General features: G+C 37.6%; 4 protein-coding genes and 1 pseudogene across 4 annotated transcripts; 4 read left to right on the top strand and 1 right to left on the bottom strand.

Annotated features, from left to right (window-relative positions):
- Positions 1-13,593: 13,593 nt before the first annotated feature.
- On the top strand, positions 13,594-65,582 carry STYK1 (serine/threonine/tyrosine kinase 1). Its single transcript, XM_003265494.2, has 11 exons — positions 13,594-13,921; positions 47,346-47,471; positions 49,857-49,976; positions 50,422-50,556; positions 53,169-53,432; positions 54,729-54,910; positions 56,937-57,020; positions 59,810-60,018; positions 61,857-61,897; positions 62,563-62,659; positions 64,173-65,582. Exons 3-11 carry the CDS (start codon positions 49,925-49,927, stop codon positions 64,375-64,377), a joined length of 1,269 nt encoding a protein of 422 aa, XP_003265542.2. The 5' UTR covers positions 13,594-13,921; positions 47,346-47,471; positions 49,857-49,924; the 3' UTR covers positions 64,378-65,582.
- Positions 65,583-70,904: 5,322 nt separating this feature from the next.
- On the top strand, positions 70,905-80,491 carry MAGOHB (mago homolog B, exon junction complex subunit). Its single transcript, XM_003265493.4, has 5 exons — positions 70,905-71,071; positions 73,783-73,841; positions 74,515-74,625; positions 76,513-76,595; positions 78,325-80,491. The coding sequence occupies exons 1-5, from the start codon at positions 70,978-70,980 to the stop codon at positions 78,422-78,424; spliced, it is 447 nt and encodes a 148-aa protein (XP_003265541.1). The 5' UTR covers positions 70,905-70,977; the 3' UTR covers positions 78,425-80,491.
- A 4,183-nt stretch (positions 80,492-84,674) lies between these two features.
- Positions 84,675-97,462, top strand: LOC100579598 (killer cell lectin-like receptor 2). The gene is made up of 7 exons (XM_003265492.4): positions 84,675-85,144; positions 86,457-86,623; positions 87,691-87,780; positions 88,730-88,984; positions 90,673-90,815; positions 93,228-93,334; positions 95,981-97,462. Exons 2-7 carry the CDS (start codon positions 86,509-86,511, stop codon positions 96,141-96,143), a joined length of 873 nt encoding a protein of 290 aa, XP_003265540.3. The 5' UTR covers positions 84,675-85,144; positions 86,457-86,508; the 3' UTR covers positions 96,144-97,462.
- A 13,938-nt stretch (positions 97,463-111,400) lies between these two features.
- LOC115832861 lies at positions 111,401-119,534 on the top strand (annotated as a pseudogene).
- Positions 119,535-136,558: 17,024 nt separating this feature from the next.
- EIF2S3B (eukaryotic translation initiation factor 2 subunit gamma B) lies at positions 136,559-138,261 on the bottom strand. The gene is given in 4 exon segments (XM_012502504.2): positions 136,559-136,961; positions 136,964-137,671; positions 137,674-138,102; positions 138,105-138,261. Coding segments are annotated over 4 exon segments (1,407 nt in total). The 3' UTR covers positions 136,559-136,848.
- Positions 138,262-144,179: the final 5,918 nt, after the last annotated feature.

Consider the following 144,179-nt stretch of genomic DNA (forward strand, 5'->3'; position numbering starts at 1 on the left):
AACCCCATGATTCAATTACCTCCCACTGGGTCCCTCCCATGACATGTGGGGATTATGGGAACTACAATTCAAGATGAGATTTGGAGAGAGACACAGCCAAATTTTATTAGTTCTGCATGGTTGGGGAGGCCTCAGGAAACTTACAATCATGGTGGAAGGCAAAGGGGAAGCAAGTCACATCTTACATGGCAGTAGGGGGCAGGGAAAAGTGCACCACTTTTAAACCATCAGATCTCGTGAGAACTACCTTACTATAATGAGAATAGCATGGGGGAAACTGCCCCTCTGATCCAATCACCTCCCATCAGGTCCCTCCCTTGACGTGTGGGGATTACATTTTGAGATGAGATTTGGGTGGGGACACAGAGCCAAACCATATCAGTGGGTCAACTTGCCAGACCTATGTTATAATTTAGTTCTCAGTGATCTTGACTGACTTCCTCCAAGATATCACAGTGGTTCATTACATTGATGACTTATGCTGATTGGACCTCATGAGCATGAAGTGGCAACTATTCTAGACTTATTGGTAAGAAATTTATATGTCAGAGGGTGGGAAATAAATCTGATGGAAATTCAGGGATCTTCTCCCTTGGTGAAACTTCTAGGATGCAGTGATTTGGGTCATGTTGAGATATCTCTTCTAAGGTGAAGGATATGTTGTTGCATCTGGCCCCTGAAGGAGGCACAATGCTTAGTAGGTCTCTTTGGATTTTGAAGGAACATATTACTTATTTGGGTGTGTTACTCTGGCCCATTTACAAGTGAACTGAAAAGTTGCTGGTTTTGAGTGTGGCCCAGAACAAGACAAGGCTCTGCAACAGGTCCAGGCTGCTGTGCAAGCTGCTCTGGTACTTGGGCCATATGGAGCTTGAAGTATCAGTGGCAGATAAGGACGCTGTTTGGAGCCTTTGGCAGGTTCCTTTAGGTGAATCATAGGACAAGTCTTTAGGATTTCGGAGCAAGGCCCTGCCCCATCATCCACAAATAACTACTATTCTTATGATAAACAATTCTTGGTATGCTGCTGGGCCCAGTAGAGACTGACTGCTTAATTATGGGTCACTAATTTAACTGAGCCACCCACCACGAACTGGGTGTTATCTGGCTCCCCAAACCATAAAATTGGGTATGCCAGCAATACTCCATCATCAAATGGAAGTGGTATATACATGATCAGGCCTGAGCAGGCCTAAAGGGACAGGTAGGTTACATGAAAAGTGGCCCAAATGCCCACTCTGGCTATACTGCCTTCTCTCTCCCGGCCTACACGTACAGCCTCATTGGGAGCTCCCTGTGATCAATGGTCAGAGGAAGAGAAGACTTAGGTCTGGTTTACAGATGGTTCTGCACTATATGCAGGCACTACCTGAAATTAGAGAGCTGCAGCCCTAAAGCCCCACTATGGAACATCCCTGAAGGACGGCGGTAAAGGGAAATCCCCCAGTGGGCTGAACTTTGAGAAGTGCACCTGATTGTTTACTTTGCTTGTAACAGAAAATGGCTAAACATGTGGTTGTATACTGATTTATGGGCTATGGCCAGTGGTTTCACTGGATGCTCAGGGATTTGGAAGGAACATGATTGGAAAATTGGTGGCAAAAAATATTTGCAGAAGAGCTATATGTATAGACCTCTCCTGTGTCCCATGTGAATACTGACCTTAGCAGGGGAAAATCCTGACTCCTAAGGCAAAATGGGACAACTGCTTTGCAATGGAAATAAGGAAGAAAACATGTCTGGAATACAGGAGATCCTTTAGGACATCTCTTAGATTACATGCTCTGTGTTTAAGGTCAATGAAACTATAATAACCCAGTCTAGGGAGGAGTACTAAGGGAGCAGGTCCTTCAGAAATGAAGGTTTTCGTCACATTACCTGATAAAGAATCATGACCAGCTGAGGTGTTGCTAAAAGCAAAGGGAACACGGAATAGGTAGTGAAAGACGGTATTACAAATACCAGCTACAACCACGTGACCGCTTACAGAAATAAGGACTGTAATTGTCATGAGTACTTCCTCCTTATTTTGCCATGAATACCTTTGTGTTTGTGTTCATCTTTGTTTTCTTTCCCCTCTTATTCCCTTGTCATGTAGCATAAGATATATTCATTGTACAGCCATAGTGTTTAAGTACAGTTGTTCCTTGGTATCCATGGAGGATTGCTTCCAGGACCTCCTGCTGATACCAAAATTCACAGATGCTTAAGTCCATTATATAAAGTGGTATAGTATTTGCATATGACCTATGTACATCATCCCATACAGTTTAAATCATCTCTAGGTTACTTACAGCACCTAATACTATGTAAATGCTATATAAACAATTGGTATCCCATATACTTTAGGGAGTCATGACAAGGAAAAAGTGTGTACATGTTCAGTAAAGATGCAATCATCCATTTTTTAATGAATACTTTCAATCTGCAATTGGTTGAATCTGTGGATTTGAAACTCACACATATAGAGGATTGATGTTTATTTTATATCATGGTATTTAAGTCATGGGATATCAAGGAGAAAAGTACACACCGCTCAAGGACTTTACCTCCTTTTTTAGGAAAAGAGTAATTGCCAATTTTTGTTTTATGCAAGGTAATTATATCATGTTAGGCGGAATTATGACATTGTTGTTGTCTTTATTTGGAGATTAAAGTATGGTTTAGAAGATGTGTATGGGTGCCAAGTTGGCAAGGTGTAGACTTGAGATGGTTAATTTTATATGTCAACTTGACATGATCTTAGCAATACCATAAAACGACAGGAGTAATAATTATAATCCCTTGTTTTTACTGCTATCATCTGTCAAAATACTCAAGAGTTATCACATTCAAAATACTATTCATTTCATTTTATCTTGACAGGGTGCCCAGATAAAACATTATTTCTGAATGTGTTTGTGAGAGTGTTTTGGAAGAGGTTAGCATTTGATCGTGTGAACTCAGTAAGGTAGATTGCCCTCCCCAGTGTGTGTGGGCACCATCTAATTCACTGAGGGACTGAATAGAGCAAAAGGCAGAGGAAGGAGGAATTTGCCCCATTTTCCCTGCCTCACCGTTTGAACTGGGGCATCTCATCTCATCTTCTCTGGCCTGGGACTGGAATTTATACCATCGGGTCCTCTGAGTCTCAGACCTCCGAACTTGGACTGAATTATACCCCTGGCTTTCCCAGGTCACCATCTCACAGATGACAGATTGTGGGATTTGTCAGCCTCCATAATCATGTGAGCCAATTCCTCATAATACCCCCACCTCTTTCTCTCTCCACAGATAGATCGATTGATAGATAGATCTTTTAATTATTTGTTCCAATTTTTAAAAAATTTAAAAATGGATACACGCCCCTGATAGATATTTTAATATATAATCTCCATATATGTATGACTACACTCATAGCATATGTTATAAAGCACACAAAAAATAAAGATCAAATATTTTCAGAAGATGTTTGTTAATGTAACAAACTTTTTCATACTCAGATATTTTAATAATAATGTGATTTAAAATGTTTCATTATTTATAAAAAGATATTATCTTAATACTTCGTGATATGTGTTTTGAAAATCTGTTTCTTTGATCCGTTGGATATGATATTTGATTCCAATGGCTGTAATAGCTAAAAAAAAAAAAAAATTCTGGTCCAAATAGAAAAAAAAGCACTTATACATATATAAAATATATACATACACACACAGATACACATACATATATACGTGTATGTGTGTATATACATATTACATGTATATATGTGTATATATACACACGTGTAATATATACACATATATATAAGCTAGTTACATATATGTGTGTAATATCCATATATACATACATATGTGTATATATGTGTGTGTATATATGTGTATGTGTGTATATATACTATTATGTACACTTACACGTATTTTTGTATAAATGTATACAAAAATCATTTATTATTTATATACACATATACATACACATACACACATACACACATCCCATTGCCCGATTATTTAAATGTTTTTGTTAAAATGTCCATAGAACACTTCCATCTACCCTGGTATAAAACGGTTTCTGTAAACTAGAAATTTTTACATAAAAATGGCTTTCAGAATAAATGGGAAGTAGTCATTTAAGTATAATCTTTAAAGAGGTTAGAAAGTTCTTTTAAATTTTATAAGTATGTAAATATGAGAGAATTCATAAATGACTAATTTATTTCAGCAACGAAAACATTTAAAACTAATGGTAATGGCCGGGCGCAGTGGCTGACATCGTGATCCATCCACCTCAGCAAAAGCAAAATCAGCTGGGTGTGGTGGCACGCACTTGTAGTCCCAGCTACTTAGGAGGCTGAGGCAGGAGAATCGCGTGAACCCAGGAGGCAGAGGTTGCAGTGAGCCAAGTTCGCACCACTGCACTCCAGCCTGGCAACAGAGCAAGACTCCGTCTCAAAATAAATAAATAAATAAATAAATAAATAAATAAATAAATAAATAAATGGTAATATTTTCAAAAACTCATCTTAAAACCCCATAACAGGTGTTCTTTCCAAAAAGTTTCTTTTTACCCACTGTGAAAACATCATGTTTACCTTGAAGGTGTTTATTTTTACAAAATTGTTTGCTAGGTAACATACTCCTATGAGTACTTATCAAAGAATAAACAGCAAAGTGGGAAACTTGACTTTGTGTAAAGGGAAAAATGAATAGTATTTTGAATGTGATAACTCTTGAGTATTTTGACAGATGATAGCAGTAAAAACAAGGGATTATAATTATTACTCCTGTCGTTTTATGGTATTGGTAAGATATACTATTTATTGGTTTTTATTTTATAAACTAAACCACACTGATATCATCATACACTGCATTATGTTAAACAGGTACGAACAAATGCATCTTGCACATTAGCAACCCCTTCATTCCATGTATTGCTGTCCTACTCACCAGGATACTAGATTAATATCTCATCTTCCATACATGATACACAACCCTCTGACATACAGACCCAGTGAGGGTGCCACTGTCATTTCATGATATAAAATATTAGTAAATTTTAGCAAAAGCTTATTTTCATGTATTTCAAGACAAAAATACAAGCAAATATTTATTTTTTCCTCCTGGTTTACATATTACCCACTAAAGTAACCACAATATCAAGCATTGTAAATATACTATCTTTTACCTTTACTGAAAGACATACTATTTCCCTTTTACTGATGTGGAAAACAGTGGCTCTTGCATCCTATTATGTTTGCATTCCTCAAGATAATTAATGCTAGCTGCTGTAATCAACAGTCTTCAATTCCAGGGGCTTAATATATTTGTTTCTTGTGTGTTTGGTTTGGTGGCTTTCTCTGGGCATTTCTCCTTCTGGTAGCTACTTAAGAATAAAGTCTCCTTTACACTGTGGCTCTATCACCTTTAACATGTGGTTTCAGCCTGTTCTGCGGTCATCCAGCCAGTAGGTAGGGAAATGAGGGAGCCCCTGGGCTTCAGACTGGAAGTGACACATCACTAATGCTTATGGTCTCTGGACAAGAGCTAGTTACATGGTCCTACCCAGATGAAAGGGTGCTGGGAAAGTGCACCTAGAGGGAAGAAATAGGTGAGGTGGGCAGAACCTACCACAATCTCTGCCACAGTTCCAAAGCATGAACTGTTTGGAGGTAGATTTAGGTTTCAACCATGGTCTTTCTGATTACAATATCATGCTTTTCTCTTCATGCTACATTGTCAGTGCAAGGCAAAAGAAGAACCCACGAAAAGACTAACTGCCTCTTCATGCTGCACTTCATAGGGGCACAGCTTGATGAAAATGAGATCTGTCTTTAGCTTTGCCCGTTCATAAAATTTACTAATTTTTAGTTCCCCAAGGATTGTTTAATACTATGTTTGCAAAAATCATTTATAAGAAATGACATTTTAATAGCTTTAAAAAACTTCTTGGGTTTATTGAATTTTTCTCCTTCCTATTCTAGAACAACTTAAGATGCTTTACTCTCTCTACACAGTATACGATATACTATATATACTTTATACATAGTATACTGAAATTTATTACAGTATATATAGTAGATATATATACCATATTTATATAGTATATATAATTAAATTTACTATAGCATATATAATATAGTATACTATATATAGTATATGCTATAGACCATCTTTACTACACTATATAGTATATACTATATATTTACTGTATGCTATATTTATATTTAATATATACTATATTTACTATATACTACATATAGTAAAGCATCTTAAGTTTTTATTATATATATAATATATATACATATATATGACACCAAAAGATAAAATAAGTAAATTGGTAAGATAATGAAGTAAAGTGCAAATAGGTTGAAGTTAAAACTGAGGTAGAGCACAATATGTTAGCCATGAATCCTATACATAATAGAGTGGGCCATAAATTTGGTTCTGATATTTTGTAACAAATTTACTTCTAAGAAATACAAGCAGCTATAAGGTGAAATGCTTCTATAAAAAGAGTCAAATAATTTGCTTCCAAAACGTGCAACTACACCTCTTACTTAACCCAGAAGGAAATATATCCCATGGATCATTGACTCATTCACTCACCCATTTCATAAATATTTATTAAGAGGCTATCATGTACCAGATATTGTTTTAGGTTTTGGAGATACTTCTGTGAACCAGACAAGACCCTGTCTTTACAAAGTTAAGGAAGAAAGATGATAAATAAAGAAGTAACTGTATAGTATGTTTGGCGATGATAAGCTCTGAAGGGAAAATAATGGCAAGGATGACTATATGTGCCAAGATGGAGTGGGGTTGGGTGGTCAGGAAAGGCCTTACTGATAAGATTACATTTGATCAGAGACCTGAAGGAAGTGATGGTGGTGGGTAGCTGAGGAGAAATCCAGAGTGTTCTAGGAACAATAAATCACAAGTGCATTGCTCCGGGAATATGTTTAGAGTTTTTGAAAGATATTGGGAAGCCAAGGAGACACAGTCTCCTTGGGGAGACGTGGGGAAGGAAGTACTGGGGATCTTGCGTTATGTAGTAATAGCAACCTTATGCTACACAGTGTTCACATCATGTGATAAAAGCATATTTCCGCTTGGTAATGTTGAATATGTAACAAATCTCGCTCTGGGTTTTATTTTCTTTTTCTGGACTCTATTCAGACCACAGCATTATTATGATGTAAATGAATCATTGATGAGATTTGGGCTTCCTGATCTCAATGCATTTCTTAATTACCTCTTAGAGGCTTTAGCACATAGTTATATTTTTTAAGTTGATTTTACTAGCAATTTTTATGTATTTGGGTACAAATATGTATTTAATAAAGCATTTAATTTGGCAAATATTGACTTTGCAGCTTACTTTCTGTGTGACTACAGACAAGACACAATCACTGAATCTCAATAAAAATTACATGTTTTTTTACAATAGCTGTCCTCTCTGCCTTACTAAGGTTTTATAGTATAATAATTTTATTATTAACAAAATGATAAATCTGAAAGTATTTGGAGACTTCAATGTAAGACCATCACTTTTTCTGATCTTCCCATGTTTGACAAACACTCCCTGGCACTTTGCAAGGGTCTATAAATACTGACAAATTGGGGTCTCTGTCCTTAGGGAGAATATAGCCTATTAGAAGAAACAGACAAGGAAACTACAAATGAGAAACACTCTGGTACCGAGAAGAAAGAAGGACAGTCTGCATAGGAGAGGATTCAGAGTAAAGTTGAGGGACCATTTACTTCTCAGAGGTGAGCTGCATCCTAAAGAACTAGGAGGAATTATTAGGTAAGTTAGGAGGAGAAGGGCATTACAAGCATAGGGAACAGAGTGTGCAAATACTTGTCAGGTGAGAGGATTTAGTACTTGTTTCTTTGGTTTGTGTAGGAAAAATGAATATGTAGCATGATTGGTGGATATTAGGAAGTATAGATAAGGTGAGGGTTAAGGGAGATTCACCATCAAGAAATTTTATTTTGTAGTGATGTAAGAAATCATCACTAAGAAATTTTATTTTGTAAAGATCTTTTTTTTTTTTTTTTTTTTGAGATGGAGTCTCACTCTGTCGCCCAGGCTGGAGTGCAGTGGCGCGATCTCAGCTCACTGCAAGCTCCACCCCCCGGGTTCAGTCCATTCTCCTGCCTCAGCCTCCTGAGTAGCTGGGACCACAGGCGCCCGCCACCATGCCCAGCTAGTTTTTTGTATTTTTAGTAGAGACAGGGTTTCACTGTGTTAGCCAGGATGGTCTTGATCTCCTGACCTCGTGATCTGCCCGCCTCGGTCTCCCAAAGTGCTGGGATTATAGGCGTGAGCCACTGCGCCCGGCCTATTTTGTAAAGATCTTAAATGGGGATAGGTATTGCATGGTAAGACATACTCATCGGAAAAAATATGCTGGCAATAAAATGAAAAATTAGAAGGTGATATTGAGGAGTGAAGGCCAGTTGGAAGAATCTTACAGAAATTCAGGCAGGAGAAGAAGAGGGGTGAATTCAGATAACAGAAGAGAGAAAAGAGACAAGATAAAGAGAGATTTAGAAGGTACAACTGTTATTGATATTTGATTATGTGAAATGGAGGCAAAAAGATTGAACAGCATCTATGTGGCATTTCCCAGCTTCCTGATTTGAGCAGCTCGGTGGACACAGTATTCTTAACTTGAAGCTTATAGTCCATTAGGGAGGGCAGTAGCTATTTGGAAAATCATATTTAAAGACTGCTTATTGAATAATTAGTACCAACCTTTAGATAATTATTTAGTGGTATTGTAAAAACTCTGTTCTTTTTACCTTTATCAATGAAGTAGGTGGAAATAATATAAAAAAGGTGTTTTTAAAAAAATCAAGTATGTAGTTGAAAATATCTCAGTAATATAGCTAGAAAGGGATAATGTCAGAATTTTGATTCAGAATTATTTTTAATGTTTTACCTGAAGGGGACTGAGATGAACAAGATAAAGTGTTTAAAAGATAGCTGTGCAATCCACCATAGGTTGCATAAGTATAGATTAATAGAAACCTAATTTATTATTAGCAATATTAGGTAATAATAATATGGCAATTAACACTTATGTACTGCTTTTGATTTTCAAGAAGTATTTTTCAAGTTTTTTTTTTTATTTGAACTTTCAACAGCTCTGTGAGTTAGGCCTTTTTTGTTTCATTTTACTTGTAAACAAATTGGGGGTTAGAGAGGTTAAGTGTGAGAACAAACTTTCTGATAACCAGGTGTTATGAATGGAATAAGCTGCTTGTTGGCCGGTCCTCAGCACTGAAGAACTGTAGACAAAGCTGGATGTCTACCTGCTAGAGATGTTTCAGTGTGCAATAGCTCCAGCAGGAGGGAGTTAGGGGGAGATGAGATTTTGCATTCAATTATTAGAGGATCATAGAATATGAACCCTGACAAGAACCTGAGGCTAATGTAGTCTAACCTTTTCATTTTACAAGTGAGAAAACTGAGGCCCGGAAAGGTCAACTTGCCCAAGCTGATGCAAGCTCTGGAATCTAGCTGTAGGTCAGTGATGGCTGAACAGTCATTCTAAACTGAATGATTCTATGAGAATCCTGGGGAAAGAAGGAAAATGAGAAGAAAAAAATGAGTGGCCCCAAATGGTTGACATAATATCCTTAATTATCACATTTTTTTGATCTATAGGGAGAACGAATGTTCTTGAGGAGAATAAAAGTAGTTGGCAAGTGGTATACGTTTTTTATGGTCAACAACTTTTTAAAATTTATTTATTTTGTATTTTATTTTATTGATTGATTGATCTTTTAGTATTTACAGGAAACAGAGACTACAAAGAGGTGTAAGACATGGACCTTATACTGCAAGCTCTTCCAAGCAATATGTGGTAGGCAGAATAATGGCCCCCAAAGATGTCCACACCCTAATCCTCAGAACCTGTGATTATGTGGCAGGAGAACAGGGTCTGAAGGCAGGGAACCCAAGACCGATTGGCTCTGACTTCCTAGAACTGAATCAAAAGGAAAACCCCACCTCTCCACACCCAAGTAACAAAAGTATCAGAGGCTACTTCCTTTGCAACTCCCCCCTCCACCCTTTTCTGCCATTGCAGATGAAAAATGAAAGGACCTCCAATTGGTCCCCTTGTGCAACCAATCAGACTGGTTGCAGGCCAAGTCTTCATGTGTAACTTTGTAACTTCACTTCAGCCTCTGATTGGTCATTTTGCACCACCAGTCAGACTGGTTGCTGGCCACTACTTCATTTACATAGGGTTTAAACCAAGTAACCAACAGGAAACCTCTAGAGAGTATTTGAACCCCAGAAAATTCTGTAACCAGGCTCTTGAGCCACTGGCTTGAGCCTGCTCAGTCTGTGGAGTGTACTTTTATTTTAATAAATCTGTGATTTTCTTTCATTGCTTTGTTTGTGCCTTTTGTCCAATTCTTTGTTCAAAACGCCAAGAACCTGGACACCCTGCACCGGTAACAATTATGCTACGTTTAATGGCAAAAGTGACATTGTAGATGTGAATGAGGTTATGGAGCTTCAGAGAAGAAGATTATCCTGTGGGCCCAATCTACTTATCATGTGAGTCCTTAAAGGTGGAGAAGCTTTCCAGTCTGTGGTCAGAGAGAGAGCAGGACACACAGCAATGACAGAATGGTCACAGAAACACACACCTGATGTGAGGGGACTCAACCAGCCACTGTTGGCTCTGAAGACGGGGGGAACAAAAAGGCTATCAACCAAAGAATATGGGAGACCTTTATAAGCTGGGAAAGGCAAGAAAACATATTCTCCCCAGGAACCTCTAGAAAAGAATACAGCCCTGCTAATACCTTGATTTTAACCCACATAGAATTTTGTTGACTTCTGACTTACAGAACTGTAAAATAAAAAATTTATATTGTTTAGGCCACTAAGTTTGGGTAATGTGTTATGTTACCAATGGAAAACTAATATATAAGGTAAAAAGAAACAACATATACATGGAAGCTTACCAATGATCAATATTCTCTAGGGTATACCAACCAGGGTTAAACATGAGGTCACATGAATAGTAATTTCCCATACTCTGTCGCCACCTTTAGTTGGTTGCAAAACCTCTGTTTTTTCTTAAAAGATCCTTTCCCCAACTGTCCCTGAAGATCCTCAAGATAGTAGAGGACCTCATAAATTTTCACAATCCCAAACCCTAGCTGCTACATAGAACCACTCTTTTCCTTGTCTTAGATTTCCTCTGGTGATGTCTACTGTTCTCTAAATGCCTGGGAACTCCATTTAGATGCCAGGCATTGCTGCAGCAGTGACTCTGTCGCTGACTCTGTTTATAGCTTTCATCAAAGTGACTCTGATCCTCTGTGCCAGTGCAAGCCTTTCAGGTAAGCCTCAGGCCCATGTGGAGCTACCTCCTACTGATAACCACTGCTTGCCCTTTTGTGAAAGTTGAACTGCATTTCCAGATAACGTTGGAAGAATTCACCTGCTCTGCTTTTGTGTTATATTCCCTTGAAAACAGTTCCAAAGCAAAGCTACCTTGTGTACACAAGGTCTCATACAGTTTTGTCGTTGCTGTTGTATTTTTCTGTGAAATAACTCTACCTGTTGTACTTAGAGTCCCCTCTCACTAGGACTCTGTTATTTCATAAGGGCTTGGCCAAAGGACATTGAGATGCAGACACATTGCTGAACCCTAAGCTATTCTTGTTAGTGGAAAATACCTTTGTGCTTTGATTTTCCTTTTTCTTATAACAAATGACTTTCCGGGAATTCCTCCATGCCTTCCGTAAATAGATTCCATCCCACTAAACCAATAGATTCCTTCCTCACAACTGTAGAATCGTACAAGAGGGAATATACTAAGTAACACATGGATGGATGGCTTTAACAGTTTAGAGGAGCACAGGATGGGCATTCAACCAATTCCTATGGAATTAATAACGAGGCAGAAATAACGATCTGGTAGAAACACTGGGGCCAAAGCATCGTTGACAATGAATTGGAGGCTTATAAATTTGAGACGGAGGTAATAATTGAAATTACAAGGAAATGAAAACTTGAAGAGAAAAGAGAAATAGTGGATATTCTAACCATCTTATTAATGAGTATAATGTGTGGGACTAGCTATACATATATACCTCCTTGAGTATGTCTGCTGTTTAACTCAGACTATGTGGCACTTAGTTGTTTCTGTGTCTGGGCATTATCATTTCCAGTGTTTTCTCTAATCTCAACAAAATTGGAGAGAAAAATTTTGCCTCCCCTTTCTGGATTGTATTTTGGTTTCTTTTTTAATTCTAGAGGTTAAAACTTCTATTTCTATAATAGTAACTAGATTTTAAACAAAATTCTGTGCATCAGAATGAGTAGCTAGCAATACACTGCAGAAGTTTTTAAAATGAGTAAACCACTTTATCTGTCACGGAGGAGCATGCTTGGGGAGGTAGAGTAGAAAATTACATAATATGAAGTTCCAATCAGTTCATTTGGATTTGATGTATCACTTATGACATAAAGGATGGAAAGAACAACTAACTGATGGATGTCTTCCTTTCTCCTTTTGAGGTAAAATTCACATAACATAAAATCAACCATTAGCCATTTAAAAATGAACAGTTCAATGGCATTAAGTACAATTCATCCTGTTTTTAAAACGCCCTGAAGGAAATGAAAATGCCAATAGAGAAAGCTCTAGAGAATTGACACACCTCAATCTCTAAATATTCCACATTACATTGACCCAAGTTCTTTTTGCTCTAATGACTGTCAGTTTGTGTTTGGTATGCGTTCAATGCTGAATAAATTGGTCACATATTCAAGTTACCTATGACTCATATTTCTTTAACTGAATTTGTATTAGGTGTTAATATCTAACAGAATTCCTTCAGCTATCTACTGTCTTAAGTATTTTCTATTATTTTAGTTTCCACGTGGGCAGGTAACATAACTACCTTGTTCACTGTTTCCCCAGAGGAGAACCCAGGACATAATGGGATATATATATATGCGAATGTGTGTGTGTGTGCGCGCGCGGGCGCGCGCTCTAAATGAATGATCTATTACGTAATCTCGGGATTTTAATTCTCATTAATTCCTTATAGGTTCCCCCACGTCTCCGCAGTGGTCAGTACTTTTCTTTTTCTTTTTTTTTTTTTGAGACGGAGTCTTGCTCTGTCGCCCAGGCTGCAATGCAGTGGCACAATCTTGGTTCTATGCGATCTCCGCCTCCTGGGTTCAAGCGATTCTCTTGCTTCAGCCTCCTGAGTAGCTGGGATTATAGGCGCCGGCCATCACGCCCGGCTAATTTTTGTATTTTTATTAGAGACGGGGTTTCGCCACGTTGGCCAGGCTGGTCTCGAACTGCTGATCTCAGGTGATCCACCCGCCTTGGCCTCTCCAAGGGATTCTGGGATTACAGGCCTGAGCCACCACTCCCGTCCCGTCAGTATTATCTTGTTAACACCCTGGCAAAGCCTTCAGGTGGAGAATGTTCCTGGCGCGGAATAATCCCCCTGAATGTGAATCCTGACCGTTTTTAGGCGCCAATGGAGGCCGCTGCTATGGCGCCGGCCGTGAGGTGGCGCTGTTGCCCTGTATCGTGACTCCGTTTTCACCTGGACTGGAGTCACCGTGATACCTGACATTTAGCGATCACTAGAGTAGGAAATGAGTATAGATCAGCAACAAGTCCAGCCTTCACAGTTGCAGCAGAGGTTTCCTGTGGCTCGAGTGTGGCGAGTCCCGGAAACCTCGGAGCCCGCAGACTTCCCTTCGCGGGAGCCCGCCCGAACTCCATCCTTTGCCGGCAGCCACGCCCAGCAGTGGGAAGGAGGGACTGAAAAAGCATTTCCTTGAGGCTGGCACACCTTGCCCTACCCAACCCGGTCATTCTTTCGCCTCCGACTGGGCCGGTCCCATCTGAAACCGGAGTGACCAGAGGAGGGACACGGTAGTGAACGGGGTATGGGGGGCGGGCGCGGCGGGGAGGGTAAAGAAGGGGGGAGGGGAATGGCAGCGAGGCAGCTGGGGGTAGACTGTGCAGTTGGGGAGGGAGAAAAAGGGAAGAGGCTGGGAGCGGAACGGTTGTGATCTGCTGTTTGTGTTTATGTGAACAAACAGAAATCACCAAGTGAATTAACCTGTGTTTCTTCGGAACAAGCATCTTGTGGGGTTTGGCTTCTGTGTTTCTGTATGATAAGGGACTAAACCTGCCTCAGCAGATTTGGTGCAGAGGGAAACATGAGAAAACCCAGGAATGGGGGACCTCTGTTTATTCCTGGAGAGGGGGCCATCAGGAGAGGGAGGAGGGAAAGAATGAGGTTACAGGAATTACTTGTCAGAGGACTGCATAGCCTTTCAGACCACGGACTCATTGCTTTTAGCTTCGGCTTCCTCATCTGCAAAGCATAAATACGGTAATTACTTTCCAGGGTTGTTGCGATATTTAAATGAGATATCAATAACCATGCTTTAAAAGTGTACAGCGTGATGTGCTATCCCTTGTTGACTGAATCTCTGTTTTCTTTCTTTCTTTGTTTTGGCGAGGGGGGCGGAATGGGGGAGGGAGTCTTGCTCTGTCACCCAGGCTGGAGTGCAATGGCGCGATCTCAGCTCACTGCAACCTCCGCCTCCCAGGTTCAAGCGATTCTCCTGCCTCAGCCTCCCAAGTAGCTGGGATTACAGGCTCCCACCACCACCGCCGGCTACTTTTTTTTTTGTATTTTTAGTAGAGATGGGGTTTCACCATGTTGGCCTCTGTTTTCGTTTTAATGTCTTTTTTCCTCTTTCATTTTTCTCTATCAACCCTTCATCCCGCCTCTGTCTCATTTCTTTCTTTCATTTATGCGATTGTTGCTTCCTTCTGTAATAGGTCCTCTCCACATTGGAGTTTCTTATACCTATGAGACCACACTTCCTTCCCACTGGGTGGGAAGTAGTGTAGCAATAAAGGAGTCTAGTTATTGTAACGTGCAGCACAGCTCAACTGAAATACACCTGGAAACGGAACTCTGTGCTGTCTACCTGGTTTTTCCCCCTCAATGCACCGGAATCTCCACTGACAGCTAGCTAGGGGACAGCTAGGTCTTTCAATGAGACATCATGAAGTATTTGCTTCAATGAAAATCATATACTTTTTCTTTCAGTGCCTCTATTACTGTGTGAGTTTGCTAGGGCTGCTGTAACAAGGTACCACAAACTGCATGGATTTTGGCACCAGGCACCAGGGACTGATTTTGTGGAAGACAATTTTTTTCCCAGATGTGGATGAGGTTGGTGGGAGATGGTTTCAGAATGAAACTGTTCCACCTCATGTCATCAGGCATTAGTCTCATAAGGAGTTCGCAACCTGTATCTCTCACATGAGCAGTTCACAATAGGGTTCACGCTCCTGTGAGAATTTAATGCCTGTGGGCACGGTGGTTCACACCTGTAATCACACCACTTTAGGAGGAGTTGGTGGGTGGATCACCCTGAGTTCAGGAGTTTGAGACCAGCCTGGGCAACTTGGCGAAACCCGTCTCTACCAAAAATACAAGAGGAAGAAAAAGAAAGAAAATCTAATGTCGTAGCTTATCTGACAGGAGGAGGAGGTCAGGTGGCAATGACAGCGATGATGAGTGGCTGTAAATACAGATGAAGCTTTGCTGGCTCACCTGCCTCTCATTTCCTGCTGTGCACCCCGTACCAGTCGGCGCCTCGGGTGTTGGTGACCTCTGGCTTAAACAACGAAATGATTGTCTCACAGTGCAGTAGGCTAGCTATCCAAAACTAAGGTGCTATGAAGCCTGCATCTATTCCAGGCCTCTTTCTTTGGCTTGTAGATGGCTGTCTTGAAGTTTATGTGGTGTTCTCCCTGTATATATGTCTCTGAATTTCCCCTTTTTATAAGGACACTAGTCTTATTGGATTAGGGTCCATCCTAATTACCTCATTGTAATTGATTATCTCTGCACTATCATCTCCCAATAAAGTTACATTATGAGTTACTGGGGGTTAGAATGTCAGCATATGAATTTTGAGAGGGTGTACAGTTCAACCTTTTAACAACTAATGTCTTTAATTATGCACAAGTTAGTTGAGCATTGCATCTATTTCAGTTTTCTCTGGCAGAAACTATTTCCCACCTTTCCCAAACCCTCACACCCAGTCCCAACCAACATGTGCTCTGAAGATCTGCCAGGAATTATGTGATTCTGCAGCTCCGTTTTCTTTTAACCTGAGTGTGTATATTTCCTGTTGCCACTGTAATAAATTACCACAAAGGTGGTGGCTTTAAACAACATAAAGTTTTATCTTACAGTGCTGGAGGTCAGAAGTAAAAATGGATGAGCAAGTCTCCAGATGGATGGTTGCTTTTGGAGGCTGTAAGGGAGAATCAATTTCCTTGCTTCCTCCAGTCTCTAGAGGCTGCTACAATCCTTGGCTCATGGACCCTTCCTCCATCTATCAAAGCCAGGAATGGCCGGTCAAGTGTTTCTCATGTCTTCTCATGCTGATGCTCACTTTTGCCTTTCTCACACTTAAGGATTCTTGTAATTGCACTGGACTCACTGAGTATTCCAGGGTAATCTTTCTATTTTAAGGTCGGTTGATTCATTCCATCTGTAACCTTAATTCCCCTTCGCTATTTCAACACTATTAAAAATCAACATATTCATAGGTCCTGGAGATTAGGACATGGACATCTTTGGGAGGCCATTATTCTGCCTACCATACCTGAGCTTTCCCAACTGGGTATTCTTTATTTTTGTTATATATATATTTAAAATTTATGTTTAATTTAAAAAATTAAAAAATATATATATATTTATCATATACATGTTGTTTTGAAATATGTATATATTGTGGAATGGTTAAATTAAGCTAATTAACATAGTATTATTTCACATATTTTTGTGGTGAGAACACTTAACATCTACTGTCTTAGCAATTTTCAAGAATACAATATATAGTTATTAACTGTAGCCACCACGTTGTGCAATAGATCTCTTGACCTTTTTCCTCCTTGTTAGGAGGAATAAGGTCATATCCTTTCATATCCTTCAACATCTTTCCAACCCCTCTAATTCCCCCAACCTCTGGTAACCACCTTTCTATTGTCAACTTTTATGAGTTCAACTTTTTTAGATTCTATATGTAAGTGAGATCCTGTGATATTTTTCTTTTTGTGCCTAGCTTATTTCACTTAACATAATATCTCCTGGGTTCATCCATGTTGTCAATTTCCATTTTTCAAAAGGCTGAATAATATTTCATTGTGTTTATACTGTATGTATTTATACTCTTTTCATTTATCCATTGATGGACATTTACATTGATTCCGTCTCTTGGGTATTGTGAACAATGCTGCAATAAACATGGCGTGCAGACAGCAGTCTGTCTGAAATCAGACACACTGATTTCATTTTCTTGCTATCTATACACAGAAGGCAAAATATTGAGCCTTCAGAATAAAAGTAACATAATATATTCAATAAAGAACACCATATACAAAAGTCAAATCACTATTGGATGTATACCCAATAGTGGGATTCCTGGATCATATAGCAGTTTACTTTTAATTTTTTGAGGAACTTTCATACTGTTTTCCCTAATGGTTGTACTAATTTACATTCCCACCAACAGTGTGCAAGCGTTCCCCTTTCTCTATATCCTCTCCAACATTTATTTTTCATCTTTTCGATAATAGCTATTCTAACAGGTATGAGGTAATAGCTCATTTTGGTTTTAACTTGCATTTTCCCTGATGATCAGTGATGTTGAACATTTTTTCACATACGTGTTGGTCATTTGTGTGTCTCCTTTTGAGAAATGTCTATTCAGGTCCTTTGTTCATTTTTAGTACAGTTATTTGTTTTCCCCCTATTGTTTTAGTTCCCCATGTATTTTAGATATTAATCACTTACCAGATATTAATCACTTCTCAGATATTTTTCCCATTCCATGGGTTATGTCTTCACTCTGTTGATTTTTTCCTTGGTTGTGCAGAAATTTTGTAGTTTGATGTAACCTCATTTGTCTATTTTTGCTTTTGTTGCCTGTGCTTTTGGGTTTATGTCCAAACAAACATTGCCTAGCCTAATATGATGGAGCTTTTCTCTATGTTCTCTTCTAGTACTTTTACAGTGTCAGATCTTATATTTAAGTCTTTAATCCATTTTGAGTTGATTTTTGTATATGGTGTTCTTTATTGAGTATATTGTCTTATTTTTATTCTGAAGTCTCAATGTTTTGCCTGCTATATATAGACAGCAAAGAACTTTAAATCTTTTTTCTGAAGAAAAACAACCTGCTTAATGATGGAACAAAAAATGTGTCCCTATTGAACAGAAACCTGGGTACCATGTACTTGCTATATACACTGTTAAAAATTACTCCCCATTCCCCCTTGTACTTTTAGTATTATAGTTTAATCCTTTATGCCCCATTAGTTTCTATAGATTATTTTTCTATAAAAATTTCTTGCAGATCCAGTGCTATTTTCATAGATGAATTAGGTACTTATTTATTCAACAATCATATGAATTCTGATATATGCCAGACAATGCTTTTGGTGCTAGGGATACAGCAATGAACAAAATAGCTGGTCCCTAAATTTTTATTCTCATGAAGGTTTCATGCTTTTTCTTCTTCCTTTGCCACTTCATTTTTGTCCTCCCCACCAGCCCAGGCTCAGCCAGTCTCTAGTTCTCCAACATGCTTTCTGAATTTAGATGTGGCTACTGTTCTGTGCCTACTTCTGGGCTGGGCTAATGAGGGACCTAAAGAAGCTGACTGTGCTCTCCAGGAAATTACAGTCTTGTTGGGAAGAAAGAGATAATCATAGGCAAACTGGTTAAGTACTGAATAAGTAGGTTGGGTATTAGCATATCATGTCTTGGCATAGTTTCTAACTGGAGAAAGTGAAAGTAGGAGGAAATGAATATGCACAAAGGTAAAGAAGCTCATTATGGCCGGGTGCAGTGGCTCACACCTGTAATCCCAGCACTTTGGGAGGCCGAGGCGGGCGTATCACCTGAGGTCAGGAGTTCGAGAGCAGCTTTGCCAACATGGTGAAACCCCATCTCTACTAAATATACAAAAAAAAAAAAAAAAAACAGGCGTGGTGGCGGGTGCCTATAATCCCAGCTACTCGGGAGGCTGAGGCAGGAGATTAGCTTGAACCTGGGAGGCAGAGGTTGCAGTGAGCTGAGATTGTGCCACTGCACTCCAGCCTAGGCAACAAGAGTAAAACTGTTAAAAAAAAAAAAAAGAAGAAGAAGAAGAAGTAGAAGAAAAAGCAGCAGCAGTAGCAGCAGCAGCAAATTACACAGACATCAGTGTAGAGTGGACAGTGTCCTCTCTCAGTCGGGGGGACCTGAAATCTGTTTTAAGCTCTGGTTCTCTCTTTGTGAGCAAACAACAAGGCACCTACCTCAGGGGTCCTTAATTGTTTTATTATTATTTTTATTCCTTTTGAAAACTGAAGGGTAGAGGTTGACTGGGAAATTGCTGGAGTTTCTTCCAGGTTAAAAAAAAAAAAGTATTTTATTGTTGAACTTCTTAGAATTTCTTTGAGATTGCTAACCAGAATAATAATAAGATAGTTTAGAGTTTAGAGGAGACAGTCACCTCTGGATACAGAAAGAATAATGGGGATGGAGTAAGGGGTTTCTATCCATCCGTTGGCTTAAAGCCTCATTTCCTGCAGTTGTTCTCACCTCCTCAGCCCAGGTGTCCTTCTTCACTAGCTTTTCCTCCTTATACCTTCCGCTGAATTGGGCAGTTAGAGTTCAGCCCTATCATAGTGTGAATACTACCTCCTAAGGGTGAGTCTTCAGGAAACACAAACATTTCCTGATGCTCACTCTTTCCTTAGCCCCAAGCAGTTTAAGTCGTATCCAAGCTTCTGAGCATTATGTGCTTCCCTGAAAGCCATCTCAATCGGTTTTCTCATATTTCTCATTCATAATAACCCTTCTTGGCATAGTGACAACAAGGAATATCAACAGTTAATTTGTTTTGTTTTGTTTTGTTTTTTGAGATGGAGTCTTACTCTGTTGCCCAGGCTGGAGTGCAGTGGGATGATCACAGCTTGCTGCAGCCTTGACCTCTCAGGCTCACGTGATCCTCCCATCTCAACCTCCCCAGTAGCTGAGACTACAGGCGTGCACCACCACGTCCAGCTAAATTTGTTTTTTTTTTTTTTTTTTTAAAGAGACAGGGTATTGCTAAAGACCCTGGCTAACCAGGCTAGCCTGGAACTCCTGGCCTCAAGTGATCCTCATGCCTTCATCTTCCAAAGTGCTGGGATTACAGAAATCAGCCATGGAGGTCAGCTGACAGCTAATTCTTAACAATTGCCATGGTCAGAACAAATCGAAGGTAGTGTTTTAACTTTTATGACCCGAAATTTATATTTTTATGCTTTAAATTACTGGCTAAAATAAAAAATGAAAAGGAAACCTGTTTTAGTTCTTTCCTCTGTAGCTGTTAACCTTTTATAACCTCAATAACTGGCCCCATCTTTATACATTTAAGGGTATTTTTAAAAATTGTTAGATAACAATATATAGGAATATGGTATTTTTAGAATATTGATCTAAATTAAAATTATTATATGTATATTATTCTAGGCTAAGTTAGAATTCTAGTAAGACACAGTAGTAGATGCCAAAGGTTTAAGGGGAAAAACGTGTTTCAAACTATACATTGTGGTTATAGAAAAATCTCAGTAATACACATGTGTATTAGTCCTTTCTCACACTGCTATAAAGAACTGCCCAAGACTGGGTAATTTATAAAGAAAAGAGGTTTAACTGACTTATAGTTCCTCATGGCTGAGGAGGCCTCAGGAAACTTATAACCATGGCAGAAGGTTATAGGTCTTCTGTGCCTACTAACCACTAGGCACGTCTTACATGGTGGAGGTGAGAGAAAGCGTGTGAAGGAAACAAAGGGGGAAGAACCCCTTATAAAACCATCAGATCTTGTGAGAACTTATTCAGTATCACGAGAACAGCATGGAGGAAACCACCCCCATGATCCAATCACCTCCCACCCAGTCCCTCCCTCGACATGGGGGATTACGGGGATTACAATTGGAGATGACATCTGTGTGGGGACACAGAGCCAAATCATATCAACATGTAATATCCACATATGAAGTCAGGTGCCTTTCTGGAAAAAGCCTTGAAATGATTGGTTTTAGTTGTACACTCAGACATTGAATGATTTAACCAAATGTACTGTGTTGTGGGAGATGAATGCAGGGTTTGTGTTGGACAACTTTAGGAGACAGGATTATGTTTTATTCATATTATGCTACCGAATAAGTGGCGAAAAATATTTGCCAAAGGTGCTAATTTTGTGTTTAGAGAAGTTGATCTCAAGTACTTATTTTTTCTGACAATAGTCAGCTATCAGGACCAATTGTATGTTAAGTCACCCCTAGTTTGTGTCAGTGAAAAAAGGCTTAAAATCAACTTCTCCAAAGTCTCTGTTAAGTCAGATCAGGCTGGCTTCACCTAGACAGGAAAAGCTCCTGGCTGACCCTCACCTACATGCTCTTTGACACCTCTTCAGCCTGGGCCCAACTTTAGTACCACTTCTGGCCAGTTAGAAGCTATAACAGCAAGAAAGGACTTGTTTAGTAGTAGAATTAACAGGTTTGACTTAAGGAAGGAGGAGAGAGGCAAACGGAATGCTGAAAATTGATCCTGACTTCCCTGTGGTCAGATTTATTCTATAACACTTATTCGCAGATTCCACAAATCCAGCCCATCTGATGTGAAACCACATGGCTTCCCTGATTCCTACTTCTGTGGTCTTTCCTCACAGGGCTCAAGGCCTGACTCCTTTAATTTACCTTGGGGCTGATATCTTAGTATAAGTCAGAGTGAGTTCTGGCTGAGGAAGAAAAAAAAGAAGCAGAGTATTAATTAGAATATTCTTAAAGCTCCATCAGTGAAAACACAACTGGGATATAAATATTGTAGTCTTCATGTATCTGGTAGAGATTAGCAGAGGCTAGTCTGGACAGATGTGCATCCCAAAGTCCCAGAAGAAACTGTGAAAGTGTATGCACATTGTGAATTGCAAGGGCCAGGATCTTCTTCCTCGTTCTCATCCCTACAAAACTCAATCGAAAAAAATAGATGGAATATCCAGTCAGCCTTATGAAGGGTGGGAAACTAGTGGGAAGAGCATCAGATGGAGATTCAACACACAATGCTTAGGTACTAATTAACTGTTGGGAGGTATCTGAACTCTGTGCCTTAGTTCCTCCACCAGTAAATTTGGAAGTTAGGTTTTTGTTGTTGCTTTCAAAGCACCCTTCTTATTGTACACATAAGGCATTCTATGGCATTTGTGAAGCATGTGCTGCATTTCATAGTGTATTTGTTAAAGAGATCAAGAAATAGACAACAGGGTTGCTGTTCTTATTTTTTTTTGTTTCTGTAACAGGGAGGTGTGATTATAGTGGTATAGAAAGTATGGGATGGTTATCTCACTTACGGTGTGTGAACGGCATGGCTTTCTGACACTGAGAGTTGAACCTGCTGTGTTTGCATTCTTTCTTGAAGCCCAAGCAGCTCCCATAACACCAAGTGACCTTGATTTCACTCTCTGTCTCTTTTCCTCACCCATGTTTCATACTTAGGGACAGTCTAATAATGGATTCATGATTGGAAGTTCCCACATCTGATTAGATCTCTGATTCATTTTCTGACTTATGCAAGTCACCTTTTCACTTAAACTTGGTTTCCACATGCAATATGAAGTTGGTAAAATAGCCATGAATTATTGTGAAATGGTTTTCTATTACAAAGATGGGGATAATTTTGAAAAATATTCCAGTTTTGCAGCATTAGAAAAAAAGGAATGTAGGTAAACCAAATGTGATTTATAACTACAATTATAATCTCCCCTCCCACACCAAAATCATTTTTCTAAGTCTGCTTTTATGGGGGCTAACATTAAAACAAATTATTCTTAATTTGCTGAGTTAACATTTACTAGGAAATAGAGACAGGCTCACTTGAACTAAGGTCATAAAAGTGTGACCTTAGGATATCTACAAACGGACGGACAATAAAGATTTGACAGTATAACTAGTGACAGGTTGTGGGTTTATAAATATTCAGATAGTGTGTGAGATAGATTGCTCACAAAAAGAAGTTCATTGATCCTTGGCATAGAACTCTCTGTTCTGTGCTAGATGTACTAGCATCTTTACACCTGAGTTTAGGGTTTAGAGGTGATATTGGGGGCTGCATCTTTGTGGGCTTTTACTTAAATCTCAGTCAGACATATTTTGGGGGCCTAGGGAGCAGTGATCTCTGTAGGAGCATGGATAAATGGAAGTATTTATGTTAACAGGAAGTTAGGGATGCGGATTCTTTGGACACACTCTCTTGTCCCTGCAATTCATGACAACCTGAGAAATTTAGATCATCCCCTGTGGGCTGTCAGGGGAAAATGAGCTGGGTTCTGACACCAAGACAACTACAGAATGTAGTGCCCTATATTTTGTCTACTTATCCAGGTATGAGAAGGATCAATAGTGGCCTTGTATTACACCATGCTGCTTCACATAGAATGCATTTCTGGCTAGTCTCTGGGACTGGGAGGCATTTGTTGCCTGACCTGTTCTAGGACAGATTCTTTCGGAGACAGAACATTCTGTGGTCTCACCAAATCACACAAAAATTCTGGTTTAACCTTTAAAGGCCATGTAACTATAAAGTTTATTATCAGCAAATGTTACTTGTACACCAAAAACTACAAAATATCCCAAGTATCCTTGAAAGAAGCTAAAGAAGACCTAAATGAATGGAAAGACATATTGTTTTCTTAAATGGGATGACTTAATACTGTTAAGATAGTGGTACTCCCCAAATTGATCTACATACTCAACATAATTGCTATCAAAATTCCAGCCGTTTTTTGTTTTGTTTTGTTTTGTTTTGTTTCCGAAATGGTCAAAGTGATTCTAAAATTTATCAGAACACAAGGGACTCAGAATAGCCAAAACAGTCTTGAAAAAGAACAAAGTTGGAGGAATCACACTTAATTATTATTATTATTTTTTTTTTTTTTTTGAGACAGAGTCTCACTCTGTCACCCAGGCTGGAGTGCAGTGGCGCCATCTCGGCTCACTGCAAGCTCCGTCTCCTGGGTTCACACCGTTCTCCTGCCTCAGCCTCCCGAGTAGCTGGGACTGCAGGCGCCCGTCACCGCGCCTGGCTACTTTTTTGTATTTTTAGTAGAGACGCGTTTCACTGTGGTCTCGATCTCCTGACCTCGTGATCCGCCTGCCTCGGCCTCCCAAAGTGCTAGGATTACAGGCGTGAGTCACCGTGCCCGGCCACACTTGATGATTTTAAAACTTACTACAAATCTACAGTAATCAAGATTGTGTGGGCTGCGTGCTGTGGCACACGCCTGTAATCCTAGCTACTTGGGAGGCTGAGGCAGGGGGATCCCTTGAGTCCAGAGCCTGCGGCTGCAATGAGCTCTGATCACACCATTGCACTCCAGCCAGGGTGACAAAGTGAGACATTATCTCTAATAATAATAAGGCTGAAAAAGACTATCTTTAATAATAATAAAGAGCAGAAAAAGAGTGTCTTTAACAAATTGTGCTGGGACAATTGGATATTCACATGCAAAAGAATGAAGTTGGACCTTTACCTCTAATTCAAAATGAACCAAAGGCCTGAATATAAGAACTAAAACTATGAAATTCTTAGGAAAAACGTTTAAGTGCAAATCTTTGTGATATTGGTTAGGCAATGGTTTCTTAGACAGACATCAAAAGCACTAGCAATCAAACACACAACTGTCAAAATTAGAAACTTTTATGCTTCAAAGGACATTATCAAAAGTGAAAAGACAACATACAGAATGGAAGAAAATATTGCATATGATATATCTAATAAGGGTTTAGTTTCTGGACTATATACTGGGTACTTACACAATAAAAAGACAAATTACCCAATAAAAAAAAATGGTAAAGGATTTGAATGTACATTTCTTCAAAGAAGATGTACAAATGGCCAATGAGCACATGAAAAGATGTTCAGCATTATTTATCATCAGGGAAATGCAAATCAAAACCACAATGAGATGTCATTTCACATCAACTATTTGGGCTACAGTGAAAAAGACAAAAAGCAAGAAGTGTTTGTCAAGGATGTGGAGACACTGGATTCCTTATAAATTACTGGTGGGAGTATAAAGTGATGCAGTCACTTTAAAACACAGTTGTCAGTTCCTCAGAATTTAAACATAGAGTTACCATATCAGCAATTTCACTCCTACATATATACCAAAGAAAAAGTAAACATGTCCACACAGAAACTTGTATGTGAATGTCCACAGCAGCATTTTTTATAAATGTGAAAAAATGAAAATGATCCAAATGCCCACCCACTAATAAATGGCTAAACAAAATCTCTGTGTATATCCATACAATGCAATATTATTTAGCCTCAAAAAGGAATGAAGTACTCATTCATGCTACAACATGGATCATCCTTGAAAACATTTGCAAGTAAAAGAAGCCAGCCAGATACAAAAGTCCACATACTGTATGAGTCAATTTATATGAAATGTCCTGAATAGGCGAATCCATAAAGACAGAAAATAATTCATGATTGCCAGGGGCTGGGGAAGGGAGCAGAGTAGGGAATGACTGCTATTGGGTAGGAGTTTCTTTCGGGGGTAATGGAAATATTGTAAAATAAGATAGTGGTGATGGTTGCATATTTTTGTGACTATAATAAAACCACTAAATTGCACACTTTGAAAAGGTAAGTTTCATGGTATATGAATTCTATCTTAATTTTAAAAACACAAGTAATATTAAAGGTAATTCTAATTTTGCAAAAAAAATACTGGTTTTTGAGAATTTACTGGACAAACAGTATAGGACAGATTTTTAAGCCAAATGATCTGGGTTGGAACCCATCTTCACTGCTTACTAGCTGTGTGATCTGGAGCAACTTACTTAAGCTCTCTGTGCCCCAGTTTCTTCATCTGGTAGAATTAAATGACTAAATATTTGTGAAGTGCTTGGAAGAGTGCCTAACACATGACTACCACTATATAAATGTTTGCTGTTATAACCGTGTGCAATAAACTGTAATAGTGGGAATCAAAACCAGTATCAAGGAAGTTTGTATTAAACACAAATACCAGTTAAGGAAGAGCAGAACAGGGTGGATTCCAAAGCAGATTGCTTCACTTGGTTTATTGGCTGGACTCCGCTCCATGCCGATGTGTGAAAAGACTCTGGGTTTTGTGCAAGAGGAGGAAGAGATGATATGGATCGAGAATATAACATCTACATTTTGCCATCTTACTTGGGTCCTGGGAAAAGGTCCAAAAATATGTTAGAGGGGACATATGGAGGAGTAGCAAGGAATGGTTAACAGCACTTAATATATATTTGTTGTTTAATGTAAATAAAAATTAGGCAAAAACTTTTTAGGATTTTCCTCTGGAATTTTGGTCATAAACTCATGATGTTTCTCCTCCTGTTCTGATTTGAAGATTACTTTTTTCTTGAGACGTTTTTAGTGTTTCATTTCAAAAAGTAAAGGTCAGACTGTTACCGGAAAGGGGTCCCAATTCAGACCCCAACAGAGGGTTCTTTGACTTCACTCAAGAAAGAATTCAGTGGTAGTCCATAGAGTAAAGTGAAAGTAAGTTTACTAAGAAAGTAAAGGAATAAATGAATACTCTCCATAGGCAGAGCAGAGGTGTGGGCTACTTGACTGAGTATACTTATAGTTATTTATTGATTATATGCTAAACAAGCAGTGGACTGTTCATGAGTTTTCTGGGAAAGGGGTGGGCAAATCCCAGAACTGAGGGTTTCTCCCGTTTTTAGACCATATAGGGTAACTTCCTGATGTTGCCATGGCATTTGTAAACTGTCATGACACTGGTGGGAGTGTCTCTTAGCATGCTAATGCATTATAATTAGTGTACAATGAGCAATGAGGACGACCAGAGGTCACTTTTGTGGCCATCTTGGTTTAGGTGGGTTTTGACTGGCTTCTTTACCACATTCTGTTTTATCAGAAAGGTCATTGTGACCTGTATCTTGGGCTGACCTCCCATCTCACTCTATAACTAAGAATGCCTAACCTCCTGGGAATGCAGCCCAGTAGGTCTCAGCCTCATTTTACCCAGTTGCTATTCAAGATGGAGCTGCTTTGGTTCAAATTCCTCTAACATATTTTCCTCCTCCCCTTTACAAGGGGACCCTTAATCCTAAGGGTTGTAGAGGGATGACGATCCATCTTCTGTAACTTCTTCTGGCTGAATAGTGGCAATGATATTGATGCCTAACTATTAGTGTCTTTTGTATTCAGGGTAGAGAGAAGCTTGGTCAGAAAGTATCAGTATGGAGAGGGCCATTCATAACTCTTGATTTCCCACAAAAGATAATATCTGGAAGATTAATAAGTGTTCAATTTAAGAAAACATTCAGTAAGCTTATACTGCATTCCTACACAAAGGGTACAAAGCAATATATTCCGCAAGAGTAGAGCAAAATAAGCAAAACTATCCTAAGTAAACTAACAAGGCTTTTTGTGAAGTGGGCAACTGTTAGAACCAAGATGATATGGGGTCACTAACTAATTCCAGTACTTGCCCAGAATTAGAATACTGATCCAGATTTTTATATTACCCATCCATCTTGTTTCTTCTGAGCTGCATTCAGAGCTCACTGGTTGATTCACAGGAATAAGCAGGGTCAGTCTAAATTGCAGAAAAAAAACTAAAAACTGATGGGACTAGAATCTAACAACAGGTGCACCATAGTTCTTGAAACATAATTTTTCTATCTCCTCATTTTTACTAAAGACAAATCATAATAGAACTGATTTGTTTGCAAAAATAAGCTTTAGTATTATACTTGGCCTGATTATTTATATGAAGTTCAGCAAGAATAATTATTTTTCACATAGGTTCTTTTTAAATTAGCTCTGATGAAACTTTATTCCATAAGTAATTTCAGATAAGACTTTTTAAAAACTCCTTGAGCTCAGCCATGGTTTGGTACCATAAAATACCTAGGAGTTGGATAAATTCCCCTCCTCTTGAGGTCCCAAGATAACTTGGGGCTCCTGGGCCCATCAGAAAATGACATTCTTCACTTACAGGAACCCTGTACAGGGACTCCATAGACAAGGTATGAGGCCAGTTTTCCCAAGGAGCTTTTATTAGCTCTAAAAGTCAAGTTTGATTCCTTAAAGGAAAGCACTCTATTCCAGTCAAAGACTTGGTAATAAAAACAGTTTATCCAATTGTGTCCTGTTGCAAAAGAAAGCATTCTTTTTGCACTTATGCAAGTAACTATATTGCCGTATGTTAAGCATACTCACAAATAGTTTCCAAATTCTGGAGAAATCAGATAGAGAGAAATATGCTTTAAAATTTTGTTTACAGGAGTATTGCCACAAGCTACAGATAACTCAAAAATGTTCTTGACTCTGAAAAACAAAGCAAAGAATTAGCAATGTTTTAAGCAAAAAGTCATAAAAGGATTATTTCAGTCTTTCATTAGTTCAGTCCACGCAGTTAACTCCTGTTCTGTTTGATATTCATGAACATTTCAGCTCTCCATGAGAATCATGAAAGTTTTCTCCTCTATCCTAATGTCACAATCTCCAAAGTCATCAGAAACCTGCATTCAAGAGCACCTGTCAAAGTCCTATAGCTGATTATAAGGTACCTTTAAAAGAGGATCAAAACAAGACAACAGTTGTCTGTGAATGACAAAAAGTCTTAGGGCAGCCACAGTCAGACATGATTGACAAGGAAATGTGGTTACCTCTGTGGCACACAATAATATTATGTAACAATTATAATTACTAATAACACACTAAGTCATATTAGAATTCTAGGAGTTTCCCATAATTTTGGAACACATAACCAAGAACATATTTATTCAAATACAGCCCAAAGAAAGCCAAACACAATTTTGTATTTTATAATGCTTCCTGTATGATTTCTACAGATTTCTATACCACATTAAGCCAAATACATCTCTCTTGGACTTTAGGGGACCTAATATGAAAAGATTAATTAGGTCAGAAAAGACATAATTTATCATTTGATTTTGGAAAGTTTGTCAAATATTGAAGGTTTAAGCACTTGATTATTACAAACATAGAATCTCAGGTCACCATAAGTCATTCATTTAGCCAAAACAATAACTCAAAAATTTTAAAAAGACAAAAAACTTTACTCATTAATAGAGGGAAGACAGCTTTCCACACAATGTCTCTTTCCTTCCTTTCTTTTTCTTATAGTTTATTCAAAAGGCAAACAAAATTTCATTTTTAAAAATATTACACAAAAATCTTATTCAAGAGAGAAAGCCAGATTTTACAGTGTACTGTTAACATCAAGTCCAATTCTTAATAAAACATTATAGACAAATCTATTCAATCTTAAGCAGTTAGACCAAAAGGTAAGATTCCCATAAACCTTTTTAAACTCTTTACAAATTTTTGTTAAGGAGCAGATCAGTGCTCTAAGAACACCCTGTTGTGCTTTTATTCCAATGTTCAATTTACAGAAAAACTGAGTAAGACCCCTTTAACTTTAGCCAATATGTTCACACAGAATTTCCTTCACAAGATTAATTTTTCACAAATCTTCCACAATTTGCTCAAACCTTCAGCTTTATCCTAACTTTTAAGTTAGGATAACTTAACTTAGAACCCCTTAGCCTTCTAAACTAGGCTAAAAAATTCACATTCCCATGCCTTCTTATAATCTTTTACCAAAAACACATTTCACTTTCCTTACACACCTTGCATGTTAAAACTGTTTTTCCAGTAGTCTCAATTATATGTTACAATGTTAACTCTTAGCAACTTTTATTTTTGGTGAAAAACCTGGTAAGTAAGTGATTTTAATTAGGTACTAGATGTGAAGCCTAGGACACCAGACAGAAGTACAAGATAAGGTCTGATTCTTCCCAGCATAGCCAGGGGGCATGGCTAATTCTACATATCCCCAGGCCTTATCTAGAATCTAATGGCTCTAAAGCAGGTATACCAATTTTCAAAAGTCAAATAAGCAGTTTATGACCTTAAAGCATTTAGCAAATCTATTATCTGATCTGCCTAATTTAGACCAAATCTCTAAATTTGGAAGACATTTTTATTTTACCAATAATCTTTAAAACTGTCTTTATTTCCCAAAGCTTACTAAAGTCACATGAACTAAAAAGCATTATAGTTTTTATTTTTCTGACAAAATATTTGATTTAATTGCTTATTATTTTTAAACCAATTAATCAGAGCTCTTTCATATATAAACGTTACACATACAACACATATGAATACACAGCAGACAGAAGATCCAGTAGTTGTAGGATTTTTCATTTGCCAATTTTTAAGTTTCTTAATTGAATTACTGTCTTCAGGGAGGAGCCCTTTGAGGAATAGGGCCAGGAAAGCATGCAATTTCTAGAGCTTAATAGGCAGGCACAGCTGGAAGGCAAAACAGATTTCAAAAAATTAAGGGCCCCATTTTTATACCAGATCTTGGATCCCAAAAAAGAGGAAATCAGCCCACCTCCTATGGGACTCTTATCTCTCAGTGTGGCAATGGGGACACTTCCATATCTTCCAGGTGGCCAAGGATATGCCTCTCTGATCCATACATGCAAACAGCTGAGTATCCCCCCATAACTTCCATTAGCCATCCCTAAAAATATGTTTCTTACCTAGTTATTACAAACCAAAGCTCTCTCATAATGAGAAGTAATTTCTGATACCCACAAAAGTCAAAACCATCAGATAACACAATACAAAATGAAACACAGCATTAGATTTTGAGAGGGATTTATTTATCCCCTTTCAATTCCAGTGGTTTCATAAGGAAAACAGAGGCTTTTTTCCAAAACGGGATCTGTGGCAACTCCTCTATTTTTCCCAAGGAGTCCCAGGCTGTTAGAAATTGTCTTAGATCTCCTCATGTGTATCAAGAGTGGCAAGAAGACAAAATGGAGAAAAACAATTGTATTCATACAGTTTTTTTTCTTTTTTCTTTTTTCTTCTCTTTCTTTTTTTTTTTTTTTTTAAGATGGAGTCTTACTCTGTTGCCCAGGCTGGAGTGCAGTGACGCGATCTCGGCTCACTGCAAGCTCCGCCTCCCGGGTTCACGCCATTCTCCTGCCTCAGCCTCCTGAGTAGCTGGGACTACAGGTACCCACCACCATGCCCGGCTAATTTTTTTGTATTTTTAGTGAAGACAGAGTTTCACTGTGTTAGCCAGGATGGTCTCTATCTCTTGACCTTGTGATCCGCCTGCCTCATCTCCCAAAGTGCTGGGATTACAGGCGTGAGCCACCATGCCTGGCCTTGTATTCATCCATTTTCACCGCTGCTGATAAAGACATACCTGACTGGGAGGCCGAGGCGGGTGGATCACAAGGTCAGGAGATCGAGACCATCCTGGCTAACATGATGAAACCCTGTCTCTACTAAAAATACAAAAAAATTAGCTGGACGTGCTGGTGGGCGCCTGTAGTCCCAGCTACTCTGGAGGCTGAGGCAGGAGAATGGCATGAACCCAGGAGGCGGAGCTTGCAGTGAGCCAAGATCATGCCACTGCACTCCAGCCTGGGCAACAGAGTGAGACTCCGTCTCAAAAGAAAAAAAAAAGAAAGAAAAGATATGTTAATTGACTTGCCAAAGGTCACACAGGAAGTCATTGACCCAGTGTCATAACTGAGATCTCCTGACTCCTTTTCCTATTTCAGGAGAAGTGTCTTCCTTTTCACCAAGCATTTCTCCTAAAACTTTCTATTGAGAAATAATTTAGGTGAGGAAAACAAGACGAATTTCAGAGCAGAAGGAAGTTGAAGCCAAAGTGAAGATTACTGTCAGGACCTCATCATACTGGAGACCATATCGGTGCAAATATAGCATTATTTTAAAGTTCATTTATCTTAGGTTTTTTCCAGAGTGCATCTCATATTGCCTCTCCTTAGACTCGTTAACCATTTTTCTCTCTAAGAACTATAATAGTGACACAAGACAAGATAAAAAGTGTGGTCAACAAATGATACGGTCTTGAGTAAAGTTGGCTTAAAAGTCTGTGAAAAAAATACCAAAGCCTTAAGGATTTAACAGATCCTCAAGTTATTCACCATAGAAAAGCTTTACTTCAGGAAGCAAGGGTACTTCAGAAGAGATGGCCTTGCGCATGTCTACATGACAGGAGAGGGAAGGATGTGGGGAATATGATATTTCTACCTTGGATTTCTGAAATACTTATATTCCAAAACTTTAAAGTACTTTCACATGTTTTATCTCATTTGTGCTGTCAAAACATCTCTGATTACATTGCGCAAGACTATGACCCGTTATTTTACAGATTAGGAATTAAAACCCAGGGAAGTGATCCAACTTGCTAAAGATTACATACAAATGAGGGAGAAATGAATGAAGGGAGGAGGGGGAGAGAAAGAATGTGAGAGAGAGAGAGAGAGAGAACTAGAATAGTGGCTGCCAATGTAGAATCTTATCTAATAAATTAGAGTCTGGTGAATTTTCTCTGGATTAATTAAGAAAAGGAGATAACAAGGGTTTAAGGCAGGGTTCCCAAACTTGGCCGCATATTGCAATTACCTTAGGAGCTTTACATAAATCTCAATACCTGGTTCCTGTTCCCAGAGTCTGATTCTGATTTAATTGGTTTGAGAAACATCTCAGGCAATGGGATTTTTAAAAAGCTCCTCAAGTAGCACCACTGGCTTAAGTCTTGGTTGTTAGAGCCTAGGAAAAGAATAGCATAAAATCTGCTACATCCACTTTAATACTCATATGACCTTTTAAATTTGAAGACTATGAAGCAATTTACAAAAAAAGAATAGAACAATTGACAATTTAAGATTTAAAAAAGTAGATACATTGCAGAAGAATGGTAAGAAAACTGTATGGAAGCATAAGTAAGATTTTCTGTAAATTCAGGTGTCAGGAAATAATTATCTTACTCCTGTGGAATATACAGAAATGTGAGTGGTATTATGTCATCATATTGATGTTACATAGAATGAAGTTCTTACCCACAAGGAGAGGTCATTCAAAAATGTCTTAATTTAAGGAATAATAATAATGATATGGTAATTATTATAGGAATATTCTTATTATTATAGCTATCATAGGAATAATTAGTAACAGCTACTGCTTACTATGAACTAGGTATTGTTCTGAGTGCATTATCATGTAAAATTGTTTAATTATTACAGTGGCTCTTTGTGTTAGATAATATTGCAAACCCAATTTACAGATGAGAAAACTGAGGATTAGGAGCGATTAAGTAATTTGCTCAAGAGTACAAAGCTAATTATAACAGTAGGAGAGATGGGTATACTGGATTTCAGAAATGGGCTGGGCTATGCTTCTGAGACTTGTAAGAAAACTGGAAACTGAGCAAAAACATAGGAGTCTGAATAATAAATATGCCTTTATCATGGCAGATATAAAAGACCATAAGGAAAGAAGGGAGTGAGCCCAGCATTACACTCACGCATACAAGTTCAGAGCAGGAAAAGTGCAGGAGCAAGGCAGGAGGCTGTTGGGCTCCAGCGTGGTCCTCTTAAAATAACAAGCTAGCTGCAGTAGAACTGCAGACTTCAACTTAGGAAAACACACACCCCTGCATACACACCTCACACACCCCAAACCACGCTTGCACACACACTGCTCCTGCACTTTTTTTTTTCTTTTTTTGAGATGGACTCTCGCTCTGTCACCCAGGCTCGAGTGCAATGGCACGATCTCAGCTCACTGCAACCTCCGCCTCCTGGGTTCAAGTGATTCTCTTGCCTCAGCCTCCTGAGTAGCTGAGACTATAGGTGTGTGCCACCATGCCTGGCTAATTTTTGTATTTTTTTTAGTAGAGACGGGGTTTCGCCATGTTGGCCAGGCTGGTCTCAAACTCCTGACCTCAGGTGATCCACCTGCCTCCACCTCCCAAAGTGCTGGGATTACAGGCGTGAACCACTGTGCCTGGCCCTGCTCCTATACTTTCTGTTCACTGAATTGGTTTCCCAAATTTACTTAACATTTAGCAAGTCTTTGGGCACTCTCATTTTATTGTGCCTGTGGTAAGAAGGAAGAAATTTTAGCTACATTTACGCTAATGCATTGAAGGAAAGCCACACTCTCTTCAGAGCATTGTGGTGGAGCAGTAGTAATCAAAAAGGGAACCTTGATCGGGAGCACAAAGTTGGAACCACTGGTCTGAAAAGTAATTATGTTATACAAATAAATTCTTGCTAGAAGAGGCACTTTTAGCTACTATCACTGAAGAACAATTTTACATTCTTATTAATTCTCACTAGAATCCTCTGATGTAAGCAGGCAGAATTATCTCAGCTGTATAGGTTAGTAAACGAAGGCTTCAACAGATGAAGATAAATCCACCCCTAACTCTGACACTGGTTCTTTTATTCCTTCTCCTTTACTACAGTTGGATGAGATGATACATTAACTTTGTTCCTGGGAGTTCCAACTTGGCTTTCTCCCAGGTCGGCAAGATAATGCCTTTAGCAAGCAACAATGAAGCTTGTTAAACTCCAGATCTACACCTTGACTTTAGGCCAGGAGAGCCCTCTTTGAAGCCATTAATCTTGATTTGACGATTGTACTTCGTCTTTAATTCTAAACACTAGTTCTTTAGGAAGATTGTTTTCCCTCTTGGTCTTTTTTTGTTATCCTCAGCCAATTTTCTCTTTTGTATTTCTGCTATCAAACTTTTCTGCCCTGTAGACTTTCTTCCTTTGGATGTTCTTATTATAAAATAACTAAGGCTTAATTCATTCCATTTGGAAAACAGAAAATAGAGGAAAAAATTATTCATAGTAACCATCATCACTGTTTCTGTAACATTCTAATATATTTCTCTTTGGGATTCCCCTACACAGGTGTTTTTCCCAGTCAATTTCATTGTACTCTTGCGGTATATGCATCATTAAAATGTGCCTTTTTACTTAACCCACTAACATTACAAATTGCCGTTTATTAAAAATTTTTGTGAACATAAATTTAATAAATGTGTAGTATTCCATGGTCCAACTATATAAAAATAATTTGAAACATCCCTCCTTTTGATGAAAATTTAAGTTATTTTTTCTAGTTTAAAGTTTTTTTCCAGAAAATTTCAAATATATACAAAAGCAGCAAAAATAGTAGAATGACTTCCCATGTATATCCCCTGAATCTGGCAATCTTGAACACATGGTTGATTTTTTTATATTTACATCTCCACCTATTTCTCCTCTTTCAAGTCCATGAATTATATTTTGAAGCAAATCCCTATTTATATTTTCAAAAAAATTAAATAAGTGTCACAGATTTTTTTTGTGTGTTCAGAAACATCTTCCATTTTTAAAAAACATACATATAATTGACACTTGGGAGAGAAATTACAGAGTCAAAATTATGAATGCCATTCAGGCTTTCAATTTTCATAGTGCCAAGTTATTTTTCATAAATGTAGACATTTAGATTCTTTGTCAATCTTATAAGAGTGGTTTTTTAAAATAAAACTCTTTAGAGCATAAACATTAGTTTTCAAATCTTCTTTTTTGCTGGGTATGGTGGCTCACACTTATAACCTCAGCACTTTGGGAGGCTGAGGTGGGAGGATCACTCAAAGCCAGGAATTTCAGATTAGCCTGGGCAACATGGCAAGTCCCCATCTCTACAAAAAAAATTAAAAATTAGCCACATGTGGTGGCAACTGCCTGTGATCCCAGCTACTCAAGAAGCTCAGGTGGGAGGATCACTTGAGCCCGGGAGATCAAGGCTGCAGTGAGCCAAGATCACACCACTGCACTCTAGCCTGGACAACAGAGCGAGGCCCCAGCTTAAAAATAAATAAATAAATAAATAAATAAATAAATAGATACAATTTTTTCTTAAATGGATTGGCAAAAAATGTATCTTGTTTCATTTTGAAGTATTTTTTAAATTACTAATTAAGATAAAAATCTTTCATCTTAGTTCACCATGCTTCCATATTTGTTAAACATTTTGTTTCGGTGAACCGGTTTTCTTTTGTTTTTCACGTTCCTTGACTATTTATTTATTGGCATATTAGTGGTTTTCTTATTACTATAAAAGTACTATGTTTTTATTTGTTTATTGATTGAAGTTTCCATTGTGATTTTTTTTTCTGTTGGAAGAAAGTTTTTTGTTTAAGCTTAGGAAGTTACCACAAACCCAATATAATTTATAATGTTAATTTTTTATGTCTCTTAAAACATCTAGCTTTTTTCCCAAAATTTATTTCATGTACAGGTGAATCAAAAATGTAATTTTTGTTATCAAACAAGTATTCCATTGCCTAAATTCCATTTGATGAATAATCTATCTTAGTAGTTCTCAACCCCAGCTGTACGTTAGTATCTCCTGGGAAGCATTTCCTTGATCGAAGCTGATATCTGAAGTCATAATCTATGGGGTTTATAATCATCATAATCTCTAAGAGGAGTGGTGTATTAGTCCGTTTTTATGCTGCTGATAAAGACATACCTGAGACTGGGCAATTTACAAAAGAAAGAGGTTTAATGGACTTACAGTTCTGAGTGGCTGGGGAGGCCTTACAGTCATGGCAGAAGACAAGGCAGAGCAAGTCACATCTTATGTGAATGATGGCAGGCAAAGAGAGAGAACTGTCTTGTGCAGGGAAACTCCCCTTTATAAAACCATCAGATCTCGTGAGACTTATTCACTCTCACAAGCACAGGAAAGACCTGCCCCCATGTTTCAATTACCTCCCACTTGGTCCCTCCCACAACACATGGGAATTCAAGATAAGATTTGGGTGGGGACACAGCCAAACCATATCATTTTACCCCTGGCCCTTCCCGAATCTCATGTCTTCACATTTCAAAACCAATATTGCCTTCCCAACCATCCTCCAAAATCTTAACTCATTTCAGCATTAACTCAAAAGTCCACAGTTCAACATTTCATCTGAGACAAAGCAAGTCACTTCCACCTATAAGCCTGTAAAATCAAAAGCAAGTTAGTTATTTCTTATATACAATGGGGATATAGACGTTGGGTAAATACAGCTGTTCCACAGGGAGACATTGGCCAAAACAAAGGGGCTACAGGTCTCATGCAAGTCCGAAATCCAGCAGAGCAGTCAAGTCTTAAAGCTCCAAAATGAACTTCTTTGACTCCATGTCTCACATCCAGGTCATGGTGATTCAAGATGGGGGTTCCCATGGTCTTGGGCAGCTCTGCTGCTGAGACTTGACAGGGTATAGCCCCATTCCTGGCTGCTTTCATGGTCTGGTCTTGAGTGTCTGCAGCTTGCCCAGGCACATGATGCAAGCTGTTGGTGGATCTACCATTCTGGGGTTTGGAGGATGGTGGCCCTCTTCTCATAGCTCCACTAGGTGGTGCCCCAATAGGGACATTGTGTGGGGGCTCCAACTCCACATTTCCCTTCTGCACTGCCCTAGCAGAGGTTCTCCATGAGGGCCCTGCCCCTGCAGCAAACTTTTGCATGGGCATCCAGGCATTTCCATACATCCTCTGAAATCTAGGCAGAGGTTCCCAAGCCTTAATTCTTGACTTCTGTGTACCCACAGGCTCAACACCACACAGAAGCTGCCAAGGCTTGGGGCTCTCACCCTCTGAAGCAACAGCCCAAGCTGTACCTTGGCCCTTTTAGTCACAGCTGGAGCAGCTGGGACACAGGGCACCAAGTCCCTAGATTGCACATAGCAGAGGGACCCTGCACCCAGCCCGTGAAACCATTTTTTCCTCCTAAACCTCTGGGTCTGTGATGGAAGGGGCTGCCTCAAAGTTCTCTGACATGCCCTGGAGACATTTTCCTCATTGTCTTGGTGATTAACATTCGGCTCCTTGTTACTTATGCAAATTTCTGCAGCTGGCTTGAATTTCTCCTCAGAAAACGGGATTTTCTATTCTATCACCTTGTCAGGCTGCAAATTTTCCAAACTTTTATGCTCTGTTTCTCTTTTAAAACTGAATGCCTTTAACAGCACCCAAGTCACCTCTTGAATGCTTTGCTGCTGAGAAATTTCTTTGCCAGATACCCTAAATCATCTCTCTCAAGTTCAAAGTTCTACAGATCTCTAGGGCAGGGGCAAATGCCACCAGTCTGTTTGCTAAAACATAACAAGAGTCACCTTTGCTCCAGTTCCCAACAAGTTTCTCATCTCCATCTGAGACCACTTCAGTCTGGATTTCATTGTTCATATCATTATCAGCTTTTTGGTCAAAGTCATTCAACAAGTCTCTAGGGAGTTTCAAACTTTCCTACAGTTTCCTGTCTTCTTCTGAGCCCTCCAAACTGTTCCAACTTCTGCCTGTTACCCAGTTCCAAAATCACTTCCACGTTTTGGGCTGTCTTTTCAGCAGCACCCCACTCCTGGTACCAATTTACTGTATTAATCTGTTTTCATGCTGCTGATAAAGACATACATGAAACTGGGCAATTTACAAAAGAAAGAGGTTTAATGGACTTACAGTTCCAAGTGACTGGGGAGGCCTCCCAATCATGGTGGAAGGCAAGGAGGAACAAGTCACATCTTACGTGGATGGTGGCAGGCAGAGAGAACTTGTGCAGGGAAACTCCCCCTTATAAAGCCATCAGATCTCATGAGACTTATTCATTATCATGAGAACAACATGGGAAAGACCTGGCCCTATGATTCAGTTACCTCCCACTGGGTCCCTCCCACAACACATGGGAATTCAAGATGATATTTGGGTGGCGACACAGCCAAACCATATCAAGTGGGAAATGACACACCACAATTTATATTTTTTAAAAACGCCTCCTAGGAGATTCTAATGTGCTCTCTGGTTTGAGAACCACTGATCTGCTTATTTTGATTCATGCTGACTTCTTTATATTAAAGTCCTAAATGTGTGTCTTTTTTTCTGGATTATTTATGTGTTTTATTAATCTATCTCTCTGTTTTTCAGTGTGTGTGTGCGGGGGGGGCGGTGTTTAGGCTTTGTAAAACATTTATGCCTGATACAGGCCTCTCCATACCAAACTTTGCTTTGTTTTTTCAGAACGAGAGATTACTGCATGTTGGGGTATTGCCAGTTCCCTTTCTCATCTTGCTGGGGCCCTAAGTTTTCAAAATCAACTACAAAATCTCTCTCTGAACTCCCCTTTTCAGTCCTCTCATTCATATAGGTCTCAAAGATCATAAAAGAGCCCCCTAAACACATTTTCTCCACATCCTCACCACCCATTCATTCCCAGAACCACCCTGCTCTCTGGCCACTACACTATAGCTATTCTTTCGATGATGAGTGACCTCTATGTTTCCTGTATCTGCTACATATTGTTTTCCTGACCTCTCATCAGATTTTAGCCCAGCTGTTGTCCATGCCCCTCTCCTTTGCTTCCACAACAGCACAAACTCTTGGTTCCCCTTTTACTTCTCTAGTTTTTCCTTCTTAGGCCCTCTTTGAGTTTCCTCCTGGACCCCAATTCCTCTTCTTTCATGCAGCCGTTACCCATTGGAACTCCATGCATTCTTTCCTAGGCCCTCTTTTCCTCTCTTCTTTTTTTCCTTTTTGTTTATTTTTTCCTCTTTCTCTCTTATTCACTTTCAAGCTTTCAATATTATCTAATGACTCCCAAATATTTATCTCTGGTCCAGACTTCCCTTATGAATCATAAGAAGTGTACAACCAAATGCTTATTTCTAATATTCTACTTAAAAGTCACACTGGCATCTCAAATCAAAATGTCCAGAACTCATCATCTCCTCTTGATTTCTCCTTCTCCTTCTTACCTTCTACAACCACTGTGTCCTGTTGGTTCAATCTCCTCAAGGTTTCCAATACATTTTTTTTTCTTTTTTTTACTGTCACTACTGTAATCCAAAAAATGATTATGAAATTATTAGTTTCACAATTGATATTCTCATATGTATTTATTATCACCTGCAATTTATTACTCAATGGCTGCAAAAATAATACTAGTTTTTACTTTTCAATTTGAAATGATTAGAAGTTCACAAGTAGTTCCAAAAATAGTGTAGAATCCAATGTAACAATTACCAATTTTCCCAATGGGAACATGTAAATAACTGTAGCAAATTATCCAAATGATAAAACTGACAATGGCACAGTATAATTAACTAGAATGTAGAGCTTCCTGGGATTTCAGTTTTTGCATTCACACATTATCTTTTTCCTCTCTGTGCATAGTTCTTTGATATTTTATCACATGTATAGACTCATATAATTATCACCACAGTCAAGATACAGAATTGTCTGTCACCATAAAGGAACTCCCTCATGATACCCCTTCAAAGTCACACCTTCTCCCTGTTCCTACTAGTAAACACTGATCTATTTTCTGTCTGTCTAATTTTGCCATTTTGGAAATATTATACAGATGGAACTATACAGCATGTAACCTTTTGAGACAGGCTTTTTCCACTCAGCATAAAGTCCTTAAGTTCCATTTAAGTGTTGCATGTAGCAATAATTTGTTCCTTCTTATTGCTAAGTAGTATTCCAAATAATGTTTTTTTCTAAAATACAAAATGGACCATGTCACTCTACTTAAAGCACTTCAGTGATACTTAGAATAAAACAAACAATGTTTAGCATGGCCTAAATGCTCATTATGATCTGCCTCTCGCCTGCCTGCACAGTGCCATCTCTTCATGTTTTCTCCTCTCTTGTTACTATCCAGGCCCACTGACCTTCCAGTTCTGAGAATGTATCAAGCTCTGTTCTCATCTAAGGCCTGGATATTCCTCCTCTCTTGCCTTGTGCCTGTGCCCACCTTTATCTAGTCAGCTGCTACTCATCATTTGCTTAAATACTGTTTACTTAGAGAAACTTTTTTTGACTTCCTTCCTATTGCACTTTTTTCACAGCACCCTAAACTTCTTCTTCATAGCAAAACATATTTAATAATTTTTATGATTAATTATTTAGCATCTGAGTGAATGACTTGGAAAAAGGCTTGCCCTCCCCCGCCCAAGGAATGATGTGTTAACTAGATTGTAGAAGTGGAAGAAGTAGAGCTGTCTCGAATGGACAGTTCAGTCACAGAGTAAAATTCAGGCAAGAATTAGCAACTCAGGTCTTCTGTGTGGTCGGCAGAACATAAAGGCAGTGGGTTCAGGGGTGTGAATGAAGTAGGAATGAAGTAGAGTGGAGCAGGATGATGGTCAGTAAAGAGGCATTCAACCTTTGTGGTTGCATTTATCTGGGAGGCTTTTATATTAGTAGCAAGAGCTCAGTAATCAGAGTATAAAGCAAAATTTCAGTCTCACTTAGGATTGATTTAGGCAAAGAGAGGACAACAAGGCTCCATTGACTTGTGTGGCATTCAGATGAGGGGTCCAGATTTGAGAGGGTTTTGTTAATAGGCATGAGTAAGTGGGCAGATTTGGGGAAGTGGATAAAGGCTACATCTTCCCCAAATTGGGGAGTATGTAAGATAAATAGGATGAAGAGGACTGAGACTGCTGATCTCCGTAATGCCCCCATCAGAATTGGTTCAGGAACTGGGTGGAAATTAGCCAGCATATAAGTGATATCAGTGGAACCAGTACAAGGAGCTGAAAAATTTAGAGACAGAAGAAATCAGGCAGGTGCTGATACATTTTCCCTGATAAGTACCATACCACTATGTAGCATTCTTTCCATTTCTATACCTTACTTTATAGCATTATGCTATTTGATTTATCGGTTTAAATCTCTCTTTCTCAACATGATTGTTAAATTCAGATATCTACTGGCAGCTGTACTATTTCTGCTGTCAAATGACACCTAGTTGAAGTATAAGAAGTTTTAAATCCTGCATTAACTTTTTGATTAACTCCCTCTCTGTACATAGAGTATACTTACATCCACAAATATTACAAATATTTAGATAAAAGATTTTTTGTTTCATTTTGTTATTTTTGGTTATACATGTTTACCTGATTGATACAGCTATGTGACTATTTCCCAACTGGAAAGGCAGATGAAGAAGGAAGGGAGGAAGAGGGAGACTAACACATATTGATGGTCTGCAACGGCTCTGGTAATGTTCTAGGTATTTTACAGAAATTACGCTGTATAGCTCTCAGCAACCCTGGTAGGTAGATATCAGCAGCAGCACTTTACATAAGGGAAAACACCTTCACAAAGTTAAAATACCTTATACAAAGTCATAATGAATGATAGGAATGAGATTCAAACGGAAGCCAAACTCTAAAGCCCCTTGTCTTACCATGATAGCACAGGAAATTGTATGCAGGGTAAGGGTAGGAATAGATACCTATCAGATTCCAGGGCTGCCATGATATGGGAGGAAAATGCGGATGAAAGGAAGCCTCCAAAATTTGGGAGCTCTTGCAGGGACAAGGAGAGGTAGCATAACTGGCTAAGGGTACTTATTGATTGGCATGCCCGTTTTCCAGTTGATAAACTTCCTACTGCTCTCTGCAGTTCTTTATTACCCTGAGGAGACATGCACGTTTCCTGCTCCCTAAACTAGGAAGGCAAGGAATAGCAAGGTCAGGTGACATGCTTCCGGATGCTGAATGAATCACCCACCAAACCAGAACTAGAACATCCAACCTCTCACTTTGTTATTACAGCACTAAGTCAGGGCTGACTCCACTTCCCTTAATTCCTGGACTGCTCAGCTCTGAACCATGCTGACCCACTCCCTAGGGAGGGGAAACTGCCCTTGGATCCTGGCTGTGCAGAATGAGGCAGGAGGTTATGCGTTCCCAGAGGTGTCTTTTTCCTCTTGCCAGGAGTTTGTTATTGTTTACCTGGAATTACATTCTACATATAGAACTTTTATAGTGACACACTGTATGGCACAGCACTGAGGTAAACAGGAGCTGAGTTAGCTTTCTGATGGTGAAACCTCATGTCCACATCTCTCTGTCTGCCTGGGCCTGGGACTCATTTATCAGAGAATGAGAAAGTGTGTGTATGTATATATGTGCCCCTACAGCCTGTTGTAGCCTGTCCTCCTTCAGTCCTCCTCAGCTTGGGCCCTCCTCTGCCAGAGGGCAGTGTGTTAGACACACTGGAAGAGTGGCCAGAAAACAAAACAGATCTCCTCACTTATTGGGGGAGACTTCCAAGAGAGTTTTAGAGAACCCAAAATCTTCCTTAGAAGGAAAAACCCAGCAGGCTGAATACCAAAGAAGAGCACTGATCCTTGGAAATGCAGGTCACTGACAACAGTAGGAACAAGGTATTTGAAAGCAGCCCCAGCCCGTCTTCCGGCGCATTAATCAGGTAGGAAAAGGAGACACGGATGGATCAGAGATAATCCTGTCCTGGGGGTGGCGTTCTGAGTTCTCGGCTTTTCCCTCTCACTGATAGCCCTTACTCTAAGCTGGGGAATCTGAGGAGCTGGGAAAATTGTTATTGATCAGGAATCCCAGGAAGAGAAAGTAATCAGCAGGAGAATATTTAATTTAAGATATGCTATTTCTGGGCTTTTGTTTGAAACTGGTAGATGAAGGATTATGGAATTGGGCACATACAAAATAGCAAGATAATTATAATAAAAATAAGCTGTTTTGAATTTGTATAATACCTCCAAGGAAATAAAATGTGTTTATCCATGAAACCATATTTAAAATTTGACGCTGTTTGTAAGTATCTGTGAGCACTGCATTTCTTACCTAGATGTTATGGGGCCTGTCTTGCAATCACTTTGCTCCTCTACAAAGTAAACTTTTGTGAGGTACCAGGATATAGATTAAGCTTCCTCATCTCAACTGTATATCACATATGTTTCAGGAATCTCTGGAGACAGGTAAAAATAGAAGCAAGAAAAACTGATAGCCCTCAGATTTCATAATCTGGTGAGTACCAGTGAGTCAAAAGATCTGTTGAAACAGGCTCAGGACTCGTAGGCACCATGGTGGAAAGGGGTTCCCCTTTGAGAACCCATTTGAAACACTTTCTGTAGGGTTTCAAACTTCATTTCGATCCCTGGGTCTCTAGGAAGTAGGAGAGGGCGAAGATCAGAATAAGCACAATTTCTCAATATCTGAGAAGAGTGAGAGGACGAGATAACCTCTCTTAGGTGACCTCCTCCCTGCCCCACCCACACTAGGAGATATCACAGGGCATAAGGCAAATTATCTACACAAATACGCTTCTCTGGATTTAAAAATAATCACCTCTCCATTGTGCCCTTCCATGCACTCTGTGTCCTCTCGCTGGTTTGTTTCCCTAGAAAGGTAGAGCCTGGGGCACTGAGAGAGACAGCACGAAGACCCTAATTCCTAAGCCAGTGCCCTGTCCCCTGCAATTTCTGGCCTTTTCCTGACCCTCATGCTCACAGTGAAAGATGGCTAGTCCTAAGAACCGGGCGTTTTTACTCAAAATGCGGAAGATAGAAATAGGATTGGGGATCAGACCCAGGAAAATGAACAAAGAAAACAACCCAAGATGGTATAATCTGGTGAATACTAGGAAAAAAATTCTGATTCTACTTCTATTTTCAGAATATACTTTAAAGACAGACATGCAGATGTCATCTATGTCCCTATGAGGTTCCTGTATGGACACCCTTACAGGCAGATTCAATTCATCCATTCTTTCCAAATTAGAGTGTATTTGTTAGTAAAATTTGGTTTCAGCCTTGTGGTTTCCATGATTCTTTTGGATTCTAATGTAATTCCTTCTTGACTTTGTTGGTCTTGCTCATTTGAAAGGCAAGTATATATGCACAACGAAGTAGTATAAAGGACATTGGGTTTGTAAGTAAAAGACCTGGATGTGCAACCTTGCTCTGCCATTTTTTTTTAAAAGTGGCTAATTTGGTGGGGTACGGTGGCTCATGCCTGTAATCCCAGCACTTTGGGAGGCCAAGTCAGGTGGATAACCTGAGGTCAGGAGTTTGAGACCAGCCTGGCCAACATGGTGAAACCCCATCTCTACTAAAAATATGAAAATTAGCTGGGTGTGGTGGCATGCACCTGTAATCCCAGCTATTTGGGAGGCTGAGGCAGGAGAATTGCTGGAACCTGGGAGGTGGAGGTTGCAGTGAGCCGAGATCACGCCGTTGCACTCCAGCCTAGGCCGACAACAGTGAGACTCCATCTCAAAAAAAAAAAAAAGTGGCCAATTTATAACTTAATCACTGATTCATAACTTAATCCCTCAGTTTCTGCCTTGCCTTCTTTGTATGAAAGTGCCTAGCACAATACCTGGCACACCGTAGTTGCTAAACACAGGTTTATTAGATCTGAAAACAGGAAGCTTGTTTTATAGGATGTTGCTAACAAGTAATTCTCAGATTCTCTAGATCTGAGCATTGTCCTCTATCTCACTTCCAAATTAATATATTCAGCCCATTAAACATGTTTTTTGTTTGTTTTGGTTTTGTTTTTGTTTTTGTTTTTTTTCCAGATAGCTCAAGGGTAAGGATGAAAGACTAACTATACAAGAAGGCAGACTGTTTCAGGCTAGGGGCTGCTACCTCCATATATTTTACCCTCCTCACTTTTAGTCTTTGAGTCCTCTGCCCCATAGCCCAAAGCCATTAATAACTTCCTTGACCCATATGGCAGCCACCTGGGAGAGTGGATCACTTGTCTATCTAAAAAGAACATGGCTGGAAGATCCACATGTGTTGATAAGCAAGCAGTAAGGTTGAAGGTGAGGCTGGCACAACAGATTTAACTGTACCTTACTGGAACAGGGCCAGATGTTATACTGAATTCAATCATGGAATTTTTCATCACACATAAGCAAGCAGAGTGTAGGAAATCTGATTTTAGAAGTCTTATATCTAGGTATATTTTGGTAAGAAGAGTTTACTCTGGAAAGTCATGGGTAAATTGCAGATTGTGTCCAGGAGACTGTATTGTGCTAACTGAAAAGAAATGCCACTTAATAAGAGTTGTGTTATGGCTGCAAATAGAATATAGTGTGAACTAAAATAGATGTCTAAATGCAGTGTGACACTATGCTTGTACTGTATGTGTAAAAGTTTAGAGAATTAATATTACTATTTAGTTCAATTTCGTTATAGTTATATTCATGAGCTTTTATGGTCTTCAGACTATAGTCTTGTAAAGATTTAGCATGGACTTTACTCCTCATTTCACTTTCATTCTCCTCCCCTTTGTATCTCCTTCACTGCACTGTTTCTCCTCAGGATTCTCAATGAAAGAGGGGAGTTAAACCTTTAACATGCTAAGAGAAAGTGTGAAGCAACTGATAAGAGAAAAATTAAGGAATGATAACTACAAGTGAGGCAATATTATTGTTCTAATTAGAACCCTGCCTGAAGAGATTTGGCTCTGTAGATATAGGATTATGTAAACTAGAGGCAAAGTATATACAAACATATTTTACAACTATCAAACATATTTATCAGAATAAAGTATATTACAATTTCACTAGACCCTTGATTCCAATGCCATGGATTTCATTATTCATAACATTAAATAGAGAACTGTGGATAATGCTTTACATTGTTAAGAATTTTACAGTTCAGCTAAAAGAAGAAGCAGTAGTCTACATATTTTTTTTTTACATAGTGGGAAAAGTATTTAGATATAATGAAAGGGAGTGGAGTATTGGTCAGATTGAACAGGAATCTTGGCCAGAAGTATCCTTCTAGTAGTCAGGTGAGCCAGAGTTGAGCCCATGGGAAAAGTCATCCTAGAGGGTTTTGGCATTAAGGCATGCCTTTTCTCAGCTTGACAGAGTGGGCAGGCCAAGCCATGTGGTTTCTGAGTATGAATTTCAAGCTAAAAAGTGATCTAGAGAGGAATATTGCTGTTACAAGTAAATATAAGCATCCTCTGATGTATGAGTTTTGGTGGCCTCTGTGTGGTGAGGTTTCCCACATTAGCTTTCAAGGATATGTGGGTATGCCCAGTGTGTATGCCTTAAAAATCCTAGAATCAGCTGGGTGCGGTGGCTCAGGCCTGTAATCCCAGGACTTTGGGAGGCCGAGGCAGGTGGATCACAAGGTCAGGAGATCGAGACCATCCTGGCTAACACAGTGAAACCCCCTCTCTACTAAAAATACAGAAAATTAGCCGGGTGTGAGTGTTGGTGGGCGCCTGTAGTCCCAGCTACTTGGGAGGCTGAGGCAGGAGAATGGTGTGAACCTGGGAGGCGGAGCTTGCAGTAAGCAGAGATCATGCCACTGCACTCCAGCTGGGCGACAGAGCGAGACCCTGTCTCAAAAAAAAAAAAAAAAAAAATCCTAGACTCATCTGGTACACTCCATATGCCTCTACCTAAACTGTAACCATTAGAAAGGGCTTATTGTACACACATATGGAAAGCAATTTCATTGAGTGGGCCTCATCATTCTATACATTTATCTCCTTGCTCTAGCATCCAATTTCATTGGGCTGTGAGATATCGATAAGCCTTGCCTCTTTAAACTACTTATGTACAAATAAAAGTGATGGTGAGAACCTGGCTCAGGAAATGCAGTAGCAGGCCATATTGCATCCAAAGGTGAGTGCTGTGTAATAGGTGTGATAGTTAGTGTAAGGGTATAAGCATGAGTTTGAGTTATCAGGGATCGGTGTGTTTGGCCTGATGCCTATAGTTGAGTATGGATGGCCCTCTATGAGCAGTTCACTGTACCCATGTGGGGGTACACGTACACATGGCTTCAAACGACTCCCTTCAGTATGTATTAGTGGGTGTGTAGTTTGTTTTCTGGGCAGAGCTCACGAGTCTGTGCTAGCTGCTGACTGACCCTTTTTTCCACCTGTGCTGTGGTAAGAGCGTGTGCTGAGAACCTCCTCCTCAGAAAGCCAAACTGGTTAAACTGGCTGCTCCCTGAATGAAAACAATTACTTCTGATAATCCACTAAAAAGGAAGCAAAGGAAAGGAAAATAAGAATGACAATAGCAGTGATAACTTTTCTAATAGCCTTCCTGAATTCACCCTGCTGATCCAACATTTTATTTTTCAGAACTTCTCCTTTGTGCCACTCTTTTAAGGTCTGTTTTTTGAAAGTTTCATCGCTACTGCTAGTCCTTCCATATGGCCTCGTGAATTGTGGAAGCTTTCTCAGCCACATTTCTCCTTGCCTTTTTGGTTTACACACTGGATACAGTGGACTTTGCTATCTAACTATTCATCGACTTCTTAGATCCCAGTCTAAGAATAAGAATAAGGATAAGAATTTCCCTCTTCTGTGCCAATTTTCCACCTGCTGGCTACTTTGCTGTTTACCTGGGCTTCAGTCAACCAACCACACAGTTTTGTTTCTCTTGAGTTGTAAGGGAATTGTTTAACTGTTGAACCCATATACGAGTTCATGGTGCTCCAGGAAGAGTGGAAAACAGGTAAGGCAGAATCTGGGAGACTTCTTTACATAGGTCTTTCAGGCACTGAGAGATTCTGCCTCAGTAAGTAACGCTGTGGTTATTAGTATCAGTAATAAAAACAATGCATAATGTAATGACAGAGGACAGCATAATATGGCTAATGTAATACCTTACAACATAGTAGCATATTATATAAGCTATACTTCTGATTTTTGTTTTCTGTTTTTATCAAGTCACTACAAAACTGGATCACATATTTAGACTTATTTAGCAGAAAATCACCATATTTTCATTCAAGTTAATCAGAATTAAAGAAGTAGGCTTTGTTGACTATAGAACCATGGGAGTGTCTTGTCAAGCAAAGGCAAAATATAAATTTAGGAGAGGTATGGGACAGTGGTAAACATGAGTTCTCCTTGGAAAGAAAGAACCAAGTTTCTGGCAGTGTTATTTGAAATATGTACTGATTATATTATATAGACTTAACAGTGATACACGTAAAGAATCCCTTGCCAGACAAGCAAGAAACTAATAACTAGAGTCTACTCGGAGGAGACTGGAGGAGAGTTAAGAACTGGATAAATGGAGAAGAATGGGGTGAGAGAAAGATTTTTATGCTATACAATTTTACATTTCTATTTTTTTAATCATATGAATGTATTTTCTTTTTATTTAAAAGAGAAAGAGAAGGTGGCTTGGTACTGATATTTCCTTTATAGCCTGGTAGCAATGAGTGTCCATGTCTATATCTGATATGAGCAGAGGAAGCACCTTGAAGCTCTGAGGGATGAGGAATTAAATAGTTTTTACTGATAAATGCTGTCTGTTCATTGCTTGTGAGGGTGTGGATATTTCAGAGAAATAAAGCAAATATGTAACTCATATCCTTTGACATCTGTCAATTTTTTATTCGTTATCTGAATTAACTGTGTGTAAAAATGAAATTAAATGTTTTCTTTAGAGCTAGACTTGGTAGCTCATGCCTGCAATTCCAGAGACTCCGGAGGCTGAGGCAGGAGGATTAATTGAGCCCAAGAGTTTGAGAATTAAATGAGCCATGATCACACCACTGCACTCAAGCCTGGACTACAGAGCAAGAGCCCAACTTCGAAAAATGTTTTGCTTAAAAATTGTGATGCACAGCTAAAAAAATATATTGGACATGCCTAATACTGTAGGGGAGGTAGATCATGCCCACATAACCCATGGATCACAGTTCAGATGGATGTTGTGAATCTGTACTTGATCATGGGAGCAGAAGTCTCGGGTGGGAGGGGAGACTTTAAAATAATTTCAGTAACAGTTGAAAGAAAGGACAAGAGCAGATCAGAGCTGTCTTTGCTGTATAATAGAGAAAAGAGAAATGCTGAGAGGAAGAGAAGGTTGGGAGGGTTCTTCCAACCTGAATATGAGCTAGGTAGATAGAGATAAACGGATGACTCAAAGAGGCAGCCATTTACTTAACTAGTGATCTGTAGAGGCAGTTTAAAGTTCTCTGTGTACTTCAGTTTTTTTTCATTCATTTTATTTTATTTTTTTCAAAAACCACTCAATCCTTAGGAATTACTCACAGCTGTGCTGTGTGCATTCTCTGTGGGCCTAGCAAGGAAGGGGACAGCCCTGTGGCAATGGGCATGACACGGATGCTCCTGGAATGCAGTCTCAGTGACAAGTTGTGTGGTAAGTACAGATTCCACAGATGTCTATCCCCTGATTTTAGAATTATGAAGGCTAAGGTCCGGATAGATTCTAGAAGGAGGATGATTTGATTTCCAGTAGAAATGAAGACAGTGGTGATAAAAGGATGGGGGCTAGAGGCCACTGTCTTTTTGAGGAGAGGGTAAGTGCTAATCAGTGATCCAGATGCTGCATCTTCAATCTTGGTGAGAAACTTCCAGAAGCAACATCATGCACATTTGATGGGCTAAGAAACAGAGTCACTGGGGTTTCTGATTGGAGAGTTGCTCCCAGCAGTGTTTCTGTGGAATGGAAGTAGAGGAGATGGTAGAAGAGATGACCTTTTCATGTCTGATGAGCTGAGAGCTGGCGGGTAGGGGAAATTGCATGAACACCAGGTTAGGCTTCTTCTTCATTCTCTTCTCTTCCTGTGTGATCGCCTACCCAGTCATCCAGGAGAAGCAGTATGAAGTGATTATCGTCCCAACTTTGTTGGTTACTATCTTCCTCATCCTTCTTGGGGTCATCCTGTGGCTTTTTATCAGAGAACAAAGAACTCAACAGCAGCGTCCTGGACCTCGAGGTAAAGCTCAAACTTTGGGGCTGGGCAGGGGCTTAAAGAAGATGGAGATTAGGAAAAAGTATGGTCTAAGTTTCAATGAGCCCATGTCTAGAAGTCTAGGTACCTGCAATGACAGAGGCATGGGTTCCCTCCCATGGAGTTGAGAGGGGGATGATCTCCTTTCTAGGAAGTCCCGAGTTGGAATTCAACACGTGCTTACTGACTGAAAAAAGAGTGTGCAAGAAAAACCTCATATAACCTGTTTCTATTCCCACTGGACTATCAAAACTTTGACTGTATGAGTGCCTAAGGACCTAGGAGAAAGACCTAAGGGGGCAAAGTCCAAGGCTTTATTAACATCCTAGGAGGATGACCTATCACCCTATGATACATTCCATTCCTAATCTTTGCCTCCAGGATATATGATGGAAAGGAGGGGCCTTCATATTATAATAGTCTTTGAAGTGCTAAGTGGATGATAACAGTCTGTTCTGGAGTTCCAGTGAGCATATAATAAAAGGGAATCAGTTCATAGATGAAACTCAGCGTAAAAAAAAGGAAAAAGAAAACTCTCATAATGATATGAAACTCTATAGTGGCTAATCCTTAGTTTTTCTTTAAATTCTATCCCAATTGTCTTATACTTCACTTTTATAGAAAACTTCTCAAACAAGTTGTTTAAACACACTCCTACTACTTCTACTCATCACATTCTCTTTTGAACCCACTAAAATAAGGTTTTTATCTCTACCACTTCACCAAAACAAGTCTTTCCAATGTCATCAATGACAGCTGTGTTGACAAGTCCAATGATCAATTCTTAGTCTTCGTCTTACTTGATCTGTCAAAAGCATTTGAAACAATTTTGAACTTTCTCTTTCTTGAAATACTTAAAACAACTAAAGCCACTTCCTAAATGCTATAATTTTTAGTCTTATGGATTCAAATATGTTTTCTATTCCAATGATAGTCCCTTGAACTCAATTCTCATATTAAACCACCTACTGCACAGTTTCAATAGAATACAAATCTCATATGTAATATGACCAAAACAAAGGTCCTGAAATTCTCTCACAAACGTCCTCCCCAAATAGTTTTGCCTGTCTTAGTAAATGGCAAGTCCTCTCTTCTGTTTTCAGTCTCAAACCTTGAAGATATCCTTAACTCCCTTATTTCTCTCACAGTCCATATCTAATCCATAAGTAAACACTTTAACCCTATTTTCAAAATAAACCCAAGTTACTCTCACATCTCACAGATCACTGCAACACACTCTTAACATTCCCTGCTTCTGCCCCTACTCCTTTATAGAAAGGCCAGAATGAGTCTTTTAATACAATCAGTCCTGTTAGTTATCTGCTTGAAATCTCTCTTCCACACACACACATGCAGTAGGCTCCCACCTTGCTCAGAATGAAAAATGACAAAATTCTTTCCATGGCCTTACATGATCTGGGCCTCCCTGGCCTTATCTCCTACTACCCTCCAATGATACCACTTGGTTCCAGCTACACTGGCTTCCTTGCTATTTCTCAACTATTCCAGGTATGCTCCCTGATTAATGCTTTTGCAATTTTTGCTTCCTTTGCCTACAATACTCTCCCTAACACACCAGCATGGTTTGCTCCCTAGTTGTTTCCAGGCCTTTCTCAAAGGTTATCTCATCAGAAAGGCCTTTCTTGACCTTCATATATAACACAGGTGACTGATTCACTGATGATTCTTCTCCCTACCGCCTTTTTTTTTTTTTTTAAAGAGATGGAGTCTCGCTATGTTGCTCAGGCTGAATGCTGATTCCTGGGCTCAGGAGATCCTCCTGCCTTGGCCTCCCCAGTAGCTGGGATTACAGGCTCATGGCACCACACTCAGCTTTTTCTCCATCTTTTGTTTTCCTTCACAACATTAATTGCTTGATATATTATTACCTGCTTCCTCTCCCCTACCAGTAGAAAGTAATCTTCATGTGAATCTGGACTTTCCCTGTTCCCAACACTTAGAACAGTACCTGGCATGTAATAGGTGATGTTTGTTGAATAAATGAATAAATGTAGATGTAATAAGAAGGATAAACCTCTCTTTTTTGCTGGCCAAGGGAGGGAGAGGGTACCAGAAGACTTTTTTGACCAAGACTCAAGGAAATATGAAATAACTTGACTTTTGGGGTAACTCGAAGGAGGAAGAATAACCATAGCTTAAAGCTGATTAATTATCCATACCTTTCCTCCAACTTCGAAAGCCATTTGTCTGATTTAAATGACAGTTCTCACTGGCAGTTACCTCCACCTTTAGGCATCTGTGGTTTGGATACCGATTCAGGAACTTCCCTAATTGTCTCCATGCCACACTCATGGGAAGTACTTAATTGTAACCCAAAGGAAGGAAGGCAGAAAGGAAGTGTCATGACCGCTTTCCTGGGGTCCTTCTTGAGTTGTCCTAAGAAGTAATGGGGATTATTATAAAGGTTCTACAAACTTGGCATTGATACTGATTTGTAGAGAAGCATCAGAAGACAACTCAACATTGGCCAAAGAGAAAACTGCTGAAGGAACCTCCTTGCCAATTTGTTTCAGGGTCTGCTTCCCGGGAATCCCCAGGGCAGGGAAAAACTGGTTGACGTCATCTCTCTGTTCTAGACATTGCCCCTGTCCCTCCACCTAGGGACCTAAGCTGGGAAGCAGGACATGGAGGAAACGTGGCTTTGCCACTTAAGGAGACATCTGTGGAAAACTTTCTGAGAGTTACCACACCTGCCCTGGCTAAGCTGCAGGTGCCACGGGAGCAACTCTCTGAAGTTCTGGAGCAGATTTGCAATGGTAGCTGTGGGCCCATCTTTCGAGCCAATATGAACACTGGGGACCCTTCTAAGCCCAAGAGTGTTATTCTCAAGGCTTTAAAAGGTAAAACAAGAAGTGTTTGACTCCCCTTCCCCTAACAGTAAATATTAACAGGATTTGCAAACATTGAGATGTTAACTAACAGATAGTTGTGATCACAACTGTGTACAGAAGAAGGAAATAGAGTGGAAACTTGAGACAGAAATGTTTTTCTTGGTGTCTTATTTTTAATTACACAAATTGTTTATTTGTGAATCCTTACCCAATCTCCAAATAATAACTAAAATGACTACCACAAATAAGTATAACGTTATGATGAGTAAGATGTTAGCTGTGGGTTTTCACACAGCCTTTATTGTGTTGAGGTACATTCCTTCCGTACTTAGTTTGTGTAGTGTTTTTATCATGAAAGGATATTGGATTTTATCAAATGCCTTTTCTGCATTGATTGAAATGATCATATGATGTTTATCCCTTATTCTGTTAATGGGGTATGTTACTGAATTGATTTGCATATGTTAAAACATCTTTGCATCCTAGGTTCCCTAGCTCTTCTTTGCCTATTGAGGCTGTTAAAACAGATTTTTTCACAATGGATGTTACTTGGACTAGGATTCTGAGGTTGTTTCCTCATTTTACTTTATTCTTTGATACCCTTTCCTGATACTATATTTCTTTTTTTTTTTTGAGACAGAGTGTTGCTGTCGTCACCAGGCTGGAGTGCAATGGTGCCATCTGGGCTCCCTGCAACCTCCGCCTCCAAGGTTTAAGTGATTCTCCTGCCTCAGCCTCCCAAGTAGCTGGGATTACAGCCGTGTGCCACCATGGCCAGCTAATTTTTGTATTATTAGTAGAAACGGGGTTTCACCATATTGGCCAGGCCAGTCTCGAACTCCTGACCTCAGGTGATCTACCAGCCTCAACCTCCCAAAGTGCTAGGATTACAGGTGTGAGCCATCACGCCCAGCTTACATTATATTTCTTTCTCTCTCTCTCTCTCTCTCTCCTCTTCATGATATGGGCCAGTAATCGTGGATACATAGAACAAGGATAAGACAAGCAAGGATATTAATCCAAAGGACTAGACAGTGATAACTTCTTAATGCAAACAGACTATCTCTCTATTTAGGCAGATGAAAGCCTATCCAGTTCTAATAATTATGATTCTGTGTTACCTTTGATAAAAGATCAGTGACATTAAGCATCATCTTCTTCTAATCGGTCCCCTTTGTGCTTATTTTTGCCTGCATTCACTCCCATGTGGGGAGAATTACCATCTTAAGTTGCCTTCTGCTCCCTGCCTCCCACTCATCAAGGATGCACTGACTGCTCACTGCCTGGCTCTTTCATCCTCTACAGAACCAGCTGGGCTCCATGAGGTACAAGATTTCTTAGGGCGAATCCAATTCCATCAATACCTGGGGAAACACAAGAACCTGGTGCAGCTGGAAGGCTGCTGCACTGAAGAGCTGCCACTCTATATGGTGTTGGAGGATGTGGCCCACGGGGACCTGCTCAGCTTTCTCTGGACCTGTCGGCGGGTGAGCAGTAGGGCAGAGGTATTAGGAGGTTAAGGCTCGACCTTGTTGCTTAGCTTTTCACATGTCAGTTAGTGTGACAAATGACAAAATGCAGAAACATTAGAATAGCATGACAGAATAATGGAGTATGACCATGTAATAGAACTTTTTGTAATTACAGAAATGTTCTGGCCGGGCGCGGTGGCTCACGCTTGTAATCCCAGCACTTTGGGAGGGGGGCGAATCACGAGGTCAGGAGATCGAGACCACGATGAAACCCCGTCTCTACTAAAAATACAAAAAATTAGCCGGGGGTGGTGGCGGGCGCCTGTAGTCCCAGCTACTCGGAGAGGCTGAGGCAGGAGAATGGCGTGAACCTGGGAGGCGGAGCTTGCAGTGAGCCGAGATTGCGCCACTGCACTCCAGCCTGGGTGACAGAGCAAGACTCCGTCTCAAAAAAAAAAAAAAAAAAAAAGAAATGTTCTATAACTGCTCCATCCAATATAAGCCACTAATCACAGATGGCTTCTAGACACTTGAAGTGTCGCTGATGTGATGGAGAAACTAAATTTTAAATTTTATTTAATTTTAAGTAATATAAGTTTAAATAGCCACATGTGGCTAATGAGCACAGAGTGGACAGTACAAGTTTAGAGCATGGACTTTAGGCTTCACCTCCTACTAGTTATGTGACTTTGAGCAAGTCACGTTTCTGATCCTGAGTTTTCGGAATCTGTAAAACAGGAGTAATAATTATTATAAAAAATACAAGAAATTATGTATGTGAAAACATACCAGTGGTTGGTACAGAGTAAGCACTCAAAATGGTAGCTGTTATAAGAATAATTGTATAACAACATCAGTATTTTTGGTAATGATTATAATTTTGTTGTGGTTATTAAGTGTGTTTTCCATTCTGTAACACCACCATAATATGGTGGGCAAAGTCAGGGAGAAATTTAGCTTGTAAAGCTTTTGTAGCTCAAACTCATGTTTTTTAAAATTAAAATGTTCAGAAATTTTTAGCCTCAAATGGATGTTCTTTTCCTTAAAATTTCCCTTGTTCTATATTCCTCTTTCAGAAGTGCTACCTGTTTCCCTAGTTTCTCACTTGCTAGTGAGCAAGTTTAATATTCTTTGAACCCCCTTCCTATGCTGATTATTGTACAACTGAATGTGTATGAGAAAGGGACCCTGTTATTGTCTTCCATCCTGTATTGTCAATAGGACAATTGCAAGTATTTAGTATTTTTAAACTTTTTAAAGAGGTCACTCATCTAAAACTTGTTTTGTCCTCCAACTGCACTAGCTTCTTTCCATTTTTAAAAAATACCACGCGTCTCTATTTCAGATTATCTTTATATGTTTTTCTTGTTCCGCCAAACTTCTCTCTTCTCTTCTTTTCACAGTTAATGTCCACTCATCCTTCAGATCTCATCAATTTCCCTGTCCCTGCAACTCAATCAACTCTCTTCTGCCCACCATCATATGCTCTCTTAGCACTTTGTACATTTCCTTTATGGCATTTACAGATATGTAACCATTTATTTATGTATAATTATTTGATTCTGATTCACATGTGCCTGTCACACAATAAGCTCCAGAAGGCAGCAGCCATGCTATTTTACTCATGCTTGTATTCCAAGTTCCTAACATGGAATAAGGGACATTTCAGGCATTCAATAAAGATGCATTCAGTTCATGTGCTAAATTAATCATGAACACATGTGTGCTCACATGTGCATACACACACAAGCACACACACAGAGCCCTAGAAAAATTGCTGCTTTATTCAGTGGGTAGTCTTATTTATACTTGTCTTACCTGCTATTCATCTATGTCTGTCATTGTTTTTCCAGTCCAATGGATCATTTTATTTCTCTGCCTATCTGAAAATCTCCCACATCAGCCTCACTTTGAACACTAGTCCTTATATTTTTCTTAGCTTTGATAACTGCATTTCAGAGTATCTCTGCCCAACTTTATTTCTTTTCCAAATCTGTGAGTGCTATTTTAATATAATGGCATTTTTTCCCTGTCTCTTTAGGATGTGATGACTATGGATGGTCTTCTCTATGATCTCACAGAAAAACAAGTATATCACATCGGAAAGCAGGTCCTTTTGGCGCTGGTAAGACGAGGCAAAATGACAACTGATGGTGTGACATTTCCTTGTTAGCCTTGTTTTTGATGCCATATTTCTCATATTAATATTCTCAAGTGGTGTATATGTTTTAAAGAGAATTAGATAGAAGTTGGGGGCAGAAACTCAAGCATGGATAAATTGTTTTTAGTCCTTTCTTTAGGGATTTATCTAGATAACTTACTACACTATTGATAATTTCAGGAAGAAAGTAGTCAACTTAGGGTTTATACAAGGAACAAGAAGGATTTTAAAGATTTTTCAGTCTTAAAAGTCAACAGCCAGGGCCAAGAGGTATACGCCCATTTACCTGATACTTTTACATCCCCGTATGCACTAATAATAGAATTAAAAGAGACAGATAGGGAAGCATGTAGGGAGAAGATACAGAAAGAGAAACTGAATGGGTGAAAGGTGACAGAACCAGAAGGAAATATGCAATTTTATACCCGAAAAACAAGAAAACTAGTTCAGAACATGTTTGGTTGGAGACTTGCTTTGATACTGAATGTGACGGGGAGTACATATATAATTATAAAATGATTAAGGAACAAGTGGAAAAGGATGAATGAGAAGAGCAACAGTTGGATAATTCCTTTATTTTAAAACAACTTAAATATTTGTTTATTTTTTTTTTTTGAGACGGAGTCTTGCTCAGTTGCCCAGGCTGGAGTGCAGTGGCACTATCTCAGCTCACTGGAAGCTCCACCTCCTGGGTTCACACCATTCTCCTGCCTCAGCCTCCCGAGTAGCTGGGACCACAGGCATGTGCCAACACGCCCGGCTAATTTTTTCGTATTTTTAGTAGAGAGGGAGTTTCACTGTGTTAGCCAGGATGGTCTCAATCTCCTGACCTCGTGATCCGCCCACCTTGGCCTCCCAAAGTGCTGGGATTACAGGCTTGAGCCACCATGCCCGGCCTAAAACAACTTAAATAACGAGATAAGAGAAAGAACTCAGGGTTTAAGATAAAAAATTTACCTTTACCAGAATTACCCAGGAAGTTTATATGTCTATTTCTATGAAATTATTTAAATAGTTGTGTTTAAAATTAACATTTGCTATGGAAAACTGGGGCTCTGTGAAGCCACTGTTTTAAGTATTTGATATATCTTGCTACTTTGAGGTGTGAAATATAGGGATCTAAGTGGAGTCAGGAAAAGGTTAGAAAAAAAGGATTAAGGTGGATAAAGAGTAATAGTTATGGTTGAAGCTCCCATGGGACAAGGGAGAGTACACATCATATATGTGAATATTGTCTACGGTGTTTGGATGGCCTCGTTGATATGTTCCCTTGATAAAGGGTGTCAGGATACAGCCTACCCTGTATTCAGAACCACAATTGCAGAGGTGCCGTACAGGGATGAATTGGTCAAATTGGTGCATTCATCAGGACCCTATGCTACCTGTTACAAGGCAATATCATACTATTTTTTTCTTACTTTTAACAAGCTCAAAGTCAGTTACATTCTTTAATTCTTATCATGGCAGTATAATTTCTTATTTTAAAGCTTCACTGGGCACAGAAAACTGCTAGTTTTCTTTGTCATCAGTGACTGGAAATTATCACCTTTGCCTTATAATTTTCTATACCATCCTTGTTTAGTAATCACAGCCCTCAATCTCTAGGTCTTCAGTCATGTATAGTTTTGCAACTTTCTTCTTATGCCTTGAATAGTTTGATGCCATTGGAAATGACTCCAAAAATCAATTATCATAGGGTGCCATGACTCTCCGATGCTCTGTTGGCTGTACTAGAATTTGATACTTCTTAACAATGTAGGTTAACAGGTCTTTCTTCCTATATTTTGGTTTAGTAAATCTGGGGTGAAAATCTTATGTTTAAAAAGCTCTCAGTCAACTATTCCAATATGCAGACTGACTTGAAAATTTTTAGTAGAGTTTATATAGTACATCCTATGAATTATAATACCTGGTTCTGGTCACTACCACTTAATAACTCTGTGGCCTTTTGTAATCATTTAGATTTATCTAAAAGAAAATTTCTGAATTCAACTCATGCAGTTATTTTAGGGGAAGAAGTGAGATATGTATATAAATTTTTCATTATGATACTCAGTTTTAGTATGTATTACATTGTTTTGAGGACCACTGCTAGAAACTTGGAATTAGGCCTGGTGCGGTGGCTCATGCCTGTAATCCCAGCACTTTGGGAGGCCGAAGAGGGCGGATCACGAGGTCAGGGGATCGAGACCATCCTGGCTAACATGGTGAAACGTGTCTCTACTAAAAATACAAAAAATTAGCCAGGCGTGGTGGTGGGTGCCTGTAGTCCCAGCTACTCGGGAGGCTGAGGCAGGAGAATGGTGTGAACCCAGGAGGCGGAGCTTGCAGTGAGCTGAGATCCCACCACTGCACTCCAGCCTGGGCGACAGAGCGAGACTCTGTCTCAAACAAAAAAAACAAAAAAAAAGAAAGAAACTTGGAATCTACTCCCTTTTCCAGTGTCTAGCTGGGTCCTTTCTCACGGGAAAGGAAAATCAAGCAGGGGTCAGTGTTTGACACAGAGGTGATTATGTTTTCAAAATCCAGTATTAATGTCATTTGAATTATTTGCTCAATTTGGTAATCCTAAACACAATGCAGAAATGTGCAATTCATTGGCATGCTTCGGAAGTGACATATCATCATTAGTGAGACTTGTTCAGAGTAGAAAATGTCCTTGTGTTTTTGAAGATTCCTAGGACTGCCTCTCCTTGTCTGTGACCCAAGCTGTCATCTCAGACAGCTGATCATATTTGATTTTATCTTGACAGGAATTCCTGCAGGATAAGCATTTGTTCCATGGGGATGTGGCAGCCAGGAATATCCTGATCCAAAGTGATCTCACTGCTAAGCTCTGTGGATTGGGCCTGGCTTATGAAGTTTACACCCAAGGGGCCATCTCCTCTACTCAAACAATACCTCTCAAGTGGCTTGCCCCAGAACGGCTTCTCCTGAGACCTGCTAGCATCAGATCAGATGTGTACGGTTTATTCCTGGACTCTGAGTTTGCTTTCATCATGACTTGGGTGTTGTCCCTGAATATGATTTGATCTGTTGCCAATTCTATCTACAAATACAATCTCTACTTAGAAATCAGACATACTCTCAAGCAGAAATGTTATGTGACAGAGTTCATGTTTGTCATCTGTCTGCAATCCTTTTTGGTACTTTTGCAACTTTTTCTTTTCTTTTCTAAGACAGGATCTCACTGTGTTGCCCAGGCTGAAGTGAAGTGGCACGATCACAGCTCACTGCAGCCTCCACCTCCCAGCCTCAAGCGATCCTCCCACCTCAACCTCCCTAGAAGCTAGGACCACAGGCATGCAGCACCCTGCTTGGCTAATTTTTTTTTTTCTTTTTTTTTTTAGAGACAAGGTTCACCATATTGCCTAGGCTGGTCTAGAACTTCTGGGCTCAAGTGATCCTCTCACCTTGGCCTCCCAAAGTGCTGGGGTTACAGGCATGAGCAACCATGCCCAGCCTCAAGTATTTCTTCTGTATTAGATTGGCAGCCTTAATTAGAAAAAAAAAGTGAAAAGATTATTCACATTGGTAGCTGAGGACTTAATCTAGTAAAGTCTCTTTTATCTGAAGAAGGTAGGTCCACATAACCAAAAGGCCAGTTAACCCATACATTGTTAAAATAAAAAGAAATATACATACCTTCAATAACTTATTTTAACATAAAACTTATAAATGTACATTATCTGTTTTTTTCAAAGAGGGGCAAGGCTTCTTTTTATAAGGATGAGTTTCCCAAATGAAGTTATATGTTGTTCTTTTAGTGTAAATAGTATCTTTTAGTGTAAATAAAAATGATTTATTTTTGAGTTCCAGTTCAGAATGATTTTAGGTAGCATGAGAAACCTGAAAATAATTGTGAAATGGTTTGACTGTAGACTTTTGATGTTACTTTTCCCAATTTTCTACAGTTGTCTCCCTCACACAATTTGACAACATTTTCTTTTTCAGCAGTTTATTTTTATAAATAATTTTCAAAACATTCAACTTAGTTTGAAGGAAGATAACACTTTTTTGCATTTAATCAGTATATAAAATATCTAATTGATTATATAACTACATATAATTGCAATTACATGTAAAATTGGCATTAACAGGATCATAAAGAATCACAATTGACTTTTGGTAGCCATATAACTCAATTGCTTGGAGAAGTGCATAGATGTAATGTAGAATATCCTGCTAGCCATGAATGCCATGAGCAGCAGAGGAACTTAACTGTAAAATATTAATCATTCAATAATGATATTACAGAATAGTGAACTATACACCTCTCAAGTCCTATTGCTTAGGCAAATACCTATTTCAACTATGTATAAAGCTTGCTCTGTTACTATTTTTCCTAGGTTTGGGCAATTAAATCTACTGAGAAAATAGAGACTAAATGATAAAACTTGGTTGGATTTGCGCTAAGAATAACGGGTAGAATTTCAGCAGAGAGGGATGGAAAGGAAGAAGGAGACACAGGGAATATTTTTAGGTAAATGTGCTTTTGTGATTGAGGTAAATGTGTTTGTGTGATTACATGCACACACATTTGCAAATAATAAACATCTATTAATTTAAAATACAGGAGAGTAAATAGAGATATAGCTTCAATCCTAAAAGAGATTCAAACCTATGGAAATTGAGCAGAAATGCTTTCTAATGGCCGTTATTTTGTTTTTCAGACACTCATCCTTGATTCTCCTTCATTGCCTTTTTTATGGGGCTCTTACTAAAGGCTTCTGACACTTAAATGAGCTCTTTAGAGAAACAGAAATAGAAATAAAGTAGATGGCTTTGTTTCTTTTACAGCTGGTCTTTTGGGATCCTGCTCTATGAGATGGTGACTCTAGGTAAGGATGAGCCCCAAAATAGTGTGTGCCTGTATGCAAATATGCAAGCATGTTTATTTAAGGGATGGATGATATATGCTTTCTGAAAGGGTTTCAGTACAGTGCGGAAGCTTGAAATGGACTGACATGTTATCTAAGCCTGATTCCCGTGATAGTCATATAAAGTGATTATTTTCTCCTTGCCCCAGTCCCTTCTTCCCTGTCCTTTTTTACTTTTCTTTTGCTCTCTTCCTCTTTATTTTCCCCAAAATATTACCAAATCCAAGGGATGTTTTCAAATCCCAAGGATAATTCCCAGAGTGGTCTTGCATAAACATAAAAATGTTTACTCCAGACTTATTAATTCATTTGATTGAGAAACTGCACACTTTCCCATGTATGGAGAGTAGAGGACAGGTCTTATGTCTTACCTCGTCTTATTTGATCACTTTCTTATAGACTCAAGATTCTCCTAACTTATCAGGTTTTTTTTCCCAAAACACCTTTCCCCCCAATTCACTAAATTATATCCATATTTGATCACCAGGGAGCAACTGAATTGTATGTAGTATTTTTCCTATGGCTATATCTTTTGCAAGCAACCAACCTAAGTGGATGAAGAATAGTGTTAGTTACAGTTCATATTTTAGAGGACCCTAAAGTTCTCATTATTTTCCTAATGACAGGGGCACCACCATATCCTGAAGTCCCTCCTTCCAGCATCCTAGAGCATCTCCAAAGAAGGAAAATCATGAAGAGACCCAGTAGCTGCACACATACCATGTAAGTGGTTTTTAAAGGCCTGCTCTTCTCTCATTCCAAATGTTGTTTAGCCCTCTATCAATCATGTCCTTTTCAAAATGCTCAGATGGTCCTCACCTGTGTGTATGTACCAAAGTACAGCTTTTAACCAAACCCATGCAGTAAAATATACCTATCCCATATATTACATATGCATATATATTATATATTCATATACATACACACACACTCACACACATACACACACATACCCCACCACACACTGAGAACTATATTAGGAATCTAATTTTGCTATAGTTTAGTTCCATGGGGAGCTTCTAAAATAGGTAACAAGTAAACTAAACCCAATGCAAGTATAGTTGTGTTTAGTCTAAATGTCAGTCTTCTGCCAGCCACAGTTCAGACAGCTGTCGTAAAACCCATTGCACTAGAGTTACTCAATCAGAGTATACCAGTTCTTATTTAGTATTTAACTTTTAAATGATTGTCTCCCTGTTTTTCCAACTCTCAGTGTGATAGAAGCCAACCAGAGGAAGGGGAGATAAGAAGAAATTAGAAAGGCAGAAGGAGGATCCAGTGTTGTCAGCAGATAGGGACAGTTAGTGAACCAACCTAGAGGCAGGAAATGGAAAAATAAAAAATTACACAGACTGTTATTACCAATGAAGTTGAAAAAGGAACTGCTATAGAATGTAAGAAAAGGTTAAATTGTGTATAAGTAGGCAGCAGAGAATATATTAATGTTTTTATTAGAATTGTTGGTATTTTGTAAGTTTTTCATCATTGAATGGGTAAATTTACAGCACTTGGTTTTCCTTATGATAAATAATTACTGCATCGGGCAGATTAAATTTAAGTATCTTAATTATATATGAGTATACACACACACATGCACAGAATATAGTGATGGAACTAGGTACAATAGAAAGAAATTGATGACAAACATTTCCATGTGTTAAAGGCTGGTCTTAATACTGGGAGAGACACCTAACTGACAAAATACCTGACCTGGTACCACAACCTCTGGTACTTGTAACACAGCCTTGTCATCTGCAATTCTAGCAGCAGCTTCTAGGCACAAGTATTAAAGAACATAACATTTTGATGAGGAGATATCTGAAACATGAAAATCAACCTAAAGTATGCAGCAGTATATATGATTAAAAGCTCTGTCTCATATCAGAGTAAAACTGACATGTGTTCAGTTCTACTCAGCCCTGTTACTTTACTGCACATTGCTTACAATGTTACAGCAAACAATGTCTAGTGATAAACTGTCCTGTCATACCCTAGTTTGGAAAATATTAAGTCATTCCTATTATACAAGAGCACTTGTTAAGAAAGTGCTATTAAGAGACTCGATATAAAAAGGTTGAGAAGGAATATCACTCTCTGGGAAGAATATGAGTAACAGGGCAAACAGAAGACAATTAAAGAATTGCAGAGTTGTTTGTTAAAGTTTGTGAGGAGAGGAGACATGCTCCCCATATATTTGCCTTGTCAAGGAAGTCAGTTTCTCTTATTTCCCTCTCAGGTACAGTATTATGAAGTCCTGCTGGCGCTGGCGTGAGGCTGGCCGCCCCTCACCTAGAGAGCTGCGCTTGCGCCTAGAAGCTGCCATTAAAACTGCAGATGACAAGGCTGTGTTACAAGTACCAGAGTTGGTGGTACCTGAACTGTATGCAGCTGTGGCCGGCATCAGAGTGGAGAGCCTCTTCTACAACTATAGCATGCTTTGAAGAGTCCCGGGCAAGAAACATTCATGCATGATTATATGTTCTTGGAATCAATTCCTCTAAGAACAGAGAATGGTCTTTCCAAGGGACACAAAGGAAGAAATGGGACATGGATTCTTGATCTTCCTTTACACATTTCTCGGGAAATCTGAAATGATGCTGGATGAGACTCTACACATCCTGAGCTAAGACATACCGTCAGTCTCACTTCTGCTGTCCCAGTCCTAGAAATCCTGGGTAGAAGTGGTGGACGTGTGCAAAGGAGGTTTTAGAACTCTGCAGTATTTGTTGGGGCATGGCACAAATAAGCTCACCCCTCCTGTCCTAGGCTAGTTTCCTCTGGAACCACATTTTTATCTGGATGAAAATTTGGAATGAAATGAAGGAATAGAAATCCAATAAAAGAGTTGAAGGGAAAGAAAATTCAAGGTTCTTCTTGCTCAGGATTACAGATGTGGACCAACACCTCCTTCAAGAAAAGGTGGTAGGACACAAAGTTCTTCAGTCCTGAGCCCTACATGTGGGGTTGGAGGAGAACTATAACGGAAAAACCTCTGAGTTTCACCTTAGGTATAGATAAAAGAAAGATGGTCCCTTTTTATCTGATTCTGAGACAGGTAAATTCTGTCTGTTACTACGTTTAATTAGAAGGTGGAGGAGTCATTTCATGATTAAGAACATTCAACATGTATTGTTCATTAAGCTAGCTTCCTAGTTCCGATTAGACTAAGGAGACTAAGCCTAGAGAGTCAATGTTAGAACAGTGATAAGAATGCTGTGTGTGTGTGTGTGTGTGTGCACAATAAATAGGAAATGTAGAAACCAAGCAAGAAGGCTTAGTAGCTCAGTCTTTAACAAGGGCTAGAAAAGAATGTAATCTGATATGGAAGGATAGCAGCTTCTAATTTTCAATCATCTGTTGATATACTGTGAAACTTATTTTATTAAATTAATATTTATTAAATGGAAATATGCTTTTCTGGTTTATAACTGCTAAAAATATCATAGGGAGGATAAAAGTAAATAAATGAAAGTTAATGTCAATAGAAAAATTCAAGAGATAATGTACAATGTCAGAAAAGGGATTCTTTATGTGTAAATGGGGATAATACCTATTTCAAAAGGTTATTCTGAGGATTGATACGTTTTGAGTACGTATTTGTACACTCTCTGGCACGTATGTGCTCAATAAATGTGTTTCTCCTTTTCTTTTGCCCTTCCTAACCCAGGACCTTTCATATATTTTTCATTTAAAATCTACTGTGGCCAAGAAGAGAACCTCAGTCTGTAACACTGAGGCAGGACATGCCTAAAGATGATGATATGGCACAAGTAGTGATATTATATATGTGCAATGACGAAGTCATCATTTTTGTATGCTTTTGGATGATGATAGTGAACTCATACTATTTCAAAATATTGAAAACATCATCATGAGGGCAATTCTGTTGAACATGGTGGTCTGCAATTTTAAAAAACACTTTGGGTACCCTGGAAGGGACATCTAAGGCTGCCATAAGAAAGATGACTGGCAGCTAAAAATGTTGTAGAAGTTGGAATCCTGGTGGAATCATAATGAGTCAGCTAAAGGAATAATGATTCTTGCCGCTGTGAGACTACCACAATGACTAGTCAGGATTTAAATGGGTAGCAAGTTGCAGTAGGGAGAAGGGCGGAAAAGCGGCTTCACACAAAATTACAAAGTCCTATGGAATCCCATTGTTGCCTCTCAGCTGTTCATTTAAGTCAACATTACAAATATTTACTTATTTATCTGATCACTTAAAAATATTGAGTGTTAAGGCTTGCTGTGCCAGACACTTGGCTAGGTGTAGGATAAAAGGAATAGGGAGCTTTTGATTACATTCTAGAAGGTGAAACACATTATACATTTATTTGTGTGGGTATCTGGTAAGTGCAAAGTGTTAAGTGCTATGAAGAAAAAGCATAGGGTAGTAGAAGGGAGTTTAAAAGGAACACTTCCCTGAACAGAAATGGGCTATAAACTGAGACCTTAGGGATGGGTAAGTAACCCAGGCCGAATAAGAAGAATCTCCCAAGGAGGACATGTGTGTGTGAAAATTCTGAGGCAAGGAACTGCAAGAAAGCATATTGGTTGCAGCACGGTGAGCTAAGGGAAAGTGGAACACAGTGAAATGGAAGGTTGCTTTGTTGTACTGTCATATTTGTTTTAGTAGGAGGGAAAGACGCAGACAATTGATATTTAAATTTTTAACCCCCAATTTTATTTGTTTCTCTGGCCCGGAAAACTGGATACAGTAATTTTTACTCTAAGAAAACTGGGTCTTTCTCTCACTTGGCCAGGCTTCTTCCAGAAGGAGGATGATATTTCTGGCATCATTGACCTTTCAGCCAAACTAGGTGTTTCCAAGCTAATGAATGAAAAAAAGAATCAAAATAGTTATCATTTAATCGGGTTGACTCTAGATAGATTTTGTTGTATTGTTTTGATTGCCTTCTCTTCCAGTCTTGCTTTTCCAATCTATGCTTTATTGTTAAAAAAAATTCCAACACTTAGGAACAAAGCAAACACCCACCTAGATACAGTGTCTAAGGGAAACGTGGCAATGTCATTTAAAATAGAATAGTCTAAACCAGTAGTTCTTAAATTATGCTCATAGAGCACACTATGTTTTTTATGCCAGATTTAGGTATTCTGTTATTAAAATCAAATAATAGTAGTGGGGTTTTTTTTTAGCATTTTAAAACAAAAAAGTAAGTTAATTAAGATTTCTTAATCTTAACTTTGTTGCAATAATTTTTTTTAAATTTTGCTTTAACACTCTCATTGAAATAAATAAACAAGTAGCAAATACAGTGGAAGACTGGAAGATATCCTATTACCCTTAATTTGGCATACTGTGTTTACCCGTTTTGGGCAAAAGAATTAGAGATTATGCTATGTGTTTGAAGCTATAATATTGTCATATGCTGGAAAAAATTTTAGATTGAACAATCGAATTAAATATATCATGTCATGATAATCTTGAAGTAGCTCCAAGTGCTCGCCATATATGAACATATGTGATAACGAATGGTGTGGAAAGTTTGGTGTTTCTGCGTGATCGTGATTCTCTTATTTAAAAAGTTAATACCACTAAGTGGTAAAAAGACACGTAAGGCTAAAGTCCACAGGGAAGTCTATTATGGAAAAGAGAAGAGCAAGGTGGGTGGATGAATTAAAAATTAAAATACTACCTCATTCTGAGTATTTTTTAAAATTTAAACCACATTATGCACTTACTCTTGACTTACTACTCTGATCCATTTATTAATAACTGAATGAGATAGCCCTGACATCTTTTGTTCTGTAAATACAAAATCAAATGAATCAGACGTTATTCATGAATTAAAAACATGAGACTATAATATCTAGTGCTTATCACAATAAACATGGAACATGTTTCTGAAAATTGGAAGTCAGAATGGAAATAAAACCTTTATTTCTTACCTACTTCACTTTGTGCTTTGAAATTTACCGCTGTGTTAGCAAAGGTGGAAACAGTATTTTGGCTTCACTTAAGCAGCTCAAACATTTATTTTCATAAGTAAACTGTGTTGATATCAGTAAGTATGTCCTAATTTGGAGCCTACAACAAGCGATTTGAAAATGTTCACAATTTTTTTTTTTTTTTTTGCTATTTCTAGCCCAGCTAAAAGTGTATGAAAAGATTCTAACTGTGCTGACCAACACAGTAGCTTCTAGTCACATGTGTTTATTTAAATGTTAATCTTAATTAATCACAATTAAGAATTCAGTTTGAAGTCACACTAGTCACATTTCAAGTGCTCAGCTGCCATACAGAAGAACATTTCCACATCACTGTTGTGTACCATCCAAGAATACAACACAACGCAAATGCTTTATCACTTTGTAATTCTTGCTTCAATACAAAAGGTTCAAATTTTGGCTTAAAATATAAAGAGTTAAGTAAATATAGTTTCATATTTTATCTTACAAACAGGTAGGATTATAGTCTTGAACCCCTATGTCATTTTTGGAAATCAAGACAGTAACTGGCCCACTTAACAAAGATGTTAATACTTTGTGCATTCTGCAACCTCTATTTACATAGTTACACATTCTGGTATCCATAGTTCTATTTAGGTAAACATGAAGATGAACATTGGCACATGTGCCAAAAACCTGAAGGAGAGACATCAGGGAATCTAAGATATTGAATGAGGCTTTCCATACAATTCAACAAAATGGATTACAGCTGATATTTCCAGAGATACTACGGAATAGAGTGCCCAAATTTCTGTGAATCATTCTCGTGGTAAGTGTGATGACCAACCCATCTCAGTTTGCCTGGGTGTTTCCAGGTATGGAAAGTCCCATTTCCCAGTAAACTCCACAGTCCGGGTCAAACTGGAATGGCTAGTCACCCTAGGGATAAAACATGGTGCTTCCTGTTTCTTACGTACTTTCCAAAATGGTGGCCTATTGTAGGGACTGATTCATTTTTCTATATTAATAGTTATATAACTACTAATATGGACTCAAGGAAACGTCGCCCAATTTGCCTTTTTAGTCATTCTACTTGAACCTTATGCTCTAGCTATACCGAATTTCTTAGTGTTCCCCAAACATGCATTTTCACACCACTGTCTTTGCTCGGGTGGTTTTCTGCCTGGAATGCTTTTTCATCCCACTGAACATGCATAGAACTTACTTCTCAAGGTCCAATTGAAATACTTCCGTTGACAGGCTTTTTCCAATACTCTTTTTTCAAATTTCCCTACTCTGCAATAGAATGCTCTTGCTTCCTCTGCTGTACTACCAGCATGTTCTGCACACTATTTTTTTTTTTTTTTGGCGAAGTTTCACTCTTGTCACCCAGGCTGGAGTGCAACGGCGCGATCTCCGCCTCCCGGGTTCAAGCGATTCTCCTGCCTCAGCCTCCTGAGTAGCTAGGATTACAGGCGTGTGCCACCAAACCTGGCTAATTTTTGTATTTTTAATAAAGACAGGGTTTTGCCATGTTGGCCAGGCTGGTCTTGAACTCCTGACCTCGGGTGATTTGCCCCCTTTGGCCTCCCGCAAAGTGCTGGGATTACAGGCAGGGGCCACCGCGCCTGGCCACATATATTCTTTTTTTTTTTTTTTTTTTTTTGAGACAGAGTTTCGCTCTTGTTGCCCAGGCTGGAGTGCAGTGGCACGATCTCAGCTCACCGCACCCTCTGCCTCCCGGGTTCAAGCGATTCTCCCGCCTCAGCCGCCAGCGTATCTGGTACTACAGGCACGCGCCACCACGCCCAGCTAATTTTTTTGTATTTTTAGTAGAGACGGGGTTTCACCATGTTGGCCAGGATGGCACATATATTCTTAATTATAGCAATTGCTCCTCTGTGCTGATATTTGCCTTACATGTTTGCTTTCTTTTCTAGACTACCAGTGCAAACGGCTTTTTATTTCTAGGTTCAAACTGTCACATACGAAATGTTTGTTAAAACTAATGTTTTATAAAATTTAAAACTTATTTTACATATTATCTCATTTGATCTCTCAAGAATTCTGTGAGCTTGGCAATGTAGATTGCTGTATATGCATTAGGCTGATGAACAAACAGGCTTAGAGATAGTCACCTGCCCAAGGTTAGGTAGCTGTTAAGTGTTGGGAATGAATCCCAGGTCTTCTTACCACCACTTTCTACTAAAAATCACTGAAGGTTGTCAACCGACAGACAGGACTACTCTGTGTGTTAATAACAAAAGAGTGATCAATAATATTTAAAAAGCAGACTTTGTGTAAAAGTCTTTCCCTTACCTTAAAAACTACGCCACACTGGAGCATTCTTACATTCCCCCAATTTAATTCTATCTGGAGAGAAAGAATAACGGGCTAAACCATTATTGTATCTTAAGTCAAATTGCCAAAACTTCACAGGCTACTAAAAGTTAACCCTTATTGAATGAATTAAGAACCTTAGAAGTTCTGCTGTTAAAAAAGAGCACGGTGACTGTCAGGATTTTTCAGGTGTGGGGGGTGTGTGTGTTTTAAGACTTCAGTTCTTTCCTATGATGGATTCCTTTGACTTTGTCTCTATTATTATAGGCTTATAGGTCCCGGGTAACTACCAATCGTTATCCAAAAGGGAAAGCACCCTGTTAGAAATTAAGTAAGAAAAATGGTTTATATTCCCGGTCTGCCATTTCGATTCTAAGCTTTATCTTTATTTAGCTCACAGTTAAAGGGGGCACAGAGCCACACCCACCTCACAAACGCCGCGAGGATTGGGAGACCAGAAAAGTAAAAGCGACTTGCAAACCTTTAGCTCTAAGTCCATAAAAAAGACTGTCATAGGCTCACATTTCTAATCTTTGCTAATATAATGTAATCTTTATTTTGAAAATAATGTGCCTCCATTCCTAGTAAAGCGAAAGTCACGGCGCTGCGACCCTCCCTTCAGCGCCTCCGGGACTCTCACGCGATACTCAGCTTTCACGCTTTAGTCTAGCGCTGCACGGCAGGCGGAAGAGAAGCGCCTGTGGTGACGCACTTATTCCGCGCGAGGACGTCACTGCAAGGCGCCGGGGGACACGTTGGCTGCGTTTTCGGCGGGCTTCTCGGGGACAAAAATGGCTATGGCTAGCGATTTCTACCTGCGCTACTACGTAGGGCACAAGGGCAAGTTTGGGCACGAGTTTCTGGAGTTCGAATTTCGGCCGGACGGTGAGAAGAGGCCCACGGCACGCGGTGCTGGGAAAGGGGAGCGAGACCGAGAGGCCGGGTGGTGTGGAGGGTACTGGGGCGGAGGCCACTGCTTTCCCTCGAAGGAAATAGGAGCTTAAGAATAGAGGAGGCATAAGGTGGTTTTATAAATGAAAGAGAATTAATTGCAATAAAGTAAAGCTAATCCTGTCACAAACTGAAAAGTTGAACCTACGTAATCGGAACTCTGTAACAGTGCACCAGAAGGGACTCTGTAGATTGTCGCCCTGATTAAAAATGCTAGCACTTCTTTGAAAACACCCCCACCAGCGAGTGGTCCAATGGATGAATAAAACCTTGTGGTGACCAGTACCTTTTCTTCATTCAGCCTGTGTGTTTTCTTTGAAGGGGAGGAGCCCGACGTGTTAACAAATGAGAATAATAATATGTTTTAGGTGTTTACGTGTAATTGTTCACGATAGGACGCATGAAGAGTACCAAAAAAGAGGGGAGAGGTAAAGTTCCACAGGAAGGAGTCAGGAAAATCTTCCTAGAGAACGACACTCTTGAGATGAGTCTGGAAATGGGAGACTTGGCCTTTGAGAGAAAAAAACAGACTTCCAGAGCAGTATGAGCAGAGGATGAGGTGAAACTGCTACCCAAGTAGTGTGCAACAATTCGTTTTCTGACCGCGCTATCCTTAGAGAATGTTACATTGATCTTGCCTACCTGCAACAAGAAAGTTCATTTGGATATATATTTTTTGGGTTTTTTTGAATGCACGTTTTGTGCTGGACAACAAGCAAATACAAAATTTGAAGGTACACTAATGAGTAAGACAAATTTAACTGAAGGAGATTTGTCTTGGTGGGAGACACATTTAACTGTAAAGCAGTATGCATATTAAGTCCTATAAGCAGGCTTTGGACAATGTTCTGTGAGAGCAAGAATAAAAAATTAGAGAAGGAACGTATATTAGGAAAGGAGAAGAGTATCAAGCATTTCAGGCAGAACTCACGTTAACTACAGTACTGCAATTATTATTATTATTATTATTTTGAAACAAGGTCTCACTCTGTCACCCAGATATGAGTGCAGTGGCACGATCTCAGCTCACTGCAACCTCTGCCTCCCTAGTGCAAGTGATCCCTCACCTCAGCCTCCTGAGGTGCTGGGAATACAGGCCCGTGCCACCTCGTCCTGCTAATTTTTTAATTTAATTTAATTTAATTTTATGTTATTTTTTGTAGAGATGGGTTTCCCCGTGTTGCCCAGGCTGGCCTCAAACCCCTGAGGTCAAGGGATCCACCCGTGTCAGCCGCCCACAGTCCTGGGATTACAAGCCTGAGCCACCGGGCCAGCCCTGCAATTGTTTAGAAACTTTAATCACTGTATTTAACCTTACTCTCCCCATAAATTCACTAAATTTACCTGAATCCATCTATTCTTTATGTAGTAGCATTTTCAGTTCCTCTGCCTGTGAACACCATCAAGCTTGTCCCTATCACTTTTAGCAGGTCACATGAATTAAGTACCTGAGTATTATCAGGGAAGTTTTATGCTAGAACAGTGGTTCTAATCAGTGTATCTGCCACTACACTGTTCCACATACTTCCATTGGTAATATTGAGCCTCCCGAGGACTGGCATTTCTTTTCCTTCTTTTTTCTTTTTTGAGACGGAGTCTTGCTCTGTCGTCCAGGCTGCAGTGCAGTGGTGCTATCTCGGCTCACTGCAGCCTCTGCCTCCTGGATTGAAGCGATTCTCCTGCCTCAGCCTCCCGGCTAGCTGGGATTGCAGGCATGTGCCACCACGCCCGGCTAATTTTTCGTATTTTTAGTAGAGACGGGATTTCTCCATGTTGGCCAGCTGGTCTCAAACTGCTGACCTCAGGTGATCCACCCATCTCAGTCTCCCAAATTGCTGGGATTACAGGCGTGAGCCACTGCGCCTGGCGCCAAGCCATCAAAGACTGGCATTTCTATCATTTTAGAGTACCTGCTGCACATTATAGCTGTGTCTGGGCAAATGACTAGCCATAAGGGGAAGCATACATCAGAATACAAAAATTGTGATGGATTAAAATTAAATATAAACTAACAAACTCATCAACTTTGATCCAGAAGCATCCTTTGTATTCTTCTTAGTCACAATTCTAAAATGTCTACATTATATTTGTATGCATACATTTGAAGGAAAAAAAATTTTAAAAGAACATTTTGGTGTAGTGGGGAAAGCCTGAGTATTGAAATAAAGTAGATCTAGATCTGAATCTTGTGTGACCCTGGTTAAGTTACTTAACTTTGTTTTCTCTCCTATAAATAGGTGAGAGAATAAAACCCGATTTTTAGGGTTGTTTTACAGATTAGATTAAATGCTCTGGGTGAGGCACTTGGCACCAATACGGACATATAGCAAACTTGAAAGGAATGTTAGTGCCTTTTGCAGATTCTCTTTCTAGTTCATGATGTAACTTAAAAAAATAGGCCTTAAAAATGACCCAATATATATTGTAGGCATGGGCTATTTAAATATTTGTCTAGCTTCAACTTCAGCAAACGTAACCAGCAAACATTTTATTGTCTACATGTCTAGCAATGATTTTACACAAGGAGGGAGGAAATATTAATAAAAGTAGTATAAAATGGTCTTTACCTTCAAAATTGTATATGATGTTGTTAATTTTTTTAGCAGCTTTTGCTATTATAAATTGATTTTTTCCACTTCCCACAGGAAAGCTTAGATATGCCAACAACAGCAATTACAAAAATGATGTCATGATCAGAAAAGAGGTAAGTGCTATTTGAATGTCTTTTTTTTTTTTTTTTGGCATTTAGCCTATTTTCTTCAAGTCTGTGTTGAATTTAAAACACTACATCTAAGGCTATATTGTAAAGAAGAAGGCAATTTATAGATTGAAAGAGTTTCCGTTTAAATTAGATACAATGGTTGCATCCATAGGAATGAGAAAGTTCAGAGAGCTAACCTTGATGTGAACTACACTTGCATTTATTGATTTATTGATTTAGAGACAGAGTCTCGCTCTGTTACCCAAGCTGGAGTGCAGTGGCTTGATCTCAGCTCACTGCAACCTCTGCCTCCCAGGCTCAAGCAATGCTCCTGCTTCAGTATACTTGTATTTATTACAGTTCACCTTATAGATCTTGTGATGACACAAGTTAACCACTTGTGGGTATTTGGATCTCAGTGTTGCAAAGGCAGAATACAGTGTTTCAAAGATGGGTAATGACGAGAAGAGGGAAAAAATGTATGTGAAAGGAAAGGGCAAGAGATGAAGAAAAGTAATATAACAAGGATAAGTGATTCTGTCTCCTCTACTTTTGGAATCAATTAAATTTTTCTATATTCCTCTATTTGAATATTCAGGGTTTGTAACTCATTTCTTTCTGAGTTGAGGGGTAACATAGGTAGGCATTATCACATTTTATTATGATTAATTTTTAGGCTTATGTGCACAAGAGTGTAATGGAAGAACTGAAGAGAATTATTGATGACAGTGAAATTACAAAAGAAGATGATGCTTTGTGGCCTCCCCCTGATAGGGTTGGCCGACAGGTTTGTATTTAGTGATTCTTTAAGTGCATAAATATTAAAAATTGATAATACTATTATGTTTCCCCTTATTTATTTGGAATGAGTCTAAGTTGATTCTTTGGCTTTCTATTTAATAGGCACCTGGTAAATTCTCTTTAATTTTATTTCTTAGTTCCGTTTTTCTGTGCTACCTCCTAGTAGTGAAGGAGTCAGTGCATAGCTCTAAATTTAGACATCTTTCTCTGTAGTCACCCCAGCCAGCGTTAGGATGTTTTCACAGTGCAGTGTTATGAATAATTTCTGTTGTGTGTTAATCACTTTTATTAAGAATATGACTATGTAAAATTTACTTTTGCCAAATCATAACTTTTAAAATTCTTATTTGCATCTCTATACCCCAGAGAGAGACTTGATTGGTGGTTTCTTTGTTAAAACTGATGATTGCATTTGCCTCTCATATTCCTTTAGAATAATTGATGTTTCTCAAAAGGCTTCTGAAGAACTCTGAAGGCCTAATTTCACTCTGTAAAAAGAAAGTTTGGTTTCTGAATTGGGTCTTTTCAACTCTTGGAGAAATGAGATACAACCCCTGGAAGAAGAAACATTTAATTTCACTTTTGTATATCCCTGAGGATTGTACTTTATATCACCTTCTTTGAATAGAAGAAAATATGGAGAAATCTAACACATGCTGACACTCTGTAGGAGTAGCTTAACTCTTCTGTTTAAAGAAACATTTAGAAAAGCAAAGGTAATAGTTAACAGTATTTATTTTAAGCATCGTATCACTTTTAAAAAGTAAATTTAGGCCTCAGTTTGTTTTATGCAGATATACATATGTACTAAAAAGCAAACCACAGCAGCTAACCTTTTATATCATTTAGACTCAGGGAGAGCCTAGTATTTTATCTACTCGCTTAAGGATGTGTTCATGGGTTTTGGTTAGTGGGGAGGAGTAGGCATGCTTCAGAAATTGCCTTTTGTATCAAGTCAAAGGTTTTATGGCTGTTAGAGCATCTTAGCTAATTCTCCATTTCGTGTGTGTCATAAACTGCATAATTAGGCCTCTGGTTAAATAAATAGCTAGGATTGTCTTCAATAGTGTCTGTTAACTTGAAAAATTCGTTACAGATATATAGCTTTTTAATTATTGGTTTTAGGCCTGCAGATAAACAATATAGGGAAAATCTATACAGTAATTACAGCACACTAGGAACATCTACATTATGTTGTATTTTTTTTTTTTACTAGTTCTTAATTTTAGTTATTTTGTGGAGTATTAGTTTTGAAGTCTTACAGTCTTGAGATCAGATATAAGTACCATCATTGTTAATGGTTATAAATATCAACAAGTGTTTTCCTCTGCTTTATGAGTTTTGGATTACACATTTGTAAAATAAGTTAATAAGGTTATTTTCAAGATTACAAAGAGTATAAAGTCCCTAGCACTAGGGCCTGACATATAGTAGGTGCTAAATTGGTGGTGGTTATTAATATTATTCATTTTATTTGTAGAATCTCCCAGAAAGAAAAAATGTGTATTTATCATATTAAAAATGGCCTTATACTCCTATCATTTTTACAACATGTGCTTCAAAGTGATGTCTTTAGTTTTTACTGACATTGTAAGAAATATTTCTTTGTCATTTTGTTTCATAGTGTCTTCTTTATGTCTCTGGAAAGCAATTGTTTATTGGTCCTAAACTTGGGGGTAGTGCTTGTGAGCAGTTTTTATTTTAAGGATATAGTTTATATCTAATAAACCACATTTCTTCCCCCCACCCCCCCACTCCCTCTGTTGGCTGCTAGAAAACTTGCAATTAAAATTGGGATCTGTTTGTAGCAAGAATACAGATACCTCTGGGATAGATTTTTATATTAACTACATTTTTCTGCTATATTTTTTAGGAGCTTGAAATTGTAATTGGAGATGAGCACATATCTTTTACCACATCAAAAATAGGTTCTCTTATTGATGTAAATCAGTCAAAGTAAGTATGTTAAAGCATTTTGGCTAAGTTGTCATTATTACAGAGGCTCATTTTAGAACTATAGTCAGTTTGTTAGCCAAGATAATTTCAGTGGCATCCTATCAGTTTATTATGCAGATGTAATTCTGATTTTTATGTCATTAAAGGCTTATTATCTTGTCTCTCAGTAGAAGTTAGCAGAGTATTTCATTGATTGTCCAAAAAATTTTAATCCAACAGATGTATATAATAATGCCCAAGTTGTATTAGCTATTTTGTATAAAAATGTGGATATAGTATTAGAAAATCCAGACAAAAGAAATCCTTATTGGATTATATCAGCCTCATTAGGCCTATATCATCTCACTTTCCTCCTTGGGCTCAATACTTGGGAAAAAGATGGAAAAAATCCAGTATGGCCTAAGTATCCTTTAGCTAACGATGTCTTCCCAAGATCTGTCTCTCCTCTGCCCCAGGGTTTTGTAGCACATCCCATTTTCTTGGTCTGATCCTAGCCACTTATTTTTATTTGTGCCCATTCCCCTCAAAGTGTCCCCATAGTGCTCTTACTTTTTTCTGTCACCCTAAATTGTAATAACCTATTTGTCTGCTTTACTGGTTTGAATGTAAGCTCCATGAGAACCTTGCTGTATCCAAAAAGTTAGCATAGTGCCCTGCACATAATAGACGCTTTCAATAAATATTTGTTAGAGGAAAAGAGAAAGGAATGAATGCATAATAACTGTTGGACACAAAAATCTGTGTTCACAAAGACCATCCAAATGCTTTTAAACTATCAAATTTCTTTTCCTACATTTGGTAAGGATGTGGCATTGATACCCTATTGGGATTATAAATTGGTAGTGGTTTTTGGAAAGCAATTTGGTAATATGCATCAAAAACTGTTGACATTTTTCATTCACCTTTGGCCTAGTTTCATTTCTGAGCATCTCTTCTATGGAACTATTCCTAAATATTGGAAAAGCTTTATTATGCATGAAGATGCTTATTGAAGTATTGTTTATAATAGGAAATTAACCCCAGTGTCTAACAAGGAGATAATTATTAAATTAATTAAAAATTACTAGGGAATTTTTTTTTTTTTTTTTTTTTTTTTTTTTGAGACAGAGTTTTGCTCTGTCGCCCAGGCTGGAGTGCAGTGGTGCGATCTCGGCTCACTGCAAGCTCTGCCTCCTGGGTTCACGCCATCATCCTGCCTCAGCCTCCCAAGTAGCTGGGACTACAGGTGCCCGCCACCACGCCTGGCTAATTTTTGTATTTTTAGTAGAGATGGGGTTTCACTGTGTTAGCCAGGATGGTCTCGATCTCCTGACCTCAGGATCCGCCCGCCTTGGCCTCCCAAAGTGCTGGGATTACAGGCTTGAGCCACTGTGCCTGGCCCCTTTAGTTATTAAAAAATAGAGAAACATCAAAATGTTTATAGTTATTCTGTGAAATGGTGGCATTACAGTATTATTTTTTCTGCCTTATTAGACATTTTTATGATGCAGTATTACATTCATAAGGAGATGAGCTCTTTAAATACTAAAATGAATACTGATGAAGAAACTTTTTTCTTATAGAAAAGATATTCATTGTATGTTCATTTTAGTTGTCAGCAAAATCTTTCATTTCTCCTAAATTTTGTTAACTTAATTGTTACAAGATTTTGATTTTGTTTTGTTTTAGGAATTTAAAGAATTGTTTTATCCTAGGAAGAAAAAGTAACTTTTACCTTTTTAAATTTTAGGGATCCTGAAGGCCTTCGAGTATTTTACTATTTGGTACAAGACTTGAAATGTTTAGTTTTCAGTCTTATTGGATTACACTTCAAGATTAAACCAATTTAAATTGTATGCATTCAAGCTGTTTGTATATTTAATTAAGGGATGGGAGGGGTTGTCATTTACAATATTGGGGTTTTTATGAATGTGAAGCAAACAAAAAAAATTTGTATGTAAACTGAAAATAAGAAAATACGTTAGCAAGCTTAATGGTTATCCTTACTTGAGTCCTCATGGGTTGGACAGTACCCACACACATTAAATTCTGTAAATAAAAGCCACCTTTTGTTAAAAATTTGCTCTAATAAAACATACCAAATCCTGGTTGCAGAGTAGTTTTTTGTTTTTCCCAGGAGGCTATGTCTCTAATTCACTTTAGAGATAATAAGAAATTGTTCTGGTAGATATATCCTGTGACAGAAGATGCTTTAGGTGGAAATATGTAGCCAGTTCCCACCCATGAAAGGCAAGTGTAGATCTTCCCTTATTTCCTTCATACATGATTGGATTTAATTTTGGGGGCTTACACAAGTTCTAGTTTTTTTTTACAGTTATCAAACCCCTCAGGGATTATTCACATTTAAATATTTTCGGTTATAAGCGGTGAGGTCCTAAAGTGTTACAAGAGTAAAGTCTACCCCATGTTAGGCATATCTTTGATTATGTCCTTGTTCCTTATTTCACAATGTATTTGGTGTGTAGGGGAGGGGGGAGAACTAAATGCGTTTTCAGCTTTATAAATTATTAAACATTTAGACAAATGTATGTATGAATGTACATAAATATGTTTAACTCCTATTGACCATGGGTGTCACTTAAGTTTCCCAGTTCCTTTCAACCTCTTTCTGACAGATTTCCTCTTTCATTACTTTTAGTAACCATGTCCCTTGTTTCCTTTTATTCTCCCATCTGAACCCCCACTCTTAAAAAGTTGTGCTGTTCCAGTAGTTACAATCCACTTGCCCTAGGAACAAGTTAGCACTGAATTTTGGGTGGAATAATTAGTTTCTGAAGGCTTGCCAGGACTTCTGAGCAGCTGGGCTCTAGAGTTGGGCTGTCCAATAACTTTTTTGCAATAACGGAAATGTTCTATGTTCAGTCCAATAGGGTAGCCACTGGCCAAATGAGGCCTAGTGATTACTTGAGGTGTGCCTCGTATAACTGAATTTATGGTGCTATTTAAACAATTTTTTCCTAATGTGAAAAGGATAAAACATACAAAACTCTTGAGAACTATAAAGTGAACACCTATATGCCAACCTAGATTCTATACTTAACATCTTTTTTACTGTAATATCTCTATTATAATAAATCTTGGTTTTTCACTTAAATGGTGTAATTGGTGCCAGTAAACTATGTTTTTTTGTAGTGCTATTTAATTTTGATTAAATTTAGATAGCCAGATGTGTCTAGTGGCTACCCTTTGGACAGTATAGCTCTAGAGCATGGCTTGGTAACCTGTTTGCCACGGAGCACTAGATGGTCCTTTTCACTGTTCAAAATACATGCCCATTGTCTTCAGGTTTGCCATGGAAAGTCAGATGATTTCCACTTCATTATGCAAGTACACTATCATCTTCAGGTCTTTTGTATGTAAAATGTTTCTGTTCCAGTTGTAGACCTTGATGATTGTGCAGTACGAAATCGTATTATAATTTTCTTGCATTTAGATGTCAACCTCAGGCAGAAACAGGAACAATTGCCTTTTGAACTTCCAGTGGGCCCACAGTTTTTGGTTGTTCCTCAAAATAACCATTCTGTGGCTCCTGTTGAATAAGATGATCCGTTAAAAACTGAACAAGGTTGAGGAGAAATAGTGCTTACGTTGAAAAATCTTTAAGTCTGTCCCCATTCTCCAACTTCCGTATGTTTTGGTTATTTAGCTCTGTCCCCACTATCTACTAGAATTTCTTGTATTTAAACCAAGATGGGAGACTAGGTCTTTAGGAAAATATTATCGTCTACCATTTTCTTGTACTTTGATCTGTCTTTTATTTGATTGTAAGCTGCTGATGGACAGTCATCATTAGAAACTGAATTTTGTATAGTACTAGTTTTTTATGAAACTAGACTTTTATTGCACTCAGGTTATGTTCCTTTTACCTCCTTCCTTAATAAAGAGACCACTTGAAATAATCAAACATTTTCCAAGTACTGTTTCTGCACCTCATCCCACCTCTTCCCCATTCATGAGATAGTGCAGAACCCTAGCACAGTCTTTTCCATACAGTAGGTGTTTTTTAAGTTTGTTGAATTGGTTGCTGTCTTGCTCTGTCCTTAGATTATTTGCCTTTAGATTATTTATCTTTGGTATTTCATTGGTATCAGGCTGAGTCTATTTGTATGGATATTTTTAATGTAAATATAAATGTAACTCAGATGATTTATATATTCTATTGTTAGACTATTTTGTTTTGATTTGAAATGTGTGAACCTGTGAGCATGGACTGTGCTGTAAGTTTAACCACTGACCCCTTTAATTAATAACTGGATTCCTAGCATGAATGGATAATGAGGTAGAATAGAAAATTTTAAAAATTTAATAAAGATAAACAACAAAGATAAATGAAGGATTTGAGGGTGAGTTCAGAATCTGCCTTGGCTGACTTCCATATGATGAACAGTAAAGGTGGATAACTACCACTCAAAATCTCTGGCATCTACCTTGTCCTAATTTGAACTGTGTGATGTGGTGGAGAGAATACTAATTTAAGAATCAGAAGTCTTAATTACAGATCAGCTTAACTATTTTCCCTTAAATCGCCATCGGCAATCCTTTTTTTGCCATTATGTCATCATAGTTAACTTAGTTCCTGAGGTGGCCCTCTTGTTTGGTTTCTCAGAAAAAAGAGGAAGGATAGTTACTGTTTGATCAATTACTAGAGGTTCAGTTGGGACAATGTATTTTAAACTTAGAGCATTTTAATATATTTTACTGTAAAGACAAGAAGGACAAAAAGGGTGATTAGGGAAACAGAAAATCTCAAGCTAGAGATTTTTTTTTTTTTAATTTGAGATGGAGTCTCGCTCTGTCGCCCAGGCTGGAGTGCAGTGGCGCGACCTCGGCTCACTGCAAGCTCTGCCTCCGGGGTTCACGCTATTTCCTTGCCTCAGCCTCCCGAGTAGCTGGGACCACAGGCGCCCGGCTAATTTTTTGTATTTTTTTAGTAGAGACAGGGTTTCACTGTGTTAGCCAGGATGGTCTCTATCTCCTGACCTCGTGATCCGCCTGCTTTGGCCTCTTTTTATCTTTTTCTTTACTGTAAGAGCCAGGAAATTCAGTGTCATGCAGTGGGATAAAAGTTAGGCATTAGAACAAATAAAAAAGGAGATGGGAACTTGTCTGGGTGAAGTTAGTCCTCCCAGTGAAGTGATTCAGACCACCTTCCCTGCATGCTAGGGGTTTTGCCAGACATCCTTCATTTTGGTCTGGGGCAGGAAGAACAGTGTGCTGCTGTGAAATGTTAAACCATTGAGGTTTGACAGTGTGACCCGAAGGTTTGAAGGTGTGACTAGAAGCTGTGTGCTAAGTTTCTAGCTAACAGTATGGTCAGAAAGGAGTGAGTAAAATGTGTGGTTTCCCAAATAAAAAAGGCTTTTGCAGGAAAGGAGCCAGAAAATAAGCAAATTAATACTTCATATATTCATATTTGTGTGTTATGTGCATGTTTTGCACAAAAGTGAATTTGGAAGACAAAGTACCAGAACATTCAAAACTCTTCATATTTCTCTTCTTTCTGTTTTATTAACTGGTTGTGATAAAGTTTAATACTTCCAACTTTGTGCCTCTTTAATCAAAAGGCCAGGGAGGGAGTTTAAATCTCATTTGAAGTTACTGTTATCTTCTGGTGCTGGTTGTGTTATCCTTCAAAGGAGAAATTTGCCTTTTCCAGCAATTCAGAGCTTGGTAATAAAGAGAAAACAGAAGGAGCAGATAGAAAATTTGGCTTTCCCATCGTCAGTTTCATTCTGCCTCTTTTCAAAACTATGAACAAGTCTAGATTTTATAGTCAGTTCCTTTTAACTTGATCCACTTTGTTCATCAAGTGCACTTGGAGGCATCATGCCTCTTACGTGTGCTGCAGTTTCAATAATGAATAAGACAGACTTGTGGACTTTATATTATGATAGAGGAGACAATATGTAAAAGGTATAAAAAATTGTGCTCTGCACTTGTCTAGTCTCCATCCTGAGAACTATTCACCTTCTCCCCAGCTATGTGGATGTAAATCAAAACAGAAAAATGCCTCAATGTAACCAGTATCTATCTGAATGGGGCAGTAAGATATGCAGCCACGGAATGGTTTCTCTAGAGTGATGGTGGCACTGGCACTCCAAGCCTCATGGCAGGATAGAGAACCCGGCTCAGTATGATGTCAGGATTTCTGCACTGCAGTCCTTTCCCCATTAGAACCTTAGGGGAAGAAAAACAAGAAAACAGTTACTTATTTTGAAGTGTAAGAAATCCTGTCTGTAGTGCTAACATTTAATTAGTCCTAGCCTATGAAGCGTGTGATACTTTTATTGAACCTGTGAGAAAAGTGAGGCTTGAGGATTTGGTTGACTTGTTCAAATTTTTATAGATAAGAACGATTTGAATCTTGGACTTCAAGTAACAATTTTTAACATTTTATGAGAGCCCACCATATATATGCCAGGTTGTAGTTAGGCACTTTGAGATGGATCTTATCTCATTTAACCCTCATAGCAACCTTGGATGGCAAAAAATATCACTATTTTACTATGGTGAATACAAGACTTAGAGAAATGAAGTAACTTGCCTGAAGTCACACATGGGAGCTAGGGGGCTAGCATTTCAAGCCAGATTTGCCTGGTTCCAGGATTCATGCTTTGTGGCAAGAGCCTTGTTGGAAGCCTGGGTCCTTCTGAATTCATGGTTCATTGTGCTCTGTCTTCAGTCAGGCCTGATTTTAAACAGGAATGAAGAATTAGCAATAATGTTTCCTTATGCAAGTCAATGAACTTCTTCACTTTAGTTTCCTCATTTGTAAAATGGGGACAATAATAAATACTTGTCAATGTTGGGAGGTTTTAATATGTTTATATGCACAAGAGGTACTCCAATACGTGACAGTATCTCTGTCACCTTTTCAACATCTGCTATTACTACACCCCAGCTCCTGCCCCTGTCACCCACTTCCTATCTTCTCTTACAGAACTAACTAACTTTATTATTTTGACATTGAGATAAAGGGATACAGACCATCTTTACTCTGATTTGGGATTGACAAAGCCAATCCAGGATGGAGGGAAAGAAGAAAATGCCCAGCAGCAAGTATTCCTGAAGTGTCCAGGCTCCACGCATGAAACTTTGCCTACATTATTGAGTAAAATTAGCCTCTGGGAGACGTTTCATCTGACAGCCTGCGCATGATGATGTGGCCGACCTCACAGACTACATGTCCCTGTATCAGCAATTTCCCCTGCTGTTCTTTGCCTCTATCCCACACTCCTTATTAACCACTATCACCTAATTTGAAGAACAATTTAAATTGGTTTCCTAGAACTGTAATCAGAAGATTGAAAAAGACTGAATCCAATAAAAGTGAAAGTCAATGAGAGATCTGAGTACATTCTGGCAGGGTCTGCCTCATGGTAGAGTGATAAAAATGAATTTTTTTAAGTCTTCAATATAGGTGAAAATGTGAGGCCTTGCTGGAAGGTTTTAGGGACAGATTTATGAAGTGAGATTTCGTGGGCAAAACTCAAGTAGAGAGATAATTTGCCAGCATCTTTTTCTTAAAAAATCAAATGTGAACATTTTCACACAACTGATGGAACATCAATGGGAACATCTTTTCTGGAGGGCATTTGGTGATATAGATTAGAGTTCTTTAAATACATATACCCTTTGACATATAATTTTATGCTTAAAAAGTTTCCCTAACAAAATATTCAAAAGTACAGTCCAAATACATTTTACAGTAGCAAAAAATTGAAAACAATTTAAGTATCCAACAGTAGGGGATTGCCTAAATAAATGGTGGTTTATCCCCGTGAGTAATATTTTTAAAATAACATTTCAGATGAATTTCTTTAAAATAATGGAATGCATATTATTTATTAGAAAATAATAAATCAAAAACACTGTGTAAGGAATGATACCAACCTTGATAGTAAACACAACATTCAGAGAAAAAAAACTGGAAGAATATATGCCACAATTTTATAGTGGAATTACAGATGTTTTAAAGTAATTTAAAAAATACATTTACCTGAAATAGAAAAAGGAACTTTTAAAAAATAGTGACATATAGGAGAACATTTCTAACAGACACTATTATTTAAACTAAGAGCTAAATAGTTTAATCATTACACTTTTATATGTCTATATTTTTATACATAGACATTTTAGTCATCTCTTTTATCAGCAGTTTCTCTAAAGTATGTTAGTTTTTTGTTAATGATATTAGTTTTATTTTCTCCAAAGATGTGTACAAAATTTTATCTTTTCAGCCCTCAAATACTGATTTTGAACATTATTTTGCAAAGCGTACTAAGTGGTTGGTTAGTTGAGATAGTGGAATATACAGCTCTTGACCATCTTTCCTTTCCCGTCAGTACCAGCTTTCATCATACAATTTCCTCTTATCACTTTGGTCAAGAGGTGGGGCAGAAAATTTAGAGTTAGAGTATCATTCGAAGACAATTTATTTCTGCCTTTCATGTTATAGCCCCTAAGGGATCCAGGACTGGAAAGGCCAGCTTCTCCCTCATTTTGAAATCAGTTTTATCCACCTGCACCACTGCATAGCACAGATACAGGTAATATCGGCTTTTATTTTCTCAGATCTTTCTACCAGATTATCCTTAGTCTTACTAATTCTAGAAATATGGCATTTAATTACAAATGACTTAGCATTATAACAGGAATGATAGGAAAGCATTCACTACGGATTGTATTAGAGCTGCATTACTCTGAAGGATATTGTAGTTCAGTATTAACAAAAAGTTACGTTCTCTTTCTCAATATGCTATGACTTTTGCTTTGTTATCAAAATAAAGAATAGAGATTTGAGGGGTTAATTACTTTTTACTTAAGTCTAATGATTTACATATTTTATCCATCTTGGATGACTCTATAATAGAAAATACTTCTTTTTCTTAGGAAATTAGGGAAAATGTGACTAGGTTAGAAAATTTTATAAATTAAAAAAATTTAGAAAAGAATATTGTTACATGTGCAATTTGTTTTTTCATATTTCTCGTTTCTTGGATATCATCTTTTTATATTGACTAACATAAGAAGTAAATTTTAGGTATTTACTATTTAATTATTCTTTTCTATAATGACATTCATTAATAAATTGAATCTTTTATGGACATTAATGACTGCCTGTTGACAACTTTTATTTTCACATAGGCTTCTCTGGCAATATATTGGAAGATTATTTCTAAAGTTTTAATGTACATGGAATCATTTGAGATTATAAATACATTTATCTGGGCTCCAACCGAAGTGATTTTTATTTAGTACATCTTGCAAAAGGCACTGAATCTGGAATGTTAACCAATTTGCAGTATTAGCCCTCAAGTAATTCTTTTGTAGAGGGTATATGTGATACATTTTGGAAAGCACTCTGGTAGAGTCAAGTATAGTTGAAAAGAATGCAAGAACTTTGTTGTATTTATATGTGTATTAGAATACATGTAAGTTTTTAAAAGCCAAGATATTTTTATTTTTTTAAAATTTAGATTTTTTGTTTGTTGAACTGATAGTTTTAAAGTGTTTCAGTGATTTACGGTGGTATCAATTTTACCTAACATTTGTATATGTATGTTGAATATTTTGAGCAAAATTGGCTGGATGAATAGAACAATAATCTACTGGTAGATTTTTGTTCTCATCATTTCTGTATTTTCTAATTATCATGGCTGTGATCACTAGAAGTATAAATGACTTTAACAAAAATATTGAAAGATTTTTCGTGTCTTCTATAAGTGAGGCTCACTCTACATGCTTTAGGCACTTAGTTAAACACACACCAACAGACACACAGACAGACACACATACATCTCTCAGCATCAAATCCTGGTGTGTTCCTATTGGCTGACATTTTAATTTTTCTTTCAACAGAAACCATCCTATTGCAGGATTTGAATGCAAAACTTATTTTCTTACTCTAAAGATGAATGATCGGGGAGAGATTTATGCAACCCTGAGATTTTCGCAGTCTCCTTCAGAGTCACAGAATAGATTAAGGCCTGATGATACTCAAAGGCCTGGGAAAACTGATGACAAAGGTACGCGTTTTAAGCATCTACATTCACCTGTTTCTTATGGATTGTCAAACTTTTGACATTTGAAAAAAGATTCCTATCTGTACTTCTGGTTCTTGGCTGGTAATAAGAAATTATAATGGAGTAGAGTAGTAGAAGTATTTTTGTTTTAAGCTGTGAGAATGGAGAAATGAGTGAATTCTTTTTAATTTGAGAAACTAGTAGAATGTTTTTATTTAAATGTGGTCAAGAAGAATTTGTGAGGCCGTGATAACAAAGGACAGACTAGATCTGAAGAAAACTTGACATTTCCTAGAGAAACAAAAGTATGAGAGAATGTGTAAGAAATGAAAAATCAATGTTAAAAACAACATTTTTATGCAGATAGAAGATATTTTATGTGCCTTAAGTGTTTACCAAATCTTAATGGCAATGATGCAGTAACAATGTTTGAATCAAAAGGGGCATTTTAATTTTTCTATGCTCTCTCTCTCTCTCTCTCACTTCAAATGTGGTCATTGTTAAACTCTGCATTGAGAAAAACTTTTGCTGCTTTAATATAGAGATAATCAGAGATACAACTTTCAGACACTGAGGATCTCAAAAGCTAAAGGATAAATATAGCATTGTTTAGAGAAAAATAGAATTGATGAAAAAGAAAGAAAAGTTGGTTTCTAGAAACTCCCTCAAAGATGGACCCATCCACATTTGTGGCTTCAGAATATCTGCTATTGACTACTAATTTCTTAGCATTATTGACTGCTTTTTCCTTTCTCTTCATGATTAGTTGCGATCACAGGCAGGAGCACACACGTTAGCTTAGATTTTGCTACATGTTTTGTGTCTACTGCTATAGGTGTTTTTATGTGGGATGGACTTTTTAAATCCTATAGAACTATTCCTGTGTGTGGGATTTCTACAATGTATGCATGTAATTTCCAGATTACAAATTTAAATATACTTGTGTGATATATTTTTGTCAAAGTTTTAGAGAAGATTGTCTCTTTGTTTCAAATGATTTCTCAGGTCAAGGTTAGTAGTGAGCTGAGCTCTTCCTCTGGTGATTATTTTCCTTATTTTTGTATTTAAAGAATTTTCAGTGCCCTGGCGTCTCATTGCAGTGACTCTTGGGATCCTCTGTTTACTTCTTCTGATGATAGTCACAGTGTTGGTGACAAAAAGTGAGTAATAAAATACAGCTTTCTTGTCCGAGTAGCAGCAGTAACCACTGATTGTACAGATAATAACCATGCTCCATCCATTGTTCCCCGTCTGTAATCACAGAATGTCCCAGGTGGTTCTGGCCTTTGTTGGTAATTTTTTTCTGGGCATATCACAGTGTCATTTTTAATTTACTTAACCTTGACTCTGAATCTGTGATGAGCTGTCTCACTGTGTGTAATACATAGTAATATTCCTTCTCATAGAGGATTTAGTAATACACGTATTCTGCCATTTGGGTTTGATTATTGTGAATCTGAGATAAACATTCTTTGAGAGACAACTGTTCAAAAGAAATTATGGCTTTCTCTTGACATTTCTCAAAGTATGTAATGACGAAATGGTTTAGTAAAAGAAAGAATCTACACATGCTGTTATATAATATTAAATTCAAGCTTTATCTTTTGTTTGAATTCCTTCATATCTCTCAAAAAATCACTGATATTTTATATTCAGATAAAATTACATATCTGGATCTTACTCTCTTTTCTGCTGTGGATAGTCTATCTGTCCCAATAATAATTGTGCTGTCACTTCATGTTTCTTAGTTCAGATTTTCATATGCAGAAGATATGTGGTTAAATGTTGGCAAACTGACTTTTTAGTGCTTATTTGTAAACGATGAGTTATTAAAAATGAACTAAACTGAGAAGTAGAGTGTCACCTTCATAATTTTATTCAGATATTTTATTTATCCTACACTTGAATTGCTAATGGTGAGAAATTTATGTTTCTGTTTTTATGGTCAGTTCGTTGAGGTGTTACTTTCTAAATGTCAAATTACTAATCAAAGAATGACTAATTAAAGTAATAATGGTTGTCAGAGTGAAATTTTTTCTTTTGTCTTAAATTTCAATATTTAATTATTATGAGTACTTATTTGTATTATATCTGTGCTATTAATTTTAGTCTTTCAGTGTATTCAAGAAAAACATCAACAGCAGGAAATTCTAAGAAACTGTAGTGAAAAGTACATCATACAAAATGACAACTACTTAAAAGAGCAGATTTTGAGAAATAAGACTTTAAAATATGACATTCTCAAAAATGACAGCTTTCAGCAGAAAAAGGAACTGGATTCACTCCTTATACAAAAGAACAGATGTCGTAGAGAAAATGAGATCATTTTTAATGAGATCATTTTAAAAGTTTTGCAAAATACAGGTACGAAGGAAATCTTGAATGAAAGATTGCATTATTTTGCATTATTTCTTCCCCTCCATAATCCTTGAAGCCTAATAAACAGGCTTATGATATGTATTAGTGACCTCTGAGGTCTACTGGGCAACTTTTAATCTGTGCCTCTTAGATATAGTGTGGGTATCTTGGATGCTTGCTTGTTTCAAATATGGGATTGGGACCCCAGGACCCATGTGTAGATTAGTAAAAGCCTACAATTCCCAAAATTCATTGGCACATCTTACATTATTAATGCTCCCAAAAGGTGAACTAGTATGTAAACTGCCCTGAAAATTCTGATCATTTTGGTCCTGTGAGCAAATTAAAGACTTCCACTTTTTGCTGACATAGAATATGGAGGTTTTCAGTAAAAATATATTTGTGCTAAAATGGGCACAAGGGCTTTTATTTGGATGCTGTTATAAAGATAATTGTGTGTGTCATGCACGTATGTGTATTCCATTCTGCCTTGATTTCACATATTTGGTCTATTTGTGACCAGTATGTACTCCTTGCAGCACATCTGCAAGGTTTGCCATAGTGTTAATGTTTGTGTGACTCTGTGTGATGATACCATTGAAAGCACCTAAGATATAAAAATATTAAATCTCATACAGTAAACTCTATTATCTTGCATAATGATGGAATTAATTGACCTGGTTAATCAACAACTACTAAATATTTGTTTAGGATTTAGAGTTTACAAAGAGTTTTTGTATATTTAATCTCATTTAGGTATGGTAATTAGTAGAAATTTACCATCTCTATTTTTAAAGGCTGAGTACTATTTTAAAAGTTTAATACAGTATAAAATATAGGAGGAAAAGAAAAAGTTTATAAAAATTTCTTTTATTTAGAAAACATTCTAGAATCTTTTTTAAAAACTTAATTCAATTTTATTATTTTTAGACAATTTTATTGAGGTATTATTGATATATAAAAATGCATATTTTTAATGTTTTCAATTTGACGAATTTGGACAGAAATGAAACCATCACCACGATCAGAGTAATAGATATATCCATCATCTCCAAAATCTTCCTCATGTCCTTTCATTTGTTTATGTATTTGCGGTAACAACACAACATGAGATCTACCATCTTAATAAGTTTTTAAGTGTACGATACAGTATCATTAACTATTGGCACTACGCTGTACAGCAGATCTCTAGAACCTAGTTATCTTGCATGACTGAAACTTTATACCATTGAACTTCCCTCCAACCCTGGGCAACCACCATTCTATGCCTCTGTGAGTTTAACTATTTTAGATCCCTCATATAATTGGAATAATAAAGTATTTGTTCTTCTGTGACTGGCTTGTTTCACTGAGCATTATGTCCTCAAGGTTCATCCATGTTGTCATATATAGCAGGATTTACTTCTTTTAGAAGCTGAATAATATTCCGTTTTGTGTATATAACACATTTTCTTTAGCCATTCGTCCATCAGTGGACATTTAGGTTGTTTCCATAGCTTGGCTATTGTGAATAATGCTGCATTGACACGGGAGTGAAGGTATCTCTTGTATTCCAGAATCTTGATGAACCTTGTATTATAATTATTGATTGCTATTGGGGTTTTATTTAGTTATGGTGGGCTTATAAACATATTGCTCTGGTTAACAGAATACCAGATGACAAGAAGTTTGATGATTCACCTTATATATTGTAGGCAAATTCTCTGAAGACCACTGGTCCTGTTGTGGAGTAAACTGTTATTATTTTACCATGCAGAAGAAAGACTGGAAGGGATGTAAACAGATTTGTCAACATTGTAGATCATCCCTTTTGAAGATAGATGACACAGATGAACTGGTATTTTACATTCACTTTTATTCTCTTGGACTCTGTCTCTCAATGTTGGACCTAAGATATTGAAGACAGGCTGGAGTCCAGAATGAGAGGCTTCAACTATTCTTTGTGTGTGTCTGTCGTGTGAGCAAAAATGGTATAGTTAAAAGGCTCCCAGGAAACAATGCCTGCTAATGGTCATATAATTCTACTACTTACTAAATATTCAATACATTATCTATTATGATGACCATTATTATTAAAGGTGCTATTTGGGTCTTTGCAAATCATCTCCCTGTGAGTGGTTATACAGCAGACTCCTTAGAAAGGGAGATGGATAACCTCTCTGAGCCTGTCTTCAAAATGGAGATAATAATGAGGAACATAAAAGTGATAACAGCTTTACAAATTAGCCTCAATAGTGATTTTCATTGCATTCATAGGTAACATTCACTTAACATTCTTTCTTTTTTTTGAGATCTTTTTCTTTTTTTTTTAACATTCTTATATATTATCTCAAGATGTGTATCTTTAAAACAGAATTGTAAAAAGAGAAAATGTAGTGGTATAGTGTAACAATACGGAATAATAGTGATAACAATATTGAATATAACAATATTGAATGTAACAACATTGAATTTTAAAACAATTATGTTTAAAATTTTTAAAAAGTGTTACTAATAAAAGTTATCCAAATACTCAAAATATGTTTTTATAGAGATATGTTTGCAAAGATTAGCCTGAAACTTTTATTTATTGTTTAGGAAAACAACACAAAATATATATGCAAATCTAATGAATGTTTAAAAAATCATAGTGTAAAAGAATTCATGATATCAAGTTATGAAATAATTTCGTATGATACAGTAAAACAGTTACATTTAAACCTATATTTTAAACTATCTTTAGTCATTTAATCAGACATTATGTAATATGTCACTTTGATATATTACATTTTAGACATAGTAAATACTTCCAAATACTTCACCCATTCCAACTATGGAATTATAGCAAGGCTTCCTCTTATGGGGCTTAAGATTTTGCTGTGCCCCTATCATATACACACCTTTTTATTTTAATAGATTTGTTTTGAGGATTCCTTTTTTCACTTAAGATTAAGTGATGATCAATTTTCTACATCCTAAATATTCTTCTGGAGTGTGATTTTGGATAGTTTCTTAAAGCATTATAAAATATTTAACAACTTTCCTATTGGTAGATATTTGGATTTTAAACTTTTCCATGTTTTAAATAGTGATACTGACAGTCATTTTTCAATGTAAGTGAATAATATATTAATATGAGGGGAAAATTACTTTGGGAAATGGAAAGGCAGTGATCTAGGGAAGAGAGGTTTTCCTTTTTTTTTTCTTTTTTTTTCTTTTTTATTATTATACTTCAGGTTTTAGGGTACATGTGCACAATGTGCAGGTTTGTTACATATGTATCCATGTGCCATGTTGTTTTGCTGCACCCATTAACTCGTCATTTGGCATTAGGTATATCTCCTAATGCTGTCCCTCCCCCTTCCCCCAACCCCACAACAATCCCTGGAGTGTGATGTTCCCCTTCCTGTGTCCATGAGTTCTCATTGTTCAATTCCCACCTATGAGTGAGAACATGCGGTGTTTGGTTTTTTGTCCTTGCAATAGTTTACTGAGAATGATGTTTTCCAGTTTCATCCATGTCCCTACAAAGGACATGAACTCGTCATTTTTTATGGCTGCATAGTATTCCATGGTGTATATGTGCCACATTTTCTTAATCCAGTCTATCGTTGTTGGACATTTGGGTTGGTTCCAACTCTTTGCTATTGTGAATAGTGCCGCAATAAACATACGTGTGCATGTGTCTTTATAGCAGCATGATTTATAGTCCTTTGGGATGGCTGAGTCAAATGGTATTTCTAGTTCTAGATCCCTGAGGAATCGCCACACTGACTTCCACAATGGTTGAACTAGTTTACAGTCCCACCAACAGTGTAAAAGTGTTCCTATTTCTCCACATCCTCTCCAGCACCTGTTGTTTCCTGATTTTTTGAACACAAAGGGCTAATATCCAGAATCTACAATGAACTTAAACAAATTTACAAGAAAAAAACAAACAACCCCATCAAAAAGCGGGCGAAGGACATGAACAGACACTTCTCAAAAGAAGACATTTATGCAGCCAAAAAACACACGAAAAAATGCTCATCATCACTGGCCATCAAGAAATGCAAATCAAAACCACAGTGAGATACCATCTCACACCAGTTAGAATGGCCATCATTAAAAAGTCGGGAAGAGAGGTTTTTCTAGGGAAAAGGGATGAAGGATGATGTGGAGAGTAGCAGAGTACTGGTCGTAGAAACAGCCGGCCTCTTGACCTGTCCTTGTTCTCACTCATCGAACAGATGGGAATTTAGTCACTTAATATGTTTTGTTTCTATTATAGGCCTTCATTCAATCTCAGATTTATGAAAATAATTACTGGATTGGATTATCATATGATGAAAGGGAAAGTAAGTGGAAATGGATTGATAATGGCACATCTCCTGGAATGTAAGTGTCTGGAATGCATTCAAACTGTAACATTGGTGTGGGGGGGTGTGAAATGATTGTGTCTAAAGAGAATCTTTTCTCATTTCACACAGTTTAACTCATTTTTAAGCAGGAGTCTTTAGTAACAATTAGAACAATGGGTAACAGTGTTTTAGGAAGTATAGGTAGAAAAGGAAGAGAAGAGCCATAAAGAGTTAATAATAATAATTTTAAAAGTATCATGCTAAACACATGCTCAGAAATATGTATTATGAGGTACATAAAATGAAACAAAATCATAAAGGAAGGTGGGTGGTATGAAGTGATTGGACCATCCTAAGTCAGCCATAATGATCCCTCCCACAACCACAAATGAGTATCCTGAGTATCCAAAAAATTTATTTTGAGTTACTTTATATAATTAGTTTATACATACATAGCATATAAAACATATGTATTATATATATATACACACACACACACTCCTTCACTATAGACCTTCTATTTTGAAGTACATTATTAGTAAACTCTTGGGTTTACATTTAGTTCTAATCTGGTTAAACTATTCATTGACTTTTTAAAAATCTTAATTATTATAATTTTAAGTGTGGGTTCTGCAAGTATTGTAGTTCTGGGCTGCAAACCTGCAAAAGATGTCATGCAGAGGGAATTACCTTGATTTAATCATACCCTTCAAGCACACTCCCAGGCAAACTATTCCAGAGGTCACAGAACAGAAAGGCTCACAGGCCAAATAAAGATGATCAAATCACAGTTGGTTAAATCAATGTAAAACCCATAGCACAGTTCAAAGGGAAAGAGATAGGATAATTGTTGCACTTGGGATAAGGTGCAGGGTGAAAGGATCACCTGAATCTTGGGTTATGCAGTCTTCATACGACCTGACTCTCTCTGCTGCATAATCCTCCCCGATGATGATATGGGGCCATCTTGTGGTGTGAGTAAGGGGTCCCAACAGACAATAAGTGTTTTTGGGCAGCACACACGTTTTTCTACAGGGAAGATTCTCTCTTAAAGGAATGTGTAAGCCTGGCCACAGCTGTAAGTTTCCAGTTAACATGATGAGCGGCTGTGGATTTAATTTGTGTTTCTTGGGCAGAGGCCAGAATGGGTATCACCAATGGGTGGTGAATTTAAGACCTCATAAATGTTGAGTGTGTATGAGCCTCATGTATATTTTGTGTATGTTTTGTGTCTATTTGGTCCCTTCTTTTTTTGTCTATGTTCAATGCACACATACTTTACTTACTGTATCTATATGTAACATCTCATATGTTACTAATTTTACCTGTTCACACCTAACACATCTTGTGAGTTCTACCTATGCCTCACAAGCTACTTGGTTTCATTTATCTTCCTTACCTGTTTCTTTATTTTCCTGTAGCAGATTTGAACTTTCTCAAGTAATACAGCAAATGCAAACATATGAGGGATGCTTTTTGATTTTTGAGTTCTTAAGTGGGATTATCATTTTTCTTTTCTGCTTAGATCCAAGGTTCAAGACAATTCTGGGTGGTTTATACTGAATGTACCTCCCTTTGGGTTCTCAGTCCTATGTAGCTTATCTTCTACTTAGACTCTCCATCTTGAGTGGAATTCATTTCAGCCTACTACATCCATTAAGGGAAAAACGATCTTCAGTGCTTCACTTGCCCTTCTGCAATCCCACCTTTACTTAATATTCAGCCTGAGTATGAATCTGCTTCTTATCAGTTTATGAAGTTATTCAAGAAGGCTTAACATATTTTTTATTCAGTATTTTAAATTGTTTTTAATAGGAAGGTCGTTCTGGCACTTAACCATTTTGCTAAAATAGAAGTCATGCTTTAGATATTTTTCAAAGAATTGTCATTAGCTAATAACTCTTAGCTATAGGGTGGGGGAGGAAAGGAGACAAAACACGATCAAACAATCTCACCTCTGACTGTATTCCAATTCTTCCCTTTTCTTCTTACAATATATATACATGAGCCCTGGTTATCTATGTTACAGATATTCAATTCCTCTCTCTCTCTCTCTCTTTTTTAAATTGTTTTAGAGGCAGGATTTCACTTTGTCACCAGGCTGGAGTGCAGTGGCATGATCTCAGCTCACTGTAGCCCGACCTCCTGGGCTCAAGTGATCCTCCTGCCTCAGTCTCCTGAGTAGCTGGGACTACAGTCGTGTGCCACCACACCCTGATAATCTGGTAATTTTTGTATTTTTTGGTAGAGATGGGATCTCACTATGTTGCCCAGGCTGGTCTTGAACTCCTGGGCTCCAGTGATCAGCCCATTTCAGCCTTCCAAAGTGCTGGGGCTACAGGTATGTACCTGGCCACCTTCTTTTTTTTTAGCCTCTCACTTTTATTGAAAAAATTAGCACAAGAAAGCAATATATCATAATTTCATTGCAATATTGCAAGGTACTTTTGCCTTCTGACCAAAAATTGTCAGTGTGGAATAAAATGGGAGATTGTGGGTGTGATTAAGAGGTCATGATTCTATTTAATGGACTAAGAGCAAAAGAAAATATTTTAGTGATGAAGTTATGATAAACATTTCCATATTCTAGACATTTAGGCAGCAGAATTTTTAAAAATCATGATTTATGTAATTGTAAGCTTTGGAATTAAACAGTTGACTACATATGTTTTCTGTTCTGCAGTAATTCTACAATAATGCATTTTTCTTCTGGGAGAGGAGAATGTGCGTTTTTGACCTCAACAAGAATGGCAACTATTGATTGCATTCAAACGTACAATTGTATCTGTGAGAAGAGAACTGACTCTATTTTCTCTGATTCAGTGTGCACCAAGAAGAAAAGGTGAAAAAGGAATGTTTTCTTTTTTTGTTTCCTATAATAATTTGTGATTATAAATCATTGCTTTTAACTGCAGGACTTAGTTAATTCTTCAAAAAATAAAGATTAACAGGAAAAAAAAGAAAATTATTTTGAACTATGACTTTAAAGATCAGATGCCATCTTTCTTCCTGGAGAAGAGGAGATTTTCTCTTTTGAGAGTGGTTGCTCCTTCCTTTAATATCCCTGAAGAATTATTCATTCTTTCTAATTCTCGGAACTACCTATACAACCAGTTAGAGAACTCTGATATTATATCCTGGGTCTTTTTCTTATCAATAGGATAAATCATTCCAGCATCTTCTGGTTTTGATAGCAGTTGTGAACTAGAATGTAGTCATTTTCTTCCCATCTAGAAGTTACCTCATTTTTTAAAACATTTGTTTTGCTTCAAAATATAACTTCAAACTTACTGAAAGTTGCAAGCATAGTATAAGGAACTTCTATATAACCTTTACTCATACTTATTAGTTGTTTATATTTTGCTCTGCTCTATGTTTCTCTCTCTCTATCTTCCACTTAATAATAAATTGAGGACTTCATGTCCCTTTGTCTAAATATTTTTCAAGATCAAGGGCTTTGTTTTATATAATCACAGTGCAATTATCAAACTCAGGAAATTTAGCATTAGTACAGTACTATGATCTAATCTGTAATCCATGTTCAAATTTTGTCAATTGTCCCAATAATGCCATTTATACGTATTTCTTAAAAATCCATGTTCAGGATAATGCAATGCATTTGATTGTAATGTCTCTTTAGTCTCCTTTAATCTGAAACAGTTCTTTAGGCTTTTTCTTGACCTTGACATTTTAAAAATTAACTTTATTGAGTTATACTTTTCATGCAATAAAATGCACTCACTTTAAGTCATGAGGAATATGGGTTTTAACATATATATGTATACACACACACACACACACATATATATATATCTTACACAGTATGAAATCGAGATATAGAATACTTTCATCATCTCTAAAAGTTCCTTTCTGCCCTTCGCCACCCACTTTGCCCCAGGCAACCAGTGATATGCTGTCTATCTGCAAATTAGTTTACCCTAGTCTAGAATTTAATGCATCATGTACTCTTCTGTATCTGGCTTATTTTTACTCAGCATGTTTTTGAATTTTATCTATACTTTTGTGTATCGGTATTTCGTTCTTTTTCTTACTAGGTAGTATTCTATTGTACACATATACCACAGTTTGTTTCTTCATTCACCTGTGGACATTTGATGTGTTTCCAGTTTTTGGCTATTGTGAATAAAGGTGCCATGAACATTTGTGCGCAAGTACCTGTGTGGACATGTTTTAATTTCTTTTTAGTAAATACCTGGGAGTCCGATTGCTGGGCCCTCTGGTAAGTGTATGTTTACTTTTATTTATTTATTTTTTATAAATGGGGTTTCCCTATGTTGCCCAGGCTGGTCTCAAACTCCTGGCCTCAAGCAATATTCTAACCTTGGCCTCCCAAAGTGTTGTCATTACAGGCATAAGACACCTTACCTGGCCTACTTTTATAAAAAAACTTCTAAACTATTTTCCAATGTGGTTGCATCATTTTACTTTCTCAGTTGCAACATATGAAGATTACATTTGCTCCTCATCATTTTCAACACTTGATATTGTGTCTTCTTAATTGTAGCCATTATAGTAGCTATCTAGTGGTATCTCATTGTCATTTTTAATTTGCATTTCCTTGAAGACTAATGATACTGAGCATCTTTTTATGGGTTTATTGGCCATATGTATATTTGTAAAACATTCATATGCCCACTTAAAAAAATTGGGTTCATCTGTCTTCTGATAATAGAGTTGTAAGAGTTCCTTATATAATTTGGATGCAAATCCTTTGTTAGATGTAAATAATGTGAATATTTTCTCCCAGGCTATGTCTTGTCTTTTTATTTTCTTAATGGTGTCTTTCAAGAAGCAGAAGTGTTAAAATTTTAGCTCAGGAGATGGCTGCATCAAAACCTCACAAATCATCACTGAAGAACTTACTCATGTAACCAAACACCACCTGTTCCCCAATAACCTATGGAAAAATAAATAAATACAAATTTAATGAAGCCTAACATCATTTTTTCCTTATTCATGCTTTTTAATTTCTAGCTAAGAAATCTTTGCCTATATTAAGAGCACAGAGATTTTCTCATATAGTCGCTCTAGAAGCTTGATAGTTTTATGTTTAGCTTCTATCCATTTCAAGTTAATTTTCCTATATAAGTGAGAAAAAGTTGAGGTTCACTATTATTCCATATGGATATCCAGGTGTTTTTGCACTAGCTGTTAAAAAGACTTTCCTTTTCTTCATGAGCTACTTTGGTGCCTTTGTAGAAAATTAATTTACCTACCTGTTTGGGTCAATTTCTGGATTCTCTATTCGGTCTCAGCATTCTATATGCCTATTCTTATAATAGTACCATAATGTCTCAATTACAGTAGCTTTATAGTAGCCCTTGAAATCAAATGTTCCAATTCTCCAAATCCATTCTCTTTCAAAAGTATACTGGCTATTCCAGGTTCTTGCATTTTCTCAAAATTTCTTCAAAAATGCCTAATGGGATTTTAGCCGGGATCGCGTTGACTCTATAGATTAATCTGAGAGAATTGACGTCTTAATAATATTGAGTGTTAGAATTAATGAACATGATTTATCTCTCATTTAGTTCTCATTTCTTTAATTTCTCTGAGCAATGTGGTACTTTTTGGAATATATTATACAGGTTTTTTTTGTCTTTTTGGGATGGAATCTTACTCTGTCACCCAGGCTGGAGTAGAGTGGCACCATCTCGTCTCACTGCAACCTCCACCTCTCAGGTTCAAGCGATTCTCCTGCCTCAGCCTCCCGAGTAGTTGGGATTACAGGCACGCACCACCATGCCCAGCTAAATTTTTTTTTTGAATTTTTAGTAGAGATGGGGTTTCACCATGTTGGCCAGGCTGGTCTCAAACTTCTGACCTCCTGTGATCCACCTGGCTTGGCCTCCCAAAGTGCAGGGATTACAGGTGTCAGCCACTGCACCTGGCTAGAATACATTACACATATTTTGTAAAATTTATTTTTCGGTCATATTTTAAATGGAATTTAAAATATTTTTCAAAGTATTTGTTGTTAGTTTATAGAAATAAAATTGAGTTTGTAAATTAACCTCGTATCTTATCACTTTGCTAAGTGTACTTCTTATTTCTAACAATTTTTTTTTGTAGATTCCTTAAGAGTTTTCTTTCTATGTTCACGATCATGTCCTATAAGAATATGGAAGGTTTTACTTTTCCTTTCCTTCTTTTCTTTCTCTTGTTTCATTGTACTGGCTAGGACCTCCACGACCAAGTTAAAGAGAATTGATTCTAATAGGCTTTCGTTCCTTGTTCCCAGTCTTATAGAGAAAAGTATTTAGTTTTTCACTGTGATGTATGAGGTCAGCTGTTGGTTTTTCATAGATTCTCTAGATCATTTTGAGGCAGTTTTCTTCTGTTCTTAGTATATTAAGAGTTTTATCATGAATGAGAGTTGATTTTTTTATACATTTTTTCTGTATCTATTGAGATAATTACGTAGCCTTTCACATTTTGTCACAATATGGTGAATTGCATTGATTGATTTCTGCATGTTAAACAAAACTTGCACTTCTCGGATAAATCTCATGTGGTTGCAGGATATTATATTCCTTATATGTTGCTAGACTTAACTGGGTAATTTTTTAAGGACTTTTGTGTTTATATTCATAAGAGATATTGGTCTAATTTTTTTTTTTTTTGAGACCGAGTTTCGCTCTTGTTGCCCAGGCTGGAGTGCAGTGGTGCAATCTTGGCTCACCGCAACCTCCACCTCCCGGGTTCAAGTGATTCTCCTGCCCAGCCTCCCGAGTAGCTGGGATTACAAGCACCACCATGCCCGGCTAATTTTTTTGTATTTTTTGTAGAGACAGGGTTTCTCCATGTTGGTCAGGCTGGTCATGAACTCCCAACCTCAGGTGATCTGCCCGCCTCAGCCTCCCAAAATGCTGGGATTACAGGCGTGAGCCACCATGCCCGGCCCGAGATGTTGGTCTATTTTTAAAAAAATTTTAATGTTTACAGTATAGGGAAGACACTGGTCTTATATATTCATTTGGGATATTTTTGAATATGCTTCTATTTTTGAAATTTTTTTTTCAGAATTTGTATTTTTCTTTCCTTATATGTTTAATCTAATTTATCAGTGAGATAATCTAGGCCTGAGGTTTTCTCTGGGAGAATGTATTTAATTAGGAATACTATTTCTTTAATAGGGCTATTTAGACATTCTGTCTCTTCTGTCAATTTTGTTAATCTTTGTCTTTTAAGAAACTTGTTTCATTTGTCTAAATTGTCAAATTTATTGGCATATTGTTTTTCATAGTCATATTAGTTTCCTAGGGCTACTGTAAAAAAGTACCAGAAATTTGGTGGCTTAAAACAATAGAGATTTATTCTCTCACTGTTCCGGAGGGCAGGAGTCCAAAATTAAGGTGTTAACAGGAACATGCTCTCTCTGAGACTCTGGATGGAATTTTCCTTGCCTCTTCCTAGCATCCAGTGGTGGCTGTCAGTACCTGGTGTTACTGCACTTTCAGCTTCTTCCTCAATTTCTGACTCTGTCATCACATGAATTTCTCCCTGTGTATCTCTGCCTTCACATGTGGTTTTCTCTTTTTATAAGGACACTAGTCATATTGGATTAGGGCCCACCCTAATGATCTCATGTTAACCTGATTACATCTGCAGAACAACCCTGTTACCAAATAAGGTCACGTTCACAAGTATGGGGGTTATGATTTAAACATATACTTTTGGAGGACATAGTTCAACCCATAACAATAATACTCCTTTATTATCTATGTATTTACTGTCTGCAAGACCTGTAGTTATATTCTTTCTTTTCTGATATTGTTGTATTTATTTGTCTTCCTTGATCAGTCTAGCTAGAGATTTGTATCCATTTTATTAACCTTTTCAATGAACAATCTTTTTATTTCTTGTTTTTTGTTCTTTTTCTTATATATTTTATCTTTTATTATTTCCTTTCTTCTACTATTTTGAGTTTAACTGCTTTATTATGTTGACTTCATAAGTGAAAGCCTCTTTTCATATATAACTATTTGAAGCTATAAATTTCCCTTCAAGTGCTATTTTCCTGCATACCAAAAATTTTGTTAGGTAAATGTTTTTGGCTCATGTCTTAAAAGCATGTTGTTTAGGCGGGGTGCAGTGGCTCACACCTGTAATCCCAGCACTTTGGGAGGCTGAGGTTGGTGGATCACTTGAGGCCAGGAGTTGGAGACCAGCCTGGCCAACATGGTGAAACCCCATCTCTACTAAAATAAAAAAAGCCGGACAACAGAGTGAGACTGTCTCAAAAAAAAAAAAAAAAAAAAAAAAAAAAAAAGTTGCTTAATTTCCAAATATTTCAGGATTTTCCAGATACAATTTTGTTACTGATTTCTAATTTAATTTCTGTGTGGCCAGAAAATATACTATATCATTATAGTACTTTAAAATATGTCAATACTTGTTATATGTCGTAGTATATGGTCCCATCATGATAAATGTTCCATATATACTTGAAAACAATGTGCGTTTTGCTCTATTGGAATGGAGTGTTCTATAAATGTCAGTTGGGTGAAGGTGATTGGTAGCTTTGTTCAGATCTTCTCTTGTCCTAATGATTTTTTGGTCTAATTATCAATTATTGAAAGAATGGCTTTTAAATGTTTAAATATTATTTTTACTTGTCTACTTATCTGTTTAGTAATTTTTTTTTGCTTCACATATTTTAAAGTTTTGTTCTGTCTCATCCACTAGTCTGTATGTTCTACTAAACCTTAAAATTGATCTTTGTTTTTTATATGTTGTATCCACAGTGCATTAAAGGGTCTTTTCCTCAGTAGTTACTAAATAAATATTTGATGAATGAATGAATTATACCCATGGCATGGTCCTGGGAACTAAAATATCAATTTCTTGGTATCTAGTTGTTTTAGTCTGTTTGGGATGCTATAACAAAATACCATAAACTGGGTAGCTTATGAACAACAGAAATTTACTTCTTACAGTTCTGGAGGCTGGGAAGTCCAAGATCAAAGTGCCAACAAATTCAGTACCTGGTGAGGGCCTGCTTTGTGCTTCACATATGGCCATCTTTGCTGTGTTCTCTAGTGGAGGAAGAGGCAAGGGGGCTCTCTAGAATCTCTTTTATAAGGACACTAATCCCATTCATGAGGGCATGACCCCCATGACCTAATCACCTCCCAAAGTCTCTATCTCCAAATAGCATCACACTGGGGATGAGGTTTCAATAAATGAATTTTTGAGGGACATAAATATTCAGTATATAGCAGTAGAGAAGAGTTTTTCAGTGTCCATAGAAATGAAATTCTATCATTAAAGAATTTTAATAAATTTGTAACTCAAGATTAGATTTTCTTATTTGAATAGAGTAGGATGTGGTGATGATCTCATCTCAGCATGAAACAGGAAAGGGTGAAGCATCAAAAATGGATTAAAAAATACACAGTGGTAATGTTTCATTTTCATCTTTGATTTTATTCATTTCAATCATCTCTTTTTTCTTAGTCTAGCAAGAATTTTGTTCATTTTATCTTTTCAGAAAACTAACACTTTGTTTTGTTGATCTTTTGTATGTTTTAGTCTCTTTTTTCACTTCTGCTTTAACGTTTATATTTCTTTTTTTAAAAAAAGTATTAAGTTCTGGGATACGTGTGCAGAACGTGCAGGTTTGTTACATAGGTATACATGTGCCATGGTGGTTTGCTGCACCCATCAACCCGTCATCTAGGTTTTAAGCCCTGTGTGCATTAGGTATTTGTCCTAAGGCTCTCCCTCCCCTTGCCCTCCACCCACCGACAGGCCCCAGTGTGTGATGTTCCCCTCCCTGGGTCCATGTATTCTCATTTTTCAACTCCCACTTATGAGTGAGAACACGGAATATTTGGTTTTCTGTTCCTGTGTTAGTTTGCTGAGAATGATGGTTTCCAGCTTCATCCATGCCCCTGCAAAGGACATGAACTCATTCCTTTTTATGGCTGCATAGTATTCCATGGTGTGTATGTGCCACATTTTTTTGATCTTTACATGTCGTTCCTTTTAATTTTGGATTTAGTTCTTGTTTATTCTGATTCCTTGAGGTGCAATGTTTGGTTTATTTGAGATCTAATTTTTTGATGTAGGCTATAAATTTCCTTCTTAGAACTCCTTTTATTGTATCCCATAGGTTTTGATATATTGTGTTTCCATTTTTGTTTGTCCCAATATATTTTTAATTTCCTTTTAAATATATTTATTGACCCATTTGTTCTTCAAGTTCCTCTTGTTACTAATTTCTACTTTATTCCATTGTGGTCAGAAAAGACACTTGATATGATTTTGATATTTAAAAGAAATTGTTGGGACCTGTTTTGTGTTCTAACATATAATACATCCTGGAGAAAGTTCCAAGTGCTAGTGAGAAGAATGTGTATTCTGCAGCAGTTGGTTGGACTGTTTTGTACATATCTGTTAGGTCCATTTGATCTAGAGTACAGTTTAAACCTGATGGGTTTATTTTGGTTGATTTTCTGCGTGGATGATCTGTCCGTTTTAGGAAGTGGGATGTTGAAGTCTGCTACTATTATTGTTTTGCAGTCTATCTCTCCTATTAGATCTAATAATATTTGCTTTATATATTTAGGTGTTCCATTGTTGAGTGCATATATATAGTTGTTTTTCAGTATCACTGGGGAATTGTTTCCAGAAATCCTTGTGTGTCCGGAATTGGTAACTTCCGGTGGGTTCTTGGTCTTGCTGACTTCAAGAATGAAGCTGTGGACCCTCGTGGTGAGTGTAACAGTTCTTAAAGATGGTGTGTCCGGAGTTTGTTCCTTCAGATGTTCAGATGTGTCTGGAGTTTCTTCCTTCCGGTGGGTTCGTGGTCTCGCTTGACTTTGCAGTTAGTGTTACAGCTCTTAAAGGTGGCCTGTCCAGAGTTGTTTGTTCCTCCCGGTGGGTTCGTGGTCTCGCTGACTTCAGGAGTCAAGCTGCAGACCTTTGCAGCTCATAAAGGTAATGCGGACCCAAAGAGTGAGCAGCAGCAAGATTTATTGTGAAGAGCAAAAGAACAAAGCTTCCACAGTGTGGAAGGGGACCCGAGCTGGTTGCTGCTGCTGGCTAGGATGGCAAGCTTTTATTCCCTTATTTGGCCCCGCCCATGTCCTGCTGATTGGTCCATTTTACAGAGCACTGTTTGGTCCATTTTACAGAGTGCTGATTGGTCTGTTTTTACACAGTACTGATTGGTGCGTTTACAAACCTTTAGCTAGACACAGAGCACTGATTGGTGCGTTTTTACAGAGTGATGATTGGTGCGTTTACAAACCTTTAGCTAGACACAGAGCACTGATTGGTGCGTTTTTACAGAGTGCTGATTGGTGTGTTTACAAACCTTTAGATAGACACAGAGCACTGATTGGCGCCAGACAGAAAAGTTCTCCAAGTCCCCACGCCACCCAGGAAGTCCAGCTGGCTTCACCTTTTACTTGCATCTACCAAAATTCATTGATGCCCAAGTACCTGAAATAAAATGGCATAGAATTTGTATAAACTTATGTACATCCTTCTGTATGCATTAAATCATCTCTAGATTACTTATAAACATAATACAGTGTAAAATATTTGGTATACTTTATTGTTTAGGGAATAATGACAATAATAAAAACTATATATATTCAGTACAGATTGGATTTTTTTAAAAAATATTTTCTGTAGTTCGTTGAGTCTATGGATGTAGAACTCATGAATACAGAGGGCCAGCTGTATTTATATAATTGTTATATCCTCTTGCTGAATTGACCTCTTTATAATTACATAACGACCATTTTTGTCTCTTTTTATAGTTTTTCAATTATAGCCTAGTTAACTGATATAAATATAGCTGCTCCTGTCTTCATTTGGTCTCCATTTGGGATATCATTCTCATCCTTTTACTTTCAGTATATTGTGTCCTTACAGGTGAAGTGCTTCTCTTACAGGTGAAGTACTTCTTTTGCAGGAAGCATAAAGTTAGGTCATTCTTTAAAAAATCAATTTAGTACTCTATATCTTTTAATTGGAGAACTTAATATATTTACATTCAGGGTTATTATTGATAGATGAGGATTTGGTCCTGACATTCTATTATTATTTTTATTTTCTAAGTTCTGGGGTACATGTGCAGGATGTGCAGGTTTGTTACATGGGTAAACATGTGTCATGGTGGTTTGCTGCACCTATCTACCCATGACCTAGGTGTTAAGCCCACCATGTATTAGCATTCTATTATTCCTTTCTGGTTGTTTTATAGATTATTTGGTCCTTTCTTTGTCTCTTGTTTACCTTGTGATTGGATAGTTTTCCGTGGTGACTCTGATTCCCATCTCCCTAATGTTCAGTGATGCTGAGCCTCCCTCTATGTGCCCACTGGCCACCTGCCCATAGTAGAAATCTTGAGCAAAAAGACATTACCTAACTTCAAAGTATACCACAAAGTTATAGTAACCAAAACAGCATGGTAGCATAAAAATAGACACACAGACCAATGGAACAGAATGAAGAACACAGAAATAAATCCACAAACTTACAGCCAACTGATCTTCAACAAAGGCACTGAGAACACACATTGGGGAAGGGACTGTATCCTCAATAAATGGTGCTGGGAAAATTTTATATCCACATATACAATGAAAGTAGATCCCCACCTTTCACCATATACTTAAATCAACTCAAAATGGATTAAAGTCTAAAAGGTAAGACCAAACGACTAGAAGAAAACACAGTGGAAATGCATCATAATATTGGTCTGGGCAATGATTTTTTGGTTAAGACTTTGAAAGCACAGGCAACAAAAGCAAAAGTAGACAAGTGGGAATACATCGGAAAAGCTGCACAGCAAATCAAATAATCAAGAGTGAAGAGACAACATGCAGAATGGGAGAAAATACTTACAAACTATGCATCTGAGCAGGGGTTAATATCCAAATATATAAGAAACTCAAGCAACTCAATTAAAAAATGGACGAAAGATCTGAATAGGCATCTCTTAAAAGAAGACAATGGGAATAGGTATATGCATAAATACTCAACATTACTAATCATCAGGGAAATGCAAATCAAAACCACAATGAGTTATCACTTCATGCCTATTAGAATAATTATTATGAAAAAGAGAAAAAAAATGCTGCCTTGGCATGGATGTAGAAAAGTGGGAACTCTTAAACACTGTTGGTGGAGATGTAAATTAGTTCAGTCACTATGGAAAACAATATGGAGGTGCCTCAAAAAATTAAAAATGATCCTACAATCCCACTACTGGGTATTTATCCAAAGGAAATGAAATCAGTATGTCAAAGAGATATCTGCAGCACTATTCACAATAGCCAAAATATGGGATCAACCTAAGTGCTCATCAATGAATTAATGGATTAAAAAATGTGGCATATAGGCCAGGCATGGTGGCTCATGCCTGGAATCCCAGCACTTTGGGATGCCGAGGTAGGCGGATCATTTGAGGTCAGGAGTTCAAGAGCAACCTACCAACATAGCAAAACCCCATCTCTACTAAAAATACAAAAATTAGCTGGGCATGGTGGTGCACGCCTGTAATCCCAGCTACTTGGGAGGCTGAGGTGGGAGAATCACCTGAACCTGGGAGGCAGAGATTGCAGTGAGCTGAGATCGCATCACTGCACTCTAGCCTGTGTGACAGAGCGAAACTCCACCTTAAAAAAAAAAAAAAAAAACGGTATATATAGACAATGAAAAGCATTCAGTCATAAAAAAAAAATAAAATCCTGTCATTTGCATTAATTTAGATGAACCTGGAGAACATTATGTTAAGTGAAATGAACCAGGCACAGAAACAAATACTACATAGTTTCACTCTTTTGTGGAATTTTAAAAGGTTGGTATCATGGGAGTACAGAGTAGAATAGTGGTTACCAGAATCTCGGGAGGGCAGAGGGAGGAAGGAATGGAGAGAGATTGGTCAACAGGTACAAAATTACAGATAGAAGGAATAAGTTCTGGTATTCTATTGCAAAGTAGGATGACTATCGTTAATGATATTGTAGAGTCTATTTTAAAATAACTAGAAGAGAGAATTTGGAATGTCCTCACCACAAAGCAATGATAAATAGAATATCCACCATGTGGTAGGTACTCCAAAAACTCAGGTTGAAGAGATGAATTAATGAGCATTGTTTGAGTTTGTAATCTTCATTTTATATGGCTCATGATAACTTTTAGAAATCCAAACAGCAAGAATGCTTTCTGAAAATGTGTAAGACTTGTGCTATTTGCCATCACCTTATAAATTTAATTTTGCTCATTACAGTTTTCAAAAGGTTTTTCACTTCTGATTCTGTAATTTTGTACTATGGCCACCAGATGGCATCACGACATAAACCAACCTCTAAAATCAAGGCTTATTTGAAAATTAGTCTTGCTGGTCAGAATGAAGTAATAACTATATTCTCATAGACTGCTGTAGCAAATGTTAGTAGATAAATACTGCACACAAATTTAGCAAAATATATTGATAACCTTAAAAAATGGTAGTACTTTTTGAGCCAATGAGTCTACTAGAAATCTATCTTCAGAAAAGAACGTGGGCAAAATGGTACACACTCAAGATTTTACCTTAGCATTATTGGAATTGTCAAATACCAGGTAAAATCTTGTGTCCAGCAATAATGAAAGGGTTAGTATATATGATACAATCATACAGTTAAAAAACATGCAGACTTTCAAATGACTTTTATGAAGTATTCAATGACATGAGAAATGCTTCTGGCATAATGCTAATTTATGAATTGGATTGCAAAATAATGTATGATTCCCAGTATGTTGCATACAAATTATAGAAAGGAAACATATTAATGTAATTTTATAAGGAAGTGTTTTTTCTCTTCATATTTCTCCTTGTTACTCCAATTTTCAACAATGACTCATTGGAACATCATATGTTAATAAGAAAAAATCAAGTTAACAATAACATAACATTAGTTTTTTATGGCTGGGCGCAGTGGCTCACGCCTGTAATCCCAGCCCTTTGGGAGGCTGAGGCAGGTGGATCACTTGATATCAGGAGTTCGAGACCAGCCTGGCCAACATGATGAAACCCCATCTCTACCAAAAAATACAAAAATTAGCTGTGTGTGGTGGCACACACCTGTAGACCCAGCTTACTCAGGAGGCTGAGGCAGCAGAATCCCTTCAACTTGGGAGGCTGAGATTGCAGTGAGCCAAGAAGGCACCACTGCATTCCAGCCTGGGCCACAGAGCAAGACTCTGTGTCAAATAAATTAAAAGCTTTTTAGTACTTATAATTTAAAATTTTTTGTCTTCTACTATTTTAAACCATAAAAATATGCATTCGTTCAGCCAGCCATGGTGGTTCATGCCTATAATCTCAGCACTTTGAGAGGCCAATGTGGGAAGATCGTTTGAGGCTAGGAGTTTGAGTCCAGCCTGGGCGACAAAGCAAGACCCTGTCTCTACAAAAAGGGAAAAATTTTAAAAATTAGCTGGGCATGGTGGCACATGCCTAGTTCTTGCTACTCAGGGAGCTGAGATGGGAGGATTGCCTGAGCCCCAGAGACAATTCAAAGTAGAGGCTGCAGTGAGCTATATGATCAGGCCACTACACTGCGGCCTGGGCAACAGAGTGAAACCCTGTCCCAAACAAAAAACAAAAATCAAAGAAAAAGCATTCATTCAGTAATTATTTATCTAGTGGTTTTTATATGCCAGATATTGCACTGTATGTTGATGGTTCAAAAGTGAGTAACACAATTTCTGCCTTCCCTGAATGTATGATCAACTTGGATTGAAAGCTATATAAACAGATATTTTGTAAAATAACAAGTACAATGCTAAAGACTAATGATGGTACAATAAATTTTCTTCATCCAATTTAATAGTTGCAATTCTTCCAATTTGAATTATTCTGCAATATTTGGTTTATGTGACATACTGAACTTTGTACATATTTTTCATTGTATAATGATTTCCAACAGCAAATATGGCACATGAGTAAAAAATATTTGCATTGGTTACGGGTATTTCACTGTTGGAAAAGATATCATCTACCTGTGAGAAAAGGATTATTGGTGCTGTTATTAAGGTAGATTATGGTAGAATATACTGTTAATAAAATATCTTGGTTGTTTGATTTTTCCAACATTTGAATTGTGAGGCTGAGATGATTTTTTAATAATATGGATTTCCACAAGATCCCCCTCTTCTCTAGAACTCAGCATTTTAACACAACAGAATTTATATGTGAAGAGGGAGAACATGTATAGGCAGCTCTTTTTGGAGAGGAGGAGTTATCTTTGGAAAGCGGCCTTTTAAAGATGGTTTTCCTCAACACCATCTGTACTAAAATACAAAACTTAGCCAGGCGTGGTGGTGTGTGCCTCTAGTCCCAGCTACTCAGGAGGCTGAGGCAGGAGAATCACTTGAACCCGGGAGGTGGAGATTGCAGTGAGCCGAGATGGCACCACTGACTCCAGCCTGGGCGACAGAGCGAGACTTCATCTCAAAAAACAAAACAAAAAAAACCAAAAAAACCAACACTTGTGTGTGATATTCCTTGAATGTAAAAAACAAAGTGATTTTTTGGAAAGGCCTTTTCTAAAAAAATTTGACAAACATTTTCTATAATTAATTACAGAAAAGCAGGGTGAGAATGATCACAGAATTTATCCTCTTCTTCCTACCTATGTAAGCATAAGCGAGGATTAAAATAGACTACATAAAGTATAGATGTACATTTGTCAATCGAATGTCCTTTTGTGAGTCATCTAATGCCCCTAATTTTTCATCTCTAAAACATGGATATCATTTTGGAGAATTAGATGATACATGTCAAACAGCAACAATAACAACAACAAAAAAACCTAATCCCCCAAAAACTGTATTTGACACGTCTTTTCTAGATATTGGTTTGATTCAGCTAGTAAACCATGGAATATGAATGACAGCACAAAGAATTAGCCAATGCTTATTTTTGAAGAGTCAATAATAATAGAAGGAATTATTAATTTTCTCACTTTTAATAAATAAACCCAACAAAGCAAATACTTTACAAAAATATGGAATCTACGGTAAAGTATGACTATAAGAAATCATAAAAAAAAAAAAAAGAAGGAAAACTCCCAAAAAGACAAAAAACAAAAATCACCAATCTGGGTCCAAACATTCTATTTTCAATCATCAGACTCTTTAGTATAATATCACATTCTCATGTGAATGGATCTTACGGTAAATCCATACTCAAGAGGCCAAATTAAAAGCAAGCCAAGGATTTAAAGGTACATCTTAAATCCCTGTTATTTTAAGAATTAGCAGGCCGGGCGCGGTGGCTCATGCCTGTAATCCCAGCACTTTGGTAGGCCGAGGCGGGTGGATCACGAGGTCAGGAGACCAAGACCATCTTGGCTAACGCGGTGAAACCCCGTCTCTACTAAAAATACAAAAAATAAGCCGGGCGTGGTGGTGGGTGCCTGTAGTCCCAGCTACTCGGGAGGCTGAGGCACGAGAATGGCATGAACTCAGAAGGTGGAGCTTGCAGTGAGCCGAGATCGCGCCACTGCCCTCCAGCCTGGGCGACAGAGCGAGGGACTCCGCCGAAAAAAAAAAAAAAAAAAAATTAGCTTTTTGCCTTGTTCCTAGACCTTGGATGAAAGCTGGAGAAGAGAAGGGGTCTTGTAAGGGTCACCCTGGGCCTCCTGGTACATAGTAAGTGAGCCCTTGTGTTTGAGGCTTCCTGTGTGGTTTTAGCTCACAGGGCCCAGGTAGCTCCAGCTGCAGCTCTTCCTCTGGTGGGCTAGATGTTGTTAACCTCTCAGGAAGTATCTGGGTCTATTTTATGCTGTGTTTTCATAGTGTCTTTGATAATGGATTTTCAATTCTTATGAGGTTGGAGGATTGAGTTGGCATGGTGATCTAGAACTCACTTATGTGTTATTTAATTATATATTTTATATACTATTTATTATTTACCATAATATTTCCATTATTATTTACTGTTAGATATTATTTATGTATTATTTACTTTTGGTTTGACTATGCTTTGACAAGATGATATAACATTGGCTGAGTTTTAACCAATGGATGACCAGTGAAAGTGGGCCAAAAAGGTGAGGTACTAGGAAGAACCTAGATGAGCATGAAAAATGCCAGTGTAAATCCACTAGGTAAGGAGTAATTGGAATGAATCCCTGAGAATGTGTTTAGAGCTATGCGTCTAGGCTATAAATTGACCCCCTAGAGGCACTGCGCCTGCTCTTGGTGTTATTACCACTGGGCAAGATGCAATGCTCTATTAGGTTCGACTTGGAGATTATCATTTTCAGGTATCAAAAATTGGGAAGAGGAAAGAAACATAATGCATAATTCAGTCTAGTTTTTATTCTATAGATATATAAGGAAATCCTGCTATTTGTGACAACATGGATAAACTTAGAGGACATTATTCTAAGTGAAATAAGCCAGACACCAAAACACAAACATTGCATGATCTCACTTGTATGTGGAATCTAAAAAAGTTGAAGACACAGTAACAGAGTAGAATGGTGGTTACCAGGGGTTGGGGGTTGGGGGAGAAGTTAGTCAAACTTTTAGTTAGAATATGAGCAAGGTCTGGAGACCTAACGTACAGCATGGTGACTATAGTTAATAATAATGTACTGTATACTTGACATTTGCTAAGAGTAGGTCTTAAGGGTTTTTACCACACACACACCAAATGGTGGCTAGGTGAGGTCATGGTTATGTTAGCTTCATTGCAGTAATTGTTTCACAATGTATATGTATATCAAAACATCATGTACATTTTAAATATATACAATTTTTGTGAATCATATCTCAAGCTGGAAAAAACCAATGAAATGCTATATAAATGATTAAATATTCCCATTTTGTATTTAGGTTAAGAAAGAATTTTATATTCAGGTATATCCTTACTTTTGAACTATGGTCAACCGCTGATCATTTAACTTTTTAGTTTCTCATTTTTATTTATCCCACCCAGGGGATTAATGGTAGGGATTCTTCACAGCTGTGACTCATTTGCTTCCAGTGCTAGTACCAGGGGATTTCAAACTTTAGTTGGCATAAGAATCACCTGGAGAGCTTGTTAAGCTACTGATTATTGGGTCCCATTTCAGAGCTTCTGATTCAGTGATTCTGGTGGAGAGCCCAAGAATTTGCATTTTTAACAGTTCCCAGGTGATGTTTCAGTTGCTGATCCTGGAACCACACCTGGGGAACTTTTGCTCTAGTTTATTTTCAATTATTTCCCACTGAAAGTACTAATGATGCTGACCAATATTCTTTGGTCAATCTGAAAATTCCTTCCTTGGACTTGCTTTCTCTGGCAGAAAAATACTCTGTTATTTCTTCAGACAAAGCCCCAATTGGCCTTTTCTTTCCAGAGCCTTATTTTCTGATTAAATGTTTTTTTCCCCTAATAGAATCTGTTTTCTTCCCTCACTAAGGTTCACCTCTTCCTGTTGTGGGTAGTGACAGACGGTCCCTGCTTTCCTGCCTCTTATGAGAATCCCACTTGTGAATGAAGAGTTCCGTTCAGTTCTATCTGTCCCTTTGTGATTCTCAATCCCACACAGGGTGTCCAAGTTTCCCATCTTCTCCTCAGGGGAGCTTAAAAGTGTCCAGAACTGTTGAAGTGGCAAGTCGTCCACAGGTGACAGATAGTAGAAAATGCATAACCTTATTTCTGTCCCATCGTGTTCAAAGGTTCTCTTGTTAGCAGCCACTACCACTTCATTTTGGACTCTGCTTTTCTGCCTTCCCCTTCCCAATGCCTGGGGGAAAGAAAACATCGGGTTCAACAAGTGAACTTTTACTTCAGACTCTTCATATTATTTTCTTTGCAAATTATCGAAAAAGAGTGCCTGGCTGGGGTATGAATGAGAGGGAGGGAAAAACCCTGAGAATAAGAAAACAACTGGGCTGTTATCCCTGTAACTCTGTCTCTCTAGATTTGGATATTAATTAATACATACATATGTTCATTCATACCTTCATTCTTTCTACAAATATTTATTGAGCCCTGCGTGCCTTTTGCTAACACTAACCACCACTTTTTAAGAGATCGATTTCCCTCTACATATATTATTTTCTAATTAAATTCAAATGGTATACATTATATATTAAACATATATATGCATATTAAACAGATATTTAAATGTGCACTAGTATAATTTATATGTAAGGAGTGTGTTTAGCATGTATGTGTTTTAGATTTTACTTCTAATCTCCAATCAAAGATGATGTAGAATTGATCTATGATACAAATATACAGGTGTTTGTTTTGTTTGTTTTTATCTCAGAATCACCAAGAGTTAAAATACCTTTTTTTTTTGCTTTGAGGTGCTATATTTTATTGAACACATTTCTGGAGTTTCTCTACAATGTTCTCCAGTTATTGTGTGCTCTTCTTTATGCGTCTACCTGATAATACATATGACACATGAAATTTTACAAATGTGTTTGTCCAATATTCTCAAAGGCATGACAATGTGCAGATTAAGTATCTGGAAGCCAGAATGAAATATTATTAGAAATTGTTACATAAAACCACAAGGAAGACAAATTTCACCATTTATAATTAAAAATTCTTTTAAAGAATACTTAAAATTATTTTAAACACCCTTCCAGTCATTTTTAAATTTAAAAAAGCTTGTTTAATTAAACTAAAAATTGCTTCTTAAAATACATTATAGAGTCTATACTAAAAATTGCAGATAATTATAAAGGAAAAAAATTTTTTTAATCCAAAATGTTATATGTAACCAAGAAATAGTCATTGTGATTATACAATCTATGAATGTATTATAGTTGGATATATGTACAGATGAATAAGTAGAATATTAAGACAGAAATGCATTTAATATAATAGGATTATACTATACATATTATGCTTTAATTGTAAAAAAAAGTATTAAATTTTATGTTAGCAGGATCTAGTAGAAAATAAGACAAAATTAAACTAAATGAATTAATATTTAGAATTAATGTTTCTTTAACATAAGGCACTATTTCCTAAGTTTTCCCTTTTAAGATTAAGAGAAATACTATTTTTACAAAGGTTTCGAAGTCACTAGACTTTTATTCTTTTAAAAATATGTTTTATTTGCAGTAAAGATTGTTTCTCTGGTATGAAAATATGAAGACTTAAACATTTTCATGTCTCTTTCCTCAATTTCCAAATTTATTAATTTTATCATTATTTTTATTGTCTTTATGTGGATATTCACATAAAGTTATATAGTCATTTTCAGATTAATAGTATCAATTGTATTTAAATCAATTTAAGATAATCACTATTAATTTTCTATGCCTGATTTTATTTTGATTCAATTTTTAAGTTAAAAGGTGTCATGGATTCTTATTATTTTATAAGCATATGAAATAAAATTATATAAAGTATAGCCTACAATTCACTTAGTAGAGTGCCCTCATTGAAAATCATCCAGAAATATATTTTTACAAAGGACTTTATTCCAGCAAAGCAATATTATAATGCTAACTCAAAAATAATGTATTAACAGAAACTGAACCAGTTAAAAAAAATAATCTTGCACGGACTTGTGCTTAGAAAACAAAAAGCCACTGAGATAATCGCTCTCACCTGGCAACAGGAAAAATTCAGATAATGTATAAAATTATAGCTTTATTTGAGGACATCAGAGTGCTGAGGTCACAAGGCAACCACTTAAATTGAACTCCAAGGGGGACATGCACCACTAAGGAGAGATGGGACTCATAGACGGTTTCATTTTTGGCAGAGCATAAGAGGAAAAGATGGCAGCCATAAAAGTAAAATAAAAACGCTAAATTTTGAACAAAGTCTTAAGCTCAGTTGGGCTTTCATGTGTCACTGAGAGTCCTAGCTGCAAGGGGAGTCTCCGGGTCTTTTCCACAGGCCTCAAGTGGGAGCTCATTACAAGGCCTGGGGCAAGGCAGAGCCAGAGAAAGCCCCTTAGCCATGGCGATGTCGAGGCATGAAACCTCAGCATTTCCCAGTGCCTTTTCTCACTTGAAGCAAAACCTTTAAGATACTTAGGGAGGGCCAACAAACCCTCCTGCTCCCAGGAATCAGGCAAAGTTTGAGTGCTTTTAGAGAAGCGGTATAAGCAAAAGTTCTCTGCCCTTGGGGGAGGGGTAGGATAAACCTCTCTCCTTCTCCTGGTCTTACAGAACGTAACGTGATGCAAAAAGAAAGCTAAAAGCAAAATTTCTTTGTAGCAGAGAAAAGAGGAGGAAACCACCATACCTCCCACCACAAGCCTTGCACCAAGCAACACACAACAGTCTACTGCTTGAAGAGGGGTAGAAAACTCCCCCATTACTGATCCTAGACAAAAACACTATTGAAGGAAGGGGAGAAGAAAAAAGATGTTCAAACTGAGAGAGGAGCAGGAAACCCTCTGGGGTCAAGGATCCCACAGTGACACAAGGCAGAGATCTGCTATGCCAGCAGAGGAGAAATTCTTTCCTGCCCAAGACTCCCCACAGATATAAGAAGAGCTTGGTTGCTGAGGAGGACGATGAGGAATGCTGAGGAAACCACACTCCTGAGGCCAAGGCACATAGGGCCTTGCCCAAGACTGGGAATAGGCCAAAATAAATTAGAATTTCTATTTCTCCCAACACTGGCGTTATTTTCACGTAACAAGCCACAAGAGAGGAGGGGCAACAGTTTAGAGAGAGAAACTCTTCACACTGCAGGTGTGCAGGGCGTGCTGAAATCAGAACAGAACACTAAGAAAAACCTCCCGCTCCCCAGACCCTGCACGAAGTGTAAGGTAGTGGCAGTACATCACTGGGAGCATTTGAAGTCTGTGGTGTACTAAAGGTGACCACAGGAACAATGAAACATAAACTAGCTCAACACCTCAACTTTACAGATTTACAGAAGAGGTATCGCCCTGCTGGCCTGACATACAGTGTTTGCCGTTCAATAAAATTATAAGCAACAAACACACAAAAAGCAAGAAAAGGACCCATTGCCAAAAAAAATACTAGCTGATAAAACTCAAGATATGTGTGTTCCAGATGTTGAAATTATCGGTGAGAAACTTAAAATAATTTTTTAATACATCAAAGAAACAGTGGAAATTTTAAAAACATGCATTGATATATGATGAAATTTTTCAGAGATGAAAACTGTTTTTAAAAAGAGTCAAATGGAAATGCCAAGGATAAAACTATGATATCAGAAATAAAGAATTCCTTCCATGCACTTCTTAGAAAACTGAACACAGGATAGGGAAAGAAAAATCAAGTGAACTTGAAGATAGATTAACAGAAATTATCCCAACTAAACTACCAAAAATAATAAAAGAGTAAGAAAATAACATAACAGGTCATCCAAGAGTTTAGAGACAATATGAATTATAATTTCACATCTGAAACTTTGCAGATCAGAAGATGATAAAGTGGCATTTTTGTTATACTGAAAGAAAATTCTGTCAATTACTACAACAGAGATAAAGAATATTGCATAATGTTGATGAGATCAAAAGCAATAAGATGACATACAACTCTAAATGTATATATACCTAATAACAGATCTGAAGATACAAAGAACCTTGTATCTTTACTGGTGGAGGCTGTCCAGATTCTTGGCATTTTGAACAAACAATGGATGAAATGCACAAACAAAACAATGAAAAAAAAAAAAGCACAGATTTATTGAAACGAATGTACACTCCACAGAGTGAAAGCAGGCCAAGCAAGCAGCTCAAGAGGCTGGTTATAGAATTTTCTGGAGTTTAAATACCCTCTAGATGTTTCCAATTGGTTACTTGGTTTACACCTTATGTAAATGAAGTGGTGGCCTGTGATCAGTCTGATTGGTTGCAGAAGGTGACCAATAGGAGGCTGAAGTAAAGTTACAAGGTTACACATGAAGACTTGGCCTGTAATCAGTCTGATTGGTTTCAGGAGGGAACCAATGAAAGATACTTTCATTTTTCATCTTCAATGAAGAAAAGGGGTGGGGGATGTTGCAAAGCGAGTAGCCCCTGATCCTTTTGTTACTTGGGTATAGAGAGGTGGGGTTTTCCTTTTGATTCAGTTCTAGGAAGTCAGCGTGAATCAATCTTAGGTTCCCTGTCTCCTGACCATATTCTCCTGCATCAAAACTGCCAGGACTGAAAGAAGAAATAGGCAAGTCCTCAGTTATAGTCAAACATGTCAACACACTTCTCTCAGTGGTTACTGGAATATTTAGAGAAAAATCAGTAAGGATATAAAAAGTCTGGAAGATGCACCATCAACCAAATTGAAATAACTGTCATATATAGAATACCCCACTCAACAATAGAAAAAAATACTCAACTGCACATAGAACTGTCACCAGGATAGACCATATTTTGGGTCAAAAGAGCCCATATGTTTAAAATGAATTATACATAGCATGTTCTGTGACCACAAATAAATCTAAAAATTCAATAGCAGAAAGATATTTGGAACATTCCCAAATATGGTAAAATTTTAAAATGCACTTATAAATAACACATAGGTTAAAGAAGAAATTATAGTCGAAATTAGCAAATATTTTGAACTGAATGAAAATAAACGTGCAACATAGCAAAATTTCTGCTACTATTGGAGTACTCCTTGGAGGGAAGTTATAAAATGCTATTTAGAAAAGAGAGGTCTAAAATCAGTTATCCAAGATTCCAACTTTGGAATTTAAAAAATAAGGAAAATTAATTCCAAATCCTACAGAAGAAAGGAAATAATAAAGATAAGAGCAGAAATCCATGAAATAGAAAATAGAAAGGCAATAGAGAAAAATAAACCAAAAGCTGATTCTTTTAACATGTCAACAAAATGGATTATTCCCCAAAACTGTAAGAAGACACAAATTACCAATATCAGGAATAAAAGTAGGAAAAGTAATACAGATGCTACAGATATTTAAAGGATAATAAGTGAATATTAATTATTTTTCTGCTCATTAATTCAATAACATGTAAAGTGTACAAATTTCTTGAAAGACACAATTCCACGATCCACTTAAGAGGGAAGAGTTAACCTAACTAGCTCTATATCTATTAAAGTAATTCAATTTGCAGTTAAAAAACCTTTCCACAAAGAAAACCCACACTTTCTTTTTTTTTTTTTTTTTTTTTTGGAGATGGAGTTTTGCTCTGGTTGCCCAGGCTGGAGTGCAATGGCGTGATCTCGGCTCACCGCAACCTCCGCCTCCCAGGTTCAAGCAATTCTCCTACCTCAGCCTCTGGAATAGCTGGGATTACAGGCATGCACCACCACGCCCAGCTAATTTTGTATTTTTAGTAGAGACGGGGTTTCTCCATGTTGAGGCTGGTCTCGAACTCTTGACCTCAGGTGATCCGCCCACCTCGGCCTCCCAAAGTGCTGGGATTACAGGCGTGAGCCACTGCGCCCGGCGAAAACCCACACTTTCATGGTAAATTCTACCAAACATTTAAGGACAATGTAACACCTATTCCACTTAAACTCTTCCAGAAATTAGATGAGGAAGGAGCATTTCCCAACTCATTTGATGAGACCAGAATTACTCTAATATAAAAATTAGGCATGTTGAGGAAAGAAAACTGCAGACGAATATCCTCCCTGAATAGAAATAATTTTTTTTAAACAAAATATCAGCAAATCAAATTCAGCAATGCTCACTGGGCGGGCTTTGGCAGGAGGCGAGCATGCGCGGATCCTGCAGTGCGCCCGAGCGCCGCCGCGCCAGCCAGGCCTAGAGGCAGGATTGAAGCCAGGAGGCGGCTGAGCAGGACCTGAGGGCATTAGCCTCCTCCAACAAGTGGTGGCCTCAGGCAGCAGTCACCTCCATCTCCAGGACACCCGTGGACGTGGTGAAGGTCCGCCTGCGCTCTCAGCGCCCTGCTGTGACTGACGCCTCGCTCCAGACTCTGGACCTCTCCTAAGCCGAATCGCCCTCCTCCCTCCGAGCCACAGGGCAGGGCCTCCTGTGCTGCAGCGGTGTCCTGGAGCCCCTGCATCTGTCTCCAGATAGTATCCGCTATGCCACCAGGACCCGCTTCACTGGCACCATGGGTGCCTTTGTGAAGATTGTGAGGCACTAGGACAACTGGGGAGCAGCCTCCTAGCTACCCTGGTGATGAACCTGCCAGCCACCACCATCTACTTCACTGGCTTACGACAAACTCCAGGCCGTCCTGTGTGACAGAGCCCTGACCTCTGATCTCTACGCACCGGGAGCTTGTGGAGACACAGCTGCAGGCTCAGCACGTGGCCTGCCATGAGCTCGGCACCTGTGTCTGCCTGTGGTGGCCCAGGGCGGCTGGCGCTCCCTGTGGCAGGGTTGGGCCCCACTGCCCTTCAAGATGTGCCCTTCTCAACCCTGCACTGGTCCAGCTCTGAGCTGGAGAAGAGCTGATTGAATGCCAAAGGAGTAGAGGTAAGCAGGCCTCAGCTTTGTGGCTGGTGGAGTCTCAGGGATGGTGACTGTGGCCCTGACACTACCCTTTGACGTGGTGAAGACTCACTGGCAGGCTGCCCTGGGAGTGGTGGAGGCTGTGATAGTGATGTCCCGTCCATCACACCGACTCCACCAGGCCCAGTGGGGCACCAGGAAACTCTGCAGATTTCCTCCCGAGGATCTTCTAGGCTGCCCTGTCCTGTGCCGTAATGATCAGCCTTTATGAGTTCTGCAAAAACTTTTTCCAGAGGCTCAACCAGGAATGGCCTCTGGGCCATGGAAAGAGGTGAGGAGAGGAGGACCCCATCTCTTCACGGGAGGGGAGTGGGGCAGGAGACTGAGCCAAATGCCTTTTCCTTAGCACTGAGGGGAGGGTCCTTGATTTGCTTCCCTCCCAACTGCCAGCCTCAGGGCTACGGCTGCCCCTCGGAGCCACCCAGGCCTCCTTCTGGAGGATCCTCACTTTCCCACCCCCCAAGTTCAAGACCAAAGCTCTTAGAAAACTATAAATAAAGATAATTAAAAATGATTACATTATTTGTATAGATACTTCACCAGAGAAGATATGCAGATGTCAAAACAACAGTACAAAAGTTATTGGTTATTAGGAGAATGAAATTAAAATCACAAGGACATACTATACACCCAATCAGACTGGCTAAAATTAAAAAGATGGACAATACCAAGTGCCATGAGGATGTAGAACGTGTAAAAAGCTCATTCTTAGCTACTCATATGAAAATGAATGCAAAATGGTACAGCCACTTCATAAAACAATTGGCTATTACTTATGAAGTTAAATATATACTTAATATATGACCCAGAAATCACGACTGGGTATCTACCCAGAGAAATGAAAACATATATACACACAATCCATATAATGTAAATGTTATGACTTCCTTATTCATGGTTACCAAAAATCATAAGCAACTCAAATGTCCACCAACTGGTGAATGAATAACAATTCAGACAACGGAACAATTCTCAGCTGTTAAAAGGAATGAACTACTGATACCCAAAACATTTATAAATCTCAAAAGCATTCTAATAAGAGAAAGAATTCATAATTAAACACCTGTATATCATATGACTCCATTCATATGACCTTGCAGAAGGGCAAAAACAGAGAGAAATTATATTAGTAGTTGCCAGTGGTTGCCAGGGAAACGGGTGGTGTGAAAGGATTGTCTACAAAGGGGCATGAGGTAGCTTTTTGGGAATGGAAACATTCTATATCTCGATTATGCGTGTGGATACCGACTGTATACATTTGTTAAAATTCATCCAACTGTGCTCTTAAGGTGAAAACTACTATATGTAAATTACAAATCGATAAAATATTTCATTTATGGAGAAGCTTGAAACTTTATATTAACATTTCTATTAACTTTCTAGATTTAACCTTGATATCATATAGGTAAGGGTCTAAGTTGGACAAGAGGGCCTATTTCAGTAGAAAGAGTGTAAGAACTTAGCTTCCTGTTCATATTTTGCTGTGATGTTGAGTAAGCTTTTTAATTTCTCTCAGCTCAAATATAAAATCCCTTACCTACTTCACAGTCTTTATAAAAACAAATAAGTCAATTTGTTATTTATTAGATAATTCAACACATATTTATTCAATGTTTAAAATGTGTCAGATACTATGATTGGCAGCAATAGATTAATGAGCTAGATAGGTCTCAAACCTCATGGGTCATGTAATATAATAGAAACTGAGTAATAACATTATTGCGTAATATTTTTAGGATAGGGAATACTTGGAATAATGGGAACATATAGCTGATTGTAATCTGGTTTAAGAATCAATGAAACTTTCCTAAATAAATGATTTTTTTTTTCATTCAAGACCTGAAAGACTGTTTAACCAGCTGTGGTTTGGGAAGAGGGAAGAGAGAGGAGTGGAATTGACAATTGGGACAAGGGGGTAGACTCAAGCCAAGACGATAGATTCAATAAAATGAATACAATTCGATTACATGATTAGAGAAAAAACAGAGAGGATAGCTAGAGAAGGAGCAGGGGCCTAAGAAATGACTTACAGAGTGATAAAGAACTCAGAGACTTTAAAATGCTTTCTTTGTTATAAAACAAATTATCCGTATGTATTTTGATCTATTTCTCTGTAATTTTGATTTTTTCTTGTATATCAAACAATTTATTGACAAAATAAGACACATATGTTGTCTAAATGTATCCAGTAAATTATTATTTATATGATAGTGAATAATAAGATATTCACAGCTGTGGCAGGTGGGGCCCAACCCTGCCACAGGGAGGGCCAACCGCCCTGAACCACCAGAGGCAGACACGGGTGCCGAGCTCGTGGCAGCACAATTTTATTTATTGACAAAATAAGACACATATGTTGTCTAAATGTATCCAGTAAATTATTATTTATATGATAGTGAATAATAAGATATTCACAGCTGTGGCAGGTGGGGCCCAACCCTGCCACAGGGAGGGCCAACCGCCCTGAACCACCAGAGGCAGACACGGGTGCCGAGCTCGTGGCAGCACAATTTTATTTATTGACAAAATAAGACACATATGTTGTCTAAATGTATCCAGTAAATTATTATTTATATATACTGAATAATAAGATATGGCTTCTGGTCTGATGGACTTAGCAATCTATATTTAGATTCATGATCTCTTCTCATATCTTTTTGGATTTTATGGAAATATCTCCTTCTCAAGTAAAGTCTCATATTACCAGCCCTGCACTTCCTATCACCTCTTTCCCAATATGTTTTTCTTCTTAGCTTTTATCACAGTTGAACATACTATACACTTGTTTGTTTATTGTTTTCCACCCTACTATAATATGAACTTCATGGGCATGGAGATATTTACTTGCTGTATTTGTTGACTGCTATATTCCTAACTTCTACCACATAGCCTGGTATAAAATTACATAATCAGTACATATATATAAAATGAATAAATTAATTACTGTATTGGTTTAATAAAGAAGGAAAAATAATTTTAAGACCTACTAGAATTCTACTTTTTAAGTTAAAAAATCCCTTAAGGCTGGGTGCGGTGGCTAACGCCTGTAATCCCAGCACTTTGGGAGGCCGAGGTGGGCAGATCACGAGGTCAGGAATTAGAGACCAGCCTGGCTAATATGGTGAAACTCCGTCTCTACTACAAATACAAAAATTAGCCAGGCATGGTGGCGTGCGCCTGCAGTCCCAGCTATTCAGGAGGCTGAGGCAGAAGAATCGTTTGAACCCAGGAGGCAGAGGTTGCAGTGAGCCGAGATCACGCCCCTGCACTCCAGCCTGGGTGACAGAGCGAGATTCTATCTCAAAAAGAAAAAGAAAAACAAACAAACAAAAAAACTCTAAAAATGCATGTCTTTATTCTTAAAAGTGGGCAGAGTTATGAGTAAAATATAAGTTTTCTCCATGTGGTTATTATTATTAACCTGAATGAAAAAGACAGTCACTCATCATGCTTAAAAATAACAAGTGAGGGAAACCATGTCAGTTTCCAGAAATTAGATTTAATGGAAGAATAAACCAGTATTTGAATTTACATATATATATTATATGTATATATATATTATATTTACATATAATATTATATATATAATATATATATGCATATATTTTTTGAGACAGCATCTCACTGTGTTGTCCAGGCTGGAGTGTCATGGTGTGATCATGGCTCACTGCTGCCTTGATCTCTTGCGCTTAGCTGATCCTCCCAGCTCAGCCTCCTGAGTTAGCTGAACTGCAGTCGCCTGCCACCACGCCGAGCTAGGTTCTTTTTTTTGTTTTTTTATTTTTTTTGGTATTTGTGGTAGAGACAGGGTTTTGCCATGTTGCCCAGGCTTGTCCTGAACTCTCAGACTCAAGCGATCTGCCTGCCTCAGCCTCCCAAAGTGCTGGGATTACAAGTGAGAGCCACTGCACCTGGCCTTATAAAATATTTTTAATAATTATTTACTGAGGGATTTTTTTGGTTATTATTTATCTCTCAAACAATATGCGGGGAACATCCTGTTTCAAAAAGGATAGTTTGACTTGACTCTCAAAAAATACCCATTTCATGTGATCAGTTCTTTGAGCATAAACAGTTATATAAATGGTATAGATACCTAGGATTAAAATCTGAAAATGAGAACTCAGAAGACATCATTATTGCCTTTAATCTCTTTGTGATATACTAATTTCATCTCTTTTTAACATCTTTATTAAGTTGGTAAATTGGAATTATAGAATATTATATTGACAGACAAATTGAAAAACTCATTCTTAGCTACCCATATGATGTAATAGGAGATACTTAATAAGTTTTTGTTGTTGTTGTTGTTGAGATGGAGTTTCGCTCTGTCACCCAGGTTGGAGTGCATTGGCACGATCTTGGCTCACTGCAACTTCCGCCTCCCAGGTTGAAGTGATTCTCCTGCCTCAGCCTCCCAAATAGCTGGGACTACAGGCACGTGACACCACACCCGGCTAATTTTTGTATTTTTAGTAGAGACAGGGTTTCACTATGTTGGCCAGGCTAGTCTCGAACTCCTGACCTCATGATCTGCCCACCTCAGCCTCCCAAAGTGCTGGGATTACAGGAGTGAGCCACCGTGCCTGGCCCTTAATAAGTTCTTATTTGTAAAACATGACATCATGTGGTTATTAATTGTTACTGTCCTTTTTTGAGAGCCAAAATGTTAAAATTCTTGATATTGATTTATAGTTGTATATTTTTGATTGATTACAATATAAATTGTGATTTTATGCAATTATTGTGATGAGGATCAATCTTTGTTTCACTTTATTTCTCAGAAGAGAATGACAAGAAGATATCTCACGTGGAATATGCACTTACCACTCCTGATTCGCCGAGACACAGTAGACCCGAATGATCTAAAGGAGAAGGTATAAATTTGGATATGTTTTAGGCTTTGTAAGATCTTTATTTTGGGGTTTCTATTCACATAACTCTTGTCAAAATAATGTATTATTTGACTCCTTGTTTGACTTGAAAAATCCTCTGATGTTTTTCTTCAGAGTTTAGTTTTGGAAGATTATGAGAAGAGGAAAGTAAGAGTGAAAGCAATAGTGTTATGTGACTTGATCTCAATTTGAAATCCTCTTCTCTAACTAGTTTCTTTTCCAGTCAGCCTTATTACCTATTCACACACTGATTGCCAAATAAGCTCCATGAGGCTAGATACATTTTTTTTTCTATTTGGTTCACTAAAATATCATTATCACTTAGAATAGTGTCTGTCATGCCACTGATGCTCAATGAGTATTTTTGAATGAATTATTCATTCATTCATTCAATGAATGTTTGTTGAAGGAGACCATATGTTAAGCATTACAATAAATACTAGTGTTGCATAGCTAAAAGAGAGAAATACTGCCCTTAAGGGTCTCATAGTCCAGTTAGAAAGACAGATTTGGATAAATACTATATGGAATAAGCATGGAGTTGTGGAAGGTCAAAGAAGGGTGTTCTTTCAACACTTGGTTCAGAAATGAAAGTGGATTAAGCAGAAAAATTTTTTTGATTAGGATAACTCTGATGGGGACGAAGATAAAGGAATGTTCCAGGTGAAGAGATTGCACTGACATGGGGGCATGGCCAGCAGTGGCCAGCAAGGTTGTGAATGATTACAGAATCCAAGCTTTCATAAGTAATACAGGAGAGAAATCAAATATGCAAAATACAATTGTGATCATGGGTAAAGAAAGGAAAGAATTTTAGTAGAGAGGCACTAAGCAGGTAGAATCATCAAGATTTGGTCAATTGGGCTAGATGCAGTGGCTCATGCCTGTCATCCAACCACTTTGGGAGGCTGAGGCGGGAGGATCACTTGAGTCCAGGAGTTCGAGACCAGCCTGGGCAACATAGTGGGACCCCCATCTCTACAAGAAATACAAAAATCAGCCAGGCATGGTGACATACACCTGTAGTCCCAGCTACTCTGGAGGCTGAGGTGGGAGGCTCACTTGAGTCTAAGAGGTTGAGCTTCAGTGAGCTGAGATCACACCACTGCACTCCAGCCTGCATGACAGAGTGAGATCCCATCTCTAAGGGGGAAAAAAAAGATTTGGTCAATTGTAGGATGATGGGAATACAGAGCCAGATATCAATGATGACTTGTGGGCTTTTGCATTGGAAAACTTGAATCATGGTCCCACTCAGCAAGATGCAAAATGAAGGCGGAGGGTCTGATAGCAGGTGGATAGTAAAGTAAGGAGTTCAGCTTTGAACGGTGAGTTTTCAATGCATGTGGAGAATTCTTGTGAGAATTTTTTTGAAACATCAGATACATGAGTATGCAGATTAGGAAAGTGATCATGTTTGGATATATAAATTTGGGTGTCCATTATGATATAAGTGGCAGATGAAGCCATGGCAATAGATGAGATCATTCATTGAGATTGTACAAATTAGTAAGAGAGAAAGGGCCATGTTTTCTCTTCACTCAGATACACGTTTTTCTAGTTTCATGAAATGGACTGTCTCCCACCTAACCCTCTCTTGCTTTTGTGTTTTTGCCTTCTATGAGAATTGAGATAACATTAAGCTATTCTGTCCTTTGAACTGTTGATATGACTCGCTTTTAACACAGTACAGAGCTGTTGTTTACTTTGTGAGCATATTTTAGACTCATTTTTATTAATGGTTATAGGCAAGGATAGGATTTTAAAATATTAATGGCCAGTATGGCACCAGCTCAACCAACCTGAAAATATGCCAGTCTGTAAACATTGGTTGTGTCCTGGCTATCTATAAAACATTTTAAAAAGTTTCTTCTGGAGTAAGTTTTGGTAAATTAAGTACTTCTTGGAATTTAAGTTTTCAAATGAATTATATTTTATTTAAAATTATAGTCCTTCACACTCTGTATTCCTCTTTCCTGAGTTATTTCTTATAGAATTTACCTTCCTCTAATGAACTATATATTTTTAAACATATTAAAAATAACCCTGTGTACAGTCTGGTGACTGACATTTTTTAACTTAAAATGTGATTTGTTTACACAAATTTATGTATTATTACTTTTGAATTAGAGTCTCTACACTCTATGTGTGGAGACTAGTGGTTTATATACATAATATAGCCATTATAAAGTATTCATAAATGATATAACTAAATATATCAATATTTCAAGTTATTTTTAAAAGAACCGTGGGCATTGGAGCATTCTCCCACCTGAACAGTTTTGAAGAACTCAAGTGACTAATTACAAATTATAACTTTTGGTCTTCTTGAAGTAGTCAGTAGGAGAAATGCTGTGGTTTTTGGAAAATGAGACATGAGAATAGTAAAAAGAAATAATAATTGTATTTTAGAAAAATGTAGGGTCACATATCTACCTAGGCTTGGAGCGATGGATTCTGTTGTTTGCAGTATTATAAGGCTTGGAGCTATGGATTCTATTGTTTACAGCAGTATAAGGCTTGGAGCTATGGATTCTATTGTTTGCTGTAGTATAAGGCTTGGAGCTATGGATTCTATTGTTTGCTGTAGTATATGATATTCCTCTCTGCTTAGGCCTCAGCAATTTTCTGGGCAAAACATAGTTCCAATTGTCTTGGAATTATCATTGTGGTTATCTGCAGCGTGAATGCATCTGTAGAATGAATGTCCTCTGAACATTATTTTACACGAAATTACAAAGTTCTTGTTACATGCAAGGTCCTAGGCACCTTATAAATACTAGCTTATTTAGTTCATGAAACTAATCTATGAGTTAGATTTTGCCGTTATTTCACAAATGAGAAACACAGATATAAAGAATTTAAGTAACTTATTTGCCTAAGCCAAGTCACACAGCTTAGTGGGAAAGTCAGGGGTCAAACCTAGGCAGTTTGGTTCTGGAATCCATGCTCTAGAGTCCTTGTTGAAGTTTGCCTCAAATAGAGGTGTTTCCAGGGTCTGAGGCCTGGGTCAGCAAGCCTGAGGGTTGGCAGGGATGTGGGGTGCTACTTGTGCCCCCAATTATCTGGAAAATTGCATATTTTTCCTCACACATACATATCTTGCCTTTGCCCCAGTATTTTCCTTTCTGGGGTAATGACCATTCCTGTAGTTATCTCAATATGTTAATTAGTGCTGGGAACATTTATCTTCTGTGAACCATCATTAAAGAACAGGTTGGAAAGGCCTCACAGAAATGAAGGTTTTCATTCTTATTCTCAGCCTCAGACCCAAGCAAGTCAACAAATACAAAGAATTACTGAACATAGTAGGAATGAGGGTATATGTATATTTCTGAATTTCCATCTTGTCCTGAGAGTACTAATGTCCTGAATGTAAGAATGTTGAAATTTTGTCATTGTCTTTTAAGAGAACTATGAGAACTTCAGAAGTATAATTGAAACTGCATCCCAATGTGACATTTAAGAGAAAAACAAAAGCTCCTTAATAAGATTTTTCTAATTACCCAGTAAAGAAGGAATTACCTTAGCTATTTCAGTGGAGATTTTAAGAGCAGCATGGAAGAGAGACTGGCTTGCTACTTGCAAAAAGTTAGGGATTTTGCAGAATTTAACGGATCCAACATATGTGCATCCTACTTCTCTTAGAAAGCGCCTGTTTCTCTTAGAAATAGTACCTTCACTTCAAGTTGTCATCACTAGAAATTGGAGGTAGTGTAGCACAATATGTTTTGGAGCCAGATGGAACTGGATTTTGTTTTTTGGTTTTTTTTTTTTTTTTTTTTTACTTACAGAGATACATAGATGGCATCTCCTTTCCTTGGACTTTATAGGATATAGATGTGTCAGCTTGAACTATAGCAGCAATCTCGTGATTACTGGCGAAGCTAGCATCTAAGAGCAAAGTCAGTACACTGAGAAAGGCAGAGCAGAAAGACAGAACAACCTGGTTCTTGTAGACTTTGCTGGGTGGGAGGGAATTAACCAGTCCTGGAAGCTTCGGACTTCCTTTTTTTTTGAGACGGAGTCTTGCTCTTGTCGCAAGAGCATAAAAGCTTCCCTGTAGGAGATCATAATTGATGTGAAGTAGAGAACAAGCAGGAATTGGGGGGCTGAAGGTAAACAAGACTCATGTAGATGGAGTGAAGAATATGAATAAAGGACAGATTTAGGTATTATAATTGCTAATAGTTCTTGGGTAATAAAAAATGTGGCTAGAAATTGATTTGGACAGGTATGAAGCTTCATGAGGGTCTTTTGCACTATGTTAAAAATTTTTAGATTTCCCCTAAAGGCAAAGAAAACGATTAGACAATTTTAAGTGAAGGACCAATATGACTCATGTTATATGAGCAGATATGGATTTTAGAGAGGTCAATCTGAGTAGCCCAGAAAGCGGGCGGGGGGATGTAAAGGAAATTGTTTTAGGAGTCAAGGTTAGTGACAATGACTGTCTAAACTGGCATCATGAAAAAGAGCAATGATGGCTAGGAAACCTATATGAGAAATATTTACAATGTAGAATTGTAGGAATCTGCATTGGATTCAGTGGTTGAGGGAGAGGAGGAAATCCATAATTTCTTATCATATCAGCCTTCACACCTTGATGGATATAATTCTATTAAATGTTATAGGAAACACAAGAAGAACATTAAACTATGTTTGTTTTGATAATGGTGATGATTTAGGTGCTTTGTGGTGTATCACTGGAGACAACCGGAAAGAATTGGTCTGTGCCTCCAGAGTGAGCTTTTAGTAATAGACATAGACCATTGGCATGTATATGGAAGGATTAAATGTCTGAGATCAAGAGAGAAACCTAGACTAGATATGTAAATTGTGGAATTATCAATTAATATAGTAAGTATTTGAAAACATTGTAAGGAAAGGAGAGCCAGATGACAAAAAAAGCTTTGTAACATCAGGGGGTATTATATTATGTTAGAAGAGAAGGGGTCAGAATGATGATCTTTAGGATAAGTCAACATTTAGAGATAAAATATGAGTAAATAGCAAAAAAAATGATATTGTGATGAGACAAGTAGGAGGGAACCCAATATAGTAGAGTATCTTGGAGAGTAAGCTATAGTGAAAGTAGATTGCAATGGCTAAAACCTATTGGCCAATTAGGAAACAGAGACACTGAGTATAAAAAATTATTTTTTAAAGTATGGCTAAGAAAAAAAATTTACCAAGCATTGAAAGTATGTAGAGCTACATGATTCTTCTTCTTCTTTTATTTATTTATCTTTTTTGAGACGGAGTCTCGCTCTGTCACCCAGGCTGGAGTGCCATGGGACTATCTCAGCTTACTGCAACCTCCACCTCCCAGGTTCAAGTGATTCTCCTGTCTCAGCCTCCCAAGTAGTTGGGACTACAGGCATACACCACCATGCCCAGCTAATTTTTGTATTTTTAGTAGAGATGGGGTTTCACCATGTTGGTCAGGCTGGTCTTGAACTCCTGACCTCAAATGATCCACCCGCCTCGGCCTCCCAAATTGCTGGGATTACAGGTGTGAGCCACCGTGCCCGGCCTTACATGATTCTTATATGTTATTAAAGGAAATATAAATTGGTATAACCACTTTGGGAAACAGTTTCATTTTATCTTCTAAAGCTGAACATGGCTCAGGAATTCTAACTACATATCCAAGAGAAATATTTGCATAAGTACAACAATGCAAATTTACAGGAATATTTACAGCAGTGCTGTTAACAATTTGAAACATCTCAAAACTACCCAAATAACCATTAATGGGTTAATGATTACAAATCCTCCAACAAATACACAGGGACCCATCCATCTATCTCAGAAAAAAATTTCTCTTCCCACTGAACAAGTCTGAAATTCCCACCCCAGTGCTGATTTCAGCCCTAGTATAAACAAGCAAGAAGGTGAGGGGATTTATGCCCGATAGTCACTATTTTTATGTGAAGTAGCAGAGGAAGGGTAGGATAATATTTACCTAAATTATCTACTTCACCTCCTTGATTCTTCCAGAGGAGCATGACAATATGAGGTGAAAATAAAAACTAAATTTTCTGTGCAACATCATACAATTTTATAAAGTTAAAACATTAAAAACAAAAAATAATTTTAACGAATAACAAAGCAATAAAGTATGTATAAAATAAATCAAGGGAATTCATCACATAGGATTTGATATGATAGTTACATTTTTGAATGAGGTAGGAGGATGGGAAGGAGTGAAATATACAAGTAGATAAATGTAATGGTTATGGTCCTAGCTATAGTTTTGGGTTACAACTAACAAAGTGAGTAACTAAATAAATAAACAAACAAAAGTTCTTGGAGCAATGATAAAAGTGTCTTATGAATGAAATATTGTGACTAATCCTATCGGGCACCTCAGGGTCTAAAAATTAAAAAGAGACAACTGTTTTAAAGAGCAGGAAAAAGAAATAACAGAAATCTGGGAAGCAGGAGTGGCTTGAGATTATTATATACAAGAGAAGAGAAACATTGGAGGGAAAATGTTAGAGAAAAAATGATATAGAAGTGGAATAGCTAGAGATGATGATTCTTTAGGACATAACAGAGGGTGAAATTCACACTAGGGATGGAAATTTTGGAGTTTTTCGGTGAGAAGATAAATTTTTTTTCTGAGATAGATGGATGGGTAGCAGTGTATTTGTTGGAGGACAAGCAAGAAGATGAGGGAATTTATGCCTGATAGTCACTATTTCTATGTCAAGTAGCAGATGAGGGCATTTTCTGAAAAGGAGAGTCAAGGAGGTCCAGTAGATAATTTAGACAAATATTAAATAATAGAAATATCTGTTGAATTGAGAAAAAGGAGTGATACAATATGGAGGTTGTATGCTGTTGAGGGGCTAAATGATTATAAAAACCATCAATTTGGAGCTGCATTAATCTGCATCTGTATAGTTTTGTGATTTTTTTTTGTCAGCTGGCCTTCAGATGCTCTTGTGAGGATGAGATGGTGAGTGATAGAATGTTCCAGAGCTGACTGTTTTCAGATGACAAATATTCATTGCATAAAGACTATGGTGCAAGATTGTTAGATGTCCTGCCACAATTATAAAGTGCTGCACTATGTGGACCTGGGTGGGCAATAAGGAAAGGAGAAGATAATTGATTAATTATAAGGAAATAGCAGTTTTTAGAAACCAGATGTCTTTCATATGTCTTTTAATTTCGAGTCTAGAATATAGATATTGGAGTGGATTGCTGAATGGAGCAATAGCTACATTTGTTATAATTGGGAACGTTAAGAGATTATGCAATTGATGTTGGTTTATTTTTACAAGTAGAATTGAATTTGAATGAACAATGGTGAATAGAGGCAGAATTGTAAATAACTCATTTGTGTAGGAAATCTCTGATGAATTTTTTTTTTAACAGAGCCATAGACTGTGCTTTTACATTTTTTATTCTTGACTTTTTGGAAGAAATTGCTATTTATTTCAAGGAATCTTAACTTTCCTTTTGCACATTAGAAGTAGCTGTATAAGCTCTTTCCTCATGTGCTTTCAATGAATCCATTATAAACTTAAACGTAGAGACAAATCCCTTTAAATGCAAATATTAATCACAACCTTGAAATAATTGTTTGAAGATAGATGGAGTAAAAGCCAGCTAAATTCTTTAAATTTCCAGTTTATATCTTTTGTTTTATAAGTAATTACTGTTTCATATACTGAAAAATATAATTTATAAATGGTTTTATTTAAAAATTCATTTTATGTTCTGACACTTCAAAATATTTTATGTTTTTCCCAGATTGTACTTCCACTTCATCAACATCATTCACTTTGTTCTTTAGAATTTCAGTAAATGTCAGGTGCGGTAGCTCATGCCTGTAATCCCAGCACTTGAAGAGGTTAATGCAGGTAGATCACTTGAGCCCAGGAGTTTGAGACCAGCCTGGGCAACATGGTGAAATCTCATCTATTCAATAAAAAAAATTCAGTAAATGATGACAATGAAATGATCTTTCATTAAACCCATTCATGATATTAACTTTATATTATAAAGTTTTGCAGAGCTCCTTTAAATATAAAACACAAGATATAGAAGAGAAAAAAGAAAAAAAAACTTCTTTCTAGAGTTAAAGATCACTCCATTTTACCATCTAGTACAAATATGTACTGAGTACTTAAGCTGATAGCAAACAGAATATTTTTTTCCATAGAATTAAACCCTTCTGCACCATTTCAATAAAACTTTACATTGATCTTTGGCAGGACTTTTAATTTTGCCTTTTCTCATCAAATCTATTTTCTATATTATATTTAATTGAACACTTGATTTCACTAAAGAAGACCCTATTGTCATATTGATTTGAGTAATTTTACTTACTTAAGTAAATTTTACTTGCTTGTAAATAAGTTTACCCAATATAGAACTCTTAGGATTAATATAATTCCCATATATTCACTTTGGTAGATTTCTTCCTGCAGGAAGAACTTCTCCATATTGGTGCAGTTTGTTTATACTTGAGAAGTCAAGATTTCCCAATGTAATCCTAACAGTGGCCTTGGGTCTGTCAGAGACCGTCTGGCTCAACAGTACTTTTCCCTGCAGAATTTGGTAGAAGAGCTATGTCCAACATACAAACTTTTGGCACACAGGGGAATGCTATTTTCTGGTAATTCATTCTGAAGTAAGCAATGAAGTACGTAAAGTGTACATATCTCTAAATGGTCTTGGGGATGGAGTGTGGGTGGTTGTGTTTGTTTTCAAGAAAAAGGCTGTGCCTCCTGTCAAGGAAAATTGTCCTGCTATGGAGAAAAGTGTTACTATTTTTCAAAAGAAGAGAAAACTTGGAATGAGAGTAAGAAGTCATGCCAAGATCTGGGTTCTAGTCTCATTAAGATTGATGACAAAGAGGAGCAGGTATGTTTATTTTATTAACCCCGAGTAAGTGCTTTTTTTTTTCTTTTTTTTTTTTTTGAGACAGAGTCTTGCTCTGTCACTCAGGCTGGAGTGCAGTGGCGCGATCTCAGCTCACTGCAAGCTCCACCTCTGGGGCTCACACCATTCTCCGGCCTCAGCCTCCGGAGTAGCTGGGACTACAGGTGCCCGCCACCACGCCCAGAGAATGTTTTATATTTTTAGTGGAGACAGGGTTTCACCATGTTAGCCAGGATGATCTCAATCTCCTGACCTTGTGATCTGCCCGCCTCGGCCTCCCAAAGTACTGGGATTAACCCTGAGTAAGTGCTTTATGAGAAATGTGTGTGTCCTGAGTTAGGATAATTGTTTGGGCTTTCCTCTCATCTTATTTGGCCCATTTGGTGGAGGTACCTTTAGTACTGATGCACATTTACCTTTTACCTGCAGAGGAAGGGGAGTAGGTATTAAAGAGGCCTGAAAGCACTATTACTTTTAAACAAGAATAATATCCCTGATGTCCTTTCATTGTACGTGTTACATCTTCATATTTTAGTATACATCAGACTATTCAATATTTAGCCTATCAGTGCTAATGTAGGACAAAAGATAAACTGCCTTGGATGATATGAGTAGTCGAAAAGAGATGACTTACTGTATTAAGCTCTCTTCTTTCACCATCAATATTTGAGAAAGATCAAATTTCTCAGGGAAGATGTTCTCTGTCATGTCCATGGGAAAAAAATAGGATGAAAACAATGAAGAATGCAAATAACAATAAAAAATACACATTGTTCTTTATGTGCCCATAAAATCTATGTATGACTTTCATGCCTTAAATATAAATTTATTTATAATTAATTTACTAATAAATTAATATACTTCTCTTGGATGTATGCATGCATGATCAAAATCTTTTGGAAATTAATGGTGATGAGTGATATTTATCTGATTAAGATTTTTTATTGCTACCAAAATGAACCATAAATCTATATAACTACAAATATGGTGGTTCTTATTCAAATGATATTTCAAGTAATGTGGGAAAGGACAATTTATTTCATGAAAATTGGTTGTGCAATTTGGATAGTTATAGAGGCATAGTATACATTCCTCTTATACTATATACCAAATATACTAAAAAGCATAAAAATTGGATGAGAATTAGGAACTATAAAAATTTTTGAATAAAATATATTGGAGTCATATCTGAAAGTCTTTTTAAAGCTAAAATTATAGTAAATATTTAAAAAATTCATGATGGTTTAAAATTAAAAATCTAACTCTGGCAAAAATTGATGATTTTTCAGAAGAAAGGTAAGATTGTTGGAAATATATTTGCAAGCTACCTGACAGACAGTAAGACAATACTCTTAATATTTAAGTGCGTCTATATATACCTCAGTTAAAAAAATGAAGACCTCAAGGTGGCATATAGAGTGCCAGAAAAATACTGTGGAGGAATAGGCAGAATTAAAGAATAATATTCTAACAATGATAAGAATCTTGATAAAAATCTCACAGTAATGCAATAGTTAATCTTTCTTTAAACATTTAACAGGACAAAATAACAATAGATATAGAGAAATAATAGAGCACTAAGTAGCAGACAGGCTGCCCACTGCAAGAATGCCACTTTCTAAAAGACAATTCATTTGCTCCTCAACACTCAACATAAAATGGAGAAACAAAGAAGATAAGTATTGTATTAATATTACCCTCACATAAATATTAGATTTTTTGAAGGAGGCCAGATTTTATCTGACTGTTCTCATGTGCTTTGACATATAAGAGATTTTAACAACTTTTCCAAGAATTTATATACACATATGTACACACAAGTTTTTATACTTAAATCCTGTATATGAAGAATTTTTTTCTATGAGTCTATTATTTCATAACTTTAAAAAGCAGAAAAATTTTAATTTGCCCTACATTAACAAAAGAAAAAATTTGATTATTTATTCCCTTAAGCTAATAAGGGAATATATTTTAATGTTATATATGGCGATTACTTTAGGTCAGCAGCAGAACCCAGGGATGTATAATCACAATGCCGTCTTCAGGGCTGGTTAAAGTTTGAATTACTTTATCAGAAGAACATGATAGAAAATATATATTTTTTTATTTTTATTTTTTTGCTTTCTAACATCTTTTACTTATTGACCTTTTGAAACATCCAAAAATTAGTAATATTATAATCTGTGTCACAATCATAATATAACAGTTAAGAAAAAACATAAAATGAAGGCCTAGAAAGATCTTTGTTACTCATCTAGAATTATTTGGTATAACAGTATTTTCCAATGGAGGAAGACTATTGGATTTCAGGCATAAAACAATGCAGAAAAAAATCTCAAGGCGTCACAGGGAGAGGGAGATAACTTCTGACTCTGGTTTCCCATGTTTCAGGCGAGGAAGAGCAAGGGGAGAAAATTATTTGTCCATGGGAACAAGTAATCATGCTCTAAAGGACAATTTCATTCGAACCCATTCATGCATCCTTTTCATGCAATTCGAACCCATTCATTGCATCCTTTTCATGCAAAATTTCAAAGATAAAGCAACATAAAATATGAGGCCAAAGAAAAGGCAGAAGGTCTTCAAGTCTTCAAGGATAATTTGTGCCTTTAAGTTTTTACTGGTACAACAGTCCTTCAGCCTGGAGGTACTCAAAGACAATCATGAAAAAGAAAAAAAACTTTATTTCAAACAGGTCCAGTGATATATGTGTGTGCTACAGCAAAGGCTGGTTGTGGCAAAGTCTCATTTCAAACTGCATGATGTGGGCTAGGCAAGGTGGCTCACGCCTATAATCCCAGCGCTTTGTGAGGCCGAAGTGGGCTGATCACCCTGAGGTCAGGAGAGACAAGCCTGGCCAACATGCCGAAACCCCGTCTCTACTAATAATACAAAAATTAGCCAGGTGTGGTGGCGCGCACCTGTAATCTCAGCTACTTGGGGGCTGAGGCAGGAGAATCGCTTGAACCCGGGAGGCAGAGGTTGCAGATCATGCCACCACACTCCAGCCTAGGTGACAGAGCCAGACTCAAAAACAAAACAAAACAAACAAAAAAACAAAACTGCATAATGTCTAATTTTGACATTATGTGGGAATGCTTAACTTCTGCCAAAATGTAGATTCAATCCAACATTATGCCAATTTTTATATTAATTGTAGTCCCTAAGTTTTCATAACCAAAAAAAAGAGAATAACCTTACAGTTACCTACTAAGGTAATGAACTGTGAAATCAATTCCCCAATATTGCTTTGAAAATAAACCCCTTGGTTGTTAAGAGAAATTCAACTTCCAACTCCATCCGAATGTATTATTTAACCGGTATTCTTCAGTCATCATCTACTGTTGGCTTGATTGTCACTCCTCTTCTTATCTGACCCCAACCAATTAAACGCCAGTGTTTTTCAACTCTTTGAAAAACTAAGGGCAATTTTTCTCCTCTGTGCACACTGGATTGGTCAAAACAATTTTACCCAAATCGGCCTTGACAGCACTAACTCTGCCTCCTGTCGACAGGGATCCTATGTTCACCATGAGCACTTCATTCTTAGACAGCTTGTGAACCTTTGCTGCTTTCTTGTCTCCTTCAGTGTGTACACCTAGAAGCCGTCTAAGCAGGAAATAGGAAATTTCCAATTCTGTGAATATCTCAGGTAAAACTCCGACTGCACCAAGTACTTGCCCCACTATTCTGTCAGCCCGGCACAAAGTGGGGTCAATTTTTGTTCCAACTCCAATAAGACCGCCTGGAGCAGCATATTGCAGATCATTATGCTCCGCAAAAAGTGAAACAATTTTGGAAAAGATTGGTTTACACATGAGTTTTCCTTCACTATCTTTGGAAACAATACCAGGTCTTACTTGTGTCTCCTGGCCCACCTTTAATACTCCTTTTAGGATACTACCACCAGCTACACCTCCCTTAAGGTCATCAACTTCACAGCCAGGTTTGTTGACATCAAAAGATCTAATAACAATAAGCCGGGGCTCTGAAGTAAAGTCTCTTGGGGGTACTGGAATTTTCTTTACTATGTACTCACAAACAACTTCAATATTGTATTTCAGCTGAGCCGAAATTGGAATAATGGGAGCTCCCTCTGCTACTGTACCTTGGACAAATGCAAGGATCTGCTCGTATTGTTCTTTAGCCTTTCTTTTACCAAATCAATTTTATTTTGTAGAATCAAAATATGCTTCAGTTTCATGATCTCTATAGCAGCCAGGTGTTCAGATGTCTGAGGCTGAGGGCAAGATTCATTACCGGCTATCAACAGAAGAGCTGCATCCATCACTGCTGCACCGTTCAGCATAGTAGCCATCAAAATATCGTGGCCAGGACAGTCAACAAAGGAAACATGTCTGACTAATTTGAAGTTCCCTTTGGTCCCTGGAATGTCTGTAGGAAACTCATCAGGCGTACTGCTCCCACAAGATCTATAACATTCTGGTCGACGGCAACTTGGGTCATCAAGTTTATAAATCTTAGCATTAGCATATCCAAGCTTGATTGTAATATTTCTTTCTAGTTCATTTTTGAACCTGACAGTGTGAACTCCAGAAATAGCTTTGACGACTGTGGATTCCCATGAGCTACATGACCAATTGTACCTATATTAATTGTGGCTTGTCTGCTGATAACTTCGTGTGAAAGTGGCGTCAACTTGGTAACATCTAAGGTGGTGAGATACTGACGTGAAAGATGCGGCTGCCCCAGAGTCACTCCAGCTTCTCCGCCCGCCATGCTGCCAAAAGAGGAAGAAAGTCACCCTGGCTGCGCCTGATCGTCTGCAGGGGTCCTAGTGCGGGGTGGGGAAGCAGAGGCCGGAAGGCCGACTAGGGGCTCAGGATGGCCGGTGCAGCAGCAGCCTCAGTGCTTGGACTTCTCTCCGCTTGAATCTGCACAGTGCCTGTCGGTAGGCTTACTGGAAAACACGGTGCAAAGCTGCTGGAGTTATTCGTCGCAGACCTGGTAGATATTTGTGCAGGCAATACTGAGGGCAGCCACCAAACCCCCGCCCCCTCGGCCCGTGCGAGGCGGGTCGAAAATATATTTTCAGTTGACTACAGATAAATACTTAAAAAATTAATAGACCATTGTAATCTATTTATAGGAAAATGGATCTTGTATATACAGCCTGCTATTACATTTCTAAGAAGACACAAAACCAGCAACACACTGAATAATTCTACACTAAATATTTTTCTTCTTTAAGAAGATTAATTATTAATATATTTATTTTTTTGTTTGAAACAAATAGCTATGTCGTGGTTTATATTATAATGTTCATTTCTTCAAATTATGTTGGAGTGATGACCATTAATAGATGCTATATTGGAGATTTATTACAATAGCTTTATTGAGGTATAGTTTATATACAAAAAAACTGTGCATTTTTAATATATACAATTTGATGAGTTTGGACATATGCATACATTCGTAATACCATCACCCAATGAAGATAGTAGGCATGTTTATCATCTACAAAGGTTTTCTTGAGTGCCTTTATTTTGGGAGCAGAGGGCAAGTAAGACACTTGACCTGAGATCTACCCTCCTAGCAGATTTTAAAGTGATCAATGTATTGTTGCTAAGTATACGTACTATGTTGTACAGTATATCTCTAGAACTTATTCATCTTTCGTAACTGAAACTTAACCAATTGAAAGTGAGTCCCTGGTAACCACCATTCTCTGTTCCTATGAATTTGACTACTTCAGATAACTCATATAAGTATAATCATAAAGCATTTGTTCTTCTGTGACTGGCTTATCTTATTTAGCTTAGCGTCCTCAAGGGTCATTCATGTTGTCATGAATGGCAGAATATTCTTTCTTTAAGGCTGAAGAATATTCCATCATATGTACATACTACATTTTCTTTATCCATTCATCTGTCAATGTACATTTAGGTTGTTTAAATATTCTGTTTATTCTTGATAATCCTACCATTGATGTGGGAGTACAGATATCTCTTCAAGATACTAATTTTAATTCTTTCGGATAGTGATATTATTGGCTTATATGGGTAGTTTTACTCTTAATTTTTGAGGAAGCTCTATACAGCTTTTTCATAGTGCATTCTTATCAACAATATGCTAGGGTTCCAATTTCTTCACATTCTCACCAACATATATATATATCTATATATAGATACATAGATATGGAGATATATCTATGTATCTATATCTATATATCTATATATATCTCCATATATATGGATATGGATATATTCGTTTTAAGGAAGAGGGTAATGAAAGTGAGAGGATGGCTCTTCTGGGTATATACGAATGAATATATGGATATACGAATATATCCATATATATATATATGTAAAATAGCCATCCTAACAGGTGTTAGGTAGCATCTTAGAACATCTCCCTAATGATTAGTGATGTTGAGCATTTTTTTCATATACCCACTGGCCACATGCATGTCTTTTGTGGAGAAATGTCTATTCAAGTCCTTCATCCATTTTTTAAAATTGGGCTATTTTTTGTTTTTGGTATTAAGTTGTAGAGGTTACTTATATATTCTGGACATTAATACCTTAACAGATATGTTATTTGCAAATATTTTCTCAAATCTATATGTTGCCTTTCATTCTGCTGTTTCCTTTGCTGTGCAGAACATTTTTAGTTTGATGTAGTCCCACTTTATATAATTTTGCTTTGGTTACTTATGCTTTTATGAAAATTTAATGTAATCAAATACATCTATAGATTCAAGGCAATTCTGTTCAAAAATTCACAATTGAATTTTTTTACAAAAATAGAAAAATATTCCTAAAACTCATATAGAACCACAAAAGACACTGAATAGCCAAAGCAATCTCCAGGAAGAAGAACAAGGTTAAACAAGGTTAAAGGCATCATACACCCTGATTTCAAAAATATTACAAAGCTACAGTAGTACTGGCATAATAACAGACATACAGATCAAGAGATCTTTGAGAAATGCAAATCAAAACCACAATGAGATGCTGTCTCTCACCAGTCACAATGGTGATTCAAATTTGGCATTTTGATTAAAATGTCAAAGAATAAGAGATGCTGGTGAAATTGCCAGGAAAAGGGACACTGATACACTGTTGGTGGAAATGTAAATTAGTTAAGACACTGTGGAAACCAGTTTGGAGATTTCTCAACGAACTGAAAACACAGCTACCATTCAGCCCAGTTATCCCATTACTGGGTATATACCCAAAGGAAAATAAATCATTCTACTAAAATACACTGGAATTTGTATGTTTATCACAGCATTATTCACAATAGTAAGGATGTGGAATCGATCTAGGTGCCCATCAAAAGTGGATTGGATAAAGAAAATGTGGTACATAAAATGTGGAATACTATGAAGCCATAATAAAGAATAAAATGATGTCCTTTGCAGCAACATGGATGCAGCTGGAGGCCATTATCCTAATCAAATCAACACAGGAACAGAACACCAAATACTTACATGTTCTCACTTATGAGTGGGAGCTGGACATTGAGTACACATGGGCATAAAGATGAGAACAATAGACACTTGCGACTCCAAAAGGGGGGATAAAAGAAGGGGTGTAGGGGTTGAAACCCACCTACTGGGTACTATGCTCACTATTTGGTGATGGGGTCTAACGAAAACTAAACCTTGGCATCATGCAATATATTTATGTAAAAAATCTGCACATGTACCTCTTGATTCTAAAATAAAAATAAAAGATTGAGATAAAAAAGAGATAAAGTGTATTTAGTACAGTCTATTAGGACATTCCTGGATTTAAGTTATTTCTATATAATATTTCTAATATGTAAAATATTCCTCTATGTTTTCTTCTAGGAGTTTAAAAGTTTTAGTTCTTACATTTAAATCTTCAGTTGATTTTGATTTGATTTTGTGCCTGGTGTATGATGAATCCAACATCTACATATGGATATTCAGTTTTCCCAACACGATTTGCCAAAGAGACTGTCATTTCATGGCATCCTTATATTAATATAAAAATTAATTTACCATGTGGGTTTATTTTGGGGTTTTATATTCTGTTCCATTGGTCTATATGTCTGTTTTTTTTTTTAATCAGTACCATGCTGTTTTGGTTATTGTAACCTTGTAGTATAGTTTTAAGTAGGTAATGTGAAGCCTCCAGCTTTTTTGTTTGTTTGACATTTGGGCTCTTTTTTGGTTCCATATGAATTTTATAATAGTTTTTTTTCAGTTCTGTGAAGAATGACATTGGTAATTTGATAGGAATTGCACTGAATCCGTAGATTGTTCTGAATAGTATGGACATTTTAACAATATTTAATTTTTCCAATCCTTGAGCATAGAATATTTTTACTTTTGTTTGTGTCATCTATTGTTTCTTTTGGCAATGTTTTATAGTTCTTCTTGAAGAGAGCTTTCTTGTCTGGTTAGATGAATCTCAAGTTATTTTATTATTTCTGTGGTTATTGTAAGTGAGATTGCATTCTCGATTTTGTTGTCAGCTTGAACATTATTGGTGTATAGAAATGCCACTGATTTTTGTATCTCAAAACTTTACTGAAGTCATTTACTGGATCTAGGAGTCTTTTGAAAGAATCTTTAGGATTTTCTAGTGTAGAATCATACTCTCAACCACATGAATTTACGACCAAAATCTACCAGACATATAAAAAAGAGCTGGTACCAATCCTGCATAAACTCTTCCAAAAAATTAAGGAGGAGGGATTTCTCCCTAACCCATTCTGAAACCAGTGTTTCTGATATTAAAGTCTGCCAAAGACACAACAAAAAAGAAAACTACAGGCCGATATTCATGAGGAAGAGAGGTGGAAAAATTCTCAACAAAATACTAGGAAACCACATCCAGCAGTACACCAAAAATATAATCCACCACAATCAAGTGAGCCTTATTTTTAGGATGCTGGCATGGTTCAACATATACAAATCAATAAATATAATTTACCACATAAATGGAATTAAAAACAAAAATAATATAATCATCTAAATAGATGCAGAAAAGGGACTTGATGAACTACAACATTGCTTTATGATAAAAACCTTAAGCAAACTAGGCATTGAAGGAACATATCTCAAAATAATAAGTACCATCTATAATAAACCCACAGCCAATATCTTACTGAACAGGTAGTAGTTGGAAACATTGCCCCCAAGAACTGAAATAAGACAAGGATGCCCACTGTCACCATTACTGCTCAACACAGTACTAGAAGTCCTAGCCAGAGCAATCAGGCAAGATAAAGAAATAACAGACTTCCACCAGGAAAAGTGGAATTCTAATTGTCTCTTTAAGTCTTTTTATCAGAGCTATATGTAATACATATTTAATAAAATTTAATACTATATTTACATTAAGTTTCTAAAACAAATTTTTCATTAATTATGTAAACAAATATTTATTAAGAATCTTTTTTATGCCAAACATGCATCTAGGGTCTAAGAATACAAAAGAAGAAAAAACAAAGAAAAGTCACTGTTCACATGAATGACCTTTAGTGGAAAGAAGACACATAGTGAATGAGTAAATTACATGCCTAGTACTTGATTATAAGTAATCATAATAAAGCAGGAAAGGATATTTTGTAGTATCAAATGGCATGTTTAAATGAACTAGTCAGGAAAGCCTTGGCTGATCCTTGTTTCTTTCCAGTTCTGCTTTGGTAATCAAATAATCTAAAATCTCACTTTCTCTGCCGGGCATGGTGGCTCAATGCCTATATTCCCAACACTTTGGGAGGCTGAGGTGGGCAGATTACTTGAGGCCAAGAGTTCGAGACCAGCCTGGCCAGCATGGTGAAACCCGTCTCTACTAAAAATACAAAAATTAGCCAGGGGTGGTGGCGGACACCTGTAATCCCAGTTACTCGGGAGGCTGAGGGAGGAGAATCGCTTGAACCTGGGAGACGGAGGTTGCAATGAGCCTAGATGGCATCACTGCACTCCATCCCGGGTGACAGAGTGAGACTTTGTCTCAAAATAAAATAAAATAAAATAAAATCTCATATTCTCTTTGATAACTGAAATTCTCTACATTTGCTGTTATAACATGGCTTCTTAGCAATATAATTACTCTACGAATGAATTGCATTATAAATTAATGGGGCTGTAACTTCTGATATAAGAAATTTTTACAATGTACTGGTTCACTAGGTTGTAGAAATACAAAATATTGATAACATTATGTCCTTTTTCTTGTGGTTTATTCACGAAAACTCGTCCAAGAATAAGAAAAATCAAGGCGGGGATAGTTATTCCCTTTATAATTTCAGAAACAAATAGAGAGCAGAGAATTCTGCTGAAACCTAGGTACCCATTGAAATAAAACTATACAAAAAGAGCTGATGGTAGTTGCTTAAATTTAAATCTCCTATGATAGCCTTAATATATATATATAGATTACATGCAAAAATAAAAATAAAAAGACAAATTCCTTCGGGGTCAGAAAATACCAAGACTTCAAATTATTGTAAATTAAAAAAAAAAAAAAACTCCACTGTAATGGAGTTATTCCTAGATCCCATCTCTATCCTCTCATGGTGCCCTAGGGGTTTCAGATAAGCTGGCAACCACCTCAGAAAGAGCAAGACCACAATAATTGTGAGAATTTAAGAAGGAATTCCAAAAGGATCAGATTGCTGGGCAGAAGGAAAGTGTGTTTTGGACTTGAAAAGTT

Source organism: Nomascus leucogenys, chromosome 23 (genome assembly GCF_006542625.1).
Source record: "Nomascus leucogenys isolate Asia chromosome 23, Asia_NLE_v1, whole genome shotgun sequence".
In the NCBI taxonomy this organism is placed as follows: Eukaryota; Metazoa; Chordata; class Mammalia; order Primates; family Hylobatidae; genus Nomascus; species Nomascus leucogenys.

Excerpts from the sequence above, each read along its gene's own strand:
- STYK1 (XM_003265494.2), top strand. The coding sequence starts at position 49,925 with ATGGGCATGACACGGATGCTCCTGGAATGCAGTCTCAGTGACAAGTTG. Across the intron at positions 50,557-53,168 it reads GCAGCGTCCTGGACCTCGAG|ACATTGCCCCTGTCCCTCCA; the intron begins GTAAAGCTCAAA and ends TCTCTGTTCTAG. Across the intron at positions 62,660-64,172 it reads AGTAGCTGCACACATACCAT|GTACAGTATTATGAAGTCCT; the intron begins GTAAGTGGTTTT and ends TTTCCCTCTCAG.
- LOC100579598 (XM_003265492.4), top strand. The coding sequence starts at position 86,509 with ATGAATGATCGGGGAGAGATTTATGCAACCCTGAGATTTTCGCAGTCT. Across the intron at positions 86,624-87,690 it reads TGGGAAAACTGATGACAAAG|AATTTTCAGTGCCCTGGCGT; the intron begins GTACGCGTTTTA and ends TTGTATTTAAAG. Across the intron at positions 93,335-95,980 it reads AATGGCACATCTCCTGGAAT|TAATTCTACAATAATGCATT; the intron begins GTAAGTGTCTGG and ends TCTGTTCTGCAG.
- MAGOHB (XM_003265493.4), top strand. The coding sequence starts at position 70,978 with ATGGCTATGGCTAGCGATTTCTACCTGCGCTACTACGTAGGGCACAAG. Across the intron at positions 73,842-74,514 it reads ATGTCATGATCAGAAAAGAG|GCTTATGTGCACAAGAGTGT; the intron begins GTAAGTGCTATT and ends ATTAATTTTTAG. Across the intron at positions 74,626-76,512 it reads CTGATAGGGTTGGCCGACAG|GAGCTTGAAATTGTAATTGG; the intron begins GTTTGTATTTAG and ends TATATTTTTTAG.